At 56.2% G+C, this 110,539-nt stretch overlaps 4 protein-coding genes across 5 annotated transcripts; 3 read left to right on the top strand and 1 right to left on the bottom strand.

Moving 5' to 3' along the window:
• Positions 1 to 20,350: 20,350 nt before the first annotated feature.
• LOC117644542 (palmitoyl-protein thioesterase 1-like) lies at positions 20,351 to 23,150 on the top strand. The gene is made up of 6 exons (XM_034384091.1): positions 20,351 to 20,620; positions 20,833 to 20,942; positions 21,029 to 21,156; positions 21,243 to 21,401; positions 21,685 to 21,964; positions 22,052 to 23,150. The coding sequence occupies exons 1-6, from the start codon at positions 20,503 to 20,505 to the stop codon at positions 22,178 to 22,180; spliced, it is 924 nt and encodes a 307-aa protein (XP_034239982.1). The 5' UTR covers positions 20,351 to 20,502; the 3' UTR covers positions 22,181 to 23,150.
• Positions 23,151 to 27,694: 4,544 nt separating this feature from the next.
• On the top strand, positions 27,695 to 57,972 carry LOC117645041. Its single transcript, XM_034384929.1, has 10 exons — positions 27,695 to 27,858; positions 50,190 to 50,331; positions 51,978 to 52,118; positions 52,488 to 52,581; positions 52,891 to 53,197; positions 53,422 to 53,649; positions 53,962 to 54,210; positions 54,654 to 54,774; positions 54,946 to 55,125; positions 55,227 to 57,972. Exons 1-10 carry the CDS (start codon positions 27,810 to 27,812, stop codon positions 56,743 to 56,745), a joined length of 3,030 nt encoding a protein of 1,009 aa, XP_034240820.1. The 5' UTR covers positions 27,695 to 27,809; the 3' UTR covers positions 56,746 to 57,972.
• Positions 57,969 to 60,551, bottom strand: LOC117645042 (mitochondrial import inner membrane translocase subunit TIM50-C-like). Of its 2 annotated transcripts, none has more exons than XM_034384931.1 (9): positions 60,496 to 60,551; positions 59,886 to 60,101; positions 59,674 to 59,786; positions 59,470 to 59,589; positions 59,277 to 59,384; positions 59,067 to 59,198; positions 58,849 to 58,972; positions 58,655 to 58,758; positions 57,969 to 58,563 (listed from the first exon to the last, which is right to left on the bottom strand). In XM_034384931.1, the coding sequence occupies exons 2-9, from the start codon at positions 59,923 to 59,925 to the stop codon at positions 58,474 to 58,476; spliced, it is 831 nt and encodes a 276-aa protein (XP_034240822.1). In that variant the 5' UTR covers positions 59,926 to 60,101; positions 60,496 to 60,551; the 3' UTR covers positions 57,969 to 58,473. The 2 variants fall into 2 exon arrangements, with proteins under 2 accessions (XP_034240822.1, XP_034240821.1); XM_034384930.1 differs by having other exon boundaries at positions 60,318 to 60,514.
• A 1,235-nt stretch (positions 60,552 to 61,786) lies between these two features.
• Positions 61,787 to 90,251, top strand: LOC117644337 (serine/arginine repetitive matrix protein 2-like). Its single transcript, XM_034383698.1, is given in 23 exon segments — positions 61,787 to 62,053; positions 73,672 to 73,787; positions 74,126 to 74,325; positions 74,431 to 74,582; positions 74,662 to 74,727; positions 74,809 to 74,939; positions 75,014 to 75,135; positions 75,214 to 75,431; positions 75,511 to 75,649; positions 75,734 to 77,187; positions 77,262 to 77,680; positions 77,763 to 77,957; positions 78,039 to 78,272; positions 78,425 to 78,451; positions 78,629 to 78,748; positions 78,881 to 79,010; positions 79,091 to 79,260; positions 79,435 to 79,479; positions 79,741 to 79,892; positions 82,763 to 82,878; positions 82,927 to 87,984; positions 87,987 to 88,274; positions 88,320 to 90,251. Coding segments are annotated over 22 exon segments (9,948 nt in total). The 5' UTR covers positions 61,787 to 62,053; positions 73,672 to 73,689; the 3' UTR covers positions 88,734 to 90,251.
• The last annotated feature ends 20,288 nt before the right edge of the window (positions 90,252 to 110,539 follow it).

The following is a 110,539-nucleotide window of genomic DNA, read 5'->3' as shown; positions in this document are numbered from 1 at the left end:
GGGCGTCCCGCGGGGATGTGAGAGAGAAAGAGCGACGAAGCTCAGTCCGGAACCTGCTTGCTCAACCGGGGCATTGCTTCCCTAATCCCACCGTGTGACCACAAAACCACCCAGTGCACCCAATTGGTCTAATCGTCAATCGACCAGGTCCAGGTGGAGTGCGCCATGCACACGGTTCAGTTCGCAGAGCTATCGCCGTTACGCAACCCTCGTGGAGGAATCTCCGGAACCTCCCCGAACAAGCAAACACCGACGCGCCGACGACAGTGGGCGCAAGCGGCGCTGCCTCCAAGACGCAAGTGGACTCAAGTAAACACATGCGGGCCCCGGCCCGGCCAGCCGGCCAGCCCCGGCGGGCCTTGTCTTAACTTAGCTGGCGACTGGCGGCCGAAATAGACGTCGGCGAGACCAAAGCGTTCCAGCCAGAGATGACCACAGCAGCTAGAGATAGGCGCGATAAGCGCTAGCAGCAGGGCCACCTGTCTCTCTCGCACTCTGCGGGAGCGAAACCCAAAGAACACGAAACGCTCACGGTGACGTCATTTTGATGTCAACATGACAAAATTTAGTCAAAATTTCGATTTAAAAAAAAAAAAGGATTATTTTGACGCCATTTTGACTTCCTTTGACGGCTTTTTGAGTGTTTCGTGTTCTATGGGAAGCGGTGTTCGGAATCGGCCGATCCGCGCTGAGAAATGCCGAATGCCTCGGGCTTGCCCTGTGGGCTTGCCCGCGGGGAACGACCAGCCGAGCGGTGCCGGAGAGTCTCTTTGTCGCACTCATGGGGCTCTCCGTGAGGGTGGGAGCGAGACAGAGGCTTTATCAAGTTAAGGATTTTGACCTATTCTGACTCTGTCTGACTCTGACTCAAAGCCCTATTACAACAGTGCTCGTGTGTCGCATCAGTCGCGATCAGTCAGAGTCAGACAGAGTCAGAATGGGTCAGAATCCTTAACTTGATACAGCCAGAGCGACAGACCGCTCTTTTGGGTCGCGCAGGGCCAAGCAGAGCAGCCCGCACGTGTCCCGTCGCGCCGTCGTCATGCGGCGACCGCGGTTCTCTTGCCGATCACTGTCGATCGCGGCCCGGGTCGGGCCGGGTCGGGCCGGGTCGGGCGGGCCGGCCCAGTCATCGCCGCTCTGTCTCTCTCGCACCCGTGCGGAACCGTGCGGAACGCCCCGTGAGTGCGACAGAGACATGTCTCTGTCTCTGTCGCTCTGCAGAGCGACGACGGCGATGTGCGGCGTCCGGAGCGCGTCAAGTCAAGCCTCGCATCCGCCGCACCGCGCCGCACCGTGTGTCGCTCTAGATGTGATATGGCCAAGTTCTCGGAACGGAAACGGCGGCTTGCAGTGCAGCACCGCGCGCAGCACAAGCTTCCCGCGTGACACGTGGAGTGGGCTGTACACAGTGGGCCAGACGACCTGTTTAAGGTTTAAGGTTGGACGCTCAGGAGGCGGTCAAAATCCCGGACGCGTTTTGAGCTCCAGAGTCGCTAAATGGGACTCGAACCGATCGTGTGACCCCACCAATCGATTGGCCTCCGGACGAGGAATCCAATGGTGGGGTCACACGTCCGGTTCGAGCCCTGCTTGGCGACTCTGGAGCCCAACGCGCGTCGACAATTTTGGCCGCCTTCACCGGTCTTCTGGCCCAGGCTACTGCCAAGCGATTCAAAGAAGCCGTCTCGTCTCATTGCTGTGTCTGTCTCTGTCGCACTCAGGCCTCTTTCCCTAAGGGTGCGAGAGAGACACCGAATCGGTCGCCTGGCCGTCGCGATGTCACGCTGCGGGGGAGGGGAACGCGTCGCCGACGTCGCCAACGCCAACACACACAGCAGCGCCATGCCATGGCATTGCACGGCATGCCAGCGTCGCGCGGAGTCGCGGGGCGATATTGAGTCGTTGACGCGGCCAGCCGAGCGATTCGGAAGAGAGGCGCTTTGTCGCTCTGTCTCTCTCGCACCCACGAAGAAGAGCCCTATGCGTGCGCCGAGTGCCGTGCGTTCCCACCAGACGCCCCATGGGTGCGAGAGAGACAGGGCGACGGAACCAAACCGCGCACAGTGGGCGCCGGCGGCGGCCAAAACTCCAGACGCGTTTTGAGCTCCGGAGTCGCTAAATGGGAACCGAACGTGTGAACCCACCAATGGATTGCTCTTTCGAAGAGCAATCCATTGGTGGGGTCACTCGTTCGGTTCGGGTCCCATTTAGCGACTCTGGAGCTCAAAACGCGTCCGGGATTTTGGCCGCCCTCCCCGGTCTTCTGACCCATTGTGCCGCGGTTCAGAATCACTCCGGCGTCGCGCCAATTCATTATTTCGCCGCTGCCGAAGCCAGCCTAATTGTGCGAGAGAGATAGAGCGCCCATAGTGATCCCCTCGGTGGTCTGTGTCTGTCTGTCTCTCTCGCACAAGTCCGACTTATTTGCGAATCAAAAAGTGCGGTGGCCCTCGCGCTCACCTTTGCACCGCCACCATCCTCCATTGTTGTTGTTGTTACTGATGAATGCTGAGCGAGGAGAGGTGGCGTCAACGGTGACCTCTGTCAACCACATTTTCATATTTAAACACACACGCTCACAGACAACTCGTCATGTTTCCCACCTCCGGCATTCTTCGCTATGCCTCGCTTTGGCGTGACTTTGCCATGGCGAGTGCGAATGAGTGCGCACGGTGTCGCGACGGTTGCCCAGTAACAGACGCTCAGCCACGCACAGCCGCGTACAGCCAGGCCCTGGCCAGGCCCCGCCCCCTTCTGACGTTGGACGCAAGCGAACAAGGTTCAAGAAGTCCACGATGTCGCGCGAGTTGGTCCGTGCGCCACTGTAAAAGCTGCTCGCTGCTTTTGGCGAGCCAAGCGGCGCCAAGCAGAGCGGTCCGGGGTCGTCGTTTCGCAGTGAGTCTCTTGGCGGCCGAACCGCGCCCACACAAGAATGCGCGAACGAGCGATTATGGGCAGGACGCCGTGATGAGGTGAACGCTCCGCAGTGGGCCAGAAGACCGGTGGAGGCGGTCAAATCCACTGTGCGCCGCCGCGGGACGAGACGAGACCCTGAGGAGAACTCGACGGCGACTCACCTTCCTCCCCAAGGCCTCCGCCGACGACGCCCCGGCGTCTGGCGTCTGGCTCGGCCAGCAGACCGAATCCGAGAGTCATTTTCGTCGCTATTCGTCTCTCTCGTATTCACGGGGCTGTCCATAAGGGTGCGAGAGAGACAGAGCGACAAGTCGGTCTTCTGAACCGTTCGGCAGGCTCGGCGGCACCGAGGCGCATACCTCTCTTGTCGGGCCTGGGAATCGGCCGCCGGCACGGCGCGTCGTGTGTGTGTGTGTGTGTGTGTGTGTGTGTGTGTGTGTGTGTGTGTGTGTGTGTGTGTGTGTGTGTGTGTGTGTGTGCGCGTGTGTGTGCAGCATGCGCGGCACGGGAACAGGCATCATCGTCGAGGCGTCGCGTGGAGTCGCTGCACCCGGCAGTCGTGAACCGACGCGTGAGCGGTTTATCGCTCTGTCTCTCTCGCACCCGAACGGAGAGCCCCACGAGTGCGACAGAGACAGCGGGGCGAAACGACTCTTCTGAATCACTCCGCCTGTGACTGGAGCGCGGCGCGGCGCGCCTTCATGACCGCCCCGCTGCTCGATGACTGACGGCGTGGCGGCCTGGCGCACAGTGGGCCAGAAGACCGGCGGAGGCGGACAAAACTCTAGACGTGTTTTGAGCTCCAGAGTCGCTAAACAGGCCTCGGACCGAACGTGTGACCCCACCAATGGATTCCTCGTTCGGAGAGCAATCCATTGGTGGGGTCACACGTTTGGGTCGAGCCTCATGTAGCGACTCTGGAGCTCAAAACACGTCTAGAGTTTTGTCCGCCTCCGCCGGTCTTCTGGCCCACTGTGTGGCGGCATGGCGGCCGAATGGCGGCGCTTCCTCGCGGAAGGCCTTTCCAGGAATGTTTGCGGACGATTGACGACTCGGTGCACTGCGAGTGCGAGGCTCACGCCTGGGCTCGCGCCTGTCAGACTCGGGGTAGGCAACCCGGTCCGCGGCGCGCTCCGGAGTTCGGCGGAGCGGTCTACCTCGCAGGCGCTCCGGACGGCCAGCGCACAGTGGAGGCGGTCAAAATCCCGTTTTGAGCTCCAGAGTCGCTAAATGGGACTCGAACCGAACGTGTGACCCCACCAATGGATTGCTCTTCAAACGAGGAATCCACCGGTGGGGTCACACGATCGGTTTGAGTCCTGTTTCGTGACTCTTGAGCTCAAAACGCGTCCAGCATTTTGACCGCCGCCACCGGTCTAGCGTCGTGCGGTTTGCCTCGTCTCCGCAGTGTCCATCCTCCCGCTTCTCCCTCGCACTCACGGGGCGTCCCCTATAGAGGCGAGAGAGACAGAGCGACGAAACCGACTCTGGAATCAGTCTGCTGGAAAAGAAGGAACGCACGGGAAATTACCCGAATGGGTTCCAGTGGAGTGGTGCTGCACTCGCGCCGAAAAGGAAACGGAGGAAATCAGATTGGCCGTTCGTTCCGTTTCCGCTGCAGTCGCTGCAGTCAGCCAATCAGAGCGCGGAAGAGAGCCAAGCAGCCAGGCCCGGCCGCCGCCCAGCGTGCTGCAGCACTCGGTCCGAGGGGGCCACCACTCTCATTTCAGGCGTACACAAGATTACGGGATACGGATCTCTAGGATTACCGTGAAATTTCGAAATTGGTTCAAAAACGTTGAAAAATAGCAAAAAACGTTGATGACTAAAAACGTTGAAAATGACAGATTGTCAGTTACGTATTACGCCATGTTACCAGAGTCCAGCCAATTTGTACACAGGATTACGGGGGTGGTGGCCCCCTCGACTCGGTCAGCGCCTTGAGCGTCTTCAAGTCGTCTTCGCGTGGCCGAGAGACCCGACGCACAGTGGGCCAGAAGACCGGTGGAGGTGGCCAAAACTCTAGACGCGTTTTGAGCTCCAGAGTCGCTAAGTCTGCCGGTATTCTGGCCCACTGTGCGACGCCGCGCGCCGGTGCAAGTGTCCTCGCGAGACCGCGCCAGCGTAGGCTGTTTCTGGTCTCTCTCGCACCCACGAGGCAAAGCCGGACGCAGCTCCTGCCAAAACCTTTTCCTGCGAATATCATCGTCCGGCAAAGCCCCATGAGTGCGAGAGAGACAGAGCGACTCGCAATCGGCTTTCGGGGCGACCACGCGCGCGGACGGCGAGTGACTCAGCACGGCGGTACGTATCACTCCTCTTTTCAGGTGCATATTCTATCTGCCCCCGCTGCCAAAGCTCCCCCCCGGGCCCCCAAACCAAGCTTCGACACGATGGCCCGCGCAGAGTGCTTGTAAGAAACTACTTTTTGGTTCTGCAGCGCTAGAAGCATGTTTTGCTGTTATTAAAATCAATACGTTTGACGCGCATACTGCACTCGACACAGAGAATAGTGAGAGGCACAGTCGAGTGTTGTGGTCGTGCAGTGTCAAGTTTATTTTGCCGCCAGGAAAAAAACAGCAGGCAGCTCTCGGGATGATCGGTACTCGTGCTTGAAAAGCGGAAAGGGGAAAAATCTCTCATGGTTCGCGAGTTCGCGAGTCGTCTTTACTCGGCGGTCACGATTTCGGCGCGGCCTTCTTCGGTTGCCTTTGGTTCGCCCGTCCCGTCGCTCCGTCTCTCTCGCACCCCACCGGGACGCCCCGCGAGTGCGAGCGAGACAGAGAGTCGTTTGACCGCGACGGAATACTGCATGAGTCCGGCAGTCTGGCCTTGCGGCGAGTGCGCGCGCGCGGCCTTTATCAATAGAGTGAGTCACGTGACGTTTTGTTGTCTTTGTCGTACACCTGTCCGGTGCACTGTGCACTCGGTGGCGGCGGTGGCGAGCCGCAACATTGTCAGTACGCACTCTCGATTTCTCGCGTTCGAAATCTCACTGTACCAAGTATTTTTGAGCACACGCTAGAAACCTTACGAAGTATTTTGAGCATGAGGCACAAACTGTTTAGTTTGTTGGACGAATAAATTTCGTAAATTACGAAGTATTTTCTTTGTAAGCTTATGTATGCTCAAAACACTTTCTTGTAACAAGAGCCACTTTTCTTTGTAAGGCTGAAAATTGTTTGTAAGGTTTTCAAACTGCATTTCTTAGGTACACACTTTGTTTAGTCTGTTATTCGAATGAATTTGTGTCGGGGCACGGGGACACAGTGGTAGAGTTTCTTGTTGACGGGTTTGCAGTGTGTTTGCAGATGTGCGAATCACGCCGTGGTGCCGGCCATAAACGGCCATAAACGTGTCATGGTCAGTGACAGACAAATATCCGCGCCGATTACGGGGTTGGGGAAGTGGGTGCTCACCATGCTTCCGCCGGTACAGTACAGTGCAGTGGCGCCGCTAGGCGCGAACTACATCCTCCAATACAGTGCACACAGCCTCATGCCAAGATAATTGAGTACGCACCTAGCGTGCTTACGTAAGTCGTCATACTCCTACTACAACGGGTGGCGCCGCAAGGAAAGTCTCAGTTGTGTCGAGGCATTCGGGCAAGACTTAGTTTTGGCGACCTGTACGAGAAAAACTATGTTAGATTGGAAACTGAGTCTTTTCCGAACGCCTCGGCATAAACATACTTTCTTGCTAGGTACATCGACTCGCTAAAAATGAAGTTAGGCGACGTGCGTACACTCGTACCTGTGAGCAAGTACCACCAAGTACGCACGCACCCACACTTTTGGCGGTCCGAAACTCCGCAGTGTAGGGGTGGGTGGGGGGACTTGATCATGCATGCAGGATGTATGTCGAGGGGGCCACCACCCCCGTAATCCTGTGTACAAGTTTGCTGGTAATCTCTTGTAATCCATGGCGTAATCACGTAATCCTTGACAAAATTCTGTCATTTTTCAACGTTTTTGAGTCATTTTCCAACGTTTTCGAGCTATTTTGCAACGTTTTCGAACCAATTTTCGAAAATTTCGCGCGTAATCCCTGGTAAATATCCCGTAATCCCGTAATCTTGTGTACGCCTGAAATGAGAGTGGTGGCCCCCTCGATGTATGTAGCTAAGTTCCTTCAATGTTGAGCACATACGCGACGCCCCTGCGCCCCTGTTCTCACGACAGGTCGGTCTATCCTGGGTCTCCATTACTAGGCAATGGGGGCTGCTGATCGAAGGCGGCTCAAAGGTGTTCCTGATAAGCGTGTTTGTTCCGCTTGCCGGGCTGACCTGAAGGCTAACTCCGAGCAGAGCTTCGCCTCTCTCCCTCTCTCTCTCTCTCTCTCTCTCTCTCTCTCTCTCTCTCTCTCTCTCTCTCTCCCTGTGGAACGTCCACAGGTGCGAGAGAGACAGAGCGGCGATAGCACCGCGGCGGTATGCCCGCCGACCGGAGCATAGAGCAGCGCGCCGCCGGTAAATGATTCACATTCAAATTAGCCGCGCGACCGGCGTGACGCGGCGAGGGGCGTGGCAGGCGGCGGGGCGGGGCGGGGAGTGCCGTGATAGGCACGCGCGGCTCGTAAACGTTATTATTCACCACCTCGCGGAACTGCATCGCTCTGAGTGAGTGTGTGTGTGTGTGTGTGTACTAGGTCGGTAGGTGAGTTGAGTGTAGGGATGAAAATGCCCGGAAAGTTTCCGGAAACATTGGAAAAAAACAGTGTTTTTTTCCGTTTTTTTCCCTGGCCTCGGAAAAATTGGAAAGATTCACCTGAAAGTAGGCAAAAAGTCGGGCATTTCGCCTTAAGTAGGCTAAAGCATACCTTTAACCCTACTGTGAACACGATTCTGAGTGCACTCAACTACTTTACCCTGTTATGACTCCTTCTCGTCTTTTTTCTTCTGTTGAATCTCGGGTTTGCAGATGGGAAAGTTGTAAAAAAGCACCAAGCGGTATGTTTCTGTTCACGTGCATAGAAACAGCCTACCTCCTAAATGATTCATTTCCAACTTTTCCGGCCGACCCTTGAAAGCCGGGAAAATTGGGCATCGGCGGGGCTTTGTCAGGGGTGAGTGCATGTGTGGTGGGCGGTCGTAAAGTTATTATTCACCATGGGAGCGCATCGCTCTGAGTGCTGTGTGTGCTGGGCGGACAGGCGCGACAAGAGCATCAGCCAGCGGCTGAGTCACGTGCGCGTGCCCCCGGGAAATTTTGGGAGCGCGCGGCGGGGTGCTCGCTGCTCGCTGGCGGGCGCGACAGGTGCGGCGAGGCGGACAGCGCGGCGAGGTGCCGCTGCGCGGGGCGCCCCGCGCGCGCGTGGCGTGGCGTGGCGGGGCGTGGCGCGGCGTGGCGGGCGTGGGCGTGGCGGGCGTGGCGTTTGGCGCGGCGGCGGCATGCCGCTTCTGGCTGGACAGGACTGGTCACTCCCCGTTCGGGACTCCAGCCCGTCCCGTCCCGTCCCGTCCGCGGGGGCCGCGGGGGGCCGCGGGGCAAGGCAGGCCCGCGAGGTGAACGGGTGCGGTGGCCGCTCGGAGAAGGGGCCCAGGGGGAGGGGGAGGGGGCGGCCCCAGCGCGCCGCGGGTGCACGTGCACTTTCCGTGGGGCCTCGCTTCAGACACGGCCCCGCCTCGCTACGCTACGCCTCGCGGGCCGGGCTGCAGCCGCGGCGCGACGGAGACGGAGAGCCGCGAGCGCGAGCGCCGCCCGAACCCGAAGCGACCCGAACCCCGCACGCCACCTCGGCTGATCCGAGCAGACGACACGGCCGGCTGGCGCGGCTCGGCGCGGCCCGGCCCCTGCTCGTTGTTGTGGTAGACAGGCGGACGGCGGGCTGCCTGCCGGCCGGGAGTGGACGCCGCACCGCCAGACCGCCAGCCGCACCGCGCCGCAGACGCACGGACCCAGGCGAGGCTCGACTGCTGGGTTTCCTCCGCCTCGTCTCCCTGCTGGCTGCTGGCCTGGCCTCTAGTGTTCTGCCTGCTTCAAGTCCGAGTGCACACACGCTCGCGCGCTCCGCGTTCGAGTTGTTTACGTCTTCGAGAGGCAGTGCCCGCGCCCGCAGTCCGTGACGCCGCGGACCCCCCGGCCCTGGCCGAGCACAAGCGCGGCCTGTCATTGGAACCATTGGGACAAGTTAGCCGCTTCGCTAGGCGCGCCACGGAAGCCTGCGGGAGCGCAGTCAAGTGAAGTGCCTCGTTGTTCTGCCGGCTAGTCTCCGCCGACCCCGAAAATATTCCACCCGGCCGACTGGCGGCCTGACGGAGTGTCTGGCGGCGCCGCGCTTCGCGACCCGCCGAGCCAGCAGACGACGCCCGGCGCCTCCACGCGGCGGACCGACTGTCAGAGAGTGGCGCTCGCCGGTCGCCACGCCCCCGCGGCCACCTCCCGCGCCGCCGAGGCCGCCGAGGACGACGACGAGTGCGAGTGCGCGGATGCGAGTGCGACCCACCGCGGCTACCGCGGCCGGCCCCAGGGACTTATGACCAGCCTGTTGCGGCGGGACTCGACCAGTGTGGGGAGTGCGGGGTGGGCAGAGACTAGCAGAGGGAAGTGACACTGTGCCTACACTGTGACACCGGCGGCGCACTTCCAGTGTCCCGGACTCCAGAGCTGACACCGGCGGACTCCAGAGGCAGCATGGGGGCGGTAACCTCAACCTTGGAGCGGCTGGTTATCGACGTGACGTGGTCTTGCCATGAATGGCTCTACGGCAGCGCGTCGGGACCGTGCAGCCTTCCAAGGTGAGTGAGAGAGACAGGACGAGTGAGTGGTGATGACGGTGGATCGAGACGCGGGACGCGTGCGAGCTGGAGGACTGCTGCGGCGGCCGCGGCCGCGGCTTGACGTGCCGCGATCGAAAACCGCGACCCTGTCGTCGCGCTGTCTCTCTCGCACTCGCCGGGAGCCCCGCAGGTGCGAGAGAGACGTCGGCAGACTGATTCCAAGGGTCGTATTCGCGTAACGTTTTCCGTGGCGCTGTCTCGCTCGCACCTACGCGGGACGCCCCTTGAGTGCGAGAGAGACAGAGCGACGGAAACGACTCTCGAAATCAGTCTGCCGGCCTGTCACGCGTGTTGCGGCTGATGCGCCCCCTCCCCGTGGGAAAGTACTGCGAGGCCCGTGCTCGGAAAAGACCTGCCGGGCTGCCTCGCTGCCTCGCTGCCAAAACCGCGCGGTTTCGTTCCCCCGACCTGTCCACATGCGCGCCCCACTGCGGGTTCAACGACCGATTACCGGTTCGGCAAAGAATGCCGTCAAATTTCACTCCACTTGAACTGCTCTAGGTGTCAAAAAATGCAGGGTGATTACAACCCAATTTTGGCCTTCCAATTTTTTCGTGTGATGGAATTTGCGCGAGTCTTTGCATGTAGTATGTGCTGCGTTTAAAATGCACCTCACTTGAAGGTGTGCAACGTATTCCCTGGGCGTTTCCTTGGCCACTCCTTTGGCATTCCCTTGCCACTCCTTTGGCATTCCCTTGCCACTCCTTTGGCACTTCCTTGCCACTTTTTGGGCACTCCTACGGCAACCCTCGTCACTTCTTTGACATTCCTCGGACTTCTCTGGGAATTCCCTCGGCATTGGCACTCCCTTGGCATCCCCGCGGCCTCGCCCTTGACCATCCTATCACATCCTGCAATAGCGGTTCGGTCGGTTACGAATGACCCCAGCCTGGTTCAAATGGCGGGCTTGTCGCTAGGTGTAGTCCACGCCGTCATACACTTTTGGGGCCGCCCCGTTTCCTGCCTAATGAATTGTTGTGTTTATGGTCGCGCTCTACGCTTTACGTCGGTCGTGGCCGCCGTGCACGGTGAGGCGTGTGCACTGTGGGACCGTATGGTGGGCGCGCGGCGCGCGGCTCTGTCCGGCATCCTGGCCCGTGCTTGGCGTGGCGCGTAGCACGGCGTAGCTTTGCCGGCCACGCGAGTCCGTGACGCCGTGCATTACTTCCTGTCAGGATGTTTTGAATTATTCCCTTTGGCGGACGGCGTTCCCGCCCGCCCCCCGCCACAGGCTGACGTGCCCGTGACACCGGTGACGTGCCCGTGACACCGGTGACGTGCTGGCGACGTCGGCGACGTGCTGGTGGCGTCGGCGACGTGCTGGTGGCGTCGGCGACGTGCTGGTGGCGTCGGCGACGTGCTGGTGACGTCGGCGACGTGCTGGCGACGTGCTGGTGACGTCGGCGACCTGTCAGTGATGGGCGACGTGCAAGTGACATGCACGGCGACGTCGGCGTCGTGCCACTGACGCGCCGGTGACGTCGGCGACGCGCCCGACGTGCCGTCACACTCGTGGCGACTGATAACGCGAACGCGGCGGCCACGCGAATTGATAACGACTCGTGGTGCAATTGTTCGGGAGGGCGACGCCGTGCCACGCCGCGCCACCCCGCGCCACTCCGCTTTGGTCCATGCCGCCTCCGCCACTTTGATGCATGTTGGCTCCTCCACTGCCCCAATTTGCAGGACTACGGCGCCATCAGGCTGTCAGGGAATTTGGCGAATTTTGCTCTCGTAATGTCCGCGTAGCGTGAGCGGTCCTGACAGTGTCGTACAGTGGGCCAGAAGAACGGCGCCCGCGCGGCCAAAACTTTATTGCGCATTTTGAGCTTCTGAGTCGCTGAACAGGACCCGAGCGGAACGTGTTACCCCACCTACGGCTTGCTCTCCGAACGAGGAATCCATTGGTGGGGTCACGCGCTCGGTTCGCGTCCTGTTTAGCGACTCTGGAGCTCAAAACGCGTCCGGGATTTTGACCGCCTGTGTGACCGACTGTTGCTGTTGCCAGGGCCGTGGGGCACTCGGTGGTTTTACCTTTGCAGGGGTTTGCCCTGTGTCAAGATCCGCTCCCCCGTCGCCGGTGTCGCCAGGGCGAGCTTAGCTTCGTGAACACGCGGAAAGTACACTGGGCAGGAAATTCCCTTCGTCTGGTTCGTAGGTATCTGTACACTGTCAGCTCCCAACGAGGCATGCAATGGCTCTTCTTGAAAAAAATTTTCAAACTGCTTCGAATGTTTTCACTAGTTGACGCGATATTACGTCACCACTCATAAGAACCCAAAATGCCTGGCATAAATTGATCGGTAGAAATGCATAAGGGTATTCATCCCTCGTGGCCACGGAAGCTTTCAAACGAATCGCGCGGTTTTGGTCGCGACCCCACTTGGTGCAATTACAGTGTAGGAGTTGCAATCAGTGGAGCGTACTCCACCACGCTCGTGTAGTACCAACTGCCAACGACTATACGTGTGGACGCAAGTCGCACTACTCGAGGTGGCCCGAAAACCCCAGCAACCGAGTTGAAGTATGCAGGCCACTTGTAAATTTGCCGAACTGGCTTGGGCCAGGGGCCTCCTCGGACCAGCGACAGCGAACAGCGAGTGCTGGCAGCACTACTGTACTGCACTCTTCAACTGCTGCCGCGGCTTAATTGGACCAGCCATCTCGGTTTTCAAGTTTCCAGAAATATTTGCATATTGCTTATCTGTGAACTTTCCTAATCATCAGAGGGCGACAATTTTTGACCGTGTTTTCCAAGGGACTAGTTTTGAGCTCCAGAGACGCCAAACAGGACTCGAACCGAACGTGTGACCCCACCAATGGATTGCTCTCCGAATAAGGAATCTATTGGTGGGGTCACACGTTCGGTTCGGTCCTGTTTAGCGAATCTGGAGCTCAAAACGCGTGTGGGGTTTTTGAACGCCTCCACCGGCCCGCTGTCGTGCGACGCTCTAAAACCAAACCAGGGTCCCCTTTGTTGCTGTGCACGGAACTCGAGTACTGTATCGTCGGATGCGCGTCCTTTCACTTGGGCGGGGCGTCCTGGGCTCCCTGCCGCCTATCGAGGGTCGCTTCGTCGCTCTGTCTCTCTCGCTCCCCCACGGCACGCCCCGTGCGTGCGACAGAGACAGAGCGACCATCCTTCGGAATGAGGCGGCTGGGCGCGGCGCTGCCTGGCGCTGCCCTTCTGGCCCTTGGGTGGCCGTGACCTCGGGATGGAAAGCGGCCTGGCCTCAGAGAGGGTCTCTAGCCTGAGGCATGGCCTTGCCCTTCCGTTTCCCTACGGGTCCGTCGCTCTGTCTCTCTCGCACCAATAGGGCACGCCCCCCCATGCGTCCGAGAGACTCTGTCTGCAGCCCGGCCAAGCCCAAGCTCCCCGTGTCCTTCCTGCCTCGCCCTCGTCGCAGACAGAGGGATGATTCCGAGCAGGGCCATCGTCTGTACGCTTCCCCAGCAGCGCACCGTGGGCCAGAAGACCAGTGCAGGCGGCTCAAACTCAAGACGTGTTGCTGCTATAAACAGGACTTTAACCGAAGCTGTGACCCCACCAATGGATTCCTCGTTTGGAGAGCAATCCATTGGTGGGGTCACACGTTCGGTTCGAGTCCCATTTAGCGACTCTGGAGCTCAAAACGCGTCTAGAATTTTTTCCGCCTCCACCGGTCTTCTGCCCCACCGGTCTCCATGGGTGCGAGGGAGACAGAGACAGACTGCAGCGTGGCGGAGCCCCTTCCGAGTAAAGAGAGGCGAGGCGCTCTTCTTCCCATAATCCGCCGGAATGTCCCTCCGCGTCGCTTCCGTGGGACCGCAGGGACCGCAGCACACTGATTCCAAGAGTTGTTTTCGTCGCTCTGTCTCTCTCGCACTCATGGGGCGTCCGGTGTGGGTGCGAGAGAGACAGAGCGGCGAAAACGACTCTCGGAATCATCCTGCAGGCCGAGTATACTTCATTGTTCGATCACGGACGTCATCAGCGCTTCCCTTCCAGGGCGTGGCACACCTCCCCCCTCCCCCCTCCCTCCGCCTCAACTTCCTCCTTCGTGGCCGAGGAGGTATTTTTACGTAGGCTTGGAGGCGCCCGAATGCCTGGCTTCCCATTGGAGGCCGTCGCGAGACGTCGCGAGTGGGAGAGGCACCGGCGTCACCAAACATGGAGATGACTCCCATACCGGTCCCCCACACACATACACACGGACACACATGCACGCTCGCTCGCACTCACACACGCAAACATTCTGAAAAGGCCGCGGTAATGCGAGACGCCACCACACTGCCGCGGCCGACGCGCACTTCCTACTGCATCTGCGTGTGTCAGCTCCAGCTCTGCTAGCTGATCCGAGAGACGGCTTCGTCGCTGTCTCTCTCGCACCCCTACAGGAGCGACGCAAGCGACCTCAGGGAATCAGTCTGCAGCAGTTCGCCGGTGGTTCTTGTTCTTTTCGTGCTGATAATGTTGTCTTAGGAGCTCCGTGGGGCGTGTGGCCCGTGGCCGTGTGGTGTTGACTCTGACGGGAGATTCCTCCGCGCAGTCTTCCTCCTACTCGCTCTGACCGCAGCCGCAGTGATCCTTCTCGGCCCTTCCACCGCCTCTCCGCCCTCCTTCCATTTGCCAATCGCCCTTGTCACCGTTCTAACCTTTCCCGCGCCCTTCCCGTTTGGGCCTTCCCTCTCGCCGCGTCCTCCTCGTCCTCTGAGACTGTCCTCCAAGGTGCCTCTGGTGTCCGCCCTGCTTACTTCGCCCTCATCGTCCTCTTCATCCTATTCTTCGCCCTCTCTGTCTTTTTCCTCGTCCTCTGTCATTTTCTTCGTCTTCTTTGTCATTTTCTTCGATTTCTTTGTCTTTTTCCTTCGTCCTCTTTGTCCTTTTTCCTTCGTACTCTTTGTCCTTTTGCCTCGTTTTCTTTGTCCTTTTTCCTCGTCTTCTTTGCACTTTTTCTTCGTCTTCTTTGCACTTTTTCTTCGTCCTCTTTGTCCTTTTCTTCGTCTTGGCCCTTCTCCTCCGCTCCCCCCTTCCCCCTCCCGTTCCTCCTCAAGACTGCATTCCTCGCTGCATTCCCTGCTCGTCTAGCGTTGGCCGCGACGGGCACGCCACGCCACGCCCCGCCACGCCTTGCCACGCCACGCCCGCCTCTTTGACCGCGCACCGCGTGGCTCCGCGCTACGGCCCGGTGGCACGCACCTACCGTCTGGAGGCTGCGTCCGAGTTGGCCGGCCGCCAGAAAGAGACGACGCCGTCTTCGGAAGTCTTCGGCGACTTCGGCGACTTCGGGTGCAGCTTTCGGACGCAGCGCGCTGGGTGCGGCTGTCCCGTGCCGTCCTCGTTGTGGGTGGGTCGGCGCGGGCATGATGGGGTGTGTCGCCAGGCGGGGGTGGGGGAGGGGGCGGGGGCGCTTGATAGCGACACCACCGCCAGGTATCTCCCCCTCCCACCCCCGCCCCCGCCGGCCACCACCTCACAACAAGGCGAATGAGACAAAGATGGACAGCAGCCTGTTTCCGAGAGTCGTTTACGTCGCTCTGTCTCTCTCGCACTCATGGGGCACTCCGCACAGGTGCGGGAGAGACAGAGCGACGAAAACGACTCTCGGAATCATTCTGCTGCTGCACATGCCCGGCGACGCGACGACCCCGTGTTGTTGCCAACTGGAATGGGATTACGTAAATGAGTGGCCGTCGCAAACACGGCGGAGGGGGAGGGAGGGGCCGCGGTGCGCCTCATGCACTTCTTCGTTTGGCTCGGAACAGCAAACTTCGCGCTGTCTCTCTCGCACTCGTTTGCGCGCGAGAGAGAGAGACAGCGACGGCGGCCTGCAGCCGCGCCGCTTTGGAGGACGGCGGCGGCGCAGGTCAGGGCTGCGTGGCTGGGCCGGCTCGGCACGGTGGGCCAGAAGACCGGTGGAGGCGGACAGAACTCTTGACGCGTTTTGAGCCTCAGAGCTCAAAACAGGACTCGAACCGAACGTGTGACCCCACCAATGAATTCCTCGTTCGGAGAGCAATCCGTTGGTGGGGTCACACGTTTGGTTCGAGTCCCATTTAGCGACTCTGGAGCTCAAAACGCGCGTCTAGAGTTTTGGCCGCCTCCACCGGTCTTCTGGCCCACTGTGCTGGGCCCCACCGCCTCGGGGGCTAGCGTGATTTGCGGGCCTGTCTTGGGGGAGGGCCTGGAGGGGCGTCGACGCGGCCGTCGGTCCGACTCGCCGAATGACACGAATCTCGCCACGAATAATGGAAAAGGGTGGCGGCCGGCTCCTTTCGCGATGTCAAGTACACTGGCGCCGAAATCGCGGCGCCTATTCAGGTCAGGCGATGCGACGTGTCTGCCTGCCTGCCTGCCTGCCTGCCTGTCCGTCCGTCCGTCTGTCCAGAGTGTCGTAATGCGTACGCGTAAGACTACCCGATGCCGCTGCAGGTCGGTTCCGAAACGGTTCTCCGTCGCTGTCGCTCTGTCTCTCTTGCACCCCAGCGGGACGCCCCATGAGTGCGAGAGAGACAGAGCGCCGTCTCAGGGCGTGGCCGGTGACCGCCCGGCGGGCTGACGCGACGCGGCATAAAACTCGGCGCCGTTTAAAACCGGCCCCGAATGCCGCGCGCTTCGCCGGCATGGAAAATAAAACGGAACGCGGTTGGGCAAATTCTCGGAAGCGGGGAAGTGCCACGGACGGACGCGGCGGCGAAAGTGGCCGCCGGCGCGAGGGGCGATTCGGGGCGGCAGGGGAGGTTGGGGGTGATTTAGGGAAATGTCAAGGCGACGGCAATGTCAAAACCGCCGCCACACCGCGGCGGGGGAAGGAAAAAAAAAAGGTGTTAGGGGAAAAACTGAAGGAGAGGATGCGCCCTTTGCGCCCCGCTTTGTGGTTGAGGACGTTGCGGACGCAGCGGACGCCACACTGCAATGCGGAGGTGTGGAATTTTCAGTCTCCGCACTTGGAAGAGCAGAGACTGCACTTCGAGTGTGGAGTTCTCCACATTTGCTCTATGCCACTGCAACAGGTCTGTAGAGGCCTAACAACGTTGATGATGATGAAGAGAGAGGCCTCTGAAGGACCACACTCGAAGTGTGGGTGGAGACTGCAAACTCCACACGTCGAGGGGTACCTCACCTCGAAAATAGGGGTACACTGACTGGTGACTTTACTCAATTTCCACTTTTACTAGATTGAAAATATTACGAAATGCGTTGCAAAAATACTACAATTAGGGCAAATTTACGTGGTTTTGCCGGCTTTTTAAGTGACTAGACTGAAACGAGACAGTGACTGGAGTCAGGGGTGTACACTGACTAGACGAAGTGAGGTACCCCTCGCCACACGTCCAAGCGTGGTGGAACTTGTCCGCATCAGGAAGTATACTCGTCCCAGCGTAACCTTTCCGAAAGTAGCCCCTCGTCCGTCTTTTCCCCAAATCGGCACAGTTTATTTCACAATCCTCAGGAAATAAGTATTGATTCTAAAAATAAAGGCGATTCCGGCAGACAAAAATGTGTGGGGCTTTCACTGATATAAGCAGTTATTATTGAATCTCTTTCAGTTGCTCAAAGATAATCTAAAAAGTCGGGAGCTCGGTCGGGAGGAGAAGCCGCCCTCGCGCACACAATCCGGGATATCTAAAGAAGAAGGCAAAGTTTCGCAAAATAAAGGCGATTCCGGCAGAAAAAAATGTGTGGGGCTTTCACTGATGTAAGCAGTTATTATTGAATCTCTTTCAGTTGCTCAAAGATAATCTAAAAAGTTGGGAGCTCGGTCTAGAGGAGAAGCTAGCCTTGTGCAGTCAAATCAAAATTTCTCAATAATAAGGCACAATTTCGAAAGACAAGGGCCAGCTGGGCATTCAACAACGTCTTAGGTTTAGAGTAATGCAAGCTGTCATTATGATATCTCTTTCAGTCACTCAATATTAGTGCAAAAAGAGGGTCCGAGAGACCGGTGTTTTGAGGGGCTCGGACCGGCGCGTCGTCTGCCCGCGGAAATGCAGAACCCGGAATGCTTAGTGATTAAGTCTAAGATTGTTCGTATTTTTTCAACGTTGTTTTCTTATACGATTTATTACGATCGCAACGGTCTAGAATTGATTATTAGTTTTTAAAAATCCTATTACCTGCGGGACTATTTTCTGTTCTCTGGCTACTGGCGGAGTGATTTGGAAAGGTTACGCTGGGACGAGTATATGGAGTTTTCCGCACTTGGTTTGACAGTGCAGGCACCCGCCAGGCACCACCAACCCTAACCTAGTCTAGTCTGGTTTGGTCTAGTCGAGGCTTCGCTTGGGATTTCCCTGGGGGACAGTGGCGGGCTACTGGCGGGCCCACCAGAGTGGAGGTTTGAAGGCAATTATCTTGATGTGCATCCCCCACTACACCACCACCACCACCACCACACAGTGGGGGCGCCGCCGGCGGCCGAAACTCTGGACGCGTTTTGAGCTTCAGAGCCGCTGAACAGGACTCAAACCTACCGTGTGACCTCGCGAATGGGTTCCTCGTTCGGAGAGCAATCCATTGGTGGGGTCACGCGGTCGGTTCGAGTCCCATTTAGCGACTCTGGAGCTCAAAACGCGTCCGGAATTTTGACCGCCTTCACCGGTCTACTGGCCCGCTACCGCTCGCCAGCCCGCCGCGGTTTTCCTTTCGCCTTCCCTTGAAATCGCGTGAGAACGCGGACGGTGCAGATTGCCACGGCTAGCATAACAGGGCCTCGCGACGCGGCGACGTCAGGGACACCTGCACGCCGTGCTTATCTGTGACGAGGACGAGGACCAGATGGGCGATAGGCGCGGCGAGGCCGCCGTCCTCTCTGGTCTGGACATCAGGACTCACTTTTCCTCTCTTCTGCTTCCAGGCCCGACGCGGCGCCCCGCCGGCGGCGCCACCTGCAGCGCCACCAGCACTACATCGCCGCCAGCAGCAGCAGCAGTAGTAGCAGCAGCAGCGGCGGCGGCCTGAGGCGGCACACCGTACAGCACACCGTGCAGGACAGGAAGGCCGTCATGCCGCAGGCGCCGGCCGCGCCCGCGCCGCCACCGCCGCCGCCTCTGCCGGCGTTTCCCGCCAGCCTGGCCGCCGTGTCGTCGACGTCGTCCTCGAGCAGCGACGACGAATGGCCGGCCGCGCTGCCGCCGCCGCGGCGTCGCTTCCCCCGCGACCCCGCCGCGGCCGGCATGCTGCTGCAGCTCGCGCCGTCGGCGACCTCCACCCCCGACGGCGCCGCCGTGAGCACCACGTCGAGCTACCAGCGCCGGCGCGCCACCATGTCGTTCATGTCGCCCGCCAATGGGCCGCGGCGGCACCACCACTACCACCACGGTCACCACCACCACAGCGAGGACGAGGACGAGGCGGGCGCGGCGCGGCCGCGGGCGTCGAAGCTGGCCAAGCGGCCCAACGTGCCGTACAGCACGCTGCAGGCCCTGCTCTTCAGGTGCACCGCGGCCCGCAACGGCTGCCTGTCGTCCAAGGACTGCAAGGACAAGGCGTACCCCGTCAGGCGGCTGGGTCGCAGCTGGAGCTTGCACAACGCCGGGGCCAACCGGGCGGCCACGCTCTGAACGTGTAGGACCTCCACTACGCGCTCGGAACGCCGCGCCGGCTGACCCACGGCAGCCTTTACGCCTTAGCGACTTCGAACACGATCTGCTAACGAACGTTTTTACTTGGTTCGGTTCGATTTGAACGGGTGGGAAGTCAGTTTATGTGATACTTTAGTCACCGAGAATGAGACGAAAGGACCAGTCATAAGCCCAAGATTGTGTATTTATCAAAGTCATTGTCTTTTGTTTTTGTATTTTTTTTAAATGATTTTTTTTGATATGTGTTTGAAAAACATGAAATGTCAGGACTGAAATGTATAGACATTCCAATGCACAACTGAACAGAGGATCATGCGCTAAGCAAACTGTCGACTTTTAGATCATGTAAAAGTTTAATCGGAATGAGTTGAAAAGAATTGTCTTCGAGCCTTTAAGGATTTTGAATGTAATAAGGGAAATTCATTTCGTCCTGAAAAGTGCAAAGGGACCTGATTGAATTTGAGCTTTTCTGACAGGCACCCAAGGCTGTGTTATTTGTAAGATTACCATAGGTAGCCCTCTTTGTGCCACAAGAACACCAATTTGACAGGAAAAAAATGTCTGTCTGAACTGTAGTATATTTTTTTCCATTGATTGTTATCTAGTTTGTTGGCTTATGGACTAGTGATTGACTTCCTTTCCAGTATTGAGACCATACAGACCACTATTGACTAGGACAAAAGCACTCTAGTTTTGATTCGTCAGACTTTGTGACCCTGGAACGTGATCTATTTTTTCTAGTGTATAATGTAACTTTCGACTCAAGTCTATTTTTTGATATTTTAGTGAATGTTGGTGCTACGTATTGAAATTGAGTGCGCAAATGCGCCGGGTCGGATCGCCGACTGGATTCAACTTTTGGCGCCTGCGCGCGTCCTTCCAGTGGGATTCAGCACTGCCAACTGTGAAGCTGTGACAGTATTTAAGACTAATTTGAAGTAATTTAAGGAGTTGTTTCCACGATGAATTTGTTAAATAAAATAGTGTGTTGAATAGTTTTTTTTTAAGTACGTATCGCAATAAACAATTTACCAAAGAAACGTGAAATATAATTATCTTTCGTTGGTTTCCTACCCTGGCCGAGTGACATCAGCTGTAGAACAAAACACGATCGCCACGGCAGACGGGCAGACGACAACATAATGCGCCAGCACAACAAAAACATTCCAGGCTTTGCCGCCGACAAGCCGCAATCTTTTCGTCTTGCTTCATGGAAAGAGATTGACTGAAAGTACTGAATCATGCCTTTTGCTCGTCTTGGGGTTTTTCTCCAAGTTCTTCTTCTCCAATCATATCTGCCGACTGGAGTTTTTTGCGAAACGGGTAGTCAAGTCCCAATCGTACTCTGGCATGGAATGGGTTAGTAATTTTTAAATACAAATTTGTGTTATAAATTAGGTATTAGTTAAAATGTGACGCTATTAGCCTTGTCCTGAGACTTCTCTTACCTTCCTATCACATTTTACTGTTGAAGCCAAGGCCATGACAACGTTTACTAAAGCCAAAAGAAGCTACTTTTAGTTTGGACAGTTACTGTAATAAACATTAAATGTGTTATTTTGGTCATACAGGAGACAGCTGCTGCAATCCTCTAAGTCTTGGCACTATCACATCCTTACTCGAGGCACACATTGATAATGTGTATGTAAAATCACTTCGGATTGGTGAATCTTTCGTTGAGGTAAAGATCAAATATATTGGTATGGGCCTTTAAAAATGTCTACTCAAAATCATAATTGATTACATGACCAAACATAATAATTGCAGGACACAGTAAATGGGTTCTTCCTGGACGTTAACACTCAAGTTGAAGAAGCATGCAGGTTGATAGCAGATGATGACAAATTGAAAAATGGATATCATGCCATAGGGTTTTCTCAAGGATCTCAATTTTTGTAAGTCAGTCATGTATTATTTTGTGCTCCGTGTGAGTGACAATGTTTTTTATGATGGTCACAAATGCCTTTCTGCTGTCACATAGGCGAGCTGTTGCTCAGCGATGCCCATCTCCCAAAATGCGTGTCCTTGTCTCCCTAGGAGGTCAACATCAAGGTGTGTACGGGCTGCCTCACTGTTTCTACCCAGAACACTCTTGGTGTGATTATGTGCGGAGAATACTCACTCAAGGAGCGTACTTGAAGTAAGTTGCTTATTTGTAATTTCTTGTGGGTGTGCTATCGAATAATCTAATAGTCTAGGAATGTCTGAGCATTATCCTCTGTTACTCTACAATATTCTGGTATGAAATTTAGTGCAGTGCCCGCTGTTAAAATTTTTGCTGTACTTGGGTTCTAATAACCTTTTTTTTTCCTTATTTACTGATGTGCTGAATGACAGGATGGCAGAATCATGCAATGTATCATAAAAAGTAATAATTTTTTAAAATAAATAATAAGACAAAATAATTTTTTCTTGCCATTTAGATGGGTGCAGAAGGGTTTGGTTCAAGCACAGTACTGGCATGATCCTAGATTTTTGGATCAGTATCGGGAACATAGTTTGTTCTTGGCAGACATAAACAATGAGCGCCTCCCACGGAACACCAGTTACGCTACTAATCTTGCTCAGCTGGAGAAACTTGTACTGGTGCGCTTCAACAACGATTCAATGGTTCTACCTGTAGCCTCTGAGTGGTTTGAATTTTATGCTCCTGGTCAAGCAGTAGAGATTCAACCATTAGAGGAGAGTGCTATTTATAAAGAGGTACGCATGTTCATGAGTGACTTTTTATGAAAGTACAGCATTTTGAAATTTCGTTTATTGTAAGCATCTTTTTATTTTCATTTGTAGGATTGGATTGGCCTCAAGCGTCTGGATACAAGTGGACGCTTGCATCGCCTGGCAATAGATGGAGACCATCTGAAGTTTACTGAAGAGTGGTTCCTCTCAACCATTGTTGACAAATATTTGAAAACTTAGGCATGAGGCTGTGAAATAATTGCGTCATTTTGTGATTTGTGAGAATATGCTCTTCCTATATATTTTTCAAGTAGTATTGAAGCAGGTGGCAGCAATTTTACTTCGAACTGAAAGTACAGATTAAGAATAACTACAATGGCTCTCTCACGATACTTTACATTTTAAGCCCTGGCCCTGTCTGGCCTGGCCTGGCATGGGTGGGGAGAAGGGTGCACTTCAGACTTTGTGGGTCCTTTGTTATCTGTAAACTGTGATGTGTGTCTTTTTACATGATAAAGCTAATATTAGGTGTCAGACAATGTGAATCTTTTCAGACAACTAAATGATAATTAAGACAGTCTTTTTTACAAGATTTTTTTTTCTTTCAAATAGTTAATGTTAGTTACAATGTTCAACTACTAAATATTTCTTTAAAATGGTAGTTTTAAAATATGCGATATTGTGCAACTGATTTAGTTTAAGTTGAGCTCTTTCAAAAAAAAGAAATTAGGTCTTTATTTGTAAATGGCATGAGTCACAATGTTTTATTATTAAATGGAACAAACTGCAACCAAGCTGCAATGAACTATGTACTAATTCGAATGCCCATGGTTGGTAGACTGACCAGCCGGGAAGGTAGGGAACCCATTCGACTTTTCAGTTGAAAAGATGGCCTAGGTATCCTTGTCAATGTCTATTTTTGATGAAACTGAATGGTCAACCTGCCTCATGTTCCACCTTTATAAATTTTACAAGTCTATACCTTGATGTTTTCAGAAACAGCAATGCAATAGGAATGTCTTATATGCAGTAAGTTGGATTTAGACTGATGGTTTTGCTTGACTTTTCATAGACAGAAATGATTATGTGGTTTCATTCCATTTGTGTCAAACACTATTGCTGATTCAACGAAATATGTTGACTGCTGTTGTCTGAGAAGTATCTGTACAGTTACAATCTGTCAAATAAATAGAGAATTTTTAAAAATGTCCTTGTCATCGTGTTTAATTCTCTTCACTTAAAAATTCATGCCTTCAAAACGGGATTAAAAATACCGTAATATGCCTGATAAGGATGATTGCTACATGCATGTATATTGCTATTATCAGTGCAGTCCCAAAATAGATAGAAATAGCAAAAGGGGTCATCCACAAAGCATGTCCGGTGTCAAACGTGGGACGGCTTCAACTAAGAACGGAACGGACAGCGACGACGAACAGGCCCCGTCAGGGTAGGCCTCCCATCTGCCAACCATCTGCCAGGGGCAGGATGGGCGGCCCACCCTCACGGCGCCGGGCTGAGGCAGGGTGGACGATGGGTTGCCTACGTACGCGGCGCACGCTCCGAGCAGTCCAGTTGTTCGCCGACGCCTTTACCTTGTCAGCCATCCAATCCGTGAAAATGAGAGATGGTACTTGTGATGTCACTGCCCGAATACGTTTTGGACGCGCACAGTGGGCCAGAAGACCGGTGGAGGCGGCCAAAACTCTAGACGCGTTTTGAGCTCCAGAGTCGCTAAACAGGCCTCGAACTGAACGTGTGACCCCACCAATGGATTCCTCGTTCGGAGAGCAATCCATAGGTGGGGTTACACGGCCGGTTCGAGTCCCATTTAGCGACTCTGGAGCTCAAAACGCGTCTGGAGTTTTGGCCGCCTCCACCGGTCTTCTGGCCCACTGTGCGTAGCTGCCGTTCTCTCCGCGGGGGCTGTGTCGCTCTCCGTTCGGACTAGTCACTCGTCTGTCAGCATATTTGCCGACATTTTCGTAAAAAAAGCTCCTGCACTTATCGCATGGGCGTGACAGAGAATCAGGTCATCAATAATTGTTTTGATAACATTCTTGCTGGGGATATTATCATTTGAATTGTCATCAAGAGAGAGCCAAAATTTTCAAACTGTATACGCAGCGCAAAAAAAAAAAAACATTGTAAAAATTTGTTGCCACTTAATGGCAAACTCGTGGACGACATTTTCATCACTTGGAAAAGGAAAATAGGCCTTGACAACCAAAAATTTCACAGTGAAATGGGCAGTTCGGTGCATTCTGTCAAGGGAAAGGGGTTGGTGTCGGCCCACCTGGCGCCCCGTGCCCCCTCCAGGGCCGTGGAGGGGTGAGGCCCGCGAGGCGGGCAAGCCCCGGGGCCCGGCCCGGGGTACCCCAGGGGGGGCTCCGCGTGGCTCCGCGCTCCGCATGGCTCCGGCCGGACCGGACTGGCGAAGGGCCCCAGTCAGATGGTAGCCGCCGCCGCGAACGGAACTCGCGACGCCCCGACCACGCCGAGTCGAGCCGAGCCGAGCAGCCGCGCCAGCCGGGCCGAGCCGAGCCGAGCCGCGAGAGAGTGAGTGTGAGAGTGAGAGCTGAACGGGCGGCCGGCGGTGCTGGCGGCTGGATCTGGTCCGATCGGGTGGCACGCGACGGAAAGCGACAGCCCAGTGCGCGCGCGCGTGTGTGTGAGTGTGTGTGTGTGTGTGTGTGTGTGTGTCTGAAGAGCTTAGGATAAACAACAGCACCGGTCGATTGGCAAAAGAAGGTACGGCCCCAGGTGAAACACGTCGCAGACATGCTGCTGCCTGACACCGAGGGATCGCTCTGTCTCTCTCGCACCCGTGCGGAGCGCCCCTTGAGTGCGAGAGAGACAGAGCGACGAAAACGACTCTCGGAACCAGTCTGCTGTACTCTTTTCGAACCGGCCTTGGGGGATACCGCCCCCTCCTCAGTGGCGGATCCAGAGCCCGTGCCGAGGGGGGGGGGACAAAGCAGCACGTTTTGCGCACTTCCAGGGGCTGAGAGTGGCTTCGGCTATCTAGGGGCCAAGGCGGTCAAGGGAGGTCCATTCGGGTCCATTGTCCACCTGCCCCCCCCCCCCCCCCCCGTTTTTGGATCCGTGCCTGCACCCCCTAGACACAGGCAGCCTTCTCGCCACGACACTCTAAATGCCGCCAACAATGACACAGGCTTCCAGACGCGAGACGCGCCGTGTCGTTTTGGAAAGCCGCGTCGCAACGGACTGCCGACTGTTGCGCCACGGTGCCACCGAGCCAACACACGCTTTAACAGTGGAGGTGACCATTGTTAGCTTCTTGCCGCGACGCCGCGACGGTGTCGCAATGCTGGTTCGAATACCCCGCGAGCATCGCTGGGGGTAAAAAAATCGGGAACAAAAGAAAACTCGGGGGTGGATCCAAGCGCAGCGAAGCTGCGCCGCTGCCGGAGGTGAAGAAAATCAGGAGGAGGGTCACTGCACTGTCAAAATTTGAGTCGTCACTTGATGACAATTTCAAGGCTAATTTTCCTTATGTCATCAGACCAGCTGATGACATTGTTGTCACGCCCATGCAAGAAGTTTAGGAGCTTTGATGAAAATGTCATCAATTTGTGATGAGGTTGTCATCATTTGAAAGTGATGAAAATATCATCCTCGTTTTTTGTCATAAAGTGACAACAAATTTTCACGGTGTGTACACACTAAATGGGTCTGAGTAAAAAATATATTTAGACTGAAGGGGGAATCGAACTCGGGTCTACAGCATCGCAGGTCAACGACTCTACGCCCTCGGCCACGCCTGCTTATGCTGATACTCGTCGGTGCGTTGAGCGAGGGCCGGGATCGGGTTGGAGCTTTTACCGCGGGGTTCGAACAAGCCCGGCCGAACGTTTCCGAGTCCCCGCCTCGTTTCTACGCTCTGTCTCTCTCGCACTCAAGGGGCGTTCCGCACCAGTCTGCACGAGTGCGAGAGAGACAGAGCGATAGAGCGACTTTAGCCCTTATCGCGGCCGTTTACGCGACCAGGAACCGCCGGCCGCCCCACAGTGGGCCGGAAGACCGGTGAAGGTGGCCAAAACCCTGGACGCGTTTCGAACTCCAGAGTCCCTAAACAGGACTCGAAGCGACCGTGTGACCCCACCAGTGGATTCCTCGTTCGGAGAGCAATCCATTGGTGGTGTCACACGTTCGGTTCGAGTCCAGTTTAGCGACTCTGGAGCTCAAAACGTGTGTAGAGTTTTGTCCGCCTCCACCAGTCTTCTGGCCCACTGTGCGGCCGAAGCACCGCGAACGAACCGCGAAGCACGCCGAGTCGAGCCAATCGGGGGATAAAACGGAATCGATCAGCCGATGGGGAAGTCTGGAGTCTGGACCAGTTCCCCCGGGACCTCGTCCGGCGCAGCCACAGTGGGCCAGAAGACCGGTGCAGGCGGCAAAAATTCTAGACGCGTTTTGAGCTCCAGAGTCACCAAATGGGCTCGAACCGACCGTGTGACCCCACCAATAGATAGCTCTCCGAACGAGGAATCCATTGGTGGGGTCACACGGTCGGCTCGAGGCCTGTTTAGCGACTCTGGAGCTCAAAACGCGTCTAGAGCTTTTGCCGCCTCCACCGGTCTTCTGGCCCACTGTGCAGCGGCAGCCGGGCACACCAGGGACTTCCTTTATCCGAGTTCCGTGGAGTCACTGTGCGTCTGTCTCACTCGCTCCCCGGATATGCAGCAGGACCTGTCATGAGGAGCCAGTCCGCGGCCAGGAGACCGATTCCGAGAGACATTTTGGTCGCTCTGTCTCTCTCGCACCCGTGCGGGACGCCCCGTGAGTGCGAGAGAGACAGAGCGACGAGTCGGTTCGCAGACGGCGGGACAGGCCCAGACAGGCCGCACGCGCCGCGCGGCCCGCCTCACGACACGGTGCGGCACACTGCCACTCATTCCGGTTGTCCTTAAATTACGTAACATAATGAGCCGGAAGGAACTGAGGCCCGGTGCGGCGCTGTGCGGTGCTACGCGGCGCGGTGCGGTGTGTGACTTGGCTTCCTCGGCGCTCTAATTATCCCGCATTGCAGTGTGGCGATCCACTTCTTCCAGAGGAAGAAGAACCGAGACACGGGGAAAATGTGTGGCATTCGTACATAACAGCGCTTTTACCATGGGATCCCCTATGAAGACACGTTGTTCTGTCAGATGGTCACCCAAGTGACCCCACTGGTAAAACAAAGGCGAAGAACTACGCCCTTCAGGGAATGAACAGTCTTTCACGCCGTTTGGTTTTTCAGTGTACGGGAGCACCGACGGAAATGACCGTAGGGGTGACTGCATGGTGACTGTTGGGCCGGGTGGGCGCACGAGCGCGTACCGGTGGAGGAAAGGGGGGGGGCATTGTCACACAGGTCATGACCCCCTGTGGGGCCTGCATAGGCAACCCAGAGGCGACCCACAGTGTAATCAGCCCGAAAGTAGGCAAAAAGTGCGAAATGACCCCCTCTGAAGGCAATTCCCGGCCACGCCCCTCCCTGGGTGGGCACTGTGACCCTTTAGACCCGCTGCACTGCGAAACGTCGGTCCTTCACTGAACATCCGTTGTTCCTGTCTGCCCACAGCCCCGAACGAGACTGCGAGACGACGCCACGGGGAATGCCCCGGCCCCACGGGCCGCACCGCTCCCCCTCCCCCCGCGGGGCCCCTGCCCCCCGCAGGGCCCAGGCCCTGGCGCAGGCCCTGGCACTAGGTGGCGCAGGGAGGGCGGGGCGAAGACGGGGCGCTGACTCCCAGGACTCCTCACTGCCGTCGGCCTGCGCGCGCGTGTGTGTGTGAGCACGCGTGTGCGTGTGTGTGAGTGTGTCGGTGTGGCAAAATGAGTGCGCCGATATGAAGACGCGGCCATGGCTCGGTCCGCGCTCATCAAGTGCCTCGTGCTCTGCATCACCGCGGGTAAGTCAAGTGTGCTGCGCTGCTGCGGCGGGTTCGACTCCCGGCTAGGTCTATTTTTTTTTTTTTTTGCCAAGGGGGACACAACTTGAATTTTAGTGCCCGTTTTCCCTACGTGAAATTACGTTCGAATTTCATTGAAATAACGCCGATTAAACGCGAAGACTTGGACTAACGTGTGACCGCGTGACCGTCGGCACGGTCGCCACCCGTGATGAAATTTTCTAGATTCCGATGTCGCCGCGGAGGGTACGCAAAGAGAGAAAAATTTCTTACCAACTAGTTACAACGCTAACCTAGGTCGCCTGCGCGAGCGTGCGGCGGCTCGGCGCGCGCAGCGCCATCTCGCGGCGACTCGCGGAACCTCGTCCGCGCGCGAGGCCAGTTTGAGCGGTGACAAACTTGAATTTGAAATAACGGTGTTCAAAATTTTCAAAGTTGCTTGCCCCTTGCTGTCTGCCGTGCGAACGTAAAATAACATGCCAAAAAGTCGAGGGGGCACCCACTCGAAAAATCCTGTGTGCCCTAGAGCGTTCGAAATCTCTGGAAATCCGAAATCTTTCCCCAAAAAGACAAATGGCAAGCAGATATTAGGCGTAAAATTGGACGAAATCTTGTGAGTTTCGACAAAATCTCTTCTCTTGAGTCCCAAAACATGGAAAGCGGTTGCCCCTTGCAGAAAGCTGATTTTGAGACTTGGCTGTCCTCTTTTGTAAAATTGAGTCCTCCGAACACGTAAGAGGAATTCAATGAGGTGGACGCGGGACTTCATGCGCACTGCTCGACGACGAACCGACGGGATTCGAACCCGTGAACTGAGCCACTGTTCTCCATCGCTGTGGACCGGTGTCCTATGGTTCTGTTGATGAAGCTCCGCGGAGCGTTGCTGTTTTTTTTAACATCCTCAATTTGGGCTCCGTGCTATTTTCCTTTTTTTTCGAAGGCAGTTTCCACGATTGGTCTGGCACCATTACGCTCCCTGGCTCGCTGTAAACAGGACGAGCTCTGATTAGTTCAACAGACTGATTCCGAGGGTCGCGTTCGTCGCTCTGTCTCTCTCGCACTCATGGGGTGTTCCGTACCGGAGCGAGAGAGACAGCGCGACGAAAACGACTCTCGGAATCGGTGTGCAGGCTGTGCAGGTCGGAGCCGCGAATCGTGGCCGCGGTATTTGGCCGGCGCTACACTGCGATTTGCTCTCGACCAGTGGGCCAGAAGACCAGCGGAGGCGGCCAAAACTCTAGACGCGTTTTGAGCTCCAGAGTCGCTAAATGGGACTCGAACCGAACGTATCACCCCACCAATGGATTCGTCGTTCGGAGAGCAATCCATTATTGGGGTCACACGTTCGGTTCGATTCCCATTTAGCGACTCTGGAGCTCAAAACGCGACCAGAGTTTTGGCCGCCTCCACCGGCCTTCTGGTCCACTGTGCGGCTACGTCACGCTCTAAATACATGGCGCTGCAGTTAGGATGTTCACCTTCACGGATCGCAGGGCAGAGGGTGCTGCCCGCAGACTGATTCCGAGAGTCGCTTTCGGCGCTCTGTCTCTCTCGCACTCATAGGCTTCCCCCGTAGGTGCGAGAGAGACAGAGCGACTCTCGGAATCGGTCTGCTGCGGTGAAGAGGCGCCGGCCTGCTGCTTCCAAATGACGGCGCCTCGCGTCGCTCTGTCTCTCTCGCGCCGCTGCGGCGTGCCCCGTGAGTGCGAGAGAGACAGAGCGACGAAAGCGCTGCAGATCGGAGGCAGCCCGTCGCCGGTGGCGTTTCCACCCGAAATCGCTCTCATCGTCGCGCTGAAAAATGAGCATCGGCCGCAACAAGTGGCGACGCTTTCGGATTCCCCCCCTCCCCTCCCTCGGTTGCCCCGTTGTCCGGCACGGCACGGCACGGCAAGGCTTGATGGATGTGTCTGGCGACACGGCGATACGATACGGGTTAATTACGTTCACAATCCACTTAAACCCGCGCTGTGACCTGATAACCCCGTAGTATTCTCAGGATACGGCGCACAGTGTGCCAGAAGACTGGTGGAGGCGGTCAAAATCCCGGACGCGTTTTGAGCCCAAGAGTCACTGAATGGGACACAGATCGGGCAGCGCGCCGGGCAGCACAGTCGCGATCTAGTGGAACCTCGGAGACTGAAGCGCCTGTCAGACTCGGGGTAGGCAACCCGGTCCGCGGCGCGCTCCGGAGTTCGGCGGAGCGGTATACCTCGCAGGCGCCCCGGACGGCCAGTGCACAGTGGAGGCGGTCAAAATCCCGTTTTGAGCTGCAGAGTCGCTAAATGGGACTCGAACCGAACGTGTGACCCCACCAATGGATTCCTCGTTCCGAGAGCAATCCGTTGGTGGGGTCACACGTTCGATTCGAGTCCCATTTAGCGTCTCTGGAGCTCAGAACGCGTCTAGAGTTTTGTCCGCCTCCGCCGGTCTTCTGGCCCACTGTGCGCCGCTCCGCCGTTCCGCCCTCCGCCTCGGGCCGTGCGAGTCCTGCACACTGTCGTCCGTCGCCTCGTCGCTCTGTCTCTCTCGCACTCACTGTGCGTTCCCCTTCTGGTGCGAGAGAGACAGAGCGACTCTCGGAAATCGTGCGCCTCCTGCGGCAGACGGGCAGGCGCCGCGTCGCCGGGCCACTCCACTGCAAAACACTGCCGCCGCCCTGCATTCTCTGACTCGGCGGAAAAATTAAAAAATTAACAGCAACAGCAACAAAAAAGCAACGACAGCAAGAACTCGTTCAGAAAATGGTAGGGTTTTCTTCGGATTTCTTTGGTTTTCCGAGCGTCCTTCAAGGGCAAAGGCGGCGGGGCGACGCATAACACGAATCGACAGTGAAAGTCCGCCTCACTTCATTCTTATTTTTGTATTCCTCCTTTTTGTCAAAGACGCATCCTAACTGTAGACTGCAAAACACGCCGCGCCCGGCCGCGCCGTCGTACCGGTTCCGTACCGGACCCGCACGTGTGTGTGTGGTGTGTGTGTGTGTGTGTGTGTGTGTGTCGTGCGTGTGTGGGGGAGGAGAGAGGTTCCTACTCTGCCGAAAACCCACAGCGCGTCGTCCTGTCCAGGAGACCTGCACGCCAGGCTCCACGCAAGCCCGCGCAAGCCCCTAACCCTCTCTCCCTGGCTCCAGCCCCCGCCCGCAGAGTGATTCCCAAGACCGCTTGGTCGCTCGGTCTCTCTTGCACGGACCGCCCCATAAGTGCGATGGAGACAGCGCGACGAAAGCACGGTAAACTGTTGCCGCCATTTTCATTTCTGGCGGCGACTGTCGGCCGCTGGATGCGCTAGATGCGGCCCAGAAGGCCGTGACCGTGAACGACTGCCCCGCCCCGCCCCGCCCCGCCCCGCCCCGCCCCGCCACGCCCCGCCACGCCCCGCCACGCCCCACCACGCCCCACCACGCCGCGCCACACCACGCCGCGGTGAAAGGGTCACAGGCCCTTATTCTGAATACGGCAAATCTCTCTTCCGCTGGGCATGCTGGGCATGCTGGCCGTTGCCATGGCGAAATCCGAAGCTGGCCGTCCGTGTCTGTGTCCAACCAAGACGACGCCGGTCACGACCGCGGCGGGGCGGGGCGGGACGGGGTGGGGCGGGGCGGGGTGGGGCGGGGCGGGGCGGGGTGAGGTGAGGTGAGGCTCGGACCCTCGGCGGTGGTGTGCAGCAAATGGTGCAGTCGGGATCGACTAGCGGGCCTCGCGGGTGGCACCGCTTCGATAGCAGCACGGTACACTGCCAAGAAAACACAAAGCAAAAACAACCGATCTCCAAAAAAAAAACCCGTTACAAACTGTTTACATAGGACACACTTTTACGAGTGCATGCTTGCAAGTACTAAGTTAGGTTTGTAGTAAAACAAACAAACAAACAAACAAACAAACACGAACATTTTCAAGCATCAGCCTGTTTTCCTTTTCTCCTTTTTTTAAAACAAAATGAACAATTTGAAATCCTCCAACCGTGGAGCGGCACGAACTGCACACTGTACCCCCGTCCTGGCAAGCCTCCATTCGGCCGGGCCGGGGCGTCGCGCGGGGCAGCCCCGGTCGTGTGCTTCCTGCTTCATCCTGTGTTTTTTAACAAAATGAAATATTTGGAAACTCTTCTCCAACCTGTGTGGCGTGCGCTGTGCACACAGTGTAAGCGGGCCCGGTCCGGCGCCTCCTTGTCTGGCCGGGGCGTCGGGGCGTCGGGCGGCGGGGCCGCGGCGGGCCCTGCTCATCCGGTGTGCTCTCTTCGCCGCTTCGCCGGACTCGGCGCCCGGCCGGCCGGCGGGGCGCGGCCTCGGCGATGTAGGCCGAGATGTGGGTGGCGGCAATGGCGGCCGGTGCACAGTGGGCCAGAGGACCGGCGCCGGCGGCAAAAACTCTGGACGCGTTTTGAGCTCCAGAGTCGCTAAACAGGACCCGAACCATACATGTGACCCCACCAATGGATTCCTCCTTCGGAGAGCAATCCATTGATGGGGTCACACGTTCGGTTCGAGTCCCATTTAGCGACTCTGCAGCTCAAAACGGGATTTTGACCGCCTCCACTGATCTGGCCGCCCGGAGCGCCTGCGAGGTAGACCGCTCCGCCGAACTCCAGAGCGCGTTATGGACCGGGTTGCCTACCCCGAGTCTGACAGGCGCTTCAGTCTCCGAGGTTCTAGTCTCGAAACTGGAACCTGGTGTAGGGTGCAGGCAGTGCTGCAACATAAGTAGGCAAAATTTCCCGACAAGCCCCAGGGTTGCCAACCTTGCTCAAAACGCGTCTTCTGGGCGCGCCTGCACCGGTCCTTCTGGCCCACTGTGCGGTGGCGGCGTCCTCCGAGTCCCTCCTCGGTGCCTCCCTGTTCGCCACCCGGGCCGCGGCATGGCGGCGTGCGCCTCGGCGTGCCCGGGCCGCCCAGAACAAGTTTTTCCTCGCGATGCCAGGTTCAATGTCAGGGCCACAGCATTGTTCCATTGGCGCTCCCTCTGTCTGTCTGTCTGTCTGTCTGTCCGTCTGTCCGTCTGTCCGTCTGTCTGCACGACTCTGTATCAGCCCTGCAGGTCCTGCGTGGCGCCGTGGGAAACGGGTCGCAGCTGAACTCCCCCCTCCTTTTCCTCCTCGTCTGATTGGACGGCAACACGTCGGGACGCTCCCAGTTGTCCGACTCAGAACAGGGACCCGTAGAGTGCGAGAGAGACAGAGCGACGAAAGCTGTGTTCGGGATGGTCCCCGTACAAAGCAGAGCAGCTTCATAGCCACTGCACACTAGAAGGTGGCAACTTGGTAGACAGGCTGAGGTTGGCACACCCTTCCCGACAAAAGTGCTGAGTGGTAAATTTCGCCTTCTAGTGTGGCGGCACTGCGCTTGGCTTGGACGTGCGGGGCGTGACCCAGTGCTGCATGCGGGCCGTGCAGGCCGTGCAGGCCGTGATGGAGGCCACTGAGGCCACGGCGGACGGCACGGCTGGCGGTCGCATTGTCAGCTTCGTCGCCGAGGGCCTCGCGGCGGAGAGGCTTGAATGGGCAGGCTCGCAGTGCTTTCGGAGCCCCCCCCCTCTCTCTCTCGGTCGCACTCACGGGGCGCCGCGCATGCCCCTGCAGGGGAGTGAGAGAGACAGCGCGGACACCGCTGGGCTGGTCTGGCACGCCATGACCGACTTGAGGATGAGGCTCGCCGTCACGCTAGCCAATGGAAGCGCCGCTTTTCCCGTTTTCCCACCGAAAGGGCGCGGCCTGATTGGTCGGCGACTTGCACGCGGTGCCTGCGGCCAACACTGGGCTGGCGGCCAAAACTCTGGACGCGTTTTGAGCTCCAGAGTCGCTAAACAGGACTAGAACTAATCGTGTGACCCCACCAATGGATTTCTTGTCCAGAGAGCAATCCATCGGTGGGGTCACACGTTCGGTTGGAGTCCCATTTAGCGACTCTGGAGCTCAAAACGCGTCCGGGACTTTGACCGCCTCCCCAATGTGCACCGGGAGACTTGCACGCGCGTGGCTGCAGCAGGGCGGCCAGCTCGAAGGCGCCAAAGCGGCTCTCTCACCGCCATCGCTCTGTCTCTCTCGCACTCGTCCTGCGTCCTGTAGGTACCGGAGAGAGACAGAGCGATGAAACGACTCGTCGGAGTCACTCGGGCGGCCTGTGTGTTCCCGTTGGGTTACGCCGGCTGGGTGGGACCAGTAGAGGGGCTCACAATGCATGCGAGAGGATGGGACGTTACCGTCATTTTCACGCGAAGGAGTTCCTGGGGGAAGCGCCAGCGCCATCCTGTTCCAGAGCAGCCTCTCCCACGCCCCGCCCCGCCCCGCCCCGCCCCGCCCCGCCCCGCCCCACCACGCCCCGCACTACCGTACGCCGCTCTTCACACGTGTTCTCGAGCCGCCGCCCGGGATCCAGCAAACTGATTCCAAGAGTCGTTTTCATCGCTTTGTCTCTCTTGCACTCAGAGGGCGCACAGTGGGCCAGAAGACCGGTGGAGGCGGCCAAAACTCTAGACGCGTTTTGAGCTCCAGAGTCGCTAAACAGGCCTCGACCTGAACGTGTGACCCCACCAATGGATTCCTCGTTCGGAGAGCAATCCATTGGTGGGGTCACACGTTCGGTTCGAGTCCCATGTAGCGACTCTGGAGCTCAAAACGCGTCTAGAGTTTTGGCCGCCTCCGCCGGTCTTGTGGCTCACTGTGGGGCGCTTCGTACAGGTGCGAGAGAGCCAGAGCGACGAAAACGACTCTCGGATTGAGTCTGCCGGCCGATCCAGGTCAATGCGACGACGGACGACGCTCGGGTGCGAAGATGGGCGCGGCGCGGACGGCCTACGTTTCAATTAACACCGAGTTGACCGGTCACGTCGCTCTGTCTCTCTCGCTCTCCCGCGGCCCCACGGGGACGCCACATGAGTGCGACAGAGACAGAGCGAGGGGCACATTTCGCTCTGCCAATAATGCAGCGCGGGCTTTCGTCAGCGCATCCATCCGCCGTCAGGGTCGTCCGCGTGTGTTTGCAGGACAGGTTTGCCCAGCTCGCGGTGGTCTTTGGCCTGCCCGGCTGACTGCCTGCCTGCCTGCCTTCCAGCTCGGGCGGCCCGCCTCGGCGGCCTGCTCAAGCTCATGACACTCGCGGGGCACAAGGCGGCTCAAGGCGGCACAAGGTCTCACGGGTTGCACAGCAGTCTGTCTGCCGCAGACGACCGGCATGCCAGAACCAGACCCCTGGTGTGTGTGTGTGTGTGTGTGTGTGTGTGTGTGTGTGTGTGTGTGTGTGTGTGTGTGTGTGTGTGTGTGTGTGTGTGTGTGTCGCAACGCTGCAGTGGGGAGTGCATCGGCTCCAATCGGCCACTTTGTGTTTGTTCGAAACACGGTGCCCAATTTACACACTGCTACACTGCTCAGCTCAGTTGATTACGGTTGCGATGTCGACCTTTGAACTGCTCGCGACACGGGTTCGAATCCCGACTACGAGTCCTCGTTCACCTTTCTTGTGTTTTTTTTCTGTGATAGAAGTAACTCCTATAATCGTTTGTTTTTCTTCGGGCGAGTGTTCTCCTTAGACTCGACTAAAACTACGCTTCGCTGCCACGACGTACCCGACGGCGTTCCCGTGAAACATGGGCCCGTCTTCGGTCGCGGAGCGCCGCAGAGCATGCTCTTGCTCTTCATGAGACGCGAGATGTAGGCCAAGGGGTTCATTCCGCCGAGCTGCAGCCCTGCTGGAAGCGTGCTGGCAGCTTTACGGGTTTTCGTGCGCAGGGATAGCACGTCTTCGTTGCTTACAGTGGAATGGAATTTAAATGACGATTGTATGGGTTTTTCTCTCCCCTTTTTTCGTATTGTTTCTAGTTTGTTTTTCTAGAGTTTTGGTGTTTCTCGTAGGGGGTTCGTCGTCAGTGATGCAATGGGCGTCTTTTCACGTAGGTCCTCTGTTTGGCTGTCTGCCCGAGTGTGTGTGAGTGAGTGTGTCACACAGGCTCCTGAGGAGAGTGGCGGTGAAAGCCGCCATCTCGGACGATACCGTGCCAGCCCTGGCCAGCCCTGGCGGCCCAGAGGACAGGGAGCTTGATACCCACTCACTCACTCACTCACTCACTCACTCACTCACTCACTCACTCACTCACTCACTCACTCACTCACTCACTCACTCACTCACTCACTCACTCACTCACTCACCACTCACTCACTCACTCACTCACTCACTCACTCACTCACTCACTCACTCACTCACTCACCACTCACTCACTCACTCACTCACTCACTCACTCACTCACTCACTCACTCACTCACTCACTCACTCACTCACTCACTCACCGCAATGACATTTTTGTTTGCCGGAAATATTTCGCTTAGTGAGCGAGGTTCCACATTTCACCGCCATGATTCCTCTTTTTATATACACCTGTCTGTCTGTCTGCAAGTCTGCAAGTCTGCAAGTCTGCAAGTCTGTCTGTCTGAAAGTCTGTCTGTCTGAAAGTCTGTCTGTCTGGAAGTCTGTCCGTCCGTCCGCCCTGAAGCCAATTAAGGCAGACTTCCGCCCTGCGCCTCGTCATACTTGACACACATGACACGCGCGCCTTTGTGTTTTCTTTTCGTGGAGCGGGCGAAGGAGGCCACCACGGAGAAGGCGGAGGATGAAGAAGATGAGAAGCAAAGCGGAGCAGGGCGTGGCGTGGAGTGGCGTTCCCGTGGTCGCCGTGCCCGTGGACGCCGTGCCTGTGGACGCCGTGCCCGTGGACGCCGTGCCCGTGGACGCCGTGCCCGTGGACGCCGTGCCCGTGGACGCCGTGCCCGTGGACGCCGTGCCCGTGGACGCCGTGCCCGTGGACGCCGTGCCCGTGGACGCCGTGCCCGTGGACGCCGTGCCCGTGGACGCCGTGCCCGTGGACGCGGTGCCCTATGAGTTGACTCCGGAAGTGCGCGTCACGGCCGCCCTGGCCGCCCAGGCCGCCCCGCCACCGCGACGTGGGCCGAGCAGCAAAAACTTTCACGACACCACGCGCCAGGAATAACATTACGTTTTTGTTTGTATTTATTTTATCCTGCTCTCCCCTCCCCCCTCCCCCGCTCCCTTTTTCGGCTTGCCCGTTCTCGCTGCGAAGTCGCTTACCCGCGCCGGAAAAAGCGACAACTACAGCGACCAGGAAGTGGAGGACTATTTTCATCTTTTTTCAGCTATCGGGTTGGCATTAGCATACCGTGCTCTTGTTTCCTCGCGCTGATGTTGTCGTCGTTGTTGTTGCTCCCAAGGGCGGGCGGTTCTTTGCGGGAGGAGCGCGCCCAGAGTGAGACCGCAGTACCTGTCCACGCCAAGAAGTGGCCCACCTTGATAGGAAAAAGGGAGGGGGGGGGGCGTTAGCATGCTCCAGCTGGTGCTTTGACCTACACCAACGTCCCGCAACTTGCGCACCGCACTGATGCTCCAGTGCTCCAGTGATGGCTCCAGGCGGCTTCGCCGGTCGCTCCGTCTCTCTCCCTCTCTCGCGCTCTCGGGCCGTGTAGCCGGGGTGTGAGAGAGACACTTGGGAGTGAGACTCCAGCAGACTGAGAGTCCTCTTCGTCGCTCTGTCTCTCTCGCACCTGCACGGGGCGCCCCATGAGTGCGAGAGAGACAGAGCGACGAAGACGACTCTCGGACTCCAGCGGCGGCTCCAGGCCGGCAGACTGGAGAGGTGCAGCGCTGTCGAAGGTGAAGGTCCCGATAGATTGGCTGCCCCTAATCCGCCTAACCTCGCTCGTTTTACTACTAATGTAGGCAATTAAAATGAAGCCGGCTGTGGAAAGCGCCTGCGAGACTCCGAGCCGAGCATGCTCCGAGCAGCGGGCCCCGTTTATTTGCATGTCAGACACAGGGGGCGTCCTTGAATCCTCTCTTGTCGGGCCCAATGAACCGCACCGCAAAAAAAAAAGAAAACAAACAAACAAACAAAAAAGGAGTAAGAACGAAGTCCATTTTTTTTTGGATTGAAGTCAACGACACGTTGTACATTTTTTTTTAAATTTAATTTTTTGTCAGTTTTTTGCGTGCCCGTTTTAACCCCCGAATTTACAAACACGTCCCGACGGACCGGAGGGCCGAGTTCATCACGATCGCGCCGGTGCTAACAAGACATGAACCAACTTTGTAGTACGTGCAGTGGGAGCCCCCCTCCGCCGTCCCCGTGCCTTGCCGGTGGATTTGGCCACGGTCCAAATCTCCTCCTTATATCCTCACCGACTCGGACGGCCGGCGGCCGGGCCGTGGCGAGCCGCGCCGTGCATGTGAAAGTGCGTGCAGTGGAGACGCGCACACCGCCCCTACTTACTGCGATGATTAGCCGGAAGGTCGCGCTCGCTCTGTCTCTCTCGCACCCCGACGGGGCGCCCCATGAGTGCGAGAGAGACAGAGAGTCAGCCTGAAACGCACCGCTGCTCTGCATCATCCAAAGCTCGGCTACAGTCCGCGTTATCGGCTTGCCGCTGACTACCGCTGTGTCGCTGACTTTGTCGTTGACTGTCGCTGACTATGTAGTTGACCATGTAGTTGAATAGTTGATTGTGTCACTGACTTTGTCGCTGACTGTCGCTGACTATGTAGTTGACCGTGTAGTTGAATAGTTGATTGAGTCGCTGACTTTGTCGCTGACTGTCGCTGACTGTAGTTGACCATGTAGTTGAATATGTATTAAACTGTGTCGCTGACTTTGTCGCTGACTGTCACTGACTAAGTTGTTGACCATGTAGTTGAATATGTAGTTGACTGTGTCGCTGACTATGTCGCTGACTGTCGCTGACTATTTAGTTGACCATCAATTTGAATATATAGTTGACTGTGTCACTGAATGTGTCGCTGACTTTGTCGCCGACTGTGCCGCTGAGATTGTCACTGAGATTGTCGCAGGCTGGTGGGCGCAATGTGGGACAGGGCGAGGGGGCGGCCGAGGGTGGCCCTTGCGTCACTTTGAATATCCAGTCCGATGGTTGGGCACGCCTAGGCACGCGTGTGTCTGTGCCTCTCTCTCTCTCCCTCTGTCTCTCTGTTGACTTTCTCCGCGAGGCGGGGCGGGTCGGTGACGTAATATGTGGATCATGATGATGCCCGATGAGCGTGCAGATTGAAGGGCGGCAACGTCCTCGGCTGTGGGGCACTGGGCTGAGGTCGTGGGAGAAGCCTTGGCTGAAGCCTCGGCTCAAACTCGCGTGAAAGTGACTGCGACCAAACGCGGCAGCCAACAGCAGCCGCGGTGGACGGGGTGGCTGGCGGCACACAGTGGGCCAGAAGACCGGTGGAGGCGGTCAAAATCCCGGTCGCTTTTTGAGCTCCAGAGTCGCTAAATGGGACTCGAACCAAACGTGTGACCCCACCAATGGAAAGCGCTTCGAACGAGGAATCCATTGGTGGGGTCACACGTTCGGTTCGAGTCCCATGGAGCGACTCTGGAGCTCAAAACGCGTCTACCACGGCCATTAAATGCCCCTATCCACTTTTCCCCCCATTCCAGTTTCGTCTTATTTTTTTCCGTCACCGCTAGACACGTTGTTTTACATGAAACGTCGCGCGGCGCGCCCCGGCCCGCATTCGACCGCATTCGATTAAAACGTTGCGAAAAAGAAACGAATATTCCAGCCACTCTGTCGCATTGCTCCATCGGGCAGGGCAGCGCAAGGCAGTAAGCTCGGTCACACACACACGGAGACACACACAGACACGGGGACAGACACACACACACACACAACTCTACACTTGCGCGCTCCCTAGCAGCCCTATTGCAGAATGATCATCCAATCACCTGGCCCGCTGCCCATGGTGGATAGAACGGCCCTAGACGTGGCAATCGTGGTTTTAATTATAATTTCAATCTCAATTTTCATCATACGGATTATTCTCTCAAGTGGCGCCCGCAGTTTCTGCGCGCGTTTCTTATCCAGCCCCAGTTTCGCGACGGCGGCGGTGCGGTGTCGCTCCGAAGTGCACTCGTTGCCGCTGCCGGGCGCTTTCGACACGACACACAAGAAAATTCGCGGATTGCAAAGCGCTGCTTGTCGGTCCGACCGGCACTCTGATTCTCCTCCGTCTCTCTCGCACTCATGCGGCGTGCCAGTGTGCCGGCACTCTGCCGGAGGGGTGCGAGAGAGACAGGGCGACGAAACGCCCTTCGGAATCAGAGGCAGCATCGCGGTCCTCGACGCATTTCTATTAGTGTCGCAGTGGCCGAGCCGAGCCGAGCCGAGCCGAGCCGAGCCGGGCCGGGCCGAGCCGAGCCGAGCCGAGCCGAGCCGAGCCGAGCCGGAGTGAGCATGGCCGCGCCTGGTTGTCGCGACGACGCGCCGCTTCACCGGAGCGCTTTGCGCAACCCCTAAAAACGCGGCTTCAAATCGAGACCGGCGTCGCGACAGCGCCAGGGCAGCGCCACGGCAGCGCCGGGGCGCCACTCGAAAACCGGTCCCCGATTTGAATCGGACTGGTGGGCATTGCGCGGCTGCTTTAGTGCTCCGCCGCGACGCGACGTCGGGGAAGTTTTTGAAAACAACGCGCCGCGCCGCCGCGCGCGTTAAAAGTCGCGTCGTCCTTGGCGACCGGCAGGACGGGCTGCAGAGTCGTTCTCGTCGCTGTCTCTCTCGCGCCCGTGCTTGGAGTAATACTGTGGGGAGTCCTAACTGGCGCGGCGGTGGGCCGAGCTGTCCTGACGAATGCTAGAGAGAGAAAACCACTCGGCCGGAAAGGCACTCCGTGAAACCGACCGAATTCATCGATGCTGATTACATCCCGTCCATCTCCTTCGCCTTCTAAATCCATTTTTCAAAACCAGAACTTTCTAAGTTGACCCAGTCAGGAGCTAAATGGTGGCAAAGTTCAGAAACTATCTCTTTCTCTCTCTACGATTCGCCGGACACCTAGTGCCACACACAGAAACGCCCTGAACTCCGAAACGGTATGGGTTAGCTCCAATCTGTTTGCATCCCGTAAATCCTCACTCTTTTTGTGACAAGATGAGCTATTGGGAAAGTCTCTAAGTTGAAAATCAAGCCTTCAGGGCGTTGGCAAACAGAAAGGTGCAGCTCTAGTTAGGACTCCCTAACAGTATTACTCCAAGGCCCGTGCGGCGTCCCGTATGGGTGCGAGAGAGACAGAGCGACGAAGCACTCGCTCAATCGGCCTGCAGGACCACGCCCAGGGCGGCTTTGGGTTTGGATTAGTTTGGCAGCTAGCCACGGCAGGTTTTTTTTTCGCGGTTAGCAGGTGCATATGAGATGGTATTTCAGCTCGGAACCGTGTCTGGGGCGGCCAGGGGCGCGCAGTGGGCCAGGAGACCGGCGATGATGGCCAAAACTCTGGACGCGTTTTGAGCTCCAGAGCAGCTAAACTGGACTCGAACCGAACGTGTGACCTCACCGACGGATTCCTCGTTCGGAGAGCAATCCATTGGTGGGGTCACACGTTCGGTTCGAGTCCCATTTGGCGACTCTGGAGCTCTGAACGTGTCCGGGAATCTGACGCCTCCATCGAGCTTCTGGCCCACTGCGAGGCAGCTTGGGGCTTCATACAGTCCTTGGAGGCCGGGCGGCTGCCACCAAAAACGCTCCGCGCTCGTGAGGATTCGATCCCACAACTTCGGAATGGGAAACCGACGCCTTAGCCCACGCGGCCGTCCCGAAACGCCCATATACGGCGGCGCTAGTCCGTTAGTCTCCAGCAGCACGATATAGGTCGCGGGGCTCCCTAAAATGCCCGACACGTTTCCAGAGCACCAGACAAAGACTCCGGGCGTGACCGGACTGCGGCCTGTCTCTGTCATTTCGAACGGATAGTGTAGTTGTGTCGCGCGGGGCGCACGGGGCCCTTGGGGCCATGCGGCTTTGTTGCAGTGGAGGGGCGAGGCGGCGAGCCGTATTTTTCTTCCTGCTTTCTCCGCGAGTCACTGCGAGCCGGGCGGCACCGTATTGAAATGCAAATAGGCGTCCAAGTGTTGGCGACGAGTCATGGAGTGTCATGGACCAAGACCGCTGTTTGAACACCCGGCTAATGAACGGGGCACAGTGGGTCAGAGGACCGGTGGAAGCGGTCGGGGATTCTTTTAGCCGAACAGCAATTAAAGATACTCGGGCAGAGAACCGCTTATTTCGGATAGGGACCGATCAGTAGTTCGCCACCTACTCACAAGTCTGCAACTTATCTACAACTTATTTACAACGCTAACCTAGGTCGCCACCGCGAGCGTGCGGCGGCTCGGCGCGCGCAGCGCCATCTCGCGGCGACTTGCGGAACCTCGTCCGCGCGCGAGGCCAGTTTGAGCGGTGACAATACGTTCGGTTTGAGGCCTGTTTAGCGACTCTGGAGCTCTGCACGCGTCTAGAGTTTTGGCCGCCTGCAACGGTCTTCTGGCCCACTGTGTGGGGCCTCGATCTTGTTGCCGCGCGAAGCACCCGTCCGCAGACTGATTCCGAGAATCGTTTTCGTCGCTCTGTCTCTCTGGCACTCAACTTTTATCCGCTTTTTCAAACCTATGTGTCGCCTGAAACTATGTCCAAAGTGTTTTTTGAAATATACCATTACATTAAAAAGTGGCGCCCCGTGGTGCGACGACTCTCGGAATCAGTCTGCTGCATTGTAAGTCGCCATCCTCCGGCCGTCTGCCGTCTCTCTCGCTCCGCGTGACCCGGCGTGACCCGCTTGGATTGGTTAGTGGCACAGCGGCACACCGCTGGTGGAATCCTTGTTCGCCACAGCCGAAACGTTGCTGGCCAGCAGACTGATTCCGAGAGTCGTTTTCGTCGCTCTGTCTCTCTCACACCTATGCGGGACGCTCCATGAGTGCGAGAGAGACGGAGCGACGAAAACGACTCTCGGAATCCGTCTGCAGGCGGGCGGCATCCGGGAAAGGAGAGGAAGAGGAACCATGCGACGCACAGTGGGCTAGAAGACCTTTGAAGGCGGCCAAAACTCTAGACGCGGTTTGAGCTCCAGAGTCGCTAAATGGGACTTGAATCGACCGTGTGACCCCACCAATGGATTGCTCTCTGAACGAGGAATCCATTGCTGGGGTCACACGTTCGGTTCGAGTCCTGCTTAGCGACTCTGGAGCTCAAACCGCGTCCGCAGTTTCGGCCGCCTCCACCGGTCTTCTGGCCCACTGTGCGGCGCCCTTCCGAGGCCCAGAAGGACGAGACGCCGGTGGCGACCCACTCAAAGTCGCGCCGCATCGGCCTTCCCCAAATTGGTGTCTCTCTCTTCCTCTCTCACAGGACGGATCCTCCAAATTGGTGCCCTCTCTCTCCCAGGTCAGCAGGGCTCCCCGTGACCTGGGTCGGCCTCTGGCTGCCCCTGGCCCGCCCAGCCTTTGCCGCCGGCACGCCGATTCCGCGCAGCTGTCTCTCTCGCACGGACATGGACCGCCCCATGAGTGCGAGGGAGACAGCGCGACGAGAGCGCTGTTGGAATGGCTGCGCAGCGCTCCGCAGTCCGTAGGGCACGGCCGTTAGGTTAGGCTGCACCGTTACGTCTGGGGCGCGGGGCCGGCTCCCATCTGCCGACCGGCACGCCGCCGCAGTGGAGGCACGCCACTGGATGACCAAGTCACCACGGCATGACCGAGTCACCAAGTCACCACGGACGGAGGCACGGGGCGCAGTCAGGCGCGCCACGGTGACATGACAGTGGGCCAGAAGACCGGTGGAGCCGGCCGAAACTCTAGACGCGTTTTGAGCTCCAGAGTCGCTAAATGGGCCTCGAACCGAACGTGTGACCCCACCAATGGATTGCTCTCCGAACGAGGAATCCATTGGAGGGTCACCCATTAGGTTCGAGTCCTGTTTAGCGACTCTGGAGCTCAAAACGCGTCTCGAGTTTCTGCCGCCTCCACCGGTCTTCTGGCCCACTGTGCGGCGAAGCCGGTCCCTTTCTTCGTCCTCGGTTCACTCGGTTCCCATGGCAACGGACAAAGGGCCGCCAGTGTGGTAAGGTCATCAGGGCCCAGCGCCTCAGCCCTTTGGTTCCGAAGGACGCCTTTCACTTTTTAAACGGATCCACAGCCGGCTGATTCCGAACGGGGCTTTCGTCGCTCTGTCCCTCTCGCACTCATGGGGCGTCCTGTGGGGGTGTGAGGGAGACAGAGCGACGGAGTGCTGTTAGCTGTCCCGGGCCCTGCTTGTGGCCCTCCGGCTTGAATGCGTTTCAAAAGGTTTGCTTTTTCCGTCCGGTCGTCTTCGACTCGGAACTCCGCAGGCACCCGAAGCCGCCCTGCCCGAAGTGCGTTTTCGCCGCCTCATTGTCCCCCCTCCCCTCCCCCTCTCTTTTCCTCCAGGCGCCGGTCCCCCCACCCCCGTTTTTTCCTCAAGAGGTCAAGGACGTAGACACGCGGCTGAGGTGCGACACACGGGGAGGGGGGGGGGGAGCGGTATAGAGGGGGACGGAACCAAGAGGGCCATGACTTGGGCTTCTGGACATCTTGGATGTTCGCCTCGACGGATCCCGTGGAACCCCCCCCCCCCCCCCCCCCCCGCCTTTCCCCAGTGGCAGTGGCACACGTCGCGTTCACTACAAACTTAAAGACTACTGAAATATATTACAAAAAATTTCAATTTACCAAATTTTTACAGGCAACATGGCCTCCCATGGTCCCATGCGTGCATGACGTCACCGTTAAAGAGACAAGCCCACGTCGAAGAGTCTAATGAGCTGACGTCTCGCCAGTCCACCCGCTCACTCCACTGCAGACAGAGTCGTTCTCGTCGCTCTGTCTCTCTCGCACTCGTGGGGCGTTCCGTATGGGGCACCGGACCAGGGCGAGGGGTCGCAGACGGCGTTCACTGCGGAGGCCAAGACGGAGTTCGAGACCGAGTCCGAGACCGAGCCCGAGGCCGAGTCCGAGACCGAGTCCGAGACCGAGTCCAAGACCGAGTCCGAGACCGAGTCCGAGACCGAGTCCGAGACGGCCGGAGAGAAGAGTTTCACTTCAGTGGCGCCACTCGCTCAACCCCCACCCCACCCCACCCCACCCCGCCTTGGCGGAGCCCCTGTGCGGCCCGCCCCCGCGGAACACAGTCAGTGCCAACACAAGCTGAACAAACCCATTATTTAGCAAATGAAAAAGAAAGTTTTAAAGTTTTAGGTATTTTCTCAAGTAAAAGTAAAATGATGAGTTTATCAAAAGGTGTTCGGTAGCTGCAAGTAAACGCACTCCACTGCTGAAGGTCCGTCGCGAGCGCCTGCCAACCGCAGGGTAGGCAGCCCCGCGCGGAGGGCTGCGCGGCGGGCTGGCCTACCCTCGGATCTGCAGGCGCTTCTCGCTCCGTTCTCTCTCTCTCTCTCTCTCTCTCTCTCTCTCTCTCTCCTCTCTCTCTCTCCTCTCCTCCTCTCTCTCCTCTCTCTCTCCTCTCTCTCTCCTCTCTCTCTCCTCTCTCTCTCTCTCTCTCTCTCTCCCTCTCTCTCTCTCTCTCTCTCTCCTCTCTCTCTCTCCCCTCTCCCTCTCTCTCTCCTTTCGCTTTGGTCCAATTACGTTTGGAGGTGAAGGACGTACGGGACGGCCTTGGGATCGGAATAAAACCAAGGCGGCGGCGCGGTGGCGGGGGAAAGGGAGAGGGAGAGGAGGGGGAAGGGAGGGGGGGGAAGGGAGGGGAGGGGGAAGGGAGGGGAGGGGGCAGCCACTCTCGGTTTCAGCTCCAGCTGCTCTAATGCATGATTGACGCGAGTGTTGTGAAGCCAGAGAAAGCACCCGGGGTGAGGCTAGCGCAGTCATTGGCCTGCGCCCGCCCGCCCCGCCCCGCCCCCCCCGCCCCGCCGCCCCGCCCCGCCCGGCCGCCCCGCCCCGAGCGCCGCATGGACTTGATCGAGGAGCACGGCGACGACAACCCCAACATTATGACACTGGTCGCGGCTTCGCGGCTCGGCTCCTACACTGGAGGTGGCCGTCAAGCCCGTCAGCCAGGACGCCGCCCGGCCTAAGCCTGCCCGTGGTCGAACGTGCATTCTCTCGAACCTGCAGCAAGACATGACCCTCGGCTGCCACCACGCACCGTGGGCCAGAAGAACGGCCCCGGCCAAAACTCTGAGCGCGTTCTGAGCTCCAGAGTCGCTGAACAGGACTTGAACCGAACGAGTAGCCCCACCAATGGAATCCTTGTGCGGAGAGCAATTCGTTGGCGGGGTCACCCGTTCGGCTCGAGTCCCATGTAGCGACTCTGGCGCTCAAAACGCGTCGGGGATTTTGACCGCCTCCACCGGTCTTCTGGCCCACTGTGCCACTCTGCTCCCCGGAGACACGGGCGTTGGCCGCGGGCTTTCCCGCTGCCTTGGTTGCAGCGTGGTTCGCCCGGTTCACCCGGCGAGCGGGCTTTCCTCGACCGGCTCGCCTGGGGGCGCCTGGCTGGAGGCCATGGACCTCGTGGCCGTGGACCTCGCGGCCGTTCGGCGAGAAAGATCCATGGACCGCCCAAGCCAACGGCCATGAGCCTTGCGGCCTTGTGGGTTACATGAACCCACCTTGAGGCCGAACGGCGGTGGCGGGGCGGGGCGAGACGGGGCGAGGCGGGGCGGGGTGGGGCGGGTTGGAGCAGAGAGGTGAAGGCCGTCTCTTGCAGCTGTAACCGGTCAAACTGAAGCGAAGCGTACCGCCTGCAGCCGGCGTTTCTCTTTCGGAGGCGGGCGTGGCCGTGGCGTTGCAGTGGCGCGGCGGAGCGGTGTGGGCCTTCATGGGGGAGGCGGCAAGGCGCGGCAAGGCGCGGCAAGGCGCGCAAGGTCGTTCACGTCCTGATCTAACAGCGAAAGCCGGGACCGGCCGGGACCGAGGACGGCGCGGACCGTCCACCCCTAACCCGGCGGCAAATGACTGCGCCCGCGTGGGAACTGCGGCATTAGGGAGGGAGAGAGAAGGAGAGAGATAGAGAGAGGGAGGGAGAGAGAGAGAGGCGCCGCGTTGCCGCGTTTTGCATGCCCGGGTTGGCTTGGCTGCGCCTTGGTTGCGCCTTGGCTGCGCTGCTCGCCCTGCTTCGCGTTTCTCGCCATCTTTCTCCGTCACTTTTCCTAACCTGGCTGAGGAGGACGACTGCAGACTACCTCGCCTGCATCGCCAGCGCAGTGTACCAAATCGGGTCCGTTAGTGCAGCCTGCACCGCACCGCCCGAGCTGGCTGAGCTGGCTGGCTGGCTGGCTGGCTGCCTGTCTGCCTACCTGCCTGCCTGCCTGACTGCCTGACTGCACCGACATTCCATGTCGTACACCGACATTGCAATAATTTTTGCCCCCTTTTTTTTGCGGCCCTGCTGCTACGCCGATGCTTCTGCCTTGCCCTTGCCCTCCTTTTGCTTCAAGATATTTCTCTTCATATTTTTCTCTTTTTTTTTCTCTTTTTCTGTCAGTCTTTTTTTTCTGTGCCCCTTGCTCTTGCCTGGCAACAACGGATCCTCGCCATCAGCAACAAACGGCCGTTTCGGCACGTTTTCTCACATTTGGCTTCACGCCCCGGCCTGCCTCGGCCTTCGACCGACTGACTTTCCCAAGGCGCGGGAAGCGCCCGTCGCGTGTAGCGGCCCGGCCCAAAGGGGAGGCCCGCCAGGTGGGGTTAGGCCAGGTTGAGTCAAGTCAGGTCATGTTAGGCTAGATTAAGTTTGTAATAGGTTATACACAAAGTACTAGTAGTTTTTTCTTTTTTTTTTGCGTGTAGCTCTACATTCCCATTCCCCAATGGGTCACAACCCATTCATAAAGGGTTACGACCCATTTCCAATGGGTCTCAACCCGTTCCAGTCGGGTCGTAACCCCTTCTCAACGGGTCACTACCCATTCCGAATAGGGTTTCAACCCTGAGCATAAACTACAGAGTAATTTTGTCTGATGCCGTTAGACAGCAAGTGGTTGCGGGACGGCCCCCGGACGCGCCGCGCTGCCCAAACACTTGCGGGACAACTCGGTCGAGTGACATTGTTTTGGCGGCCGAAAGGCCGAAAGGAGAGCAGCAGACTGATTCCGAGAGTCGTTTTCGTCGCTCTGTCTCTCTCGCACTCTTGGGGAGTCCCGTATGGGTGCGAGGGAGACAGAGCGACGAAAACGGCTCTCGGAATCGGTCTACAGCCGTCCGCAGCGTAGGCCCACCTGCCCGCCGCCCTGCACCTACACCGCAGTGCGGTGGAACAGCGACAATGCGGCGAGAGCAGCCGATTCGGTTCGGTTTGAGTCGAACCTTAGTGATCACCTAGTCGTCGCAGAGGGTCCGCTGGGGGCACTGAGGTTTAGTCGAGGCATTACCTGTGCCGAGGGGGGATGCACGGCTCGTCTCATGACCTGCGAAAATAAAAAACGGCGCCGCCGGCGGGAGTCGAACCCGGGATCCCTTTGCGACGACCAATCGAGTGTCGGCGCCAGCGGCCGTGCGATACGGCCCCATAGTGCGGCCAGTAAGGCGCGGCGCGGCTCGGCGTCGTCGAAGCGTGACATTCCGTTGGCACCACTGACCGCACGCGCCACCACTGGCCTACTGCACGCCACGGCGCCACGGCGCACAGTGTGCCAGAAGACCGGCGGAGGCGGCCAAAACTCTAGACGCGTTTTGAGCTCCAGAGTCGCTAAGCAGGACTCGAACCGAACGTGTGACCCCACCAATGGATCCCTCGTTCGGAGAGCAATCCATTGGTGGGTGACACATTCGGTTCGAGTCCCATTTAGCGACTCTGGAGGCTCAAAACGCGTCCGGGATTTTGACCGCCTCCACCTGTCTTCTGGCCCACTGTCCGGCGGCACGCCACGGCCCGCCACGCATGCGCTGGAGATTTATGACAGTGGCACGCTGCCGACTGGAGGACTGGAGCTGGAGAAGCGGTGGCCAGTCGCTGGAGAAACATTTGCATGAGAAATTCGCGGAGAGCTTTAGGGAACTACTGACCGCCGAGACGCGAAGACCGGGGAAAATGGGGGGGGGGGGGGGGGAGCCCCGCGGCGGCGCTGGGCACTAGAGCACTAGAGATGCCGGTAGCGCGGCGGCTCGTTCGGAGTTCGGACAGCTGGGCTCATTCCGAACAGCCGTCTCTCTCTCTCTCTCTCTCTCTCTCTCTCTCTCTCTCACTAATGGGGCGGCCTGTAAGGGTGCGAGAGAGACACAGCGACGCCGCTCGGCATCGGCCTGCAGTGCAGAACGAGGGCGGACTCGATCTCCTTTCCGCGTGCACCGCGCAATCAATCGGCTTTGTTGTTGATGATGATGTTGTTGTTGTTGTTGTCCTTTTTGTTGCTGGCGCGGGAAGCCCTTTTGCGAATGATTGCTTGTTTTCCTGATTCCGAGCAGTGCACCGCACAGTGGGCCAGAAGAACGGTGGAGACGGTCATAACTCTAGACGCATTTTGTGCTCCAGAGTCGCTAAACAGGACTCGAACCGAACGTCTAACCCCACCAATGGATTGCTCTCTCTCTCTCTCTCTCTCTCTCTCTCTCTCTCTCTCTCTCTCTCTCTCTCTCTCTCTCTCTCTCTCTCTCTCTCTCTCTCTCTCTCTCTCTCTCTCTCTCTCTCACACACACACACCCTTGCGTGGCGCGCGAGGAGTACCGCGTGTAAGTCGCACGGTTTTACGAGGTGCGGGTGACGTGTGAACGCCACCGAGGAACCCGACACCAGACACGGGATTAAGATCGACGACAATGTAGTACGTGTAGCGGCCGCCGTTCGAGGGCTCGCGATCGGCCTACAGTGGCGTGGGCGGCGGCGGGCGGCGGGCCGGACAGCGGGCTTCCCCACCCAGAAGGTAAGAAAGCGAGGTGCCGGGCGCGCCGCCGAGTTCATGGCATGCATAGCATGCAGCGAGGAACCGCCCCAGCAGACCGAGAGTCGTTTTCGTCGCTCTGTCTCTCTCGCATTCATGAGGCGCCTCGTGCGGGTGCGAGAGAGACAGAGCGCCGAAAACGACTCTCACGGCGCGAGCGGACAACCCTAACCTAACGAGCGAGAGGGACAGCGGGCGGAGGTCAGACAGAACTCCTGGCCATTCATGACGCCCTGGTCGAATACGCGCGGTCAACGACGATTAAGGCAGAGACACGTGACTCACCATTGGCGGGCTGGATTCTTATTGGCGCACAGGATTGTCAATAGAACCGACACCAACCCCCAGGCTGGCCAAGCAGACATGAATACACATCAACAACTCACAGGCTTGCCAACCAAACCAACACCAACACTACACACGGGCGCACAGTGGGGCCAGAAGACCGGTGGAGGCGGTCCGAATCCCAGACGCGTTCTGAGCTCCAGACTCGCTAAGTGGGACTCGAACCGAACGTGTGACCCCACCAATAAATTCCTCGTTCGGAGAGCAATCCATTGGTGGGGTCACACGTTCGGTTCAAGTCCAATCAATGCGCGATGCCTTTTCTGTCAGTGTAGTGACCGTGTCGCTTCTGTTGCAGGCGTCGTGCAATGCTCCCTGCATGGCACCCGCTGGGCGAGTGCAGAGATGGAAGCCCAGGACGAGCGCAACGACGCCGAGCTGTTCCGCGCCGTCGTCACGTCCATGGCGGAATGGCATCTCCGAAAACTGTCATCGCACAGGTGAGTGGTTAGCGTCCTCGCGTGCGGGTGCTGAGGTCGGCGGTTCAAATTCCCTTCTTAATTTCATTTTTTTTTTCGGCTATTGTCAGTTGGTTTGTGCGGCACGGCAGTTAGTTATGATGACCCAACTGATGAACGCACTCCCAAGTTATTACTCGTCGTTCGTAACTTTCCAAAGCGATTGTGACTGTACAGAATGCACGGTGGCGGGGCGGGGCCGGGCGGGGCCGGGCGGCAGCCACGTTCACTTTCCCTCTCCGTTCACTCTGTGATCTCATCGTCTCTCTCTCGCTCTCGTCTCTTTCTCTTTCGTTACACGCCTCCGCGATAAGTACACGCTAATCGACCGCTAATCCCGAGCTTTAGCGTCCAAATGACGCGACGCGGCCGAGGCGTTGCGTCGCTCTGTCTCTCTCGCACCTCTCGACGGCTCCGCAGGGCTGCCACACGAGTCTGGGCAAAAGTTGCCACTAGTTCCAGTGTCGACAGGGTTGCCAACCTCAGCCTGCCTTCTAGGCAACTTCTCGACAGCGACGCCTAGATTTGTAGTGGCAACCATGACACTGGTGCATGCTGCCGCAACTGACTGACTGTATGGCTCATCCACACTGATCCTATGCCTTCACCCGGCTTGAGCAGGGGGTTGAGTCAGTGTGTTGTGTGGATCTGAAAAGTCTTTTATCCAGTGCTCCACCGGTTTGTCCGCTGAAAATCCTCTTCCAGTCCCACCGGCTGTCCACTGGCAAATCGATATCCATGTCCACGCTTGTCCGCTGACAACTTTATCCATGCTCCACCGGCTTGTCCGCTGGACAAATCCTTTATCCAGTGCTTCGCCGGCTGCTAGATCTAAAGCTGGCCGAATGTTCGTCGGCTCGTTTTCACTCTTTTCGCCTTTCCGCGCGCTGCCTCTGTTTCACAACGCGTTCCCCTCGGTTCTCCAGCGGCCGTCCAGCTTGAGTGCGCGCATTCGAGGATTCGTATCACTCCGCTTTGCATGCAAATCACGCCACGGGGGAAAAGGAGAGGCGGCGCTCCGTCTCTCTCGCACTCATGGGGCGTTCCGACGGGGTGCGAGAGAGACGGAGCGACAAAACGCCGTTCGGCGGCGTCAGTCTGCCGTAGGGAGGGCGTGGGCCGGTGACTGACCCAGGCCCAGGCTGGTCCAGACTCCAGGCGCCACCGGCACACACACACACACACACACACACACACAAGAAAAAACAACACACACACACACACACAAACGCAGCGTGCATATTACACAACGCGAATGGAAAAGTCCGCCAGATTGACTCCAGCATCGCCCCAGCCACCCAAACATGATAAACGTGAGCACTGGACCGGGCCAGGCCGCCTCCATCAGTCTGTGTGTGAGAGTGCGTGTGTGTCAGTGTGTCGGTGTGCCGGCGCCTCGCTCGTGACGTCCTTGTGACGTCACGACGTCACTCGGCGTCCGAAAAAGGGCCGCGGCGACGAGAGAGAGAGAGAGAGAGAGAGAGAGAGAGAGAGAGAGAGAGAGAGAGAGAGAGAGAGAGAGAGAGAGAGAGAGAGAGAGAGAGAGAGAGGCCCTAGGTTCCAGAAAGCAAAGTCAACAACGCAACAACTCAGCGACTCACCGGTGTTTTCTCCTTTTGTGGTCGCAGGAAGAAGCGAGCCGATGCTTCCGTGTGCTACCCCGAGGTCGGCTGCTTCCAGGACTCGGGGCCCTTCGGCTACCTGGACATGCTGCCGTCGCCGCCCGAGGAGGTGGACACCCACTTCCTCCTGTACTCCCGGCGCAACAGGTGAGGCCGACGAAAAACGAAAAGCGAGACGGGAGCAAAACTGCTGGCGGCCGCGTACAGTGCATCAGAGTGGGCCAGAAGACCGGCGCCGGCGGCCAAAACTCTAGACGCGTTTTGAGCTCCAAATTCGATAAACAGGACTCGAATGTGTGACCCCACCGATGGATTCCTCGTTCAGAGAGCAATCTATTGGTGGGGTCACACGCTCGGTTCGAGCCCCTGGAGCTCAAAACGCGTCTGGAATTTTGAACACCTCCACCGGTCTTCTGGCCCACTCCTGTCTCTATCGCACCCGCGCGGCACACTCCACGAGTGCGAGAGAGACAGAGCGACAGTCGGTGACGCGAGCGCGGTTCTCGTGTGTTCCAGAGGCGACATCCCCCTGCTGGACGTGCCCTTCAGTAACCTGTCCACGGTGTGGGCGGACGCCACGCGGCGCTTCAACGCGTCCTCCCCGACCAAGGTACCATCACATTTTGCTTATTTTCTTCGCTTTCCTCCAGGGGACAATTTTTTTCTTTCTAAAAACTTATATTTTCCCAAAAAAATTCTTAAAATAAAAGCTTTAATTGTTTCGGCTAAAAACCTTTTCTATTCTTTCTTTGAAGACTTTGCATTAATTAATTAACTTTTAAGGTTTTTTTTTTAAGACTGTTTTTAACTTTTTTGAAGAACTTTTTAATTTTCTAAAAACTTCTTTCTTCAACTTTTTGCAACTTTTTTTTATTTTGGGGCGTTTTGACTTGGAGCTGAGCTGTGACTGGTTGTTTAGGTGATCGTGCACGGCTTCGGCAGCTCGTGCTCCCACGTGTGGGTGTACGAGATGCGGTCCGCGCTGATGGCCGTGGAGGACTGCAACGTCATCTGCGTGGACTGGGAGCGCGGCGCCACCATCCCCAACTACGTGCGCGCCGCGGCCAACACGCGCATGGTGGGCAAGCAGGTGGCGCTGCTGCTGGCCGGCCTCCAGAAGCACGCCGGGCTGCCCGTGCACCGCGTCCACGTCATCGGCTTCTCGCTGGGCGCGCACGTCGCGGGCTTCGCCGGCGCCGAGCTCAAGAACCTCAGCAGGATCACGGGTACGGCACTATTCAGGGGGCAGTATCCTAACCTAACCTCCTAACCTAACCTCCCAACCTTTTTGTTCTATACCTGTTAAAAACCCTTAAAAATAGAAACATAAGATTTCAGAATTTTCCGAATTTTTTTTCAACAGTGGGCTGACTTTAATTGTATTCCATTGCGCTGTTTTGTTCCTGTCTTCCAACGCGATTTTTACTCTTTCCACCCTTTTCCGCGGCAGGCCTGGACCCCGCCGGGCCGCTGTTCGAGTCGCAGGACCCCCGCGCGCGCCTGGACGCCACGGACGCCAACTTCGTGGACGTGATCCACAGCAACGGCGAGAACCTCATCCTGGGCGGGCTGGGCACGCGGCAGCCCCTCGGCCACGTCGACTTCTACCCCAACGGCGGACGCATGCAGAAGGGCTGCGCAAACCTGTTCGTCGGCGCCGTGTCCGACATCCTGTGGTGTGAGTGGAGTGGACCAACTTCACAGTGTGCGCTAGTTGACACACTAGAAAAAAAATTATACACAATTATTTTTAAGAAGTTGTTGAAAATCCCATTAAAAGAAAATTGAAAATTGGGAGGTATAAGTTGCTTCATTCTTTGGGTACACTGACTGCAGACTGTTTCTGAGAGTCGTTTCCGTCGCTGTGTCTCTCTCGCACCTACACAGGACGCCCCATGAGAGAGGCAGAGCGACGAAAACGACTCTCGGAATCAGTCCACAGAATGAATGGACATAAACTCGCCGCCGCCGGCACTGCATTGCCTTGCAGCCGCGTCGGAGAACGAGGCCCGCAGCCTGTGCAACCACCGGCGCGCCTACAAGTTCTTCACGGACTCGGTGTCGCCGCGCTGCCACTTCCCCGCCGCGGCCTGCGACTCGTACGAGAGCTTCCTGCAGGGCCGCTGCTTCCCCTGCGACCCCGCCAGCCGGCCCTGCGGCAACATGGGCTACTACGCGGACCGCGCCCTGGCCCGCGGCGCGCTCTACCTCGTCACCCGCGACGAGGAGCCCTTCTGCGGTCAGTAGCCGCCGAACCCAACACACACACAGTGGGCCAGAAGACCGGTGGAGGCGGCCGAAATTCCAGACGCCTTTTGAGCTCCAGAGTCGCTAAATGGGACTCGAACCGAACGTTTGACCCCACCAATGAATTGCTCTCCGAACGAGGAGTCCATTGGTGGGGTCACACGTTCGGTTGGAGTCCTGTTTAGCGACTCTTGAGCTCAAAACGCGTCCGGAGTTTTGGCCACCGCCGGTCTAGGTGGTCCTTCAGGGAGGGCAAAAGTGGCTTAGCCCACTTCAGTGCAAAGAACACCTTTTTGTCCATCTTCCGGATGTGGGATGGGCAAAAAAAACTCTTTGCTGCCTCCCCCTTGTCTTCGCACCTGAGCCCAGCTGCATCTAACCTGATCCAACCCAACCCCAGGTGATTCTAATATCTACTTCTGTGCACCTCCACAGCCCACCAGTACCACGTCCGCGTGGAGAGCTCCCCCAGCGTGCTGCCCGTGGTGAGCTACGGCAAGATCCAGATCACGCTCGTCGGCGACTCGGACTTCAACGAGACCTTTACGCTCACGACGTACGTGCATTCACTATAAATGTGGAGTGCCCACAAACTGGGCGCCCTTAAAAGTGGGGCGGGCGACAAAGGCGCCCAGTTTGTGGGCACTCTATATTTGTAGTGTAGGGCTGACCGCTGTTGCGAGCTGCGCTTCACCAAGTTTCCAAAACTGACCCTCTCCGGTTGCAGGAAGGACGACGAGCAGCTGCAGGTGGGCGGGTCGCTGTCGCGCATCGTGGTGCCGCACCCCGTGATGCAGGAGCCTCGCGGCGTGCAGCTGCTCTACACGGCCTACTCGGGCTGGATCAGCTCGGGGCTGGCGCGCTGGTCCGTGGACAAGGTCACCCTCAGCGACAGCTTCGGCAAAAGGTACGCGTGGATTCCCATAGCCTTTTCCTCTGGGGACTTTGGGGACTAGGACTCTAGATAGGGTAAGTGACTCATTGTCGGTGTACTGCTCTCCCCCGCAGCTCCTCGGTGTGCAAGAAGGACCTGGTGCTGGAGTCGGGCGTGCCCGTGCTGCTGCCGCTGTTCGCCGGCGAGTGCAACCCGCCGCGCGACACTACCAGCGCGCAGCTGCAGCAGGCGGGCGGGCCGCTGGGCGGGCCGTCGTCCGAGACCAACGAGGTGTCGTCGCCGGCCGCGCAGCCCTCGCCGCCCGACCACCCCGGCTTCAACCTGACGGCGTTGCTGGCGCAGCGCAACTCGAGCCTGTTCGTGCCCACGCAGGTGGTGCACGTCGGCGACGAAGGCCTCAACGGCACGGGCACGGCCGAGGAGGACGCGCTGCTGGACCTGCTGGAGGCGACGGGCCCCGCGTGGCAGCCGCTGCTCGACGACCTCCCGGAGACCACCAACAACGGCCTGGACAACTCGCGCAACCGCGACGACGCGCGCGCCTTCGACGACCAGGTGCAGGTGGGCGTGACGACGCTGCAGCCCCTGGTGAACGGCACGGACCGCGACGACGCCACCGAGCCGTCCGCCGACGAGACGCCGCCGCCGCCCGTCGTCGTGGACTCGGCCCCCGCGGCGTCCTCGGCGTCCGCGGCGTCCGCGACCAAGCCGGAGATCTCGGAGCCCGTGCTCGTGCGGACGGCCACCGCGCCGCCCGGCGAGGCGGTCGGAGACAGGCGCAGTTTCCAGCAGGCGGAGTCCGCCCCGGCCAAGCCGGAGATCACCGAGCCCGTGCTCAAGCCGACCACGTCGACCAGCACCACGACCAGCACGTCCGCGCCGACCAACGCCACGACGCCGGCCCCGGAGGACGCCGACGCGGTGCAGACGACGGCGCCGCCGTCCACCTCGTCGGGCACGGGGCGCGACTTGCAGGACAAGACGACGACGCCCGAGTGGACGCCCGCCGTGGAGCTGAACCCGCCGCCCCTGGGCGGCACGCACATCTGGCAGCACTGGCCGCCGTCCAAGCCCGTGGCCGCCGCCGTGCCCTCCGTGGCCGCGGACAAGGAGAGCCGCCGCGCCGCCAACAACAGCCGGGCCTTCTCCTTCTTCGACGGCGACGCGTCGCACCCGCCGCCGCCGCCCCCCGCGCCCACGGCGGGCAACTGGAGCGAGCGCTCCATCACGGTGCAGCTGCTGCCGCAGCGGCTGGTGGCGCTGCTGGAGCAGGCCGAGCGGTACGCGCGCCTGGCCTTCATGCCCTTCGCCGCCGTCAACAGCTTCTTCAGCGGCCGCGACCTGGACGCGGCGGGCCCCACGGCGGCGTCCTCGGCCGGGACTCGCGGCGACAAGGGCAGCCCGTCCGCCGCCCAGAGGCGCGCCAAGCATGTCCCTGCCGCCAGCGCCTCCAGCGCCGCCAGCGCCGCCCCCGGGGCAGCCACCCCCAGCCCCGCGCCCTCCACCGGTGAACCCACCCCCTACCTCGTGCCCCTGTCCTACAGCAGGAACGACCCCCGCCCCCAGCAGCACACGGCCAAGTACATCCCCCTCACCAAGCCCAAGCGAGCGGGCGCGGCCAGCCAGACTTAGGTACAAATTGAGACTGAAAGATCATTCGTGACAAAACTGTCAAGCTAAGGGGCCTTTTTGTCTTTATGGTGAAGCAGATCTCTTTGGCCTCATGGTTCCTGAGACGAACACTAGAGCAGCCATTCCATGTATGGATGACAATTCTCATCTCTTCCAGATTTAGTATAATACTTTACTGGGCTCTGCTGAACGTTATTCGTGGCGTAAAGAGTGCCGGAAGAACTTGAAACACTCACGAAGCAGTCAAAGGACGTCAAAATGACGTCAAAATAATGCTTTTTTTGTCGAAATTTTGACTAAAAGTTGTCATAATGACATCAAAATGACGTCACTGTGAGCGTTTCGTGTTCTTTGGGTGAGATGGTGTTTTCAAAAGATAAAAGGAGGCGTGTTAGCTACTTTGGACTAGATAGTCAATTTAAAAGCGCGTACTAGGCATCTGTGATTTAATAAATACAGAACTGAGAGTTGGTTTATGTATAATTCAGTATTTAACAAGGGTTGTTTTGTTTCTCTTTGTACATTTTTGTATATGTCTGTTTATAAACAATTTGAGTCCTGTACAGTTAATTGTAGGTAAGGTTGTTAGTGCAAATGCATTTTGATGCATATGTTTGTTCAAATTTTTGGTTTCTCTGGGAGGAACATTTTAAAAGAACGAACAAGGGGATCATTATTTATATTTTATTTGCCTGATTTGAGGGTGCTCTATGTTCTATTGCTCCATTTGTTGCTTTGAAGGTCTATGTAGGATGTGGATTGCATCTCTTATCCCACCCTGTGCAAAACTAACAAGTTGATTAAGAATAGAATCCAATTTTAGATGAGAGAGGAACATAGCCGTCTTTTACAGAAATGTAATAAACCTTCAAAGTAAATGGATTGTTAGCTGTTTTAAATTTGTACATAGTATTTACTGCTCCAAGTATTTATTGATTTGATTTGACTTTGGCATTTAGCTGTTAATTTAATAAAATAGTTAAACATTCAAAAAGAACAGACAAGAAAATTTCAAGACTGTAGTTTGATGCATTCAAAATTTCCACTTTGCAGCTTTGCATTCAAGAACTGATGGCAGTGCGTCAGCAGAAGCAGCCGTGTGTTTTCTGGTCTGATCTTATTTTTCCCTGTGTTGTAGAAAGGAATCATACTTCATAAAGAAATTCCATGCTTGTTTTCTTTTTGTAATGGACAGAGGGACTGAAATAAATTCTAGAAAAAAATTAATGAATTGAATCTTCTTTATTTTAATGAATGGTAAATTTTCCAAACTTAACATCTCTTGAAACACCCTACACTGTAGTCAATATACTGCTAGTTTATACACTAACCCACATTGAAACTTAAAACATCATTTCACAATATTTTTGGTACTGTGGTTTAACAATATAGTGTGGAATTTCACTAGCTGCCAAATCTGAAAAAGGCTGTGATTCTTGACTAAGCATTAGCATGAAAATTGGAAAGCATTGATGCCTATGACGCCAATCTATCAACATTTTGATCAATTATGCCTCACTCTATAACACTTATTTTATGAACACACAAAGGAGGAATATTTCTTGTTTGGTTCAAATCATAAAAAGTGAATATGAAAAGGGATCCTTATCACTATCATGATGTTACTTGAGACTAGGTATGTAAATGCTGATTGAGGAATTATGACATGACATGATTGAGGAAAGTTCTGGGATGAAACCTTTTGTTAATTCGTTTGCATGCTAACCTTCAAGTCTTCTTTAAGAAACTTGGTCTCCACCGTTGAGCAAGACCTTGTTGGCCATCTTTCCGTTCCTTCTCAGTTTGCTCTAGATTTTCCTGCGAGCATAAATAATTATGGATAGAACTTTGCGAGGTAGAAAAGTTGAAAAAGATAAAGACCATGCAGACACACAAAGAAAACACTCACCAAAACTCTACGCTGATTATCTCGGAAAGCTTGCAAAGGATCCTCAAACTGCTGGTAATAGTCTAAAACATCTCTAACATCCTCTACTTTGTTTGTTGCCAACACTGAAAACAAGAAAAAGGTTGAATTGAAGGATTTGAAGATTAGGCTGAAAAAAAAAGTGCCATAAAACAAAATGATGGAACCGTTCTTACTTTTCAAAAATGCAGCAAGGTCAATAAGTGTTCTATCACTGTCATTTCCATTCCAGCGAGGGATGAGCAAGGTATTGCGAGGGTGCATCTTGACAGATGAAGAATTCCAATCCACCACTATTACCTGCAGATGGACAGAGGAAAATTGAAAATTAATAACAGATTTATAAATGCGACTGAATCGTCAAAATTTCGACTGAGAAATAATTTAACAATACCTTGCTTAAGTCTCTGTTTAAATGATCTAAGGATTTAACATGATGGCCGTCGACAAAATTAGTGGCATCTCTCACAAGACGGTACATGATATAACCATTAGGATCTAATGCATCCAAGATAGGAAATACAGTCTGAAATTAAACAAAGAAAACTAGAGACAGGTGAACAAACATATTACCAACACAAACAGAATATTTGAACGTATGTACCATTCCAGATTCAGCTGTATAGACCACCACTTCAAAAAGAGGAGGTGCCACTTGCTCTAAGAAATAATCTACACCTGGGCGTTTCTTAAACCTCCAACCAGTTTGGTACTGCACAAAAGACACAGTAAGGATGATTAGAAGCAGAAAGAATTTAACTCAAATGCAGCTTTGAAAAAACAAGGCATTTTCTTACAGTCCAATCTGGATGAACTAGCATATCAGTAAATTCAAGCACTAAGGTGTATGGAGGTTGAATGTACGGATAGGTCAAAGGGTCAGGAAGAAGCTTCTGACGGGAGGGCTCTCCAAATAACTGAAACATTTAAAAGGCAGTATAAGATATTGAAAATCAAGATTGGGAATTTTACTTGTCAATTCAATTAGATGCTAAAGTCACCTTCTTAACATAGTCAAGCTCCTTAAATATTCTGTAAATGTGTTGTTGAGGAAAAGGCAAGTCTGAAAACTCATCTTTTATAGGATTTCCCTCAGCATCTGTCGGAGTTGCCCCTACAAAAAGAAAAAAAAAAGTTAAAAAAGTTGAGATTGTATACAGACATGCATCCAATGGTATCCAATCAATTAACAGAGGAAATGGTACACACGTACCAAAACTGAATATCATGTAGCCAAAAGAGATTGTAATCATTCCACCACACGCAATCAAGCCCCGCTTGGTATTGCGCCAGTTCTGCTCCCTGTGCTTTTTGGCTTCTTCTTCATCTTTTTTCTGCTCTTCTTCTAGCTGTTTTAATATGGAACTCTTTTTCTGGTCATCCTCCAGCTGTTTCAAAATTGAAGTTCTGTCTCCAGAGGTCTCTGTGGCTGAAACATGAGGGACACACATGAGACTGCAGGCTCCAAGTTTCACGAAATGTGAGGTCGACATGTGGATTTAACAGTTAATAATGAAAGAACATAAATTAAAGAGAAGAAAAAGGCTCATGACACTGTGAAAGGAATCAGTGTACCTGCGATAAAATTGGCAATGTTTATCGGCGAAATCCTAACCTCAGACACAACAACATGTTCATTTCTTACCATAATATCTTGTGTTAAAACGGTAAGGCGCTGCGGAACAATTCCTTGTAAAGCTTGACTGGAGTGAATAATTCCTTCTCACAACATTGCGACTAACTTTAACGCTGTTAGTAAGGTTTCTTACTAATAATCTTGACGAAATTCCTACTTTCCATGAAACCGTAGCCATCTTTCTTACCTTGCTACTTCGATGTATCGTTATCGTTTGTTTTCCGTCTGCTTGTCTCGAAACGAGTTTCGTTGTTAAGGTTGGTAGCAGTTGGTATTGCCAACGCGGTAGAGCCAACGTGCAGACAACTTCATGTCATCTAATTTCTTCAGAACAAACCACCAAACTAGAGACATCAATCAAATACCATACCCTCTCGAGCCATCAGTATGCGTTCGATTCTTGAAGGCCTGTATATCAGCGTTTTCAAGACCGAGCAAAACGTGTGCACGTTTTTGTGGAATGTTGCTCCTGAGTGGTCGTTCCCTGTTCCGTTTCCCTGATTCAATCATTCCACAAGAAACTTAGCGGCACGAAGCAGCAAGCGCAGCAAGATGCTCATGTGTTGCTATGATACCTACTTGGAATCGAAAATTCAATTTTGGCTTGTTCCTCAACAGTTACTTATTTTCCAAAAATTATTTTAAGTTGCTATGGTTTCTTTGGCCTCTGTGAAGTCCAGACAGTACAAATATCATACTCATACTTACTCATACTCAATAAAATATACATTTAATCTGTGCGAAGGGGTGTCGTTGCGTCCAGGAAGCGGCTTTGACTTCTGATTGGATGTCACATTCGGCAGTTCTGTCGTTCGTTGAGCCCGTGTCTGGCACTTCCCTCTGCTGAAGGCAGGGCAAGCAAGGAGGCCCCGTCACGACTGCAAACCGGCAAAAACCTAAAATAACCACTCTCCGCGCCACTTCCATGAGCCCCGGGCCTCTGTACCGGGTCGGGCTGGAGCCGCGCATGGTGTGGAGGAGTACGCCCCACTCGCGACGCGTGCGCGAGTGCATGTAGGCATGAAATAAAAGGGGGAGGGGGCACCTCGACACGACGTCACGTTGCCGTCCAGTGCGCAAAGAGCGCGCGCAATGCCAGGCCAGCAGGACCCCCGAGGAGGTCTCCACCGCTCCTCCACTCCATGCGCACCGCGGCGGCGGAGCATGCGCAGCTGCGTTCGAAAGTTGCCGCCCTCTCCCGTCTCTCTCCCACTCACAGCGGCCCCGACCTCCGGGACCTCCGGGCTGCCTCAGAATGAGTACTCGACTGAATCCCGCCTCAGTTCTCCGAAACCACCGTTGTTTTCACAGAGTGGGTGAACGCTTATTTGTCTAGGGTCAACAAAAGTCTGTTTTCTCTTTCCAGCACCATTTAGAGACGGCGAGAAGTTGAGCGGGTCCGTGTTGAGTTGGCAACGCCGCGCGCGTGAGGCTGCTTTTGCAGAAGGCGGCGAGTCAGTGTTGTGCTGTGCGGCTTAGCGAAGGCGGTGCCCCTCAGAAGTGATGATGGCGTTCGGGAGTGCGCTTGTCTGCTGCGCGTTGTGTTTTGGTTCTTAGATTCGTAATGGAAATAATAGTGTTGCTACAATGAATCACGTCTGGCATGGATTTAGGACGAAAATTAAGTCTGTGAAGAAGAGTGATTGTGTTGTGTGCATTGTGGAGGTGTCCTTCACCAAGAACTCGACGCCCTAACCTGTGGATTACTAAACCTGGTGTCTTCCCTCATTTTATTCTCCTGAAAAGTAAGTGTCCTAGTCGAGACGGGCTACTTTTTATAGATAGTTGGTTTTTTCACGGTTCCTGGTTGCTGATGGTGTCCAGACTAAGAGCTGTCCCAATTGATGGAACACTTTATTTACTCTTTGAAGTTCCCTATGTTCTTAGCGTCTCGCCCATTTTCTGACAGGGCAGCCTTTTTGTATTTGCTATTACATTTTTAAAGTAAGAGTTAATTTTCCGATCATTATAGTTTTTATTCTAATTCACTTCACAAATTCGTATGAATGTAAAGGCCTTTAAGGCACTAGGTGTGCTTAAATGTGGCTAGGAAGCTTTTTCCTGTTCTTCTTGCCAGTTCACTCTAAGTTAGCACTCTTGTGCCAAGTAGTTAACCCTCTCACCTGCCTCTTATCAGCTTCCTTGTTTACTTTGCGGAGTTGACTTGAAGGGACAGTATTGCAGATAAGAAAGACTTCAGGCCTGCGTTACAGATTTAGTTATTTGGTTTGGGAGCAAAATTTCACTTCTGCTGGAACAATACTGGGTACTAGTCCATCTCAGTCCCTAAACGGTACTAACTTGATTAATGGCAATGCCCATCAAAGCTGGTGCCAGTCGAAAGACTCACTGAAAATGCCAGTGCTTGACACCATCAACTACTGTCATTGTCAACGCAGACTAGGCAACTTTTTTTGGCCCAGCCCTTGCTGCGAAGGAGTAGTGTGTGTTTCCCTGATGAATGGGCTGGCCAATGACTCTGCCTCAAAGTAACTCAGTCATAGAAAGGGGGCAGGGCAACAGCCTCATGGCTTGCCAACCGATGCTGGGAGCTGGGAGCCAGGAAACAGCATTGAGGTTCCTTGTGCAGGGGAGACATTTACTTTCCTCAGAGTAATTTAAACATGGTTTGAAAATGGTGCTTTAATTCTGTTTTAAAATGATTTTTAAATCCTGCAAAATAATGTGATGATACTCCTCGCTGTCATATGGTCGTCGGGTGGGGTGGGAGGTGGGGGCGGGGAGTTGTATGCGTCGCATTATTCTGAAGGGAGACACAGTGTACGTCCGGAGTGTTGCCCGAAATACTCGTCTGGGTCTGGGGCCCTGCCTGCCTGCCCGCCTGGCCGCGCGGCCGCGGCCTGCCTGCCTCTGGCCTGCCTCGGCGATGGGTGTGGCAGTGCGGCGTCCCTATTGTTTTCGCCACGGTGCTGCCCCCGCCGCACCTCGTGCCTTCGGCGTCGTGGTCTCGGACGCCATCGCCGTGGCGGCGCCTTGGCCGCGGCGGCCGCGGACACGGTGCAAGATGACGGATGGCGTCGCGGGGCGTCGCGTCTCAGAGGTCCCCGTCGACGACACCGCCCCACAGTGGGCAAGAAGACCGGCGGAGGCGGCTGAAACTCTAGACGCGTTTTGAGCTCCAGAGTCGCTAAACAGGACTCGAACCGAACGTGTGACCGTGACCCCAGCAATGGATTCCTCGTTCGAAGAGCAATCCATTGGTGGGGTCACACGTTCGATTCGAGTCCTGTTAAGCGACTGTGGAGCTCAAAAGGCGTCTAGAATTTTGGCCGCTTTCACCCGTTTTCTGGCCCGCGCCCCCGTCGTCGGGGACGTGTGACCGCCCCGAGGCGCTCCCACTTCCAGGCCGCGCCGGCGCTCCCTCGACAAGGCCGTTACCACCGCGGCGCTCGACTCCACTCTGACAGACTTTGTGACTCGCAGAGCAAGCTGAAATTAGATTTGTCAAGTGCATAGTGGTCGTTTACTGCGACCCCGACGACGGGGGCTAGCCTGCCGCCCTGCAGACTGATTCCGAGAGTCGTTTTCGTCGCTCTGTCTCTCTCGCACCTACATGGGACGCCACAGGAGTGCGAGAGAGACGGAGCGACTCCCTGAATCAGTGTGCTGCAGGAAGGGATGAGTGTTTGGCTATTTCAAACGGCGGCGTCCTGGTCCTGACGGCCTGGCGGCGTCTGAGCGTGGCGGCGCGTGGCGCGACTTAGCGGCGGGGACCCGACCGGTGTCTCGCGGACTCGCGGCGCGGCTGGCTATCTCCCTATCTGACAGCTCACGCGGGTGTGGCGGCGGCGACGACACAAGGGCAACGGACCGATGCCGAACATCGGCGTCGTCGCTCTGTCTGTCTCTGTCGCACTCATGGGACGTTGCGGTAGTAGAGACACTGGTGAAACAAAGGCATAAAAATTATGCCCTTTAAGGGCGTAAACGATTTACGCCCTTAAAGGGCATAAATCGTTAATGCCTTTGGGAAGGGCATTAAAATTTTGCTTGAAATTCCTATACCATTTATGCCCTTCCCAAGGGCATAAAACGATTTATGCCCTTGCAAGGGCGTAAAAGAGTATTTATGCCCTAAAGGGCGTAATTTTTATGCCTTTGTTTTACCAGTGGAGACAGAGCGTCGCACAGTGGGCCAGAAGACCGGCGTAGCGGCCAAAATTCGAGACGCGTTTTGAGCTACAGAGTCGCTAAATGGGACTCGAACCGAACGTGTGACCCCACCGATGGATTCAAGCGACTCTGGAGCTCAAAACGCATCTAGGGTTTTGGCCGCCTCCACGGGTCTTCTGGCCCACTGTGCGCTGGCCGGCCGGCGCGGCGCCCGGGGACTTCCCTGACTGTGGCGGGCCGACCGCGGATCGGCGAACTCGGCCGCGGCGTTGGCCGCCTGTGTGTGTGTGTGCGTGCGTGCGTGCGTGTGTGTGAGAGAGGGAGGGGGAAGGGGGCAGTGACAGCTGGGCTGGTCGCCTCCAGTTTCCTGTCGCGGGGCCTTTTAGCACCGCGGTCGTCGGGACCGTCGCGGCGTCCCAGCAGGGCGGGATGGGCTGAACACGGGCGAGACCGCGACACGGCTGGCTTTTTCGCCGCTCTGTCTCTCTCGCACCCGTAGGGGACTCCCCATGAGTGCGAGCGAGACAGAGCGACGCCTCGGAGTGAGTCTGCAGCCGCGCGCCGTGGGGGTCCTCTCCGTCCTCCTCGCCGACGTCTCCGCCGTCTCGCCCCCGACATTGTTCATCCCGCGGTTTGGTGACCCCTGCCGGCTGTCGCCCTGTCTCTCCGTCTCTCTCGCACTCACGGCCCCACGCCCCGTCCGCGCGGGGGTGCGAGAGAGACGGAAGCGCGGTGTGCTGCTGCGGGCTGTCGAGCGGAGCGACTCAGTAGAGCGGTTTCTCACTGTGTCTCCTTTGCACCCTTACGGAGAGCCCCGTGAGTGCGACAGAGACAGAGCGACTCTGCGCTGGGCTGTCCCCGGCTGTCCCCGGCGTGGACGTGGAGGAGCCCCTTTCGGACGCCGGGCCGCGGCGGGCCTTGCCGTGCCGCGCTGCAGGGTCTTTTAGGGCCCAAGCGAAAGTGTTCGCCGGGGGACCGGGAACTCGGGGAACGAAACAAAGGTGTCGCTTGGGCGTATCGGCGACGCCAGAGCCCCGCCAGCCCCGCCTCGGCCGTCGCGTGCCGTGGACCATGCAGCATGCAAAGTAAAGCCATGCAAGCTGCGGCGGACGACGACCTCCATCCTCCAACTCGCGTGTCTTTGAAAATTTTGAATTCCTCAAAATAAACGTAACCACCTTCAACTTAACCGCCGAAAGCTGTTTTGAACCAAGTTTTCGTGAGCTATCCGCTTCAAAAATGCAAAGATGTTTCGGTTTCGAGAGCACCGGCCTCTCTCTCGTGTCGCTGCGAATGCGCCCAGCAGACTGATTCTGATGACGTCGCTCTGTCTCTCTCGCACTCATAGGCATCCGCTATAGGTGCGCGGAAGACAGCGATGTAAAGCGATGTAAAGACCCTCGGATTCAGAGCGCATTAGCACCGCGTAGCACCTTGGCCTTCGCCAACGGCAGTCCTTCTCCCTCCTCCGGGCCTGTGCCGTGCCTGCCTGCGGGCCTCTGCACTGTGGGAAAAAATCACAGTAAATCCTGTAGTGATTAGTACAGCGGTCACTGTAGTTCAGAGTACAGGATTTGTACTTTTTTAACAGGATCTACTGTACTTTCTACGGGATTTACTGTACCACGGGAGTGGAGTACGGAATATCCTGTACCAGGTACAGTAGATACTGTAGCCAGGCACGGTATATCCTGTGTTCTGAACTACAGTAAATCCCGGCAAAAAAAATTAACGGGATTCACTGTGTTTTTTTTCGCACAGTGTGCCGGCCCCGGCCACGCCGACGCGCTTCTTTGGCGTTCTTTAGCCTGCTTTGGCCGCGCAGTCACAACCGCATTGCTCTCGAGGCGTTGTCTAATTCCGTCCCGGCCCCGCGGTGCCCCGCGGTGCCCCGCCGTGCCCCTCTGCCTCGCCCTGCCTTGCTCTGCCGCGGCGTGGCGCGGCGCGGCGCGGCGAGGCGTGCCCAGGCGTGCCTAGACGGCGGCGTAGCCGTATGGCGTCGGCCGGGGCGCATCCCTCCGTCACCGCGAGGGCCGTTCGAAAAGACAGCTGCCGCGCTGCCGCCGCGCGGTACTCGAACCCGCGGCCGTGCCGGCCGGGCCGCTGGCTATGGCGCTGGCCAGCTGACGCCGCAGCGGACTGCGCTTGGCTCATTCAATCCGAGTGCAGCGCGCCGCACTGCAGCAAGGCGGCTCCACCACGGCGTGGGTTTGTGGGCTGCTGGCGGCCTGCTGCAGGCGCGCCCGTTCGTTCAACAGGCGCAGCGCTTTCGTCGCTCTGTCTCTCTCGCACTCGTGGGGCGTCCAAGGGGTGCGAGAGAGGCGCAGTGACCGGCGCTGCAGCACGTTGGAGGCGATCATGGGCTGCAGCTCGGTCACGGTGCACACCGTAAAGCGGCGGTCTGTCTTGCCATCTTGGGGGGCCTTCGCCTTGCAGCAGACTGATTCCGAGAGTCGCCCTCGTCGCTCTGTCTCTCTCGCACTCATGGGGCGTCCCCTGCAGGTGCGAGAGAGACAGAGCGACGAGGGCGTCTCTCGGAATCAGTCTGCTGCGTGCATGCGGCCAGCTGGCCGGCTCGGGGCGCGACTTCAGTGCAAGGCCCCCGGCCGGGCCTGGGTTCGATTCCCCGCGAAGGGAGTCCCTTTTTCTTTTCTTTCTGTCCGTGTGCGGACGACGCCGCCAACAGCCGACAGCGTGCCTGGTTGGTTCTGCTGCACACGGGGCGGGGCGGGGCGAGGTCCGCAAGCGACGAAGCGGCCTTGCTGCCATTCAGCCTACGCCTCCACGTGTGTGTGTGTGTGTGTGTGTGTCCGTGTGTGTGTGTGTGTGTGTGTCCGTGTGTGCGCGCGTGTGTGTGTGTGTGTGTGTATGTGTATGTGTGTGTAGTGGCGGAGTGCGTTTGCATGTGCCCGCTGGTGCCCGTATGACGGCGTCCCCGGCGGCGTGCTGCGCTGCGCTTACGTCCACGTCGCGATCTTGGGGCGTAGCGCGCCGCGTAACGCTCGCTGACGTTTCTCAAACTTGTGCAACCAATTTGTCGTATTTAGCCGGCCGCCTGGCCACGAGGTAATTGGGCGCCAACGGCGCGTCTCTCTCTCTCTCTCTCTCTCTCTCTCTCTCTCTCTCTCTCTCTCTCTCTCTCTCTCTCTCTCTCTCTCTCTCTCTCTCTCTCTCGCACGACGAGAAGTGGATTGAGAATGGCCCTCCTTGTTTCTACAAGCGCGTCGTCTTGGGCAGATTCGACCGAGAGGTGAAAAATCGCGAGGGCCTTGCCTTTTTCTTTGGAGAATCGATGGAACATGCTCACGGGATTTATCTGCTTGACGTGGGGAGCGTTGGCGACAACCTTCCTCCCCCCCCCCTTTCCCTTCTGGAAAAGTGGAAAGGGTAAAGGGGGGGGGGCAAGTCTGGGGGGTGAGTGTAAATGGCATTGAACCACACACACGAGGTGAGAGTCAAGTCTGGGACACAAAGCGGAGAGGGGGATTTCACAATGTGAGCCAAGCGGCGCCGCCTCTGTTTGGGCGTGGGTGACAGGCCCCCGCCCCGCCCTGCCCCGCCCCGCCCCGCCCCCCCCCCCCGCCCCGCCCCGCCCCGCCCCGCCCCGCCCTGCCCCGCCCCGCCCCGCCCCGCCTCACCGCTGGACTGGGCCGCTGGTGACCCGAAATCGCCTGGGCGCAGGATGAGGAGCCCGGCGATAAATAAGAGTCGACTTGATTTGTTTCGTCGTCGTCGCCGTCTCCGCGGCCTGGACCGATGACTGTCTGGATTAATCCTTAAGGATTTGCTTTTCTCTGCTGGAGTTTTCAAAGACTTCTGTCAACGAAAAAATAATCTTTGTCTAAAATTTAAAAACAAATCTAAATTAATTTAAGAATTTATTTCGGCAAGTGTTAGTTAATGTTGCAGACTTTTTTTGGTAAAGATGTAAAGATATTTACGTATTGGCCTGAGCACTGCCACAGCAGTGTCAGAATAGATAATAATCGACGTTTTGAGCATGTTGCCTTTTTTATTTTTCACCACAGCATTGATCGGACAGGATTTTTGTGCGAAAGGACACGCGCCTGTGGCGACTTCCGTCTCGGCGCTTCGCGGCGCTTCCCCCTTGGCTTTGCAGCGCTTTGCAGCGCTTTGCAGCCGTTGCCCCGTTACACACACGCGCCGCCCCGAACGGCCGAACGGCCCCAACGCGAGCGACATTTGGCACGCCCGGCCCGGCCACAGTGGGCCGGCGGAGGCGGCCAAAACTCTAGACGCGTTTTGAGCTCCAGAGTCGCTAAATGGGACTCGAACCGAACGTGTGACCCCACCAATGGATTGCTCTCCGAACGAGGAATCCATTGATGGGGTCACACGTTCGGTTTGAGTCCTGTTTAGCGACTCTGGAGCTCAAAACGCGTCTAGAGTTTTGGCCGCCTCCACCGGTCTTCTGGCCCACTGTGCCGGCCCGGCGAGTGCCGTAATTTTTCTCGCGGCCTGCTTGCCACTGCCGCGGGGTTTGTTGGGTATTTTAAAACGCGTTTTAAAGCGGGTCTCGGCGTTTCGGGGTTGCTGTGCTGCGCGTCGCGCCGCGGGGTGGGCTGGGGTGCCCGGAAGACAGCGCACCTCATTCTCGCCGCCAAGTGCCAAACACGCTTTTAAGATCAAATTCATGTTGTTTTCGTGTAGGCGTGCGTGCGTGTGTGTGTTTTTGTGTTTTTTTTGTCAGCCTTTTTTTGCGTGTTTTTTAATCAATTAGTGCCGCCTCGCCGTGGCGACGCCCCCTGACACGGTGTCACTCGACGGCGGGGAAGGCCAGCGCGCTGCGGCGTGGGCCCGACCCGGATGACTATCGGCGAGCGGCGCCGACGCCGGGATTCGAACCCGGGGCCCGCGGGGCCATGGGCCATCGCGCGCGGCGCGCGGCCGGAGGTGCGGCGCGGCGGAGGCAGCATTATGATTTTGTTTATGTCGAAACAATAAACCGACTGGCGGAGGCGGCGGCCTGGCGCACCGCGCCGCACCGCGCCGCACCGCGCCGCAGCACAGGAAGCCTCGCCGGCCCATCCGCCCATCCACGCTCGCTGCAGCTAAGCCGCGCGATTTCAGGGGGAGGCGAGGGGGGAGGCGTTATTTTGGTCGGGCCTGCCTGCGCCACTGCCTGCCTGCCGGCCTGCCACTGGGCCCACGCCGGCCAGCCTGGGCAGCCTGGGCAGGGTTGGCGCGCAGCGGCCGGCAGCGGCGTAGCTCGCGCACCGCGGCGTGGCGGTGGTTCTGTCTCGCTCGCACTCGCGGGTGCGAGGGAGTCAGATCGGCGTAGCGCTGCACAGTGGGCCAGAAGACCGGTGAGGCGGCCCAAACTCTAGACGCGTTTTGAGCTCCAGCGTCGCTAAACAGGTCTCGAACCGAACATGTGGCCCCACCAATGGATTCCTCGTTCGGAGAGCAATCCATTGGTGGGGTCACACGTTCGGTTCGAGTCCTCTTTACCGACTCTGGAGCTCAAAACGCGTCTAGAGTTTTGGCCGCCTCCCCGGTCTTCTGGCCCACTGTGCGCTGTGCGCGGAATCAGTTTGCTGGCTGGCGGGCCGGCCGGGGTGGGCGAGGATCATTTATGCAGAGTGGTTGGCCGCCCTGGGCCGAGCTTTGGCGGAGCGTGCCGCGGTTCGGCCCCCGCCTGCCCCCGCCTGCCCCCAGGGGCGTAGCCACGCGTCCAGGCGTTGCGCCGGCCTCGCGGACCGGGCCCCGCTGCTACGCCACTGCTACCGCACTGTAGCGATTGTAATTGGCATGCCTCAAGCCTCGGCAGGCGCCGCTGGCGCCGTCGGCGGCCTCGAGCACCTCGCCGTCGACGCGCTGCACCGGCTTCTCCGGCACCGCGCCGACGGCCAGCCGCGGTTACGTCACTCTGTCTCTCTCGCCCCTACAGGGGACGCCCCCACGAGTGCGAGGGAGACAGAGCGACGACTCTCGGAATGAGTCTGCAGGCGCCGGGTATTTTGGCAGCGGCTGACGATGGTCGTCGAAAAGAGTAGGCGGAACCACGAGGACGCACCGCGCAGCGCCGACGACGACGGCAGGCCGACGGCGAGCTAGACCGCCACGGCCAACTATTCCAAGCACGACATGGTGGCGGCCAGGCAGGCAGGCAGGCAGTGTGGTGCCTCCTAGCAGCATCACCCGCCAGGGGCGCACTTGTCAGCGCTCTCTGTCTGTCACAGAGTCGCAGCCAAAGTATTCAACAGAGACCGGCCGTTAGTTAATTGCTCGGAAAATGTAGTCGGGCGGGGATCGGCGGCGGAGTGGTTCGCGTTGCGTTCCCGCCGCGTGCCCCCCCCCCCCTCCCGGGGGGTTCGCTGGCCGCTGTGTTGCATCTCAGCGTGTTTACCCAAGATGCAGCTCGGCTCTGTCTGATTTGGGGGCGGTCTGGCCTGCACCGACGCTGCACACCGATTCCGAGCGTCGTTTTCGTCGCTCTGTCTCTCTCGCACTCACGGGGCGTCGGGTAAAGGTGCGAGAGAGACAGAGAGACGAAAACGACGCTCGGAATCCGTCTGCTTCGCATGCAGTTGTCTCGGCACAAGTCACACACCGCCTACACTGCAACAGTGCAGCGTGGCGCGGCGACAAACTCGCCGCAAACTAAACAAGATGAATCAACAGCCCGCGACTCGGAACGGAACGGCGCTTTCGTCGCCCTGTCTCTCTCGCACCTGCACGGGGCGCCCCATGAGTGCGAGTGAGACGGAGAAAGATGCAAGATCGCCGTTCGGAATCATCGGCTCGCTACCCGTTGGAGAATGCGAGTGCTGGGGTGAATGCGCGTATGTGTCTGTCTGTCCGTCCGTCTGTCCGTCCGTCTGTCTGTCCGCCTGTCTGTCTGTCTGTCTGTCTGTCTGTCTGTCTGTCTGTCTGTCTGTCTGTCTGTCTGTCTGTCTGCCTGTCTGTCTGTCTGTCTGTCTGTCTGTCCGTCCACCTGTCTGTCTGTCTGTCTGTCTGTGGACGCGTGCCTTTATCACGCGGACTCCATCGTCATGGCGTCGAAGGGCGTGCGCACGCGGCGCGCCCCGACTTGCCGCGTCCGAAATAAAAAGTTATTTTGAGTGCGGAGTACGCGCGCGTACACGTTCTTCATAAGACTGTTGCTGTCCTTGTCGCTCGCACGGCGAGGATGGGCCACTGGCCCCACTGGGCACCATTGTTGAAAGGGCTGCCAACCTCAGCGTGCATACGAGGCAATATTTTTGCTTTCCTGTCGAGAAGTCGCCCCGTAGGCCGGTAGAGTTTGGCTGTTTACCCTTTAGACACTTTTGCCTGAGGCAGCAGGCAGCAGTGTAACCGCTTGACTTTCGCCACTTCGAGTACAGTCTGACCATTGCGTACGGTGCGGTCCCCAAGGCAGTCCCCAGTGAGTGATTGAGTGAGTGGAAGCTGGCCGGTGTACACTCACTGGTACCACTCCGCGCTCAAAGTACGCGAGGATGTGAGGGCCATGGGTGGGCACTGGCCAGGCACATAGTGGGTCAGAGGACCGGTGGAGACGGCCAAAACTCTTGACGCGTTTTGAGCTCCATCGCTAAACAGGACTCGAACCGAACGTGTGACCCCACCAATGGATTCCTCGTTCGAAGAGCAATTCATTGGTGGGGTCACACGTCCGGTTCGAGTTCCATTTAGCGACTCTGGAGCTCAAAACGCGTGAGGGATTTTTGCCGCCTCCACCGGTCTTCTGGCCCACTGCATGGGTGGCCATGGGCGGCCATGGGGGAGGTGCGCGAGGGCCCATAAACTGGCGAGTCCACCGAGGCGCGCACAGCGACGCAAAGTCACGGCCATGGGTCCATAAAGCCATGGGCAGTCACGGTCCGCGGAGTGAGGAGTGTGGAGCCACCGGCTGTGGCAGCAGCGTGTGGCCCACACTGTGGGTCCCTCCGTCATGAGGTCACGCCTTGTCGCCGCGCGGTGCGGTGCCATGGCGGTGCGCTGGGATGAGTTGGTTCTGATCCGCCGCGGCTGCCGAGGGACTCGGTCGCTCCGTCTCTGTCGCACTCGTGGGGCTCTCTATGAAGGTGCGAGGGAGACAGAGCGACGCACCACTCTTCTGAATCGCGCGGCTGCCGCCTGGCTGCCGCGGTCACTGCCAGGAGTGCCTCTGATCTGAGTTGTAAAAGTGTGCGGCCTCGGACACGGCCACGGGCGCCACGGGCACGGCGCGCGGGAGGAGGGTGACGTCATCCGAGCCAAGGCGGATCGGTGCGGCACCGTCCCGCTGCTGGCTGCAGACTGATTCCGAGAGTCGCTTTCGTCGCTGTGCCTCTCTCGCACTCATGGGGCGTCCGTATGAGAGTGACAGAGACAGAGCGACGAAAACGACTCTCGGAATCAGTGGTCCGTTGCCGCAGACGGGTTGGGTGCCTAGCGTAGCCTGGTGGTTTAGAGACAACCTTTTCATGCACATGTCGTTCCCCATTCGCAGTACAGTCTACCGGAAAATTATTTTTCAAGTTCCGCTTTATCAAGGTGGACATGGGGATGTTTTCCGAAAGGGGAAAACTTTACCAACCCATCAGCATGCGGCTGAAACCAGCTGTGCCAGTGAGTGCAGTCCGTCTCTCTCGCACTCACAGGGCGTCGCGTTGGTGCGCGAGAGAGACAGAGCGATCGACGTGGAACTACATGCAGTCTGCCGACCCCACAGGGAGAGTGCCTCCGTCCGGTACCTGTTGAGAGGTGCTGGTGGGTGAGTGGGAGGCGGCCGGTGCGGTGACGTCATACGACCTCCCCGCTGCACCGTCGGGACTCAGACTCATGCCGCGCCGCCAGCCTGGGGAGTGGACCTTGCCAGCCAAGCGATTGAGCCCTGCCCTGCCCTGTCCGCTCCTCGCGAAAGTGCGTGGTGACTCACCGGGGCGGTCACGCCCGCGTCACGCCAGCGTCACGCGCGTGCTAATCGGGACGTGTCGTGGATTCCGCTTGACCGCGCGCTACCTCGACGCGCCACAGTGGGCCAGAGTCGCTAAATGGGACTCGAACCGAACGTGTGACCCCACCAATGGATTCCTCGTTCGGAGAGCAATCCATTGGTGGGGTCACACGTTCGGTTCGAGTCCCATTTAGCGACTCTGGAGCTCAAAATGCGTCCGGGATTTCGACCGCCTCCGCCGGTCTTCTGGTCCACAGTGCGACCCTCGCCGCTGCTGTGCTGCTGAAACCAACTGACAGTGCTGTGTCTCCTCTCTGTCCACAGGCACCTCAAACCGGCAAGATGGTGGTCGACAAGGCAAGCATCATGAACATCATGGGCGGCATGGAGAGCACGGCGGGGGTCCGCCTGCACAACCACCGCCGCAAACTGCGCCAGAGGTAAGCTGCGTCAGCGGCAGCGCGCCTGCATCGCCGCTCGAGCCCCTGCGAGGCAACGGGTAGGCAGGCCCGCCGAGCACCTCGGTGCAACGGGACAGCCTACCCTCCAGGGGCCGTCGCCGCCTGCAAAACAATGGGTAGGCAGGCCCGCCGAGCACCTCGGTGCAACGGGACTGCCTACCCTCCAGGGGCCGTCGCCGCCTGCAAAACAATGGGTAGGCAGGCCCGCCGAGCACCTCGGTGCAACGGGACTGCCTACCCTGCCTCCTTTCAGGGGCTCAAGCAATCCGACTGTTAATGATTTTCCATTCACTAATGGTTTTCCATTCTGCCCCCAGGTTTGACATCATCAAGAAGCTAGGGCAGGGAACCTATGGCAAAGTGCAGCTAGGCATCAACAAGGAAACGGGGCAGGAGGTTGCCATAAAAACTATCAAGAAGAGCAAGATTGAATCGGAGGCGGATTTAGTGCGCATTAGGCGGGAAATTCAGATTATGAGTTCTGTCCAGCATCCCAACATAATCCACATTTATGAAGGTCTTTATAAAGATGAAACTACTTTCTTTTGTTTGAAATCTAACTGATGTGACCTCTTTACTGTTATTTTCTTGACTAATGAGTGTCAATTGTTCTATTTTACAGTTTTTGAAAACAGGGAAAAAATGGTTTTAGTAATGGAATATGCAGCTGGTGGTGAATTATATGACTTTTTGAGTGAGCGCAAGGTTCTTGGTGAAGAAGAAGCTCGTAGATTGTTTAGGCAAATAGCAACTGCAGTTTATTACTGTCATAAGGTATATTTTTTGAAACAATGTGATGTTTTCATAACTTGTACTGACACTCATGCTCAAATATTTCTAAATCCATTTTCAGCATAAAATTTGTCATCGTGACTTGAAATTAGAAAATATTTTGCTTGATGAAACTGGCAGTGCAAAGGTACAAAGACATTTTCATGACCACTTTTAGAGATGATATTGTTTGCTTGTGAATTTTCACTTCTATTTTGCTCTCTTACAGATTGCAGATTTTGGTTTGTCAAATGTGTTTGACGAGACACGATTACTAGGAACATTTTGTGGAAGTCCTTTATATGCATCTCCTGAAATTGTTCAAGGAACTCCATACCATGGGCCTGAAGTCGACTGCTGGTACAATTTGTTATTCCTTTTGCTGTCCATGTTGTTGATGACTTGTCATGAAGCTGATACTTGTCTTTTTGCAGGTCATTGGGAGTTCTTCTATATACTCTTGTGTATGGTGCGATGCCCTTTGATGGATCTAACTTCAAGCGTCTTGTCAAACAAATTTCTCAGGGTGACTACTTTGAACCAAAAAAGCCATCCCGTAAGTACATTCCCACAGCTTTTTAACTTCATGAAATTTGCCTCTCATTGTTCTAATCTTTTTCTCCTTGTTTTGTAGCTGCTTCTCCTCTTATAAGAGAAATGCTGACAGTTTCACCAGCTAAACGAGCTGATATAGTCAAAATCTGCTCCCACTGGTGGGTCAATGAAGGTCAGAGTGAGTCCTGCCTTGATATTGCAGAGCACTTGGCCAATCAAACACCTGTTCGACTAGATCTCCTTCTTTCTCTTGCGCCCCCTGTGTCATCAGAACAAGTTGTCGTTACCTCAGATCAGGTATTGTATTGTTTCACTTGACTTACTTTTTTTTGTTTTGATTGCAAACTTATTGTCTTGTCTTGTTTCTAATTTCCAGCAGGGCAATGGGGAGGTGGCTGGCTCAGCAGAAGGTCCAGTTAGGTCTCACTCTGTAGGTAGTCTTATGGATCTAGATCAACCATCAGCAGAGAGAAGAATAAGAGATTTTGTTAATTCAACAAAGACAGAAAGTAGAGGTAGTAATCATTTACTTTATACAAACACAGTTTTTGTTCCAGTTTCACTTTATTTTAACCAAATTTCTTCTATGTTTTTCTTAGCAAATATTGATAAAGCAGCAGAAACACCAAAACGCAAAATTGAGGATGCAGTTTCTACTGAAGATGCTAGTGTTGGAGGGGCAAGGAAAAAGGAACGTTCCCGTAGCAAGCAGCGAAGTAGTCGCTCAGACAGGAGGTCCTCAAGCCACAGTAGGAAACAGGCTGAAACTATGGATGTTGAAGCCGAGGCTCTGCCCAGGAGTGATTCTAAAGACTTGACTCTAGCAGCTGCATGTGCCATAAGTAATAGTTTGCTTGATAAGCCTTCTCAACCAAACAAAGCGGAGGCTGTTGAGAAAACTGAAGAAAAGCGAAAATCAGTGAAAGGAATTAAGAAGAAAACAAAACCAGAAAAAGATGAGAACTCCGCTCTTACTGCTAACAGTGCAGAGCCAGAGGCAAGTGTTGCTGAGGGAAGAAGTGGAAGTGAACCCACACAAGAAGCCAAGGTGCCTGTGAGTGACGCGTCAGCAGTAGAGGAAAGCTCTAGAGGCAAAACCAAGCGAAAGGCTTTCGATGGAGATCAGTCAAAACGTGATACATCTGCTTCTTCGGGTAATGACAAACTAAGTGATACTAGCCCCAGTGATGAAAGTGTTAGGTCTAGCCAGTCTGAACCATGTGTTGAAGAAGTGAAGGACGGAGTGAATGGTGATGATGTTAGTGAAGGTGTTGTGAGTATTATGAGTTCCTCCACAGCGCCTGTATCTTCCCTAAGTTTAAGTGATACTGGTGCTGATATTGCCAGTCTTGACAAGGCAAAAAGCCAAGGAAAAATAAGCTTGTCAAAAATTATTAGTCCAGCCAATGAAACACCAGCAGTGCCTGTACCTAATACACCTGAAGATGCAGAACCACCAAGGAGTACAGAACGTAGAAAATCAAAAATATTTGAGACTGCTGAGAGGTTTAACAATCTAGCCAATACAGAAAGGAAGGGTTCAGTAGTAGAAAAGCCTAAGAAGATTCTCATACCTGGGGTCAAAGTGAGCGATGCCAAGGCTGCATATGAGAGAAAGTCATCCATCACATCTTCTACGACATCTGTACCAGCAATTGGTGAAAGGAAGGGTTCCATAACTTCAGTACCTGCAGGAGTAAAGAACTCCTTGTCTAAAAAGACTGTCCAAGACCAGCCTATGGAAGCTGCTATTGCAGCACAGGAATCTATTACAGAGCCTTCAACACCAGCCCCAGAACCTCCACAAGAAGACCGAGCAAAGAAAGTCAAAGATGCAGTTGGAGTTATTAGTAGTGTTATTGAAGGCCAAGTGACTGGCCGTAGAGTTTCTTTAAAGAAGACACCGAAACTAAATTCATTAGATGAATCCAAGCCTAGCACTCCATCAGCTCCAGGTACTCCCCTTTCACCGACTGCAGTGGATCCAATTACAGGTTTGAAAACCGTACGAGTACAGGTTGCACCAAACGATGTTCGTCTAGCAACAATCCAGGTAATACAATAAGGTTTCCAAACCCGTCTATCATTTCTGGCCAATTTTTTTCTAACTAGTCTTTTTGTTTGAAGGTATCAACACCACAAGCCACTAAGTACCAAGGAGAGGAACCTCCTCTTCCAAAGAAGGGAGTCCAAGCTACGTCAGAGGTTGAGGACTCTGAGCCAAAGAAGACCGCAAGTAAAATGGAGATCACTTTGAAGTCGGCAACTCTCCCTCGCCGTAAGACATCTGAAGCAAAGATACAGATGGCTACACCCCCACCTCCTAAAGCACCTAGTCCAGAAAAGCTTGAGCGCATGATTCAGGCTCCTCCGTCTCCGGGAAGAAGGGCCAGTGCTGGCCAGCCATTGGGCGGCTATCGCAGTGAGGTTGAGCATATGGTCGGTGCTGCTGAATACCCCAACAGACCGAGACACCAGAGAAGCGAAGTGTCTTTCCCTGTAGCAGCTGCAGGCAGTTCTACAAGAGTGCATCCCATGCCATTCAGGTAACTGCAGCTAATTTTTCCATAATTATGTTTGTTATTGAAATATTGACCTGTTTAACTGTCTTTTTATCTAACTCTTTAGATCTGCATCATGTGAGCCAGAGTCTTCTAAGTCAAAGCCCCGAGAGCATATTATACCGATACACTTTGAGGCCGATGAAAATGCCACTCCTCGGACATCAACACCTCCTGCCAAGCCTCCTGTACCACCAACTACATCCCAATCGGCATCAGGGAACTTACCATATCAAAGAACAATGTCTCAGATTTCTCAGAGGTATACATTTTTCAGATAATTTTATGATTTAAAATTTTATAAAAGTTATGGCTTTAAGGAAATTGATATTTGTTTTTCTAGGTCTAATAGTTTGTCAAGGCAAAGTACGCAGGACTCTGATACTGAAAGCACAATTTCTCAAAGTGGAGGTGAACCTATTAGAAAATCTCCTCGTGAGTATGTTATACCAATTGCTCTGGAAGGAGGAGGCTATGTCACTCCCAGAGCTACAAGCTTAGAACCAAGTGAAGAAAGCCGAGCCTCAACTCATAGTTTGCCCCGATCTCGGCTTAGCAGCAGAACTAAGAGAATGAGGTATGAACTTTTGAATGTGACATTATGAAATGCAGCTTGCCTTGATAGCTCACACTCATGTAACTGCTTTTCTAAAAGTGTGTTTTGGACAATTGCTATAATTTCTAACAAATGCTGAATTTTTGTCTGCTTTTTTTTCTTGTGGATCTTAGTCGAGAAAGACATCGTACTAAATTCAGGTAAAAGCTTCTGTGTTGCAATGCAAAGACCATATATATTCCTTGCTTCAATTTTTTGTTCCTTTTTAATGCAAATCCTTACTTTATATACATGTGTCACATACTGTGAAGTGCGTTCTCACTACATGTTATTATTTGTTCTTTAATTTAATTTGTCTTTTTTTTCCTGTCCAACAGTAGTCTTCTCAGTGAGAGTGAAGATGAAGGTCCATTTGCATCTCTACATCGACATAGCTCTATAGGTAGAGATAGTGATAATGAAGACCGCCCATCAGCTTTCCATCTGCACCGTCTGAGGTACTTATTTCTTTCAAAATCAGAACCTTACTCTTTCATACTTGACTAAACAAGTTATTTTTTTTTTTTAGTTTCTTTTCGGAACAAAAAAATCTCATATATATATATGTCTATTTTTATTTTTTTTTACAGGAGCTCAAGGCCCTCTCAGCGCACTCTAGAGCATACAGATAGTATGAGTTCAGCAGAGGAAGAGGAGGATGATGATGAAGGCTTTGAATTGCTCACAGCTGAAAATCTGTTTTCGTCTTTACTCTCAAGGGTATGTATCTGACAAGCCAAAGGGGCTTCTTAGATGGCTGTAGGAACTCAACTCCATCAGTATCCTTGTTTTATTTTCAGGTTCGCAGTCTTACTCAAAGGCTAAATGTAGAGGATGGTGGGAGACCAGGATTTCCTTCAACACGACTGCTTAGTCAATTTGGTACTCATCCTAGTTCCCGTGCATCTCCTTTCATGTTTCCTTCCTCAAGTCTGCTCAGCAGGGGTTCACCTTTTGAGCCACTGTCACGGTAAGTTATGTTCACATTTTTACAAATGTATTTAGCCTTTGAATCTAACATACCATTAACTCTCCATCACTTTTTCATTAACAAGCAATAAAAGGGATTGGATATGTGTTGATTATTTCATTTAGAATAAATTATTGGAAATTACTAACATCTAACCCAATTTGTGTTGTTCAGCATACATAACACCAGTACTCAGACGACAGTCACAACTACATTTAAGTGAGTGGGCATAACATGTAACAATTGATGCTTCAGAACCCAACTTTAGGCTTTTTAGGTGCTTCTGTCTCATTTGTCATGTCCCTGCTATCTTTTTACTCTCCCATTGCTGTTTCTCAATTTCAATGTGCTGAAAAGACTCCAGCCATAGCTTGCTTTCACTCCCTCTTGGTTGTATCAATAGTTTGTGTAACTTGAAAATGCAGTACATCCTTAAATTTTATAGGGCAACAATGCAATATCTTTCTCATGTGTTTGCAGAAGAATATCTGAAACCTCAAGATCATTCAGTCGCAATGACAGTGAAAGTGGCTCTGTAGGACCTACTCCTTGGAGAAGAAGTGTCAGCCGAGACGTGTCAGACACAGACAGTCTCTACAGTGAGTCGCATGCAAGTGGCACAGTACCTAAAGGTAAGAATCAGTTCTTTGGTACATGTCCCTCCATCATTCATGTGCTGTTTAGGCAATTTCACTCAGTTAGATACTCCCATGTGGATATCACATGTATGATGAGGATGGATAATCTGACCCAATTTTTGAGAAACGTTAGAAATATTTGGCTGTGTTTGCCTTGACACTGTTAGAATTTCTTGGATTCATGTAAGAGGTTACATTTAAACTTGAAGCTCTAGTGGGTTTTGTAAAGGGAACTTGCTCACATCGGAGTTGGTGATAAATTCATCACTTTTAATTGCATTTAGTGAAATGAAAGAAAATGCATAGGAAAGTTCATTTTCCTATTAGTTAGAATGTATTGACATTATTGTGGAAGAAAATGAGTTTGGGTACCCTCACTTTTTATTTTGTGTATGAATGTAAGGCATTTAACAGTTTTTCGTGCATATGTTGTCTGGTTTTTCCTCTCATTTGTTCGTTCATGGCTGCTTCACCCCGTTTCTCCAAATTAACAGTTTGCTAGAATTTTGCTGTTTTTGTTTGAATTTATTTTTTCTTCGATCCAAACATTTTTCTGTTGTTTCTTTTTTTCCAATGAAAATGGTGAGTAATAGTGCATGAGGTGTCTATCACATTTTAAAATCAAACTAATTTTGTGTGTCACACAAACCAAGGAGGCTGAGAATGTATATTCTGTTATTTATTTTGTAACTTCAATGTCCTTTACCAACTGTCAAACCAAATACCTATTTGGCACAGAATCTTTGACTTAGAAATTCGAGTAATGCACATTTCATTAGATGGTTATCTATTTTTTTACATGGGCTTGCAGTTTTTTCTGTGCACGTTGTATGGTAGTGTTCGATTGCATAGAACAGTTCTAAATGGAGATCATTCCAATGTTTTGCAAGTCTCTAAATTGAATGGGTTGGAACATATTTTGCTGTCTGTAGGGTATTTTGGATTCAAAACATTTTGATGAATTGAGTACTAATGACAGTATCTTGTGGAATCTCATGGATTTTATTCGAGATAAGTCTTCTAGGTGACATAAGCACTGACAAAGATTATAAAGAGCATAGATCACATTACTCAACAAATCCACCACTTTAAACTTTTCATAAATATGAACTGACGCCAAGGTACATATTGCATGTACTCAACATTCCAACACTTTTGTGGACTTTCTTGTACATATACTATTTTGTCTATTCTACATTTTACGATCCCACTAACTTATTTTTGGTCTACAGTAACATTCATGTGATCCGTAACATATTTTAGGCATAATTATGACCAAAATAGCATTTTTACATTCTATCGTGTGCTCCATGAAGATAAAATGAAAACTTTAAGAATAATATACTTGTGCTCATAATCACAACTGTATGACGCTAAGCCCATTTCACTTTTGTCAACACCCAAAGCTATTACTATCACCTTCTCTTCTTATTTTTATCATTTTCCACTTTTAATTTTCACTTTTAATTTCCAAAATTTACCAGCAATTACTCCACAAATTGTTTCTTTCTCTAGCCATGTCTTTGAAAATTCTGTACTATTTTGAGAATTTGCTTTGTTCCCTTGCTTATATGCGATACTATTATGGAAAGCTTGCTTGAAAAGAGGAGGGAAGAAAGACGATTGGCCGCAGCCTCAGCTTGCATGATCAATTAGTTTTGGGGATTACTGCTCATTAATTGGAAACTGTCATTATTTTATTGTTAGATTTTTGATTTGCTGTTTCTTGTGAATATCCTCACACATGCAAATTTTGTGTCAGTAAGCGCCTGATTTGATTTAGCTTGGGGTGAAGCAAAAACCAGAATTTTTGAAAATAGACCTGTTTTGCCAACGAAACTTTTTCTAATCAGAAGCTTTCCACTTCCCTTAGGTATTTCACTCAGTGCTAGAGTTTTATTGATAATAGTTGCAGTGTCAGATTGTTTCTTACTTACACACCATTCTTATGTGAACCTTTCTCTTGATTTAGATCCTCCTTTCTTTTATTTTACATTGTTTTTAAAAGACGATGTGATGCAAGTTCCTGATACATCTCTGCCTCACTGGTTTAGAATGCTTTTTTTTTCTTGTTTGTGAAGCTCTTCTGATTGACTTTTCCTGTTGATCGCATTGACTACTACTACATTTTTTCTTTCTCTCTTTCTGATGATTTGCAGCGAGGGTTCGTGTGAGCGTGCATGTACCGGGGGCAGGGGGGCGCAAGTTTGGCGGAGGGGGAGGGGGAGGTGGCAGTTTGAGCGGGGGTAGCAGTGGGGGCAGCGGCAGCGGCGCTAGCTCCCCCACTGGTTCCTCCACTCACTGACACAACCCCACAGCCCAACCCCAACCACCCAACCCCCACATCGACCACATGCAAGCAACCAACCAAGTGACGGTAGTTTTGTGCTAGTATGTACCTCTCTCAATCTCTGCTAACAGCTATTAACAAGTTTGTTGCCCCCTGAAATGCTCATCCTTCTTTCCAAAAATGTCGTTTATCCCAGTGTTTTATTCAACGACAAATGGCTTTCATTCTATAACGTGTTTCAGGAGGCAATTCATAGATTTTGTCGCTTCAAATATAGAAACAACTTTAATACAATTCTGTTCTGAATTACCAAGGGGCAAGAATATTTATCTCTCTTTTTTAAGAGCTTGAGACAAAATTTCAAACAGTTTAGAGCTGTCCGGTTTGCAGCAGCTTGCCCCTTGGTAACTCGGCGGTGCATGTCCTCGGCCGAGGCCAGCGCAGCAGGGCGCCGTCGGCATGCCTTGGCTCAGTGTGTGACTAACCGAACGCCACGACGGCGCTGCTGCGGCACTGCTAGGCACTGCGCGTGCACCTGTTGCAACCCGTGTCTCACGACGGCGTCCTTGTCCAGGTCGGAGCAGCGGCGACTTCAGCGAGGCGTCCTCCTTGTCCTCGTACTCGTACACGCCCAGCCTGGCGGCGCGGCTGGCGCAGTACCACCAGGGCGGCGGCAGCGGCAACGCGTCCGCGGCCGCGTCCACGTCGGCGTCCATGTCGGCCGTGGGCGCCTCGCAGCCCAGCGACCGGCCGCACCGCCTGGCGCGCTCCTACATGAAGAGCAAGTCGACGGGGACGGCCGGCAGCGGCGGCAGCGGTGCGGTGTCCGCGGACGAGCTGGCCGCGCTGTCTGGCCGCTACCCCCGCGGCGCCGGCACCCCCGGCAGCGCCAGCAGCGCCAGCAGCACCGCCGGCTACTCGAGTGCGCGGCGCGCCGCCCGCGCGCTGGAGCAGGAGCTCAACGGCCTCAACATCCCTGCGTCCTACCTGCCGACCCCGTCCAGGGCCTCGGCCTCGCGCGCCCTGGAGGACGAGCTGGCCGGCCTCAACATCCCGGCCTCGTACCTGCCGGCGCCCTCCAGGGCCTCGGCGGCGCGCGCGCTGGAGGAGGAACTCAACGGCCTCAACATCCCCACGTCCTACCTGCCGACCCACGGCCCCAGCCCCAGCCGCGCCTCGGCGTCCGACGGTGACGACGTGTACTCGAGCGCGGCGCGGCGCCTGGGGCTGTCCAGGACCTTGTCGATGCGGGAGCGGCCCGCCAGTCCCGGAGCCAGCTCCTCCACGTCGGGGTCCTACCGGCCGTCGCTGCTGTCGTCGCTGTCGTCGCCCGCGCGCCGCCCCTACTCGTCCTACGCGATGTCGCTGTCCGACTCGGAGCGGCCGCCACTGCCTCGCCGGACCTCTGGCCTCGGCTTGACGGGGCTGGGCCTCGGCCAGGGCCTTGGCCAGGGCCTCGCCGCCAGGGCCAGCGACGACGACTGCGCCTACTATGAGATCATGCCGTCACACCGGAAGGAGCCCGGCAGCGAGGGCAGCAGCAGCAGCAGCAGCATCTTCACCAGGTCGTGCCCCTCCAGCGCCTTCCTGGGTGACGCCCCCGCCCGCTCGCCCTCCGGCATCGCCACCCCCGGAACCTCCGCGCCCGCCTTCGCCGCCCCCGGCTTGGCCGCGGCCACCCCTGGGCCAACCACTCCCCACCAGGAAGAAATAGAAATTCCCGCCTCGAGCAAGACTGAATCCCCTGGCACTGCCGAATCTGTCCCTACGGTCGCCGACACTGCCAGCACCCCGCCGACGACGTCCTCCACGACTGCGCCGCCTGCCCAGTCCAGGATGGGGCGCTCCATGTCCGTGAACCGCGAGATTGGCCCCGGCCCGGCCAGCAGCCTGGGCCTCGCCGCCGGCTCCACCGCGGACCTGTCCTCGCTGAGGAGGTCGGCGTCGACGCGCGCCACACCGGAGCGCTCCATCCTCAGCAAGTTCTTCCGCGGCTCGAGCTCTGGCGACGAGCAGCCCAAGCAGCCCAAGGCCAGCAAGCAGCCCGTGCAGAGGCGCATCTCGCGCTTCCTGCGCCCGGACTTCTTCGACACGCCGCGCGAGGAGAGCGCCTACGCCAAGGAGCAGGACCTGCAGCGCAGCCGCAGCCGCAGCGCGGCCAGGGAGGAGCCAGAGGCGGAGCCGCAGCCTCAGCCAGCGACGCAGCCAGAGCCTCAGCCAGAGCGCGGCGGCAAGGCGGCCAAGGACAAAGAAGCGAGCAAGACCAGCAGCCGCTTCCTGCAGTCCCTGGAGAGGCGGCTGGAGCGGCTGCGGACGGGGCAGCCGCAGCCACCGCCGCAGCCCGTCGCCGCCCCGCCCCCGCCCCCGCCCGCGGCGCTAGCCCCCAGCAGCGCGACCAGCCGCATCGAATCCACCATCCGCAGCCTACGCGAACACAGCCTGGAGCCCAAGGAGGCCGACGCGGCCCCCACCGAGTCCAGCCTGCTCAAGAGGGCCGTGTCCGTGAGCGACATCGCCGGCGGCAACGCGGCCGCGCCCGCCGGCAGCAGCGGCGGCAGCAGGATCGCCGGTAGGGTCATGAGCTTGTTCAGGAAGGACCCCGCCGACGTGAAGCAGGGCCTCATCCCCTCCTTCAGGCCCCATCGCTCCTACACTGGTTCGACCAGCGACAGCGTCCTGGACGGCGCGGGCCTCGCCACCGAGCGGCCTCGTCGCAAGAAGGAGCCCGTCAAAGCAAGTCCTGCTGCAGAGCCCGTTCCTGACGGTGCCAAAGCAAGCCCTGCTGCAGAACCTGCTTCTGGCGGTGCTAAAGCAAGCCCTGCCGCAGTACCTCACGAGCCGGCCGCTGCAGGCGCTGCTTCAACACCTCCGTGCGCCGTCTCGGTGGACGTGAGCATCGTGCTGCCGAGCCGAGACAAAAACAGTGATTTTCGCATTTCCTGCGCCAAAGAGGATTCCAGTGCAGGCCAAGTTATCATTCCGAGTGGGGGCAAAGTTGGAGCCGACAAGACTGAGGCGACGGAGAAGGCGGTGGCCAACGGCGACGTGGGCGTCCCGGTGACCGAGGGCGGGTCCGTGGCCTCGGACCCCAAACCGACCAAAGTGGCCCGCACCAAGTCAGGGTCCAAGGTCAAGGGGCTCTTGTCTTCCAAGAGTAAAACCAAAATGGTCAAGAAGAAGGATTCTGACGCGAAGCCGGTCGAAGGAGACGCCTCCAGTATTTCGAAAGGCGAAACTTCTGACTTGACATCGACTGATACGAAGACTCAAGTGGAGAGCTCAATACCCCGACCTCCACTCGCCAGTGTAGAGTCCAATCTACCTGGCCCTTCAACACTGCCTAGTAACCCGTCTCAGGATTCTTCAAAGTCTGCAGACGCTCCTGCCCCTAAAACTGGCAGCGGTGCTGGAACTGATACGCCTTCAAAGCACCCTGTCAAACTGAAATCAAGTAAAATCGAAGAGACGTCCGATGGTCCTTTTGTTCGATCGTTCTCGAAACTCAAACTAGGAACGAAGGATGAGCCCTCAAGCCCTCCTAGGAAATCTCTATCGAAAAGCAAAATACCTGTTGATGATAAAGCACCAGTGCTGCTGAAGTCCTCTTCAAGGGGCAGGCTGTCTGACGTCATCGGGAAGCCCCTAGCGGGGCAGGGCACCAATGGGCTGGACCCGCCCACTTCAACTAGCCTAGTGAATGGGGGAGTCTCCGTGTCCAAGCCATCACCCAAAGTTATTGTGGCCAAGACTGAAGGCAGCTCACTCGAATTTCCATTGAGGTCGAGCTCCAGAACCAAACTCCGGAAAGATGAAGACAAAGAGGCATCCCCTCCTGTGAAATCTATCTCTAGATCATCCATACGGAAAGAAGAGCCCAAGTCCAAAGAAGTTTCTCCTGTCAAGTCATTTTCTAGATCTTCAATTCCAAAGGAGGAGGCAAAAACGACTGCCAACAAAGAAAAATCCATCGAGATCTCAACTTCCGATTCTTCTCCTCCTAAAGATGATGAAAAAATTAATTCCTCCAAAGAAACATCCCCTGTGAAGTCGGCCTCCAAAGCCACTCTACGGAGTAAAGAAGATTCCAAGCCTGTTTTAGAAAGAGAAAAGTCCTTGGTAAAATCTTCTTCGCGGTCATCAGTGCGAAAGGATGATGCAAAACCAACCGGAGACAAGACTGTGCTCGTTTTGAAGTCGACCTCCAGGTCATCGCTTCGCACAGCAGATGATGCAAAGCTGGCGTCAGACAAAGGAACTTCCCTTGTCAAATCGAATTCCCGCTCTTTTGTGCTGAGCAAAGACTCGCCCAAGGAAACTTCTCTTTTAAAGTCTTCGTCCCGCTCTTCGGTGCTGAGCAAAGACTCGTCCAAAGAAACTTCTCTCATAAAGTCTTCCTCCCGCTCTTCGGTGCTGAGCAAAGACTCGTCCAAAGAAACTCCCCTTCTGAAGTCTTCTTCCCGCTCGTCAGTGCCGAGCAAAGACCAGCCGTCCGTCGTCAAGTCTTCGTCGCGGTCTTCCGTTCGCAAGGACGAGCCAACGAAGCCCGCCAAGTCGCTGTCGCGGACCCGGATCCCGAGGGACGATGTCGCCGACCTGAGCGTCGTGTCCGACCCGGCGGCGACGCCCCCGTCCTTGGTGGCGCGCTCGTCCTCCAGGACCAAGCTCCTCCGCAGCGACGAGAAGACGCCGCCGAGGACTCCGCCGAAGCCGGCGGCCGGCGACGACACCAGCCGCGTGGTGACCTCGCCCACCAGGTCCGCGTCGAGGACCAAGATCCCCGGCGAGGCGGAACGGAAGTCCCCCACCAAGAACGGCGCGGACGCCACCGTGTCCCCGCTGAGGAAGTCGCTGTCGCGGGGCGCGCTGTCCAAGGACGCGGACAAGGCCGTCTCCAGGTCCAACTCCAGGACCAAGGTCTTCAGCAAGGCGGACTCGCCCGTCAGCAAGTCGCCGTCCAAGGGCAAGGTGCCGAGGTCGAGCGACGACAAGAAGAGAGTCTCTGAGGCGGGCGGTATCCCCAAGGCCATCAGCAAGAGCCCGCCGGCCAAGGAGAACAACGTCCCCAAGGAGTCCATGGACACCGAGGCCGTCAAGCAGGACGAGGTGCGCAGCACGGCCCGCACGCTGCGGAAGTCCACCTCCCGGAGCGGCGAGTCCGTGGACACCGAGGCCGTCAAGCAGGACGAGGTGCGCAGCACGGCCCGCACGCTGCGGAAGTCCACCTCCCGGAGCGGCGAGTCCGGGAGCCCCGTCCGCCGCGCCGTGTCCAGCAGTCCGGGGCTCCGCCTCGGCCACAGCCCCAGCCCCAGCCCGGGCCCCAGCCACGGCCACGGCCTCCGCGTGCCGCAGCAGCGCGGCCACCGCGCCAGGGACAGGGGCGCCAACGGCCCGCTGCGGCCGCGCAGCACGCGCAGCACGCGCAGCGTCTCGCACACGCGGCCCACCCCGGCCGACGACCCCGACATCCCCGTGGTGTCCCTCAAGGACGTGGAGCGGCGCCACCGCGAGATGCTGCTGGACAAGTGGTCGCGCAGCCTGCAGTCGCTGCACGCGGAGCAGGACAAGCAGGCCCGCGCGCAGTCCGAGTCCGCCACGACCGCCGCGCCCGCCGCGCCCAGAGAGGAGCCCACCGGGATCCCAGCGCCCACGACGCTGACGGCCACCCCGCGGCCACGACCCGCGCTGCACCTCGACCTGTTCCCCGTGGCCGCGCCGCAGCCCAGGGCCACGTCGCCCGCGCCGTCGGACTCGTGGTCGGTGTGCTCGGACGCCTCGCCGTCGCCCACCCCGCCGTCGCCACCCCGCCGTCGCCGTCCGCAGAGGAGGGCCCGGAGAGCGTGAGCGACCGCATTCGCCGCAAGAGCTTCTACACCCGCTTCAACGACATCAAGAAGAAGAAGAAGAAGCCGACGTCGCCGTCCTCGTCGGGGACGCTGGGCGCCTCGCTGCTGTCGAGTCCGTCGCCGCGGCCGCGCCCCGTCCTCGACCTGGACGACGCCCTCTACGGCGCGGCCACCTCCACGCCGCGGCCGCGGCGGTCGCCGGCGGTGTCCCCCGTGACGGGCGTCCCCGTGGTGGGCATGCCCGTGGCCGGCTTGGCCGGCATCCCGGGGCTGGCCGGCCGCACCAAGTACCTCAACGGCGGCCTCTACGACGCCGCGGTGCCGGCGTCGGCCGTCGCCTCGCCGTCCGTCCTCACCATGGACCGCTCGCCCACCTGGGAGCGCAGCGGCATCGAGCTGCGCAACGACCTCATGTTCCACAACCTGGGCCTGCACCGCTTCGACCCCAACAACCTCTCCGTCAAGAAGGAGTCCCTGTTCGAGCTGCTGTCGCCCACCGGGTCGGGGCCGGCCTCCTTGCTGGGGCAGGCCAAGCCGACCAGTCCCGCCGCCACGCCGAGCGCGTCGACCGCCGCCCTGTCTGGTTCCGTGACCGCCGTGGCGACCACCGTGGCCTCGGACTCCCCGGCAGGGCACGTCGCGGTGCCCAGCGGTCAGCAGCCAGAGGCGAGGGCCGCGGACGCCGAGCCCCAGACAACGTAAGGCCAGGCGATGGCACAGACTCAGGCGTCTCTCCCCGGTACTGATTATATGTGTGTGTAAAAAAAGTAGTTGTGATATTGCAGTGTTTCCCTATGGCTGTGGGGGCCTCCTTCCTGAGTGTTTCTTTTCTTCTTTTTAGTTTTGATGCAAGTACTATGTAAAATGGGTTTTGCAGTCAGTTTTGGTCTATGCAAAATAGTAACAAGAAAAAGTGCTTACTGAGGAACACTGTGATATGATTATGATTTTGTCACATTTTTTTGAGGCTGCGATTCATTGAAACTGGGTTCATGTCTCATTTGTTTACATATATATGTATATTTTAATTCGTTTTCTTTTGTTGCGTTTGCCATTATGTCTGTTACCAAACTCACAGAGTAAGGAAAAGGACACTTCTATCCTCTTGAAATTATTGTTATTTCCAATGCTGTAATACTGTGCTTCCATTTTTTTGGAACTTCTATTTAGTGTCTTCATCAGTCGTGTGATATTTGTCTTTTATGTTGAATCAAATTTAACAATTACCAGCATTTTCTTATTAGGAAAAAGCTCTATTTTGAGACTTTTTTTTTGTTTGCATGTCATTGTTTTGTAAACGCAGTGTGATAGTCAGCTCCAAGAGTGTATAAAGTTAAGTCTTAATATTTGCTTCATTTGACTTCTGAAATTTTTGTTACTGCTTGTTTATCTTATATTTATCGTAAGAAATGTTAAATCTGTTTATGCCGTTGTTTACTATGTTTTGGCAAAATTTGAACAGTGAAACACAAAGTTTTCTTCAGCACAACAATTCTATTTTCATGCAATCTAATTGCAATTTGTTTTATAAATTATTGACCAAAGATACACATTTATTTGTCTATGTCTCAGTTTGTTCTGAATTTAATTTAATGAAAGGAGAATTCCACTGTATGACCTAAAAAAGTACACTTGACTGAAGATGGTACACTCCTTGAACAATGTGCTGTGCTTATGGTCTTTAATCAAGACAGATGTTTTTGAATTGTGAAGAGTTTATACTCCTTGTTGATCGAGGCTGGCTCTGTTGACGTTTTACATAGTAGTATTATGATGCTGCCAATGAAGTCTGATTTTCAAAATCAAAGCTTTGTATTACGGGAATTATGTAAAAGACAATGCCACAATCTAGAGCTGTAGAGCATGTTCTCATTTTCAAGTCGGGCTTCACTTCTCCAGTGCTTGCCCGGCGTGCAGGCAAACGGCATGCCTTGACAGGATTTGTGAAATTGACTGTAAGATAGACAAGACTTATAGTGCTGCTATTTGCATACTTTGTTGCAAGCGTTTTATTAGCCCAATGTAAACCAGGGTCACTGTTTCACATTGATTTTCTCTTTAGATATTCTGCAGTATAATTAGGATAACAGGATCGTGGCGAATTAATCCTAAACGCAAAGCATGATTGTGTGAAGTGCCTTATTTACCATGTTCTGTTTACCAGACACCTAATGTACAGATTGTATTATAAATGAATTAAAAAGAAATTTAGCGTATTTATACAGCGTGTTCTTATTCGGCCTTCTCCTTGAGTGACAAAACAAATGAAAGAGTGTGAAAAAGTAATAGAGGTAGAGAGGGAAGACTTTCCCCCCGGGATGAGAAAGAGAAACGCAAACGCTACTCGTTCCCTTTCCTACAAAACCGAAACAAAATAAGGAATAAAAATACAAAAAATACAGAGAAGGTTGCCGTGCGTCATGGGCTGAGGGCATTAATTCACTTGAGGAATGTGCAGTCGGCCAAAGCGGCTCGGCTACATCCATCTCATCCCCACAAGCACTGACACCCCGCGCCTCTCGGCCGCCGCCTCCAATGGCTTTGCCTCTCTCTCTCTCTCTCTCTCTCTCTCTCTCTCTCTCTCTCTCTCTCTCTCTCTCTCTCTCTCTCTCTCTCTCTCTCTCTCTCTCTCTGCCTCGAAACAAACGGCAGCCATAAAGACATATTTTATGCAAACACAAGCGCCATGCAGCTTGCACGGCGGCGGGGCTCGGCGTCTCATCCACGCGGCCCAGGGTTCGAGGTTCGAGTACTGGCCGGGGTGGCAACAGATGACAGGACTTTGCGCGCCGCGCCGCGGCTTGTTCAAGCGAACGTGACTCCGGACCCGTATCACGTCATCAAACACGTGAAGGTACTAATGGATTGCCCGTCGAACGTTGAAATCGCCGGTGCCATCATGACTCGCTCGATTCTTCGAAGCGTGCCCCGAGTCAGTCCTACAGTGGGTCAGATGACCGGCGGAGGCGGCCAAACTCTTGACGTGTTTTGAGCTCCAGAGTCGCCAAAGAGGACTCGGACCACGCCTGTGCTGTGATCCCGCTGATGAGCTGCTCTCGGAACGAGGAATCTATTGGTGGGGTCACACGTTCGGTTCGAGTCCCGTTTAGCGACTCTGGAGCTCAAAACGCGTCTAGAGTTTTGGCCGCCTCCATCGGTCTTCTGGCCCACTGTGCGCGCGCCCGCCCCGTTGCTCGTCAATCCCGCCTAACATTTCCCTCGGCTGGATAATAATTTGCCGACCCTGACGCGGCCATTATGCTGCGGCGGCTTTAGCACGGCTTTAGCGCGCCGCGAAATTAGAAATTAGCGCGTCGATTACCTCCTCGAGATTTGAAAAGCGCGCGCTTGGCGGCCCATTGTCACTCCAGCCATTCACTGCCGCCACTGCCGCTCGTTTGTCTAAAGCGTGACACATTCGAATCAACCTGCGCCCCGCGCCGCGCCCCCTGGATTAGCCCGGCCCGACCCGGAGCCGGTGCCGACCCATAGAACCGCCGACCCAGACCCATAGAACCGCCGACCCAGACCCAGACCCAGAGAGCCGCCGGGCGGCCCGCCCCTCCCGACCTCACTGTCACAGGCAGCGTCCGCTAGCGGGAGCTCCCACAAAAGGGGTGAAATTTAGCCGCGTATCTTAATGGAATCTGTCGCCATGCCGTATAGTCGGGTGTAACGGGGGGACAGGGGTTGGGGGGGGGGGGGCAGCAGGCCGCGAGAGGCCCTCCTCCTTCATCCAGAGGACTCTCCCCGTCGCAACGTACGCACAACGCGGCCGACTGATTCCGAGAGTCGTTTTCGTCGCTCTGTCGCTCTCGCACCTGTACGGGGCGGCCCATGAGTGCGAGAGAGACAGAGCGACGAAAACGGCTCTCGGAATCGGTCTGCAGGCAACCGGCGGCGGCGGCCCCCTGCAAAATCCGAAGTCCTTCTCTCCTCCGCTCCCCTTTTGTTTGCCGCTCCTTACGTCCTTTCCGCACTCTTGCTGCCGTACTTCCAGTGTACTTGCAGTTTCCCCACTTCCGGCGCGCCCTTCATTCAAGGTGAGGGGGAACATGATGAGGTGTGTGTGTGTGTGTGTGTGTGTGTGTGTGTGTGTGTGTGTGTGTGTGTGTGTGTGTGCGGGCGCGCGCGCGCGCTCGCGTGTGACGACGGAGGGCCACTGTAATGACGGTGAGCACGACTTGTCCGCTGTCATTATTTCTTTCTTTCACCTGCAACAGTTTTCCAGCTCTGCGGGGGACGGGTCGCGTCGAGAGAGAGACGAACGTGTGGAAGGCGTTTTCAAAAAGTCCGCTTCCCTCACCGTTCACCCTCACCCTTGCTGCACCCGGCTGCACCCCCGTCCATGAGGTGTTTTCCGGGAATCCAGCGGGTCGTTTCTTCCAGAAAAAATACCAAACTATCGTCTTAAACACGTATGTGTGCGTGTGTGTGTGTGTGTGTGTGTGTGTGTGTGTGTGTGTGTGTGTGTGGGAAGGGGAAAGGGGGATGGGTGTTGAGATCGATTTTTCATGTTCCGTATCATGCAAATATCCCGGCGGCGCTGTGGAGCGCCAAGTGTGAAATTGCGGCTGTCCTGCCAGAGCGCTGCCCATGGCGCATGTCGCAGCAGCAGAGGGCCGTATGGGGCAGGGAGGGGGGGGGGGTTGCTGCTCAAATTGTCGTTAGAAGGCACGAGGGGGTGGGGGGCGGGCGGTGGTGGTCAAACCGAGGGACAGCCTGTCATGCCAACGACGGCTCCATCTACTTAACGCGCCTAGGGGTGGGCCGGGCCCGAGGCTGGGCCGCTGGGCCGCGAGGTCGCCGGTCGAGTGGGTAACCTATTTTCCTCTTTTCCACCGGGATAGCGACCGGATGGCCGGCACTCCACAGTGGGCCGGAAGACTGGCGCCGGCGGCCAAAACTCTGGACGCGTTTTGAGCTCCAGAATCGCTAAACAGGACAACGGGACTCGAATCGAACGTGTGACCCCACCAATGGATTGCTCTCCGACCGAGGAATCCATTGGTGGGGTCACACGTTCGAGTCCCATTTAGCGACTCTCGAACTCTAAAACGCGGACCGAGATTTTGACCGTCTCCACACCGGTCGTCTGGCCCACTGTCATTCCAGCCCCAGGACCAAACGTCGAGGTACTAGATTTGAACAAATAACCAAAACGGTCGAGATTTGAACGTTTTGACCTCATTCTTGCCCGGGAGCACCTAACGCAGCACCTGCTGCCGCCAGAGAGTACCTGATCCCACCCTTCTCTCTCGCCGTGCAGCGCGACGGCCTCCTCAGCCTCCGCCCCGCCCCGCCCCGCCTGCCATCGAACATGTTTGAATTTAATCGCATCAGGGCTCTCTCGCCCGGCCGGCCGATTTATTGCATAATATTTCTTCCTTTATGGTTATGACTGCAACGGGGCTGGGAACTGTGAAAGTTGGACGGATTGCGCTACTGGGGGGCACCGAGAGGGAGGGGGGGGGGTGCGGATGGCTAGGTTGAAATATGCCGTGTTCCTGTCTTCGCGCAGTAGACACAACACACTAAAAAGAGAGACATAAAAACAAGGCGGCTTCGCCTGCGCTTTCGGAGGGAAGCTCCCACTCAATACCGAGTCTGTTTATAGTCGACTCCGGGCCGGTGAGGCGTTCCGCGGAAGTTCCCGCAGCGAGAAGTTAATTGCCTCTGGAACGACTTAGTTCCCGACTCCGCCGCAGCATCGTGGGACAGTACGCTGCAAACGGCAAACTTGGTCGTCGTCGCCGTCGTGTGTGCACGCGCGCGAGAGCGGCGTCGTCCTCGGCGTCCTCGCGCGGCCGCGGGTTCAACCCCCACCAGGGCCGCCCCTTTTCCAAACAGCCGGCTTGGCCGCGTCCATAAACGGGACTACAAAGTAGGAGGCCGGCACCCAGGGCGTCGCGGCGCCGCGGCGGGCGACGTGGTCACGCCGGGTCACGTGCCTCCAGGATGTGTCCCCCCCACTTTGCGAGCCCATCGGTTTGTCGCGGTGTCCGCAGCTGGCGGCGTGGTGGGGCGGGGTGTGGCGGGGTGGGGTGGGGCGGGGCGGGGCCTCGGCGGATAGAGCCAGGATGCGACGTCTTACGATCTTTCTTGTTCACAAAGATGGACCGTGTGGGGACCGCGGCCGAATTGGGTCTGACGGCGACCCGACGCCGAGCCGTGCCGAGCCGCGCCACATATACGACGGTGCTGTCGTCTGCGGAAACTTGCTAGGCAAACGGGCGAAACATGGGGCTGCCTTGCCGCGACGGGTCGCTCCGCCGGACCGGGTCGCCAAAACGTTCCCAGCCCCACAGTGGGCCAGAAGACCGGTGGAGGCGGCCAAAACTCTAGACGCGTTTGGAACTCCAGAGGTCGCTAAACAGGACTCGAACCGAACGTGTGACCCCACCAATGGATTGCTCTCCGAACGAGGAATCCATTGGTGGGGTCACACGTTCGGTTCGAGTCCCATTTAGCGACTCTGGAGCTCAAAACGCGTCTAACCCTGTGGCCGCCTCCACCGGTCTTCCGGCCCACTGTGAGCCCGGAAAAGGTCCGCGCGGAACGGCAACCCTTTTGCTGACGTTTGTACTCCGGGGTACTTTTCTCCCGGGACGCCGGGCGTCGCCGGGCGCAACTGTACCTGGCTGGGCTAACTCACTTCGTGCTCGGACTGTACTGCGGGGCCTGGGGGAGGGGGAGCGCCTGGCGAGGTAGGCAGGCCCGCCGAGCGGCCGTGCGCCGCGGGCCCGGCTGCCTGCACGGCGCTTGCTTGCCGCGAGAGGCGACGCGAGTACTCTCGTAAGACTTAGAGACTTTGTACTTGATGATTGCCCCGCGATCAGCGCATACTTGGAGATAGTGCGAATCAAGTGAGAAAGAAAGGAAGAAAACACGAATCGCACTGTTGAAAGAGTGTGTTGAAAAAAAGTAGGGAAGCGGCGGGTATCGAACCGCGGGTCGCAGGATGGAGTGCGGTGCGTTTACGCTCTCAGCCACGGTGAACGAGCAGAACTGGTGAAAGCGCTGCCACCTCGCGTGGCGTCGATGCCTCGCCTTCACTGTTCGCTCGGCAATTTGCGAGGAAGGTGTGAAATAATTAAAGGCAGAAAAGCTGAAATTGGGCCTCAGGGTCGTTGTCTTTCTCTTTGAAGTTGCCCTGTCCCCAAGTCGCCTTGAAGTCGCCCCAGGACGGTTCGATGTCACCTTGAAAACGGAACCGGGTTTCTCATTGAGAAGTCCGGGAGACATCGAGCCGGCGCCTTGCGTCCTGGTGAACCTCATCCCCTGCTGCAGACTGGTTCCGAGGGTCGTCTTCGTCGCTCTGTCTCTCTCGCACTTACGGGGCGTCCCGTGCGCGTGCGAGAGAGACAGAGCGACGAAGACGACTCTGAGGCTGCTGGCGCTGCTCGGTCACGAAATGTCACATCGTGCCGCAGCACCGCGCAGCACACAGCACCCGCTCCGCCGGGACCGCCCTCGCCTTGCAGAGCGAGAGAGACGGACAGAGAGAAAGCCACGATCGTTTGAGAGCTCATCTAAACTTGTCCTTAAGACACAATTCCAACTTTTAAGAGACGTCGGGGCGGCCCCGTTGGCACAGGCCGGCCAGCAGACTGATTCCGAGAGTCGTTTTCGTCGCTCTGTCTCTCTCGCACCTACAGGGGGCGCCCCATGAGTGCGAGAGAGACAGAGCGACGAAAACCACTCTCGGAATGAGTCTGCAGGCCCCGCCGGCAGGGCGTCTCGAGGGCGGCGTCGAAGGGAGGCGTTCGGCAACGACAGCCGACCCGGCCGACGTCACGTGACCGGAAACTGCGGGACGCGCCTCGAAGCCTGCACACTGCGAGTCGTTCCCGTCGCTCTGTCTCTCTCGCACCTATAGGGGGCGCCCCATGAGTGCGAGAGAGACAGAGCGACGCACAGTGGGCCAGAACACCGGTGGAGGCGGCCAAAACTCCAGGCGCGTTTTGATCTCCAGAGTCGCTAAATGGGTCTCGAACTGAACGTGTGAGCCGGGTGGGCCCACCAATGGATTGCCCTCCGAACGAGGAATCCATTGGTGGGGTCACACGTTCCGTTCGAGCCCTGCTTAGCAACTCTGGAGCTCAAAACGCGTCTAGAGTTTTGGCCGCCTCCACCGGTCTTCTGGCCCACTGTGCGACGAAAACGACTTTAAGTCTGCTGGAACCTCGAACGCGTCCCGGGTGGTGGCAGCACTGCAGCACACGCGGTGTGGACGTGTCGACGCGGAAACCAGAGCCGTGGACCGAAAGTCGTTGTCGTCGCTCTGTCTCTCTCGCACTCACGGGGCGCCCCCCGGCTAGGTGCGAGAGAGACAGAGCGACGGAAACGACTCTCGGAGTCAGCCTGCTGTGGTCTCTTTTCGCCACAAACGAAAGCAGCGAAAGGAACAAAACTACTTACAGCGGAAAAGTCATTCGCTGTCGCCGCAGGGAGGCGGAGGCGGGGGAGGGGGGGGGGGGGGGGGGACCCGGGGTACTGGTACTTTGTCCTGGCACCCGCCCGTTCAAGTGTCCGCACTGTTTTGATGAAAGATTCCACTTCCGGGCCGACTTTACAACATCAGCCCGGCGCTATGCTCAACGCGCCGCGCCCGTCCCGCTGGTCCGTAGTCCTCGCGTCATTTGGAAAAAGGGAGAAAAGAGAGAGAGAGAGAGAGAGAGAGAGGAGGGGAGAGAGAGAGAGGGGGGAAAAGAGGGGGCGGGGGTAAAAGAGAAGGGGGGGGGGGAGGGGGGGCTGGACTGCGATACTTGCTGGCTGTAGTTCCGTAATTTGTTTTTAATTGCGGCCATTACTCGGCTATCGGTTATCTTTTTTCCCCTCTTTCTTGGAGACCGGCCCCCAACAAACTGGCCGCACCAAAAACCCCCCGGATTTGTCCCACTTTTAATTGATTCTAGTATAAAAATCCTTAAAATGGGCCAAAAATATTAACTCAAAGCTAGTAAAAACCCTTTTTTTAATACGGAAAATTTTTTTAAAACTTGTTTCCACGGGCCAAATTTTTAAAAATTTTTTCAGCTTGCCCCCACGGCCTTTTCCCTTTCCTGTCCCCACTCCTTACTTTGACCCCTCAGGTGGCGGGCTGTGGCCTTGCAATTGGGTACACCCCGACCGAAAATTCCCCCGGGATCGACCGGGCCCTTTAACCCGACCACCCTTTTTTGGGTGCCGTCGCCTTGCCAATTGCGCTACCTGTGCGCCATGGAGGGACACCGTCGGGGGGGAAACAGTGCTATTCGGGTCTGCGTCGCTGCACTGCCCGCCCCCCTCCCCACCCCCCACCTCTTGGGGGGGGGAGGCGGTCACTCATGCAGCACTCAAGCATCCTTTTACAGTTTGGTTTTAGTAGACTTCACGCAGCAAATTGCTTGTTTCAGGTATGCAAATCTAAGTTAAAATTTTTACTTAATTGAGTATTTGGGAGAATCGCTATCTTCCGTCAAACCTACATTTTTTGGAATAACCTTTAAAATTTTTTTTAGTCTTACCGTATCTACTTCAAACAAGTAAAGAGGTTTTTTGGGTTTAGCTAACTTAAACTTTAATTTAAAATTAAAGTTTTTCCCGGGGCGGTCTTTAGCGCCCCGCTCGGCCCCGCCCCCTCCGCTGCCTCGGCCGGCCGCGCGGCCCTGCAGGCCTTCCTCTGGGCCAGCCGTTTGTGGATCACAACTTGGCCAATAACACGCCAGAAGGCCCAGAAGGTCGCGCCTTTAATGGCACCCACACTATAATGCGAAGCCTCGAATGCCTGCCGCCCGATCGCCCTTTCACGCAGAGAGCCGCCGAGAAACAACAAGACAGAAAAATTAAAAAAAATTGAAGGTCGAACGGGAGAAAGAAAGAGGGTCTTATTTTGCGAAGAAAGTAATCCGGCCATCGCTCATTACATTAAAAGTAATTGCTCCACATTTACTGCTAACTTTACTTGATGGTCTCCGCCATTACGCTTACAGTGTGCCCGTCGTCGCGAGTCCTCCGGAGTCCTCGGGTCACGCTGCACCTGCACTACACGCCCCCCCCCCCCCCCCCACTTCCACTCCAGCCGGGTCCGGCGATTTGCACAAAACAGGGAAGAAGCTTTTCCACGAGTGTGGTTTCTATTAACATGTAAATATTAGGGTCCGTGTCAGACCGAGCGCGCGGGTGTGTGTGTGTGAGCCAGAGGGTGTAGTGGGAGAACGAGCGAGTGTGTGGGTGAGACAGAGCCCCGGGTGGAAGGATCTGCAGTTAAAACTATAAGACAAAACAGGAGTTTTTCTGTTGTAAAATGTATTGTTTTAAGTGAAAAAAATTTAAAAAATGAAAAAGTTAAAAGTAACTTCTAAGAGAAACAAAATTGTAGTTAAACTGTAGTCAACTGCAGTAAAACTGCAGTTTAACTATGCAAAAACTACCAGTTATTTGGAACAACTATAGTTTCTCCCTCATTCTCGTGCTAGTTAAACTGCAGTCAAACTGCAGTTCAACCTTAGTTTCGAACAACTTAAAAGCCATTTGAAATAACTAGAAAGAAAGTAGTGGGGGTTTTAGTTTCCAAAAAGAGAGTGAAAATTCAAAATCGAGCCTCAGCCCTGTAATCAAGTTGCCACCTTAGGTGTTTTCAACCTTAGGTGTTATGAGTGGAGTCACGTCCTTTCGGAGATGATCACTCGTAAAAAATACAGTTTACGCATCGAGGACTGATGCACTTGAGGGCACAGCGATCGGAGCCTAACCAAACGACGACCCGTAGCCGTACGCGAGAGGAAAGTTGTACTCAATGTTATTTCCCTAATATTCCACCTATCGAGGTCAATCCTTTTGTGGTAGAGTCATAGCATCTCAAATTTTTGCCCTGCACAGAGTTTGATCCAAAATATTCCTCTGATCGGCTGCAAGAACACTTTTAACTCGAAGACGTAAATGATGCGACACTAGCGCCACCTAGCGGATGATGCAAAAGTGTCCATTTTTGCGGTAGTCAATATGTTTTTTTCCAACTGCACTCAACGAAAGTGTTATTTAATACTACTAGCATGTAATATTATGTTTATTTTTTAAAAAGGGTATATGAAGGACTTAACAAAAATTTCTTTGATTTAGATTAAATAAAAAAAAACAAAACTAAGAATTTTTCTACATCTTTTAAACTACAAGCAATTTTAGAGTAATCCTATGTAAGTTGTAGTCCTCTTCATGACAAACTTGCATTTTATGACCAATTTTAATGTTTTGTCAGTATAAAAAATGTAAGCGCAAAATATTTTGGACCTTTGCGACAAGTCAGTTTACGTAAACTTGTCGCAGACTTTGGGTTACTTTGTCTCTTTAGGGAGGCTAACTTTAAAAAGAGGAAACTTGCATAAATTTTTAAACAGCGAACAACTATACCATTTAAAGTAAAGCCAAATGTATTGGGATAAACCTTAAACGTTTGGTTTTAACCTGATACTTTTTTTAAAGGGAGACGACAAAAATTCATCGTAAACCTCAACTGCTTTAAAAGCAATGAAGCAGCCACTGTAATTCTGAGTTCCCCTAGTGGTATGTAACTTTTACTTGATACAACTGATTGCATAAGAAGTATGGAAACGTACTAGTTTTGAGACATAACTATCAACGTTAGTATGTCGATAAGAGAATATGTTTAATAAAATACATACTAAGTACGGAAACATTCTAGATGAGAGACAGTTTTTGAATATTTATTTTCAGCAGTCGCTTTACTTCCAGAAATGGATATTAAGTAAATTGTAACTGAAACTTAAACTGAACCTCCAACTGAACTTCAAATCAACACTAAAACTACATTGTGAACTGACAGAAAACTACAATTTCAACTGCAAAGTGGAATTGTATTTAGTCTTCAGTTTCTTTTTAAAACTAACTTTAGTTCGGGAACTGCAGTTTTGGTACTGTAGTTGAAACTACAGTTTAACTAAAGATCCTTCCACCCGGGGCGACTGTGTGTACAATGCGGCAAACGGGTCACGCCGCACCCGAGGCGAGCGAGGCGCGAATCTCAGCGAAGTCAGGTTTGCAGACTGGAAACGAGGAACAGCGAACGGCGCGAACGGGTTTCGTCCGTTAGTTGTTCCGCAGCGACACATTTGCCAACGCCTATACTCGAAAAGTTAACCGCACTCGCGACGCGCGAAAGTGTGCCTTTGAAAACAAAATAGTGTGTTTGATTTCAGGTCAAGAGTAGTCACTGGTTTAAAAGACAACAAAAGACTTAACGTCTGACTTCACACTATTCAACAGTTGGCACCACCTCTCATTTCTACTTTTTTTTTGGGTCAGTTGGCCATCCTGTTTTCTTTTTCAGGACTCATTTGTTTCGTCGTTTGTTCGTTTGTTCGTTTCGGTCTCGCGCGTGGCTCGCGGCCATTCGTGTTTCCGCGCGCTTTGCTTCTTGTTGTTCACTTCTCTTGTAAGGAATGTCATGATTGGAACTGACCTACAGGAATGTTGAAGTGCGTCGCGAGTGGTGTGGCAACAAGATTCGTCGCAGCACTGTAGGACTCAGGCGATTTCAACACGTAGTGAGATGATGTGACTTCGACGGCCGTTTAACCCTACTTCTGCGCTGGTGTATGGCAACAGCTCAGTCCAGTTCTTGTCAGATATGTGTTGTTCGTCGTGCATGAAGCACACAAATGAGTGAAGAATTTAACCCCTTGGGCAAGGAATATGCAACAACTAATGAGGCGGGTAATGTTGCATAGTGTCCGTGTAGCTCAACCCAACCGCTTCTGAGATGCGCCCGGCTCTCGGCATGTCTTGCGTACACAAAGCCTTCTGTCCCTCATATTGCCAGTGGTGTGGTCACGGCGCCGGAGGCTCGGAACTTGCTAATTCAATCTGAAGCAGACTCATTCCGAGGGTCGCTTCCGTCTCTCTCGCACTCATGGTGCGCGCCGTGTGTGTGCGACAGAGACAGAGCGACGAACACACCTCTCGGAATCAGTCCGCAGGCCATTGTTGATGCACGGGGTTGGCTGCATCATCCTTTGGTCCTTGTCGAGGACGCGCATACCGTCGAAGTTGGAGGGGCCCTGACGGCGACCACACGGCGCCCCGACCACACGGCTTGAACCGTTTGAACGGCCTTGCCGGGCCGTGGCGAGCCGGGCGTGCCGAGTTAATTGCAGGCTGATGGCAGTATCAGAGGTGCGGCGGGGCGGGGCGGGGCGGCCCTCGCCGGGCCTTTCAACTCTCAAATACCACACGCGATTAATCAAGGCAACATGAAGGGTTTGAGGCGGTCCTGGCGTTCCAGTGGAGTGGTTCCGAAGGGTCGTTGTCTCTCTCGCTGCCCTGCCGGCCGCGCTGCGAGAGCGACAGAGACGGAGGGGCGACGCTGCGGAGCGAGCGTGCGCTGGAGGCGGGGTGGCGGGGTGGTGGTGGCAGCCTCCCTCGGCTCCCTCGGCGCGGCGGCGTGGCGGTCTTCCCTGCCGGCCGCCCGGCTGCCTGTCAGTGCGCGCCGCGACGCCGAGCTGCAGGGACGAACCGCACCGCCCCACGCCGCACCGCGCCGCTAGCAGACGACGCGCCGCGCGAGCCGAAGTCCGCGCGCCTCGCCGCACCGCGCCGTCGTGCCGTCTCCGCCGCCGCCGTGTTGTCGTCGCCGTCGTGTTGTTGTTATTGTTGTGGACATGTGAATGAGTGGCGCGACAGCCGATTGGATTACTGGCCGGAGTAGCATGCCGTGAGCCCGCCATGGCCATCATGAAGGGCAGCATCGTGGCGCTGCTGCTGTTGCTGCTGGCCGGACTCGCCGCGCCGGCCGCCCGCGCCGCGCTGCCTCAAAGTAAGTCGACACGGCGGTGCGAGTGCCACGGAGTGCCACGGCCCACAGTGGGCCAGCAGACCGGCGCCGCCGGCGGCCAAAACTCTGGACGCGTTTGGAGCTCCGGAGTCCCTAAACTGGACTCGAACCGACCGGTGACTCCCCTCCGCGGTGGATTTGAACTTGGCGCGCAACTTTGCCAATGTAATCCAAGCGAGAGGAATATGACGACGCGAGCATCGGCTGTGCAGGCTGCAGCCTTCACACGCTTGCAAACAAGGACTCGAACCGAGCGTGTGACCTTACCAATGGATTCCTCGTTCGTTGAGCAATCCATTGGTGGGGTCACACGTTCGGTTCGATTCCTAGTTGGCGACTCTGGAGCTCAAAACGCGTCCGGGATTTAGACCGCCTCCACCGCCTTCTGGTCCACGGTTCGGCGCGGCTGGTTTCTCCTTCGACATCCCCAGCATCCCGCACTGGAAAACTCACCGCGTACGGCGCGACCCGCGCGAACAGCAGACTGTTTCCGGAAGTCGTTCTCGTCGCTCTGTCCCTCCCGCACCTCTAGAGGACGCCCCGTGCGTGCGAGAGAGACAGAGCGACGAAAACGACTCTCGGAAACCGTCTGCAGCGCTGGCGGCGCAGCGTCCTCCTGCTGCACGTTAAGTGGGCGTCGGTCCAGCAAGCCGCCGCGCCGCCGCCAGCGGCCCGCCTAAGCGGCTGTTAATTGAAACAGCTCCACGGCCCGGCGCGCCGCGGCGGTCAGCCGCTCGTGTTTGTTTTCGACCGTGATTGCGTCTCTATGTCGCGGCACTGGCGGCAAAGCCCGCCAATGGCCGCCAATGGCCGCGCGTTTCCGGCATCGGCGGCATCGCGCGGACTCCCCTTTGGCGCGGTTTGGAAGACCGCCGCACAGTGGGCCAGAAGACCGGTGGAGGCGGACAAAACTCTAGACGCGTTTTGAGCTCCAGAGTCGCTAAACAGGCCTCGAACCGAACGTGTGACCCCACCAATGGATTCCTCGTTCGGAGGGCAAACCATTGGTGGGGTCACACGTTCCCGGCGGAGTCGGATCTTCCCTGTGAAAACGCACGTGCCTCACATTCGGCTAGCTGGGGCCGGGCACTCGGACTCGGAGTGACAACGCCCGGGTCGGCGAGTCGGGGGGGAGGGCTCTCTGCCCGTACACTAATCGGACAGCGGGCCCGGGTTCAATTACCCGCGTGTGTTCTTTTGCCCCGGCCGTGTCCGATGGGGCCGAGCGAGCACGGGTTCGAGTACCGGCATCAGTGATTCTTTTTTTCGCTCGATGGGGACAGCGACCGGTGTGTTTGCAGTGCGGAGCCACACCTGGAGTCCGTCCGGAATTGAGTTGCTTTTTATTCGGGTGCCGTTGAAAGGGGGCGGGGCGGGTGCAGGGCGGGGAGGTGTTCCTTGATGTCCACCGGGGCCGGTGCGGTGCGCTGCCACTGACTGCCGGTCGCTGCCCTCCTCTCCTCCAAGCAGTGCCGTTTCGTGCTGTGCCGTGCCGTGCCATGGCAGTGCGCCGTGCCGCGGGGGGACGGACCTCTTTGCTCCTCTTTTATGATTTTCGTTGCCAACATGTTTCCTGGCTGGCGGGAAGCGCGTACGGCGTACTGCGTATACACGCCCGTGGGTGTACTGATTCCGTGTATACGCGCAATCATTTTATTTCCCGTCTCTCTCCCTCTGCCAAGGCCGCAAAGTGGGCCGGAATTAGCGGAGGAGCCTACACGGTCAGAGGGAATCCTGATCTGGGAAAAATGAGTCAGCCATACGTGCCCCGCGCAACCTCGCCCCGCCCCCCGCCCCGCCCCGCCCCCGGGCTAGAGGAATCCGGGCGGAAAGGCGAGCGGGGCCGCGAGATTTGGGTTAACCAACAAATTAAATTAAAGAACAAACATGAAAGTGGTTCCGATTTTCCGAGCTCGAGCTGGAGGCGACTTCCTGGAACGCCATCAGGCCCTTTGGCTTTGCGTGCGTTCGGAGTTGATTAGCTCTGAAAAAAAAAAATGTGGAAGGGGTCGGGAGTCGAACCGGTGTGCTTTGGGTCAGTAGTCGGCGCCTTTACGTCCGCGGCTACGCCGGCTGCCGAACTGACCTGCTTTTCACAGGGTGCGGTGCGAGAACAGCGTCCATCGAATCGAGGCCGGATGTTCGTCCCATGTGGCGTCAGCGGCAGCAAAACTCCAATACGCCAATGCGCTCACGGAAAAAAAAAATAAAACCGCGCTTCCGGGGGCCGTGATATCCTATGCAACACCAGCGACGCGTTACGCGAAAATTCAAACCACTCCCGATTTTTAGCACGCAGGGTGCGACACGTTAAAAAAATGACTTCCAACTCGCAACTTCCGCCTGCCCCGTCGCTCTGGCAAAAAAAGGGGCAAAAGTTGGTATCTTGTTTTTGATGAATGCTGCAGTGTTGCTGCTGGTGGCGCTCGCCCGCTGCGCTGCGCTCTGGGCGACGCCATTTCGTCGGACGTAATCATATTAGAGCGAGATTGGCCCGTTAGCGCCCCGTGTGGGTCACGGCCAGGGCACTGCAAGGCACTGCAAGGCACGGCCACTGTCCGGAGCACAGTGGGCCAGAAGACCGGTGGAGACGGTCAAAATCCCGGACGCGTTTTGAGCTCCAGAGTCGCTAAATGGGACTAGAACCGAACGTGTGACCCCACCAATGGATTGCTCTCCGAACGAGGAATCCATTGGTGGGGTCACACGCTCGGTTCGAGTCCTTGTTTGCAAGCGTGTGAAGGCTGCAGCCTGCACAGCCGATGCTCGGGTCGTCATATTCCTACTCGCTTGGATTACTTTGGCAAAGTTGCGCGCCAAGTTCAAATCCACCGCGAGGGGAACTCCCTGGAAATCGCCTGTGTCTTTACCATAGGCTTCCTGGGAAAACCAGGTACCGTTTTTAAACGTGCACATACTTCACCCTTTCTCTCCGCCCCCCAAACCTAATTACCCCCATACTTACCCCCACGTACCCATCCTACCCACTTCCCCCTCATAACTCACTTCCCTCACTTACCCCCACAGAACCTCCCCCTGCATAAAGCAGTCGCTGATATCTGGCGCCGCGGAATGCCGTCCTGAAAAATGACGCTCACTTTGTTTCGCAACATATACCGCTGAATTAATGCAATGCTGTGGACGCCGCGAAAGGAAGACGCCCGCCGAGATACCCCGTCGCGCTGCGGGGAGAGAGAGAGAGAGAGAGAGAGAGAGAGAGAGAGAGAGAGAGAGAGAGAGAGAGAGAGAGAGAGAGAGAGCGGATAAACATGGCGGCAGCAACGCGCGTGAGTGAGCGCGCGGCATCGCCTTCGAGGATCTGGCCGAAATAAATGAATTTGCGCGAGATAAAGTATTGAAGTCTTCGGGGGAAACAAATTTAATCGCATAAAGAATAACGCTATCTTACCCGTGTGTGTGTGGGGGGGGGGGAGTTTTTTTGGCCCGCGAAGTTTTACTGGTGTAGTGCACGGCGTGGCCGTAAAAAGATGTTTTGCTCTCAGAATTCTAAAATAGATGTAGACGTTAAAGAGCTTTTTTTTTGTGGGACGTTTGTACGAATCACTTAAGAGGACCGGGAGGGATGGTGTGAAGCCCCGCGAAGAGAGTCTTTTACTCCTCGAACGAACCCCGCCCGACCCCGCCGCTGCCACGCGGCCCAACGTCATGTGTGTGTGTGAGAGAGTGTGTTGGTGTGTTTGCGCTGTCACAACACGCAGACCGATTTTAAGAAGAAAGTTATGGACCCGAATCGCGGCGATCGGCATGATCCCCGCCCCGCCCCGCCCCACCCCGCCCCGTCGACCGAGATGATGGAGATCTCCTTTTAGTGGGAGCGAGAGGACGAGACGGCGCAGGCCGGTGGGGCAAAGGCGGACAAAGACGACAAGGAAGCAGCGGGACGGGTGGGAGTCTGAATGGCGGCGGCTGCGCCGTGGTTCAAAGTGTCGATGCCAACAATTTGCCTGGCGGCGCGGCGCACAGTGGGCCAGAAGATCGGAAGGCGGTCACAATCCCGGCGCGTTTTGAGTCTAGAGTCGCTAAGTGGGACTCGAACCGAACGTGTGACCCCACCAATGGGTCCGAACGAGGAATCCATTGGTGGGGTCACACGTATGGTTCTAGTCCCGTTTAGCGACTCTGGAGCTCAAAACGCGTCTAGATTTTGCGGCCGCCTCCACCGGTCTTCTGGCCCACTGTGCGGCGGAGGTCCGTTCGCGTCCAGAGGCTCTCATTGCTGGCTGCCCGTCGAGCGATTCCGCTGCGTGTTCTCCTCGCTCTGTCTCTCTCGCACTCGTGGAGTGTGCCGTGGTGGTGCGTGAGAGACGGAGAGTGGACTGCGGGCAGTGGACGCCGCCGTTCCCTCTTTTTAATTTTTCTCCTTTTTCATTGGCGCCCTGACATGACGGTCGTTCAGCATCGCCTGAATTTGAGGGGATTTCCTTTTGTTGCTTTTTTGGCCGTTCGCTGAGGGCCGACGGGGCCGACGGCCAGCGAAGCGGCGTGGCGGGGCGTGGCAGGGCAGGGCGTGGCGGGGCGTGCCGCGGTGCGTGGCCGTTTTGGCAGAAATCCCCGTTTGGCCGCTGGCCGGCCGCTGGCCGGCCCCTGCACTCCTTGCTGCACTCGCCTGCAGCTGAAGTAGCCCGACAGGCTGGACCCGATTGGCGCCTTGCCTTTCCCGCTCCCGCACTCTCTCCGGCTTTTCCCCTTCCGCCTTGTTTTTCCCTGCCTCTCCCGCGGACAGGCTGGAAGGGGTGGGGCGGACGTTGACGCGCCGAGCACGGCCAAGCACGGCCAGGCGGGGGCCGTCTAATTTAGCGCCGCCTCTTTGCGAGCCGAAGCGATTCCCAGGGCCTGCCAGGCACTCTCTCCTCGCACCTTTCAGCGTCGAGTGTGTGTGTGTGTGTGTGTGTGTGTGTGTGTGTGTGTGTGTGTGTGTGTGTGTGTAGGTGTGTAGGTGTAGGTGTGTGTGTAGGTGTGAGTGTAGGTGTGTATATTGGTGCCTGCATGTGTGTGTGTGTGTTGGTGTATGTAGGTGTGTGTATGTGTATGTGTATGAGTGTGGCAGATGGGGGGGGGGGTGGTTGGGGGTGGGGGGCAGAGAAATGGTGTAAGTGGCTCAAGTGCTGTTGCGGGTGCACTACTGGGGACTCCACCTCACGCTTTCCTTGAGCTGCAGGTGGAAAGGGGGTGGGGCAGGAGGTTGCTGCTGCAGGTGTGTGCAAAAAAGTGGGAATTCTCAGAGAGAGAGAGAGAGAGAGAGAGAGAGAGAGAGAGAGAGAGAGAGAGAGAGAGAGAGAGAGAGAGGTGAATGCGCGGGGCAGTGTGGGTATGCAGGGTGCGGGTTATGTGGGTCTGGATGCATGGTCCGCCTCTTTTCCCCTCTCCAACCCCCGCACTCACACACGAACACCGACAGACGCTGACACACTCTCACACTCGCAGCCCGCAGCAGAAAGATGTTGAAGTAAACGAAGAGCTGTGAAGAGTGCATGAGGTCGAGGTTGGGGGTCGCGGGGTGAAGAAAGCAGCCGAGTTTAGCGCGCCGCCAAACGGGGCAGCGCGCGGTGCGCGGTCAACAAAGTTTTCGGGAAGCAAGTAAGCACGGCAGGGTGGACATGTCCACCCTACCGTGAGCACTATGTACCCGGCTTCGGAAGGGTGAGAGACATTGCCTCTGATAATCGTTTTCATTGCCCTGTTTCTATCGCTCTTCCGTACCTAAGTGCGATTGAGGGACAAAACGACGAAAACGACTCAGGGAATCAGTCTGCTGCTGCTTTGAGCGACGACAAGGAAGACAAGGCAAAGAGGCAGAACCGCGTAAGGGAACGAACCAACATGGTTGTTAATTAAGCGAGGCTGACCGACCTCTTTGCGCGCGTTGCCGCTTTGCTCTCATACACTGTTGGATTCGCGGTTCCCTGCTCCGCCTGCTCCCTGTTGTTCCCTGCAGGCTCGGCACAGTGGGCCAGAAGACCGGTGGAGGCAGCTGAAACTCTAGACGCGTTTTGAGCTCCAGTGTCGCTAGATGGGACTCGAACCGAACGTGTGACCCCACCAATGGATTCCTCGTTCGGAGGGAAGTCCATTGGTGGGGTCACACGGTCGGTTCGGTCCTATGTAGCGACTCTGCAGCTCAAAACGCGTCTAGAGTTTTGGCCGCCTCCACCGGTCTTCTGGCCCACTGTGCGCCGGGCCCGAGCCCCGAGGCGGCGGACTGATTCCTAGAGTCGTTCTCGTCGCGCCGTCTCCCTCGCGCCTGCACGGGGCGCCCCGTGAGTGTGAGAGAGATGAGCACGACTCTCGGAATCAGTGTGCTGGCGGGCAGCCGAGGGCTAGCACCCCGCCCTGCATAAAACCATGAGGGGCGCGGCGTGCGGGGCGCGCCTGCTCAAACAGCCACAGCATCGATGTCTATCGGGCCGGCCGGGGTGGATCCGGCTGGCCTGCCGTACACAAGCAGGAGCACCAACTTCGCACGCAGCGAAAAAAAAAATCGAAAAAAAAAATTGAGAAAGAAAGATAAGAGAGAGAAAGATTGAATGAGTCGCATAATTGAATGTGAGTGTCGCCATTAGCCAGGGTGGCCCAGGTAATGAAGTGCCGCACTGTAAGCCCTGGCGGGGCGGGGCGGGGCGATGGCCTCCGGAACTTGGCGGTCTTTGGAGTGAGTTTGCGACCCCGGCCTGCCCTCCGGAGCCCCGCTACGCCTAGCGAGCGACATTGTTGTCCAACACGACGCGACTCCCGTCGCTCGCTAGGCGCCGCCAGACTGGTGACCCAGTCCCAGCCCCGGCCGCGCAGGCCGTGCAGGCACTGCACAGTGGGCCAGAAGACCGGTGGAGGCGGACAAAACTCTAGACGCGTTTTGAGCTCCAGAGTCGCTAAATGGGACTCGAAGCGAACGTGTGACCCCACCAATGGATTCCTCGTTCGGAGAGCAATCCATTGATGGGGTCACACGTTCGGTTCGAGGCCTGTTTAGCGACTCTGTATCTCAAAACGTGTCTAGAGTTTTGTCCGCCTCCACCGGTCGTCTGGCCCACTGTGCAGTGCAAGCAGCTGGCTCGACTTGCAGTGCAGTGCAGTGCAGGCCGTGTTGTGGAGCAACTTGGGGTCTTGGGTGAATCCCCGGGCTTGCTGCCGGCGCACGCCCCGCCCGGCCCAGCCTCACCGAGACGCACGACGGCCACCGGCAGACTGAGGGGGCGGTTTCTGTCGCTCTATCTCTCTCGCACTCATGGGGCGTCCCGTGCGGGTGCGAGGGAGACGGAGCGACGAAGACGACTCTCGGAATCAGTCTACAGGCGTCGTTGTCGTCGTCCCGTAGGAGCCGGTACCCGCAACACTGTACACCGGCCGGCCTTGGGGCGCTGGCGATTTACGCCCCTGGCTCTCTCTCTCTCTCTCTCTCTCTCTCTCTCTCTCTCCGTGCGGTGCAGGGGACGGAGCACGAGAGGCTTGGTAAATCTCGCCTTTGTCTGTCCCGAGGAGCCGGCTTCCCGAACGCACCGGCGTGCCTTGGGGCGTCTGCTTTCCCCGACTAGGCGTCCCTCTCGAGCCCAGCCTCTCTCTCCACTCTTGCCTCGCCGGTGGACCGGCACCCGCAATGCGAGTAAATCAGCCTTTGCGGGCGGCTCCGAATCGCCCTGGTCTCTTGTGTTTCCCCGCTCTCCTTCTCCTCGGCCCGCCCACTCCTAGCCGGCAGCGCCCGCCGCCGCAGGTGAATCGTTTGCGGCGAGGCCGGAGAGTCGCATGGCGGCATTGTTTCGCCCGTCGCGGCACGCGTGGCCGGCAGGGCGCGGCAGGGCGCGGCAGGGCGCGGCAGCGCGCAGGGCGCGGCAGGGCGCGGCAGGGCGCGGCAGGGCGCGGCAGGGCGCGGCAGGGCGCGGCAGGGCGCGGCAGGGCGCGGCAGGGCGCGGCAGGGCGCGGCAGGGCGCGGCAGGGCGCGGCAGGGCGCGGCAGGCGCGGAGGGCGCGGCAGGGCGCGGCAGGGCGCGGCAGGGCGCGGCAGGGCGCGGCAGGGCGCGGCAGGGCGCGGCAGGGCGCGGCAGGGCGCGGCAGGGCGCGGCAGGGCGCGGCAGGGCGCGGCAGGGCGCGGCAGGGCGCGGCAGGGCGCGGCAGGGCGCGCAGGGGCGGCAGGGCGCGGCAGGGCGCGGCAGGGCGCGGCAGGGCGCGGCCCGTCGGGGTGCGAGAGAGACGGCGCCCTGTTGAGGCCTCTGCGAGCCGGGCGTGCAAAAGAGTGTATTGTCCTTGAGTGCATGATTCATGGAGCTCCAACTTTTGTCGAGATGGGGGAACGGGGTGGCTGGGCCGGGCTGGGCACCCCGAACTGCAATGTGCGTCCTTCTCGCTCGCTTCGAAAGTGAATGTGTGGCCGCACCCACTTGCACGGCCAGGCGCGGCCGGTTTCGAGTGTAGCCGCCTGCTCGGGGCGGTGCCGGGCGGCGCGGACATTATCGTAATTGCGATCAAGCTCTGGCAGTGGAGCGGACGTCTCGGCGCCTCGCCGCTCTGTCGATGACGGAGTGACGGAGTGGGCCGGGGAGGGGGGGGGAGGCTGGCTGGAAACCGCTGGAAAATGACTCCGACGGGTGCGCGATGCGTTGCCTGGACCAACAGGCTTCCCATGGGGCACGACAGCTCTGCAAACGCAAGTGTGTGCATGGCACGCT

Source organism: Thrips palmi, unplaced genomic scaffold, assembly GCF_012932325.1.
Source record: "Thrips palmi isolate BJ-2018 unplaced genomic scaffold, TpBJ-2018v1 HiC_scaffold_18, whole genome shotgun sequence".
Classification (NCBI taxonomy): Eukaryota; Metazoa; Arthropoda; class Insecta; order Thysanoptera; family Thripidae; genus Thrips; species Thrips palmi.
The sequence above is the reverse complement of the archived record's forward strand: the minus strand, read 5'-3'. Positions and strand labels throughout refer to the sequence as shown.

Bases quoted from the DNA above. Each gene is read 5' to 3' on its own strand.
- LOC117644542 (XM_034384091.1), top strand. From the start codon at position 20,503: ATGCCTTTTGCTCGTCTTGGGGTTTTTCTCCAAGTTCTTCTTCTCCAA. The intron at 21,157-21,242 runs GTAAGTCAGTCA...GCTGTCACATAG, and splicing joins TCTCAAGGATCTCAATTTTT to GCGAGCTGTTGCTCAGCGAT. The intron at 21,965-22,051 runs GTACGCATGTTC...TTTCATTTGTAG, and splicing joins AGAGTGCTATTTATAAAGAG to GATTGGATTGGCCTCAAGCG.
- LOC117645041 (XM_034384929.1), top strand. From the start codon at position 27,810: ATGGCTCGGTCCGCGCTCATCAAGTGCCTCGTGCTCTGCATCACCGCG. The intron at 54,211-54,653 runs GTCAGTAGCCGC...GCACCTCCACAG, and splicing joins CGACGAGGAGCCCTTCTGCG to CCCACCAGTACCACGTCCGC. The intron at 54,775-54,945 runs GTACGTGCATTC...CTCCGGTTGCAG, and splicing joins GAGACCTTTACGCTCACGAC to GAAGGACGACGAGCAGCTGC.
- LOC117645042 (XM_034384930.1), bottom strand. From the start codon at position 60,486: ATGGCTACGGTTTCATGGAAAGTAGGAATTTCGTCAAGATTATTAGTA. The intron at 59,590-59,673 runs GTGACTTTAGCA...TAAATGTTTCAG, and splicing joins AGCTTGACTATGTTAAGAAG to TTATTTGGAGAGCCCTCCCG. The intron at 58,973-59,066 runs GTATTGTTAAAT...GTCCATCTGCAG, and splicing joins TAAACAGAGACTTAAGCAAG to GTAATAGTGGTGGATTGGAA.